Source organism: Nansenia antarctica, assembly GCF_963989245.1.
Source record: "Nansenia antarctica genome assembly, chromosome: 20".
NCBI classification, from domain to species: domain Eukaryota; kingdom Metazoa; phylum Chordata; class Actinopteri; order Argentiniformes; family Microstomatidae; genus Nansenia; species Nansenia antarctica.
The window spans coordinates 13,074,611-13,218,789 of NC_137693.1; the positions used below are offsets into that span (position 1 = coordinate 13,074,611).

General features: G+C 43.2%; 5 protein-coding genes across 6 annotated transcripts; all 5 read left to right on the forward strand.

Moving 5' to 3' along the window:
• Nucleotides 1-370: 370 nt before the first annotated feature.
• LOC308174360 (cytoskeleton-associated protein 2) lies at nt 371-2,749 on the forward strand (the record flags this gene model as incomplete). Its single annotated transcript, XM_080549438.1, has 6 exons — nt 371-406; nt 622-1,283; nt 1,385-1,712; nt 1,816-1,876; nt 2,129-2,312; nt 2,473-2,749. 6 exons carry the CDS (start codon nt 371-373, stop codon nt 2,747-2,749), a joined length of 1,548 nt encoding a protein of 515 aa, XP_080405564.1.
• A 1,605-nt stretch (nt 2,750-4,354) lies between these two features.
• Nucleotides 4,355-19,663, forward strand: LOC308175037 (52 kDa repressor of the inhibitor of the protein kinase-like). Of its 2 annotated transcripts, none has more exons than XM_080550155.1 (5): nt 4,355-4,487; nt 5,407-5,527; nt 5,651-5,758; nt 5,840-5,876; nt 17,415-19,663. In XM_080550155.1, the coding sequence occupies exons 1-5, from the start codon at nt 4,405-4,407 to the stop codon at nt 19,226-19,228; spliced, it is 2,163 nt and encodes a 720-aa protein (XP_080406281.1). In that variant the 5' UTR covers nt 4,355-4,404; the 3' UTR covers nt 19,229-19,663. The 2 variants fall into 2 exon arrangements, with proteins under 2 accessions (XP_080406281.1, XP_080406282.1); XM_080550156.1 differs by having other exon boundaries at nt 4,406-4,487; nt 5,159-5,527.
• A 1,289-nt stretch (nt 19,664-20,952) lies between these two features.
• On the forward strand, nt 20,953-38,116 carry LOC308174361 (52 kDa repressor of the inhibitor of the protein kinase-like; the record flags this gene model as incomplete). Its single annotated transcript, XM_080549439.1, has 6 exons — nt 20,953-21,229; nt 21,952-22,069; nt 22,533-22,637; nt 22,984-23,020; nt 37,735-37,960; nt 38,095-38,116. The coding sequence occupies exons 1-6, from the start codon at nt 21,096-21,098 to the stop codon at nt 38,114-38,116; spliced, it is 642 nt and encodes a 213-aa protein (XP_080405565.1). The 5' UTR covers nt 20,953-21,095.
• Nucleotides 38,117-38,138: 22 nt separating this feature from the next.
• LOC308174499 (uncharacterized protein) lies at nt 38,139-46,594 on the forward strand. The gene is made up of 7 exons (XM_080549581.1): nt 38,139-39,557; nt 39,798-39,834; nt 39,965-41,763; nt 42,194-42,242; nt 42,401-44,199; nt 44,289-44,325; nt 44,424-46,594. Exons 1-7 carry the CDS (start codon nt 38,178-38,180, stop codon nt 45,953-45,955), a joined length of 6,633 nt encoding a protein of 2,210 aa, XP_080405707.1. The 5' UTR covers nt 38,139-38,177; the 3' UTR covers nt 45,956-46,594.
• An 11,633-nt stretch (nt 46,595-58,227) lies between these two features.
• On the forward strand, nt 58,228-69,788 carry wnt11 (wingless-type MMTV integration site family, member 11; the record flags this gene model as incomplete). The annotated part of the gene is made up of 5 exons (XM_080549389.1): nt 58,228-58,310; nt 59,908-60,152; nt 61,543-61,820; nt 62,006-62,298; nt 69,614-69,788. The coding sequence occupies 5 exons, from the start codon at nt 58,228-58,230 to the stop codon at nt 69,786-69,788; spliced, it is 1,074 nt and encodes a 357-aa protein (XP_080405515.1).
• Nucleotides 69,789-144,179: the final 74,391 nt, after the last annotated feature.

Sequence of the window (144,179 nt, forward strand, 5' to 3'; positions counted from 1 at the left end):
TTTTAACAACCTGTATCACTTTAGCCGCAAAGGCACGAGATGAATGGGCGTCACCTCAAAACTCCTAACACTGGCTAAATTCAGCAAATCAGTGTAATTTTCTGTATGGCAATATGCCCCATTCACCCAAATCTGGTCCAAATTGTCCCAGTGATGTCGGAGATAAAGCGTGTGACGTACACACGAAACGACAGATTCATAGTCCCCTACCAAATGTCATCGTGGGGGACTGAATCTATCTAGTAGATATGTTTATAACATTTGCTAACTACCATCTGATCTATTAGTGTCTTGTCTCGTAGATGTTTAAGTCACTAATTACTTAAATTGGACATGTTTAGGGAGTCTGGCTTGTGGGACCCACAACACAATGGATGCAATATCAAGAACTATCAACCCCAAAAAGGTAACTTTAAGTAATTAATCTTAGTGTAATTGCTTTTTAAAATATATATACATAAAATGTGCCTACTTCATGCATGATTTCAAAATTGTCCATGTTTATTATTATTATTCTATTAGGGTAACAAAGAGAACAGTAGACCAACAAGTGGACACAGTAAATCCTCCAACACCAGAGAAGTTCCCAGAACAGTCCCTGCTCCATCTGCCCCTTTGCAGTCAAAGAGCAATGAAAAGGAGGAAAACAAGACTGAGCAGAAAGATGTGAGGGCAGCAACTGCAGGCAATTCCAAGAAACGGCAAACTCTCAGCCAGGTCTTCCTCACCAAACAGGCTGTTAAACAGACAAAGCTTGTTTCAGTGGCTCCAAAGCCGCCCGCTTCCATGCCACCTAAACCTGTCCCTGGTACCTACAAGGGCAAAGTTGTCCAGTCCAAAATAAGTTCCTTCAGGAAGCCTAGTAGCCTCGAGGAAGGGGTACAAAATAAACCAGTCACAAAGACATCAGCGCCAAAAGTTGAGAACCGTAAGCTTGGAACGGTACGGTCCAAATCCATTGCTGACTTGCCTGGTCGTGCTTCATATAAGCCACCTCAATTTCATCCTCAAAGACCCAAGTCTGTGTGTGATGGGCATCCTCCAGTCTCAAAGTGCCCTACCGCCAGCCGTCCCACAGGCTTGCGCTCTGTGGTTGCTCCTGCCAGAACTGCTCCAGGAGCCATTGCTCACACAGGTTCCAGAAAGGTTTCCAAGGGAAAAGATCAGTCACAAAGCAGCAAACCCAAGGTGCCAATTGCAACAGACAAGAAGGTCCGGAAGCCACCTACAACCAGCACCCTAAGCCAGTACAGGGTTTCCATGGAAACTGCTGAAGAGAGAAGGTTTGTGTCCCCTGACTAAACACTCAAAAGGTTTTAAATGTTTTTTTAGACACTGGTCTACTGGAATGTGTTCAACATTAATTGACATCTTTGATTCACAGAGCAAAGTTGGCTGAGTGGCTGGCATCCAAGGGAAAGACACTGAAAAGGCCTACCCTATCAGCAGTTGCACCACCAAGAGCCAAATCAGTCCCACACCCTGAAGTCCCACACCCTGAAGTCCCACACCCTGAAGTCCCACACCCTGAAGTCCCACACCCTGAAGTCCCACACCCTGATCTGAAAGGTCTTAAACCTGACCCTGCTGCTCAGCCTGAAAGTGACCAGGTACCTGAGCAAGAAGCTGTATGTCCTTCAAGTCCACTATTAGTAAACACAACACTAGACCTGCTTGACAACTCTGTTGATTCAGAGGTCAGGATGAAAGATGTAAGAGATACTTCCTTCACTTCAAATTGTTTTGATTTTTTCTGTACATTTATGGAACCACTGAAATTGCAACTAATTCACACGTTACCTATGTTTATCCTAGGTTGTGGTTAACCTTTGTGATGCTTTGGACGCAATGGAGATGCCCTCAGCATATGTAGATGGTATGTTTTTTCACTGTTTTTGCACTTGCAAAATATTTTTTATTGAAAACACAATTTTGATCCATGTAGAGTTCTCTGCATGATTCAAATGACTCAACACAACAGCGCTTGATAATTACTAAAATGAATATAAGATCAACATCAAGTTGAGTTGTGTGCTTCATCAAGTTGATGGCTACAACCAATAGAATATATTTAGCCACGTTCTCAATGCAATGATGGGTGTTTCATGCTAAATCTGTTTTTGTTTAGATTTAAATAGACCAGAGGATGTTGAGATGAAGAGTGAGGCAGGAGGGCGATCCACTGAGCAGAAAGTTAAGAGGGGCTATGTTCAAGCTGTTGATAGTGATGAGGACCTGGTGGAGACAATACCAGAGGCTGAGAGTGCCTCAGTGGTGAAATACAGTGTGAGGACAACTCCGTACCTGCAAAGGTGAAATGTGTTTTCCTAAAAAATGTGAATACCTGTTGAATTCATCAGACACTTTGCAACTTATATTATAATTCTTCAAACAATATACTCAATGTGTTGGACACTGAAAGTTTTCAACTCACCACCATGCAATGTTACTCCCCCCCCCCCCCCCCCCCAGTGTTAAGAGAACAATTGAGGCTGAGGCGAGAGCAAGCGATTCTAGACGAAAGAGCACCATCAAGGATCTGAAGTTCCTTACACCAGTGCGCCGCTCCTGCCGAATCCAACGCAAGTCATTACGCCTGCCTGGAATGTTGACAGACCACGACCCCTGTGTGTCCTCTCTGGCTGAGCTTGTGCAGCTGGACGACGATGCTAATGCCTACATTTACAGGAGGAACCCTGCCCTTCTGGAGCATCTGCCAGATCATCCCCGGGACCTTGAGAGGATCTGAGTGTTTGGATGTGGGGTGTAGGTGAGGCCTTGGAACGTTTGTAGAATTTGCATGGAACATGTTAAAAAAAAGGTTTCTGAAAAAAGAGGTTTCTGTTTTCTTCCGTTCCAAAATGTTTTATACAAATGTTGATTATATGGATGAGCAACATGGACTAATACGTGCTAACCCATGTACACTACATGCTTTAATTAGGGATGGCTGATGTTGTTTTTCTATTTTCTTTTTGCTGAGTTGCTGTCACTTCTCAAAAGGATGCAGTATCATACCATAGTCTAATCTCTAATCACTACTTTCCGTCCTTCCGGTTCATTTGTTATCCTTTTATTTATTGTCTCCTGATGTTCAACTTTTCTATCAATATATTTTGTATTTCTTTTTAATTGTTAAAAGTGGAAAATATTAATGCATCTTTCAGTTAACACTGTCTCTTTTTACACTGAAATAAAATATATTATACAGTGCCCTGTGTTAGTAATGGGAGAGAAGCATTTGTTCTTCTTTTGGCTCTATACTCTAAACCAGGGGTCCCCAAACAACAGCCCACCCCCACACTTGGACCGGCCCTTTGAACAACGTCGCCCCCACACACTCTCAACAATGCCAGAAACATATTTTGAAAATTAAACTTTAAATATATGTTTTTAATCATATCATATCTGTATTTGATATTAAAGGTTGGCTTTCAAATTAAAATTTCCCTTAGTTATAAACTATTTTCATTAATAACATTATTAGTTAGTTTCACCTGCCCACAGAAGCTGCTTGAACTAGGTTTTCACATTTATACTGATTCAGTCTTTTTCCCCTCTTTAAAAAAATAAAATAAAAAATCTATAAGGGCCTAATAGGGAATAGGACTAGTTTTGCAGTAGTTTCTGTATCATGGGGCCAACATTAATACACATTCCCAGGCATCCTCTGTCTTGCTTCCACCTATCTGGTCGTGTTTAAGATTAACTTAATTTCATTTGGGCTGTGCAGCTCACCATAACGCCTGGAATAGTGTTAAACCAAATCAATACACCTCAATTTGATATTACAAAGTGTCTCATGCAGTCAATCTCAAACAAGATTTTCAGTTCACTGCAAATTAAAAAAGGAATACATACAGTACTTGAACTGTTGAGAAGTAGACTACACTGGTCACCCATTGTGGCAGTCACTGGACATTTCTTTAATTACGATCTATGGAAACGCTTTGGGAATACATTGCCACCTTGCTTGAATGTATCTGGTGTGACATGACTACTTTACAGTAAAAGCTATGGCCTGCCTAAAAAACTGGCTTACCAGATACAGATAAATAAGACCACATTCATTTAAATCTGATACGTTTCAATAGAGGGGGGGACATGTCAGAGATGATGTATCTATATGATCAGAATATAATAATGCTTATATTTAATATTATATTATATCATAACCAACTTGCAGTTCAAATAGACGTCGAACATGCGCCCTATTGTAAGCAAGGCATTGTGGGTAAAGGTGCTGTTCCTCGCTCCTCCCCCCGTCCCGCGCGGTGACTCCTCCAGGCCGCACCCAGCAGTGTAGCACGCGGGCTAACGTTGCTTAGTCATCTGAGTTTGTTAAACTGAATCTTATTCAATGAGTTACTGTTGAAAACAGAATAGTTGACTAATTGCGCTATAATGTCGAACTTCTGCGCTGCTCCAAATTGCAACAGCAGCAGGTTGGGGTTACTTCTCTTTAGGTTTCCCAGGGATGCCACAAGGTGAGCGGCTACATTACTACATAACCCTAACCCTACATGACTACCACACTACGGAGCTGGGGGTATATGTACCTGTATCTATATATCTATATGTACCTGTATATATCTATATATGTATATGTACCTGTATATATATATATCTATATATATATATGTATATGTACCTGTATATATCTATATATATATGTATATCTATATATATATGTATATATCTATATCTATATATGTATATGTACCTGTATATATCTATCTATATATATGTATATGTACCTGTATATATCTATCTATCTATATATATATATATGTATATGTACCTGTATATCTCCATTAGCTGTGGCCAGCTGTCTGACGAGACGTCCTACTAGCCGGATAGCATCATCTCTATGTTGTGTAGTCCTATGATGCCATGGACACTCAGTCTGAGACTGGTCATGTTAGATGGAACCAAATACAAATGTGAGTGAAAAAAGAGTCTTTCATTGACTGATAGTTCGATGGGGGGGGGGGGGGGGAGCTAAAGTTAGCTCGCTAACTCCCAGAGCTCACTTCCGTAGTATACCCCTCGAGTCATTGAAAGGTGTGTTTTATTTAATTTTTGGAACGCATACGAAGGACTTTATTAGTAACTGGCATGATCATTTGTATTTCGAAAATCTCCTATCTGTCCATAGGACTGTATAGAGGAGAATAACGGAGGCTAGTCTCAGCCTGGGGATGCTGCATCCTCCTCTTCTGCCTCTGCTGCTGTTCCTGTAGCTCCATAGAGATGCGACTAAAAACACTGGCTAGCTATGAACCCATGTTTATAGGCATTATAACTGTCAAATGGATACAGTCCCAAAAAATAACAATTAGTTCATTTTCTTAATCAAGGCTGCAGTATTTTATTAAACGCAATCATATGTTCTGTCATGCACAGATGCAAGCAGTGGGTGGAAAACTGTCACCGCAAGGATATTGAAGATAAAACACCAGACCAGTTGAACAGACACTTCAGACTTTGTGCAGACCACTTTGAACCATACATGATTAATACAACTGTAAGTAATACAAATAAATCTACAGATTGCCACTCAATTGGCTTGATAATATTGCTCAGCTGGCAGTTTGAATGTTTCAGATTGGTGTCATTGAACTTGAATTATTTGCTTTCTAATTTCCAGAGTCTTACAAGGCCAGGGCTTAAGGACGATGCCATACCAACCATTTTTGATTCATCAAATGACCTCAATAATTCACAAAGTAGACAACACAAGAGAATTAAAGAATCGGTAGGTTTTTCTCTGTATGTTAATAACCAATGAAAACATACACAAACTTTACATACATTGTGCCTTTATTGTATTCTACAGACTGAAGATGATCCAAAGGAAACTAAAGAGAGAAAAGGTAAGTTTAAATGCCTAACCCTCTCTTGTTGTGCTGAGGCCATCATATGTGCTCAATCTTTCTCTCAACCTCAGGAGGATATAGGCGACTCAATATATGGTTTTAACCCCCAAAAAATTGATACAAAAGGTTTTTCAATGGATTCTGGTAGTATTGGGCGTGCTAAATAACATACTAAAAGTCGACCAAAATCGACGCCTCCGAAAGCCGTCATTTCCAAGATGGCGTCCCAGATGGCGCCGGGGCGATTAAAATGGCTATATCTCAAATTAAGAAAATGGTGCAAAGGATTTCTCAACTGATTCTGGTACCTCTGGGCATGCTCACTAACATACTAAAAATCTAGGAAAATACACCTTCCAGAAAGGCTTCATTTTCAAGATGGCGTCCAAAATTGCGGCCGGCCAAGCTTAAAATGGCTATATATATGTCAATAGAAAAATTATATAAATGATTTTGTCATTTGATTCTGGTACCCCAAGTACCCCTAGACATACTTAGGAACATACTAAAGTTTTAGGGAAATACACCTTCCGAAGAGGCTTAACTTTCAAAATGGTGTCCAAAATGACGACTGGGAGCTTAGAATGCCTGTATCTCAAATGGGAAAAAATGTCTAAAGGATTTATAAACTGATTCTGGCACCTCTATACATTAATAACGAGCAAAATATCTAGCTAAATATATCTGCTAGGAATGCATCATTTGCATCATCAAAATGGCTGCCTGTAGCTTATTTTGGCTCAAATTAAAATTGGTTATTATATTCAACCTAGAAAGCTGGCTTTGGTGTTGAACACAAAATAAATGACCCACTTATTGTGGTCTTTAGGCCTACTCAGCATCATCTTCAGGATCCTCTGGGAGAAACTTGTTATGTGGATTGTCACATTCATGAAGTTGACATGGTCCACAGACAGTAGTACAAGGTAGTCCATATTTTCTGCATGAGCAGCGAAGTGTCTTGCAAGGCAGTGGTACAGTTACAATGAATGACCTGCTAGGCCAATTTGCAAAGGGGCAAGGACAGCTCGTGGTCGGACTGCCTGTATGATTGCGTGAGCAATACTAGCAATTTTCTGCTCTGTCTCTTTACCGACAAACAAAGCTTTTAACACAATGTGGAGTGATTGTGGAATATAATCAAGGGCATTCTGTAGTTTTAGTGTCTCTGTAGTCGGGTACTCATTAACAGGTGGAACATTAGTCATTATGTCACTTTTTATGAGTTTTGCAGCTGTTTCAAGTAAGTGTCTCTTCTCAGACTCTTCATCACTGTTTTGTTTTGTGTTGTTATAGTAGGATCTGAGTATGTCTGATGTTTTCTCTCTTATTGTAACAATACAATCCAAGCCATCTCCTTCTGCAATAAATATGCTATTTGCATATCGTTGCATCAGCAATGTTTTTAGGTATTGATTACTATATGGGATGGAATCGGCCTTAGACAAATACTCTTGCATTTTACACCTAAGTGCAGAAACGGTCAGCTGTCCATCATCATTCGTTTCAAAGTAAGCACACATTTTTGAGAAGGCTTGTTCTTGGTCCTCATTCTTTGGCCTTCCAGACTTTCTCCGCTTTGGATTACAATCAGGCTGAAATTCCATGGGAACATCACGGTCACACCAGAAAAGGCAATCAGTTTGGCTATTGAATGGAGCTTCAGACTGCCTAGTACTAGTCCTTTTATTAGTGGTACTTGATTCACCGCTCTGTTTCCTCTGTAAATGTAAATCAATATCTCGGCTATGTATGTACATTTTGCGGCATTCTGAATGTACTTTCATGCCAGCAGTCACATGAACAGTGTCACCTCTTTTAACACTAGCTTTATTGATCCCATCAGCAACTTTCTGACGAATCTCAACAAAATCACTTCCATCTTCCAATTTACAAATGGGACAGATCTGGGCACTGAATTCACTCATCACTTTAGAGATCAGATAATGGTCAAAAAGAAGGATTCAACTATGCTAGCTTGAGAGCTGGAGAGTGCAAACACCTCTGGCAAAGACTAGGATGAAACTGGGACTTAAATAACACTGCCAGGCCAGACACGCCCAGGCATGCCCAAACACAGGACTAGGTCAGAAAAAATTCAAATAAACTGATTCAGAAAAAGAAGGCTTCAACGATGGTAGTTTGGGAGCTGGAGAGTGCAAACACCTCTAACTATAACAACTATAATGGTCAAAAAGAAGGCTTCAAGTATGGTAGTTTGAGAGCTGGAGAGTGCAAACACATTTTTTAGTAAGCTATTTGTATTTGTATAGTCATTTTAAGCTCCTGGGCGCCAGTTTGGACGCCATCTTGAAAATGATGCCTTTCCGGAAGGTGTATTTTCCTAGATTTTTAGTATGTTCACAAGCATGTCTAGAGGTACCAGAATCAAGTGAAAAATCATAGTTATATATTTTTTTCTATTGAGATATATAGCCATTTTAAGCTTGGTCTGCTGCCATTTTGGACGCCATCTTGAAAATTAAGCCTTTCTGGAAGGTGTATTTTCCTAGATTTTTAGTATGTTAGTGAACATGCCCAGAGGTACCAGAATCAGTTGAGAAATCCTTTGCACCATATTCTCAATTTGAGATATAGCCATTTTAATATCTCCACCGCCATCTGGGACGCCATCTTGTAAATGGCGGCTTTCGGGGGGTCGATTTTGGTCGACTTTTAGTATGTTATTTAGCACGCCCAATACTAGCGGAATCCATCGAAAAACCTTTTGTATCAATTTTTTTGGGGTGAAGTGCTTTTTTTCATAGATTGATTCACCTACTCCTCCTCTGGCAACTATAACAGCTTGCAAGAGTCTTTCAATTTTAGTTTTTTGAATTTTCCGCCATTCTTCCTGGCAGAACAAACACCTCTAGCTCAGAAATATTCTTCGGCCTTCTTGAAGGTTTTCTTTTGCATACTTCAGATGCTTAATTTTTTGTTGAGGTTGTAGGCTTCTTTCTTCTGCCATGTAGGTCTTTGTTGTCCTATGAACAAATAGACCGGTGTCTTTTTCTTTTTTTTTCAGCTCTTTTGCAGTGATGTGTGGGTTCTTCTATACAATAATATATTACAATACAATAATAGTCAAGTTACTGTTACTGTTGTTCAAAAAGACTAGTTTTCTAGTTGAGATGCATGTAATGTGCATATGATTATGTTGAACAAAATGTACCTTTGTAGCTTGTTTCACAATTTAATGATATGCTACATGTGTTAATACAGTAGCAAGCTGTGATGTGCATGGCATTAGTGGTGGGAGAATAGTCAACATACAATCAGAATACCGTATTTTCCGCACTATAAGGCGCACCGGATTATAAGGCGCACCTTCAATGAATGGCCTATTTTAGATTTTTTTTCATACACAAGGCGCACCGGATTATAAGGCGCACCGGATTATAAGGCGCATAGAATAGATACTGCAGTCAAACGTTTGACTGGGGTTGCGTTACGCCCAAGCTCCACCTACTGCGTTGCGTCACCTCTCCATCGGTGTTGTGTCAACTTCCCGTTGTCCAAGCTCCACCTGAGCGTTGTCACCATCAACGTTCTACCTGCTCCACTGTCAAAAATATATATTTTTCCACCTCAAGTATCAGCCGTTCGTCATCCATTTTTGCAACAAGCGTCAAGGACCTGCGGTGATTCACAGCTGACTCGCGTGAATAGCAATTCGCAATAGCTGCAACCACGAGATATAGAGTAGTTAGCTACAAGCATTTTCAATCTGCTATTATCTCTATTAGTGGATTAACCGCTGTGGTGATTTAACAGCTGATAAAAATACATCAAGTAGACTACAAACAGAGCAAAACAACACCAGAAAACAACCAATAGGCTATACAATTATAACCAACAACCAATATGTGACAGCTCCTGGTGAAATGTGCAACGTACTTTTTCAGTTTTTACACATGCTTAAACTACAGATTGTAAGCTTTCAAATGATGTGTCATACATTCAAATCAGAGAAAGATTGAACACGACAGGCGTATTTGAATGTTGGTTCATCTCAAACACTGAATGGGAGAAAAGTGAATCTGACCAAACCACAACAAACGCTGCTAACGGCTAACAGCTAACAAAACACATCGCTACTAAGGTCTAAACTGTATTTTAATAACATGACAACATACTGGGAGAACATCGACATGCTAAAAACACATAACTACACATAACTAGATGAACACACAGTTCTTGCTTTTGAACACGAGCTAAAACGAAAGTATGTTTACAAATCAACCCTCCCTTACCGGTAGCCTCCGGCAAACGAGAATAATGAATCCAATACACAAATGATAAGTGTTTAGTGATCGTTAAACTGTTGTTTATTATATCGAGTGGGTACTTTAAAACTTCAAGTTGAAAGCACCAAGAATCTCACTTTGTTCCCTCGGAAACTCTGTTTAGTCTTCTTTACTTGGGGTCTTGTGGTGTGGGACTGTGAGTAAGCACAACACCGGTGTTTACTGATTACCGTAATGCTGCAAGCGGTGTGAGTGTCCGAATTGAACAGTTGGGTGAGTACGGCATCCATTCAGAGCACATGATAGCATAACAATAGCATAGCATTCGCGGAGATTCCAAGATGGCGGCCGTCGTTTACTGATTACCGTAATGCTGCAAGCGGTGCGGCTTTGTAGTTTACCAGTCGTACTGAAACATTTTATTATTATTAAAAAAAAAATATTGGTCATGTAATTTTTACATTTTGATCCATATATAAGGCGCACCGGATTATAAGGCGCACTGTCGTTTTTTTTTTGTTTTTTTTGACTTTTAAGTGCGCCTTATAGTGCGGAAAATACGGTAGGTCTATTGACCAAGCATTGAATTAGGGAAATTCTGCACAACCTTAAAGCATGAATCTGACAGCAGGAAATCCCTCCAGCAAAAGGTATTTTAAACTGTTGCCTATATCCTTGTGTATATGCTGTAATTACTGTAGTAACATCATTGTATGACCATTTTATAACAAGGTAGCCTAATGGGTAAATTACTTAAATTAATTAATTTACATGGTCAAATTAGTGGTTGATGTTACTACTCAAGTGGTGGAATGCGGAACAGCCACTTTATTACTAAACAGTTAAAAAGTAATTGCCAATGTACTATAATGGCATGTTAATACAATGTTACTTGAGTAATTAGAGTTACTACACAAGTATAAGTGCCTTTCTACATGTGTGTAGTAACTGTAGAGGCAACTTAATCTCGTTGAGACCAAGCTGTCTTAAGCCTGGTACACATATAAGGATTTTCTAAATCTTAACAGATTTTTTATCTGAGAGAGACCCCACACATGAAGATAAAAAATCATGGATTGAACAGTTTTGATCGTATTGTGTGTGGTGTGCGCCGATATTCCCAATACAGCACAGCACATACATAAAGATCTGATCTACGACAGTCTAGAGCAGTGGTACTCAACCTTGTCCTAATCAGGAGCCACATTGACGGAAAAATATTTTTGCAAGAGCCACAATCCAAAAACGCTCCTTTCCGCTCCTTTCCTCCCTGAAACCATTATGCATATGGATAATAGTAATATTGTTAGGCCTGAATCAAGCGGTCAAATGTGGCAGCACCTCAGAACAGACGGACACAGAGACTAGGGTAATAACAAAGGATATTTATTAAAGGGGCAGAGAATGGTCGTAGGCGTAGGGCAAGCGGGGGTCAGGCAGGGGGAGTAGTCGGCAGGCAGGGGCTTAGGCAGGAGGAGGAGTCGTTAGGCAGGCAGGGGCTTAGGCAGGAGGAGTAGTCGTTAGGCAGGCAGGAGGGTAGGTAGGGCAGGCAGGCAGGCAGGAGGGTAGGCAGGGCAGGCAGGCTGTCCAGGGATGATGGAATGGACTGGTGGAGGAGAGAAAACAAACAACGGTAAAAATAATAAAACGACTGAGAAAATAAACAAGAATAGGTTCGGATATATAACAAATATGTTACTAAGGAATGAAAAGCATAATGTACAGTGCAATAACTGTGATTTATTATTTTCACTGCAACCACAAAACACACATTGCTGATCATCACTGCCCATAACAACAGATAACAGACCGCATGTTTACTGATAATCACAGTCAATATAAGAGCAGATTATAGACAGCAGGGGTTGTCAGAAGAGTAATGTTGTACTTACTTCACACTCAATGTGATTTCTGACACTCCTTCTGCCGCACAAGTGATTTGAAGTCGGGCTCTGCGCTGGAAACGGCGATCCGAAGGGCCTCTGTTGTGTGCTGCAGACTCAATCTGTTTCGGTTGCGACATTTTATTTTTGAGAGCGCAGAGAATGCTGCTTCACACCGGTATGTGGACGGAAACATTGAGATGATGCGTCTTGCCAGTCTGGAGATATTTGGTAGATGCCCCACCAGTTTCCAAAAGTCCACGACATCTGTAATCCGAAACTGACGCTGAAGTTCATCTGAGCTCTTTAACTCCACGAACTCCATTTGAAGCTGCACAAGTCCGAGCTGGTCGCTTATTTGCTTCATTTCATTGACCTCAATCAGGAATGGGTTTTTCACAAGTAGAAAAATATTGCTATGATCCTTGAAGTCGTGGAATCTTGATGTGTAGTTTTGCTTGAGCTCAGTTAGCACGTCACAGAATTGTGATTGACAGGACGGGAGAGCGTCTGCATGCGTCGCCATCACTTTCTGCACGGTGGGGAAGAAACGGTAATCAGAACCACGGACACTTTGTTCGAGTACATCCAGTTTGTCAGAAAATACTCTGACAGCCGTGTAGAGCTCATACACGGTCTTGTTTCTTCCCTGCATCTTGAGATTAAGTTCGTTCAAGTGCTGCGTAATGTCACACAGGAACGCAACAGACAGCCCCCACTCTTTATCATCCAAAAAGGAAAATCGGGAAGTCTCCCCTTGGCCGACAATAAAGGATTTCAGGGGTTCAAGCAGGTCCATGAAATGTGCAAGCATACGTCCTTTAGACAGCCATCTGATCTCGGTGTGTAACACCAAATCTCCATAGTGAGTGTCAAACTCCTCACACAGCAGTTTAAAATGTATGTGGTTTCTTGCACGGGCCCTGATATAATTAACCACTTCGATTACATTTGCCATCACTTCATTCAGACATTTGAACTTAGCAAACAAGGCTTGTTGATGCACAATACAATGGTATGAGAAAATACCCTCAGCAGCAACCCCGCCGTTTTTCAGCGTTTCTTTCAGCAAAGCCACGGCTCCGTTCCTCTTACCTAGCATCGCCGGTGCACCATCTGTTGTGAATGCTGCGATTTTTTCTGGTCCAATGTTAAACTTTTCTAATGTTTCCAGCACTGCGTTTTTTATTTCAATGCCCGTTGTTCCATTTTCCAGTGAAACCATGTCAAGCAGTTCTTCTGTAATGTCAAACTTACTGTTGATCGCTCGGATAAAGATGAGTAATTGTGGCGTGTCATTGATATCCAAGCTTTCGTCCATTGCAAGGCTGACAAACTCAGCGGATGACAGTTTGTCCTTAAGAGTATGTGCAATGTTCTCTGAAATGTCTGATGCCCTCCTAGCTACAGTAGAATCCGACAGTTGAATTTTTTTGGCCTCTCGTTCCAGATCTTTTTTCTCAGGATACAACGTTGAAAAAGCCAGCAGTATGCAATCCTTTCTCCGTCAGTATATGGCTTCATCTTTTTCATCAGTTCATGTGTGATTTTGTAGGATGTCTCTGTCGCTCTTTCACTCGTATTAGTGTGGAATACGTTTTTTTGAGCAGTTCGTTTCTGTTTGAGTCTCGCCAGCTTTTCCGCCCTCAGCTCTCTGCCTTTCGGAAAGTCGGTACTGAACTTCGGGTGTTTTGTGTCGTGATGGCGCTGCAAATTGGACCTTTTAAATTGTGAAATGACGTTGTCACAAAGCAGGCAGATGCATTTTCCCGAACCGGTGGAGACGAAGAAAAACTCGAGTTCCCAGTCCTCTTTAAATGTTCGATATTCCTCTTCATATTTTCGTTTCCTATATTCCTTCGCCATTGTTGCATAGTGCTGTAAGCTCTTCCCAGTGTGACGGAGCAATTATCTCGCGCACCTGCAATCAGAGCGCGAAACCTGAAATAATTTGTGATTGGTTGGGGGATGGGGGGCGCGGGGTGGGGGGCGCGGCTTAATAGACTGATGTGTGACTTGTGAGTGATAATGAAATGTTTATGAATTCTGCTGACAATGTTTTATTTTTGTATTTTGTATTTTTATTTTTTAGTGGGACTTAAAAGAGCCGCAACTCGTCTTAAAGGAGCCGCGGGTTGAGTATCGCTGGTCTAGAGTCTCGTCCCCCAAGCCAGAAATCTCGCGTGATCAGGGTAGTAGTACCCTGACTGACCTGTAGGAGGCAGCCATGTGCAACAGGGCAAATAAAGTGCAGAAGAACGAAAAGAAGAAGACGCGTCAGTCAGCTCGCTTCTTGATTGGCTACATTCCTTTCCACGTCACAATCGGACTCGCGAGCAGGGTTGCCAGATGTGGAAGGTTTTTATTTTATTTTACAAACATCATTGGCAACAGACACACAGATGGGCACCTGCCCAATAGTAATTAGCGGTTTTCTGACAATCTATGTTTTGGGCTGGTTTTTGGTGGATTTAGCATTTTTTAGACTGTGGTTAGGCTTTTTAACCCCTTTTGAAATGAGTGACGCCTTGCGACTAGGGATGTGCATAACTAAACAAAATGTTTTTACTCACATCAAAACCTGAGGAACACTGCCCGCCAGCGTTAGATCCCATTGCTATTTCACCTTTCTGCAATTTTTAATCTTAATTGCCATGTCTGCCTCCAATCTCTTCAGCTTCAACTGAAACTCTCACTCTCTTTCTCCTTCTTGCGCCAGGAGATGTAAAACACTGCCATTTTTACAAAGAGACCAACAAAACACGTGTATTCCTACCCTACGAACGTAGCCCTCACAAGGCTAGGCTAGGCTAAAAACAAGTAACAAGTTGAATGACGTGTGCAGTTGAATGACGTCAGACTCTCGTTCCACACTCAATAGTATTAATAATTACTGAACTATATTAATATTATGCTTTTGTATTGTGTATATTGTTTTTCTGTGCATGATTAATGCAAAAACAACAAGAAATAGTGCTACAGAACGGACATTAGTTCTGTCCGTTAATTTGCATTTATTTGAATGGTAAAAAAATCTTCGGGAACGATTATTCTAATAATCGATTATTCTGTCCCATCCCTACTTGCGACACCACAAACCAATCAAAATACCTTGCTTGGGCAATGCTCCAATTTCTTCAGTGTTGTAAGATAAAGTAACACACTCCTACCCGGTCGGGAAAGCATAACAACAAGCAACCATTCTATGGGCATGTGGGGGAGGGTTCTTGGAATGTAACTTCCAATGAAATAGCAAGCATATTCATTCTTCACTCCGTCCAGGTTCAATCTTCAAATCCTTCAGAATGCCAAAGGAGACACGAGAAGAACGTGATCTGTACATATGGCCACACGAGACAAAGGGCAACATAATGTAAAGTATAGTTGGCCGTTAAACGGTCCCCAAATGTACCGTGGAATTCAAAATCACATTTTAGGGCTTTGACGGACCCGAAAATGTCAAATAATGAATTTGTGACTGCGGCTGGTGGACCAAAGCCCTATCCTTTCTGCACGAACACTTTCAACGAGCAGTGCTGAAAAATTGCCTTAAAATAAATGAAAAAAACCAACGCTATAATGAGACTTGGGACAAATTCGACTATGTATGGAAAACACTCATGCAATTGCTGTGAATCGTGTATCATTCTTTACGTTGTGACATGCAATTATGATTGCTTCTAAGTAGTATTTATTTTTATTAGACAAATATTTTTTTTTACAAAAAGTTCTGTGATCACTTTCAAAACGTCTTCAACCACACTGACAGTGATGCAGGACAAATCTCTTAAAATCTCTAGAGGCGTTTATTAGGCTATTGTGTTGACTACTACGTTTGACCAGGTAGGAAACGACACACAGACTGGAGTACAGTTCAGGCCACCGGAGGTATTTAATTAGAAAAGAAGAATTAACTGTTGTAGAACCCCCCTCCGCTGGAGGCTAAAGGGTGGCCGCAGGGATCCGTCTGGAAGTGGGACGGGGTCCGGTGGGTGGCTCTGGGGTGTCAGGCAGGGAGGGGTATAGTCACTCCCCTCGATGCAGGCATTACTCTCTCTTGGTCTCTGTCGCGGCTTCTCCGCTCTGTCGGGAGAATACAACTATTACTACCAGCAGGTATTTGACTGTGTTGCCGGTCTACGGCTGTCACCCACTTGTCGTGCACTGTTAGATAGGCTGTCTCCCCTAGACTGCCATCTTCGCTCCTCCTTTTCCGTTCTTTTCCTGGCCGTCATCAGAACGAGCCTGCGTCACCCTCTGTCAGCGTGGCCGCTGTCCAGGGTCCTGAAAGGCATATTTACCCAGGGAAAGTGTTGGTCACCACACTATATATATATGCTCACATTGCGCAGCAGATTTTTTTTATGACTGTATTGGTATTGACGCCGTTGCTCTTTTCAAATACCGCGGTTTACGGTGTTACCAACCCTATGTGACAGGTTATTTGACAAATTACATTGTTCACAAAAAGTTCTGTCATCAGTTCTTTCTCACTTCCCAATAGTCAATACGGAGTGGGTATAGGTAAAAGTTGAGTGTCTTTCATTCCCTTATTTTGAGACACAATACAGCATAACATATGAGCACCCACATAGGTGTAACAGGAGTGGAATAGCTTGTCCAGTCCCGCTAACCTCTGCGTTGTGTATTAGTATGGATGACAAGAAGGTTGTGCTGTGGGTCTGTTCTTTTATTGAAAGGGTCTCATCTCCTCTCTGTTCAGAGGTTAAAACAAATAATATTGCGTTAACAGGGACTCCCAGATCTCCTCCTCTATCTCTGTTCAGCAAGTGAATCAAAAGAGCTCAAAAAGTATATCATATACAATATACATTGTAGGCTGCTATTCATAAATTCAAATAAAACAAAACACCAATTCACAGAACCCACCGTATAAAATATACCGTAATACAAATTACAACACATCCACATACCTGTTCAGAGGTTAAAACAAATAATATTGCGTCAACTGCTCCCAGATTTCCTCCTCTATCTGAACAAAACATGACGCATGACGATTACACATTGTAAATATCTGCGTGCAAAACGGGCGATACTCAGCCATTACCTTAGACTGGCTAGCAACAGGACACTTGGCTAGCTTAGACAGAATCAAAGAATATCTAACGTATTGTAAATGAAATACATGTAGCTGCCAACAGAATGACGCTTATGTACATTATGGTTTAAATTCTACATTTAGACAGCGAAACATTTCATTTCTCCCAATGTACGAATCCAATTCCCTAGAGCACGGCTCACCTCTGTTCAGCAAGTGAATCAAAAGAGAATGAGAGATGTCACTGACACTGTGTATGTTCAAAATCAGAAGTTTCTAAATAAAAGTCCATGTATCTAATATATACACTAAATCTCCCCTCTCATGCTTTATTTTCCTATAGAAAACTCAGACGACCAAACAGAGACAAACAAGGATTCCGCCCACCTTGCCACTGAGGAGAAGACGCGAAAAGAGTACCTCAAATCACTGTTTGAAGTTCTTGTTGTGTTGGGGAAACAAAGCATTCCTTTGAATGGACATACAGAGGGGCAGGAGAGCAAGTTTCTCAATCCAAGCAACTTCCAGGCATTGTTGGAATACAGAATGAATGCTGGTGACGAAGCCCTCGGGAAAAGGTTTGAGTCAACCGTTATGAATACAGCGTGCTGCTCCCCTGCCCAGCAGAGTCAGATGATGGAGGTGTGTGAGAATTGCATCCGCGAGGTGCTCTTGGTGGAAGTCAGAGAGGGTCGCTTCTTCTCATTAGTCACGGACAATTTGGTCAAGATCTCAGGAGAGTGCCATCTCCCTATGTTTTTGCGATTTGTGGACCAGGCCAACTGCCTGCGGGAAGAGTTTATTGGATTCCTTCCATTTGAGGGAGACGAGGAGACTGTGACAGAGAGGCTGCTGTCTGAGGTGACTGAGAAGTGGGGCTTGAACATGGAATACTGCAGGGGACAGGCCCACTTCAGCTCTGGCGTGCATGCCAGCAAAATAAAAGCCATTGCCAACAAGCTGACAGAGAAGTACCCGACAGCATTGCGTACCCCAGGATCCAGCCGTGCCTTGAATTTCTCATTGGCAAATGGTATGGCACTGACAGGTGTTCAGATTGTCATTGCTACTTTTAAGAAGATTGAATCATTTTTCAATGACTCCCCTTCATTGCAGTCAGAGTTGGAGCATGCCATCTCTATTTTTTACCAGGGTAAGGAAGAGAAGGCGAATGAGCTTAAAGAGGCCTGTAACACCAACTGGACAGCACGACATGACGCATTTGAGCTAGCTGTTGATGTTCTCGAAGCTCTACTGCTCTGCCTGGATAGTATTCACGACAATGAAGATCTGAGATGGAGTGACCAAGTTACACATGAAGCCCTAGAGATTTCAGCGGCACTAGCTGATTTTGAGTTTGTTATGGCTTTGGTTGTGCTGAAAAGCACCTTGTCGTTCACACGGGCTTTTGGCAAGAATTTGCAAGGGCAAACGATGGATGTTTACTTCGCTGCAAACAGTTTGTCAGCTGTGTTGCACTCGCTGAAGGAAGTCTTTGATAACATTGATGTGTACCATGAGTTCTGGTTTGAAGAGGCCATCAACCTAGCTGCTGCCTTGGAGATCCCAGTAAAGGTTCCAAGGCTGTACATGAGAAAGCATCGTGCTGAAGGAGAGATCCGGCCAGAGATTTACTTTAAAGACCATTTAACGATCCCTGTGGTGAGCCATGTCATTCAAGAATTGAAGGACCTGTTCTCTGAAAGCCACCTCAAGGCTCTGAGATGTCTGTCGCTGGTTCCTGCTGTCATGGGCCAGCTGAAATTCAACACATCTGAGGAGGAAAGTGTGGATATGTACAGGAAAGACCTTCCAAATGCAGACACTCTCCCTGCAGAGCTGCATTGCTGGAGAGTGAAGTGGAAGCACAGAGGCAAGGAGGTCAATTTACCCTCCAGTGTCCATGAAACTCTACAGCTGTCTGATGTGAAATTCTTCCCCAATGTGCTTGCCTTCTTGAGGGTGCTCAGCAATCTGCCAGTTCTGACTCAGGAAAAGAATTGTGATACTGCTCGTAAACGCTTCCAGATGTACCTCGATAACACGCCTGACAAACACAGATCCAAGAGTCTTGCATTTCTGAACATACATTACGATGCCAGACATGACCTTGACTTCATAGTTGATACTTATATTAAAATGTACCCTGACAAATAAAATCAATTTAATGACTGAAGAAGTAGGCCTAAACATTCTAGCCTCTGAATTACTTCACTTGAGAAATTGTACATACTTCTTTCTGTTTTCAAACATTTGTTACCTCTGCACTGTTATTGAATGTTTGATACATTTCGGGAACCTATGGTGAGACTAAAAGTCAACACGTTTACCATGACAAAAAAAATATTTAGGTAAAATATATAATTTGATTTCAGTTACAGTGTAGTGTGTTTTGTTCTAATCAACACAAACATGTTCATACAGTATGTTTGTGAGTGAATGTATCTGATTTAGGTATTTTGTTTAATTAAATATATGTGACTGGATGTAGATCTGTAAGATATTTCAGGTGTATTGTAAAATAACTGAATCTGTGTTTTAAACTATGCCCCCTCTGAATTGTAAAGTCAAGCAATCTGATTATTTCTGTATCTCTGTTGTAAGTGTATAAATCAAAAAAAAAAAGGAATTCGTATTTTTTTGTATATATAATGGTCCAAGCAGGAATTGAACTGACAGGTTAACATTGCTAGTGCCATGCTCTATCAGCTGAGCCACAGTGGACCACATTGAGGAGTGTGGCAATTCTCCTTCTAAATACACTAAATACACTATACACACGAACATCACAACCATATGTGCTTGTTGAACTTCTCATTCCAAAACCATGGGCATTAATATGGATAAATGGTTGGTCTCATTTCATTTCATTTTTGGCATTTAGCAGACGCTTTATTCCAAAGCGACTTCCAATTGATACATTTGACTAAGCAAGTGAATCATCAATTTCACCAGTCGTAGCAGGAAGAGTAATCTAGCTCAGGCCAGGGGCCATTGGCAGTTGTCCTGATAGAAGAAGAAAGTTTTGGGGAGGGGAGTTTGACACAGGAGAAACAGTACAAGGGGGGGGGGGTAGAAATCTTAGGAGACACACTATAGAGGAAAGCAGGTGTCTCAGGAGACACAGTGCTGAGGGGTAGTAGATGTCTCACGAGGAGCAGTTAAGGTGTAACCTGAAGAGATGGGTCTTCAGTCTCCGGTGGAAGATGGGGAGTGACTCTGCAGTTCTGACAGCCGTGGGAAGCTCATTCCACCAGCGGGGGTCCCACCTTTGCTGGTATAACAGCTTCCACTCTTCTGGGAAGACTTTATACTAGATTTTAGAATATGGTTGCCTAGCCCAGACCATGTGTCCACATACTTTTGTCCATATAGTGTACATTTTGTGGAATTGCATTTCACCCCTATGCTACTGGCATTCTTGATAACGATGCTTTCCCCTGTTGAAAACAAATATGTCTTTGATCACAACACAGTGACTTAATTGAAACCATTAAGTACAACGTTATACAAGGCTCTCATTATATAGTGGTAAAGATTTGCATTGATCTATGTATTATGCAGAGTTTTTAGATCTTGGTGCACAGTCAATTCAAATAATACACTACTTCTGGTTCAGGTGGTCTCTGAACTGTTCGTCACGTGACAAGTGGAATATTTGATGAGATGCCTCGTGGAGTGGAGTTTACGCTATAGTTGTCATAGCCCGAATTCATAGTCATTTACACATTAGAATTGTAGTGCCATAATCGACGGGGAAATTACAGCATATTATTATATCCTGGTTATGACTTCTAGTGCACACATGGTATTGAGAGCAGAGATCAATGCGCCATTCAGCGTTCTTGTTCATTTCCGCTCTGGTGTGAGTCCTTCCTGGTTAGGAGCACCGCAGAACTGCTCCACGCAACAACATCAACTTTTTGGAGTATGAAATAATGTAGCGATTCTGGTGTGAAGTTCATTTGATGAGTACTAGTATTGAGTTTAGGCTCACCCGATGGGATTGTGATTAATTAGTAGGATGCATGACTTATCTGAGCCAGAGAGTACATGCATGCAGCCCAACATGAGCGTCTGCTGCGCCGCGCCGAACTGTCATCTAGACACAGAGAAATCAGACGTGCCCTTCTTCACATTTCCGTTAGAACCGGAGCGGTAAGTGCAGTGTAATTAATTGTATATTTTAATCGTGTTTAGTCCCTATTATCTTGTTTTTGTTTGTATTGAAAAGTAGCTAGCGGTTGATAGTGTTTCAGTGAAAAAAATCTCGAGCTGGGGTGTGACTAATCCCTGGAACAAAAATGTGCCATGGAACGTCCTACGATTAAGAAAATGACCCGATGTCAATTGGGAATATGTAACTATCGTAAATTCCATAATGATTAGATGCCCCTGTATTGAAACATAATGTATGAACGCTCGTTTCCATGTGCTACACAACTTTTATTGCAATTGGAAATATTCGTTTCTATTCCCACAATTACACCGACCCCTCTAGCTTTTTCTTGCCCGTGTTAGCAACAATAGCTTTATCCGGCGATAGTGCAGCTGTGGTTATTATTACTAGTACACTCTACCCGTTTACTGAGGTGCATTATCAAGTTATTAAATCATAGTGAAATACAGTAATAGCTGGCCAACTTTGTCCTATTTTTACCCAGTCAACTTTCATGCTCGGTCTTGCTTTGCAGCTCAATGTAATGTTGGCTAGCTGTGATGTGGTAGGCTAGCCATGTAGCACACCAACGGCCATACTGGGAAAGGACATTATTAAGATGATGGCGCTAAAATGTATTAGCATTTCATGAAGTTGGGTTTTTACGCACTAAGTGGAATCTAAATAAGTTTGGACCTAATCATTCCATTTCATCTTGCAGATGTAAACAGTGGTTGGATAACTGCCGCCGGGCAGACCTGGCTGGTGAGACCCCGGAGCAGATGAACCTTCACAGACTCTGTGCGAATCACTTTGAGCCCTCCTGGATGTGTCAGCACGTAAGTATGAGTCCATCAGTGTGTTTATGACTAGCAGAGGGGCAGGGGATTGGTGAATCTGCGTAGTGTAGTGTAAAATAATTGTGGTGATGTTTGCCTACTACATGATGATGTATGCCTGTATGTTTGTGATTTTGAATTTGAATTCACATTTAACTTAACATTATGCATGCATGTCAAATAATGAATGTGAGCTATTAGCTCCACCTAGTGGATGCTCGTGTAGAGGCTCCTGAAGTGCATTTATTCAATATAATGTCCTCATTTGAAACAGTGTGAAAGGCTTTATTTTCATGGTTTCTTTTCAAAAATGGCACTTGTTCATTCTGAGAGCTATGCATTGGCGTGTTTGTATTCAGAAAAAAAGGTCTTATCAACATGCACAAAATCCTGTAGGTACTTGCACTCAGACATAAAGTGACAATAATGTTGATTTGCCCGTTTTTCTTTTTTCTTTTTTCAGAGTACCTTAAGAACAGTCCTGAAGGAGGGTGCCATTCCAACAATATTTGACTTTACAAGCCAGAACAGTCCATCCACCCGCAACAGGAAAAGAATAAGAGATCCTGTAAGTTCTTTGTAAATATGTTAATATTATTCACAAATGATTCTTAGGTGGCCCATTTTTTTTTGTCTTGAAGGATGAATTAAGGTAACACATTTCTGGCCACACGCTATTTGGATCGACCTGAACAACCACCAGCAATAAATATATGTGCTTCCTACCATAAGATGTCTATTAGTCCCTAATTACAATAATGACTGATGTTTGCTGACCTATCAATACATTTTATATTGTATAAATTTTTACATTGTTAACAGACCTACACACTGTTTGATCATATCTCATGTCGTTATGTGTAGAATTTGGTACAAGTACGTCTGACTAAGTATGCCTCTTTTCATCCATTTAGACTGAGGATGAGCTTGCTTCCTTGAAGAAAACTAAAGGTAATTAATAAGGAAGTCTTTAAGTCCTACTGAGAGAATTCTACATACTTGGTCAATAAAACATTAACATTGGAGAAAATAAATGTTCACATGCTAATACCATGTAGCAGGGGTGCAAACTTGTCACCTTTTGGGAGGGGGGGGGGGGTCTACGTCTCATCCAACTCAACTGGAAGTATGCAGGCATAACACATTTTCATGAATGTCGTGAATTTAATAATTACTTACTAATACTTAATTTTAAAAATGTGGCCACCCCTGGTTTAAATGTCTGTTACAATTAATCTCCAAGTGATTGAATTGTATTTTTTAAATGATAAGAAAGAAAAGGGGCCCTGTGCAAAATTGTGTGAACCCTTTTGGATTATTCTTTGTTACCTTTTGAGAAGATGATTACTAAGGCCCAGACCAAGGTGATTTACTCGCTAGGGCTTCAATGAGTCAGGGGACTATAATTCCAGGATTGAACTACCGTATTTTCCGCACTATAAGGCGCACTTAAAAGCCTTTAATTTTCAAAAAAAACGACAGTGCGCCTTATAACTAGCGCCTTATATATGGATCAATTGGTTAATTTGTTGATCCATACTGGTTGTACACGGCGCTCAAGGCGCTCTGTCAAAATGTTTCAGTACGACTGGTAAACTACAAAGCCGCACCGCTTGCAGCATTACGGTAATCAGTAAACACCGGTATACTGTGCTTACAGTCCCACACCACTTGTGTGTGTATAAAGACCCCCAAGTAAAGAAGACTAAACAGAGTTTCCGAGGGAACAAAGTGAGATTCTTGGTGCTTTCAACTTGAAGTTTTAAAGTACCCACTCGATATAATAAACAACAGTTTAACGATCACTAAACACTTATCATTTGTGTATTGGATTCATTATTCTCGTTTGCCGGAGGCTACCGGTAAGGGAGGGTTGACTTGTAAACATAGTTTCGTTTTAGCTCGTGTTCAAAAGCAAGAACTGTGTGTTCATCTAGTTGTGTAGTTATGTGTTTTTAGCATGTCGATGTTCTCCCAGTATGTTGTCATGTTATTAAAATACAGTTTAGACCTTCGTAGCGATGTGTTTTGTTAGCTGTTAGCCGCTAGCAGCGTTTGTTGTGGTTTGGTCAGAGTCACTTTTCTCCCATTCAATGTTTGAGGTGAACCAACATTCAAATACGCCTGTCGTGTTCAATCTTTCTCTGATTTGAATGTATGACACATCATTTGAAAGCTTACAATCTGTAGTTTAAGCATGTGTAAAAACTGAAAAAGTACGTTGTACATTTCACCAGGAGCTGTCACATATTGGTTGTTGGTTATAATTGTATAGCCTATTGGTTGTTTTCTGGTGTTGTTTTGCTCTGTTTGTAGTCTACTTGATGTATTTTTATCAGCTGTTAAATCACCACAGCGGTTAATCCACTAATAGAGATAATAGCAGATTGAAAATGCTTGTAGCTAACTACTCTATATCTCGTGGTTGCAGCTATTGCGAATTGCTGTTCACGCGAGTCAGCTGTGAATCACCGCAGGTCCTTGACGCTTGTTGCAAAAATGGATGACGAACGGCTGATACTTGAGGTGGAAAAATATATATTTTTGACAGTGGAGCAGGTAGAACGTTGACGGTGACAACGCTCAGGTGGAGCTTGGACAACGGGAAGTTGACACAACACCGATGGAGAGGTGACGCAACGCAGTAGGTGGAGCTTGGGCGTAACGCAACCCCAGTCAAACGTTTGACTGCAGTATCTATTCTATGCGCCTTATAATCCGGTGCGCCTTATAATCCGGTGCGCCCTGTATATGAAAACAGTTCTAAAATAGGCCATTCATTGAAGGTGCGCCTTATAATCCGGTGCGCCTTATAGTGCAGAAAATACGGTATATATTCTGAAGTAACTCCATGCCTTCTAAAGTATCTGACTGCGGTGGCTGTTGTGTCCGGTGTTAAAAACCATGGGTTCCAGTTGTCCAAGGATGTCAGAATCAAGATAGTTCACTTCCACCATCAAGGAGAAGGCTACAAAAAACTCTTGCAATGTTTCAAACTACCCATTTCCACTGTCAGAAACATCAGAAAATGGAAAATAAATGGAACAATTGTCATGGCAAGATCTGGAAGACCAAGATGCTCAGAAGAACCCACACATCACTGCAAAAGAGCTGGAAAAAAGAGAAAAAGACACCGGTCTATTTGTTCATAGGACAACAAAGACCTACATGGCAGAAGAAAGAAGCCTTTCCTACAACCTCAACAAAAAATTAAGCATCTGAAGTATGCAAAAGAAAACCTTCAAGAAGGCCGAAGAATATTTCTGAGCTAGAGGTGTTTGTTCTGCCAGGAAGAATGGCGGAAAATTCAAAAAACAAAAATTGAAAGACTCTTGCAAGCTGTTATAGTTGCCAGAGGAGGAGTAGGTGAATCAATCTATGAAAAAAAGCACTTCACCCCAAAAAAATTGATACAAAAGGTTTTTGATGGATTCCGATAGTATTGGGCGTGCTAAATAACATACTAAAAGTCGACCAAAATCGACCCCCCGAAAGCCGCCATTTCCAAGATGGCGTCCCAGATGGCGGTGGAGATATTAAAATGGCTATATCTCAAATTGAGAATATGGTGCAAAGGATTTCTCAACTGATTCTGGTACCTCTGGGCATGTTCACTAACATACTAAAAATCTAGGAAAATACACCTTCCAGAAAGGCTTAATTTTCAAGATGGCGTCCAAAATGGCGGCAGACCAAGCTTAAAATGGCTATATATCTCAATAGAAAAAAATATATAACTATGATTTTTCACTTGATTCTGATACCTCTAGACATGCTTGTGAACATACTAAAAATCTAGGAAAATACACCTTCCGGAAAGGCATCATTTTCAAGATGGCGTCCAAACTGGCGCCCAGGAGCTTAAAATGACTATACAAATACAAATAGCTTACTAAAAAAGGTGTTTGCACTCTCCAGCTCTCAAACTACTATACTTGAAGCCTTCTTTTTGACCATTATAGTTGTTATAGTTAGAGGTGTTTGCACTCTCCAGCTCCCAAACTACCATTGTTGAAGCCTTCTTTTTCTGAATCAGTTTATTTTAATTTATTCGTTTCTGACCAAGTCCTGTGTTTGGGCATGTCTGGGCGTGTCTGACCTGGCAGTGTTATTTAAGCCCCAGTTTCATTCTAGTCTTTGACAGAGGTGTTTGCACTCTCAGCTCTCAAGCTAGCATAGTTGAAGCCTTCTTTTTGACCATTATAGTTGTTATAGTTAGAGGTGTTTGCACTCTCCAGCTCCCAAACTACCATAGTTGAAGCCTTCTTTTTCTGAATCAGTTTCTTTCTTTCTTTTCTGACCTAGTCCTGTGTTTGGGCATGCCTGGGCATGTCTGGCCTGGCAGTGTTATTTAAGTCCCAGTTTCATCCTAGTCTTTGCCAGAGGTGTTTGCACTCTCCAGCTCTCAAGCTAGCATAGTTGAATCCTTCTTTTTGACCATTATCTGATTTCTAAAGTGATGAGTGAATTCAGTGCCCAGATCTGTCCCATTTGTAAATTAGAAGATGGAAGTGATTTTGTTGAGATTCGTCAGAAAGTTGCTGATGGGATCAATAAAGCTAGTGTTAAAAGAGGTGACACTGTTCATGTGACTGCTGGCATGAAAGTACATTCAGAATGCCGCAAAATGTACATGCATAGCCGAGATATTGATTTACATTTACAGAGGAAACAGAGCGGTGAATCAAGTACCACTAATAAAAGGACTAGTACTAGGCAGTCTGAAGCTCCATTCAATAGCCAAACTGATTGCCTTTTCTGCGGCACAAATGTTCATGAAGGACGTGCCGACTACAGTTACGTGAAAACAGACAACTTTGCAAAGTCTATATTGCAAAGCTGTGATAAACGAAATGATGAGTGGTCATTCAAAGTCAAAGGTAGAATTGAATACTATAATAGTGATTAGGGCTGGGTTCAAAAAATCGATTTCCCGATTCTGAATCGATCTTCATTAAATTAGCGATTTATCGATTCATAAATCCCGAGATCGATCTTTTTTTTTTTTCTTTTTTTTTTTGCTTGCAGCTTCAACCCGCAACGAGATCTCGTGGCCAGATCTCGCACTACAATAATTTATCATATCTCACGCAACGTGAGGTCTCAACACTAACATCTAAAAACATGGCAATGGCAGGGACACTCAAGTCACCACCAGGCTTAAAGTCAGATGTCTGGGTGCATTTTGGATTTAAAAAATGTGACGATAGAGATGAGCTGGACAAAAGCAAAGTCATATGTAAATAAAAAGTACATTCATGTAACTGCTTTGGAGTCAATTCATTGATATGTTTAACAATGCTACATGTTATAGGGTTCCTTGAACAATTTATAGCATTAGTTCGGAGAATCTCTTTCATATTCAAGCAAAAAATGTATATTGTAACTAGATCGAATCGGAATCGAATCGTGAATCGAATCGAATTGGGAGCTGTGAATCGGAATCGAATCGTTTTGGGAAATCAGTGGCGATACCCAGCCCTAATAGTGATCTACATGCTGCAGACTGTGTGTATCATAATGCTTGTAGCACACATTTCCGGTGTGACAGTGATGTTCCCATGGAATTTCAGCCTGATTGTAATCCAAAGCGGAGAAAGTCTGGAAGGCCAAAGAATGAGGACCAAGAACAAGCCTTCTCAAAAATGTGTGCTTACTTTGAAACGAATGATGATGGACAGCTGACCGTTTCTGCACTTAGGTGTAAAATGCAAGAGTATTTGTCTAAGGCCGATTCCATCCCATATAGTAATCAATACCTAAAAACATTGCTGATGCAACGATATGCAAATAGCATATTTATTGCAGAAGGAGATGGCTTGGATTGTATTGTTACAATAAGAGAGAAAACATCAGACATACTCAGATCCTACTATAACAACACAAAACAAAACAGTGATGAAGAGTCTGAGAAGAGACACTTACTTGAAACAGCTGCAAAACTCATAAGTGACATTATTACTAATGTTCCACCTGTTAATGAGTACCCGACTACAGAGACACTAAAACTACAGAATGCCCTTGACTATATTACACAATCACTCCACATTGTGTTAAAAGCTTTGTTTGTCGGTAAAGAGACAGAGCAGAAAATTGCTAGTATTGCTCACGCAATCATACAGGCAGTCCGACCACGAGCTGTCCTTGCCCCTTTGCAAATTGGCCTAGCAGGTCATTCATTGTAACTGTACCACTGCCTGCAAGACACTTCGCTGCTCATGCAGAAAATATGGACTACCTTGTACTACTGTCTGTGGACCATGTCAACTTCATGAATGTGACAATCCACATAACAAGTTTCTCCCAGAGGATCCTGAAGATGATGATGAGTAGGCCTAAAGACCACAATAAGTGGGTCATTTATTTTGTGTTCAACACCAAAGCCAGCTTTCTAGGTTGAATATAATAACCAATTTTAATTTTAGCCAAAATAAGCTACAGGCAGCCATTTTGATGATGCAAATGATGCATTCCTAGCAGATATATTTAGCTAGATATTTTGCTCGTTATTAATGTATAGAGGTGCCAGAATCAGTTTATAAATCCTTTTAGAATTTTTTTCCCATTTGAGATACAGGCATTCTAAGCTCCCAGTCGACATTTTTGGACACCATTTTGAAAGTTAAGCCTCTTCGGAAGGTGTATTTCCCTAAAACTTTAGTATGTTCCTAAGTATGTCTAGGGGTACTTGGGGTACCAGAATCAAATGACAAAATCATTTATATAATTTTTCTATTGACATATATATAGCCATTTTAAGCTTGGCCGGCCGCAATTTTGGACGCCATCTTGAAAATGAAGCCTTTCTGGAAGGTGTATTTTCCTAGATTTTTAGTATGTTAGTGAGCATGCCCAGAGGTACCAGAATCAGTTGAGAAATCCTTTGCACCATTTTCTTAATTTGAGATATAGCCATTTTAATCGCCCCGGCGCCATCTGGGACGCCATCTTGGAAATGACGGCTTTCATCTTCCTGTCTAAACTCCGCTGCTGCTGGATAGACCATCTCGTGATGCAAAGTTGAAATTAGTGATGGGCAAAGCAGTTCCTTTCAGTGAAGTCATTCATTAAAATCAGTTCACTAAAGATTTGTTCAAAAGAGTCGTTCACCGAATCGTTCAGTGCTTCTCGGAGCTCTGACTGCGTAGACCTACTCAGTGTACATGGCCGAACTATCAGTTCAGCTCGCTAACTAGTTAAGTAGTTCAGTCAGTGAACTACACTGTTTCCTCCCTCGCCAGGGAATTTTTTTATTGATCACTTATATATAACAAAGCACAATAACTGAAAAATAAATAAATAACAACAGCATTGCATTGTGTCATCAAAAAACATCTACTCAGGGTTTTTCCTGGCACAAAATGAGGTGTTATGACAGAGACAGTTTGTTAGTCCTTGTTAATGACAGTAGTACCATATCAGTCCAAAACCTATTGTTGACTGTCTGATGAATAGAACTTTTCAGCGATTGAAAACCCTGATAGACTTAAAAATTGATCATTTTGCAAATAATACATTAAAAGTAACACTGATTAACGCTATAGGCTCAACTTGTCATTCTGGATAATGGAACAGCAAGCGCTGGTTCCCTGTTTTGTCTTTACGTGCACAGCTATTTCGCTAGCAAACACGAAAGCTAAGCTTATTTGCAGTACAGCGCCACCAGGGTTCGGGTTAAATAGTGCCCCAGCCACCACGTCTGCGCAATGCCACAATTGCAGTTAGAAATAACATAAATCCACCGAGTGCAACGCTTGTAGAAAATACGACCGTCAGAGTTTTGTTGAGAGCTGGAGGCGGCAAGAAATATGACGGAGACGGCCGCCTCATAATTCTACTATTAAGCGGTAAACATTCAAGTCTGAAAAATGTCAGCAAGTGGGAAGAACCAATGTTGTTTTACTTTTATTGGCAATCGTTTTGTCTCTTGAGACTGGGTAAAGTGGTTGTGCAATGTGTGGTTATCGTGCAGTCATAGCCTCTATGCCAGGGGTGGCCAACCAGTGGCTCTTTGCCTGTCTCTGTGCGGCTCTTTAATCCATTAATTAAAAGTGTGTGGTTCGCTCTCTGTGTCTCAATAGGCGTCGTTTTGGTATGGCAATCTATGGCACTCGCCATACCTGGCTTAACATTTAAAAAAATCTAAAACACGTTTAGTCATTTTGGTGATTTTATCCACTCCACACAACGGTAACTCAAAACCTCCCGGCTCCATCTCACCCCACCAGCCAAGCGCTGTAGTGGAGCGCAGGGTTGCCAGACGGGATTGACAATTTCAAGCCCAACCAGTCTAAAAGCTGCCGAATCCACCCTTCCAAAGTGACCAAAAGTAGGCCTATCTGGCAACACTGGAGCGGGACATCGGTTCCTCAATAAACAAGCCATGAGTTCATGTTAAAACCTTGTCCACGATTCTCGTTCATTCAGGTGTGTTAAACAAACTGTATAAATGCCATTTACATACTGTTGGTTCAAATGTAACATATTAATGAACAAGTTCATGTCATGTTCTGTCAGTACAAACATGTTCTAATGTTATTTTAGTGAGTTCGCTAGTTAGCGAACATTAAAGATTACAAGAGCTAGTTTACGTACAGTACGTCAACAATGTCTCTATTCTCAATAATTTCAGTAATAATTGTACCAAATTGGGGCCAGTAACACTGACTTGTGTGTGAGTAAGTTATATGTGTGTGCAAGCATGTTTTTGATATTGTCAATCGTCTCACTTTTACTAGGTGAGCTGGTATAACAAATATGCCAGGGGAAAAAAGGAAAATGGACATAGACCTCTTTTGGTCAAAGGGCAGCAGAGACAAGTACAGGGACACAGGTGAGGTCTAAACAGGTGACAGGGACACAGGTCAGGTCTAATCTAGCGTTTTAACAGTGCAGTTTGTTTAGAGTTGAGAATAGCTAAATCTGTTATGTTTTGTTTCTAAGGAGATTGAACCAGTCTGCCTGCTAGGAAAGATGTAGGCTACTACCTGCATACTGTAGTTGTCTCCTTTATTCATTACCTTAATGTCACATAAGTAAATTGTATAGAAACAACTCACCAAAATTGACTATTGCACAACTGTTTTGAAAAAAAAATCCACGAGGGGGGGAACCCCCCTTCAACCCCCCCACTCAGACCTTGCCATACCGTGGCTTTTGCTGAAATTACACCACTGGTCTCATAGCCTATTGGTAATGTATTGCGTATGTGTGAATGAGCGCTTTTGTGAGCCCGCATGTTTGATGTGGCTCTTTCTGGTACCCCAACAATGTTTTGTGGCTCTTAGTCTCCGACTGGTTGGCCACCCCTGCTCTATGCAATCAAACAGTCCGTAATTCAATTGAATGCTTTCTCTATCAGAGAAACACATTTAAAAAATGTTTGCCCTTTATATATTGTCACCCAATAATATCAAAATTCTCATGTGCACTCCACAAATCATAGCCTTTCTGCAACCCAATGCATTTAGGATGATTAAATATTAATAATATTTGTACGGCCACTTAATGGTCCCATATTATGAAAAACTCTTACTTTTCAGTGCTTGTGCACATACATGTGGGTCTCTGATGAGCCTACTAACACATACATGTGGATCTCTGATGAGCCTACTAATACGCAAATCAATACCAGGTGTCCATAACAAAACGGCAGACGAGGTAAATGTAAGTATTTAAATAATTGTGCTATGTGTTTCTTTTGCTGTTTAGCACTATAATAGCTATGGTATTAGGCCTAGATGTAGTTTTCTAGAAAGTTACTGCCTTACTTGCTGCAGGATCCACAATAACGTTTACAGTATTAGTTAAACGATACACGTGTGAAAAATAAATGGTCACACTGCAGGAATCCCTTTGCTTGGCAATAGGGCTGGGCAAACGATCAACATTTTTTTTTCGATAATCGTAACGAATTAACGATCAATTATCGATTAATCAATAAGCTTTTTTTTCATAAAAAAAAAAACTAGGGCAGAAATAACAAGCATGTTTTCCTTGGGGAAAAAACTTTTTTTGTGTTGCTATTGCAGAATTGCACAATGCACACATTCATTCATTCACATTAACTAGACACTACAGTCAGATAACAATCCTCTTAAACAAGGCAGTGAGTAGCCTAAATTGTTTAACTTAAAAACACATTTTACATTATAAATAAAAATATAGAAAATAAGTAACTCACCATAGGAGCAGTAAAAAAAACAGTTACTCACAAATAGGAGGATGACTGAAAACGTTAGTGTCCTTAAGAGCGTCCAGCTTAACTTAAATTTAAACTCCAGCGAGAGACTGTAGGCGTTGTGCATCACACCTCCCGCGTATAAGATGAGGCATGATGGAGGGCTGAGAAGTACAAGGTAGCGAAGGAGCAGTCAGGGTCGGGTGTACGGCTTGCAGGTGGTATTTCATCGGGGTCGTCGTCGTATTATATTTATAGGTCACTGCGCAGTGTTTGCAATGAACGAGGTCGCCTTTCAGATCAAAATGCTCCCACACCAAGCTTCGTTTCGCTCGCTTCGCCATTTTCCAAGCAGTGTGTGTTCCAACAGTTTACCGCACAGCTGATTAATCAATTAAACATGCAAGGTGCCTTTCAGGAAGTAGTGGAGATCGTGCACCTATTACTGGAGGTCAGGTTACACTAACGTACGGGAACTTCCGTCATGCCGTACTGCGTTGTGAAATTCAATGCGAAGGCAAATGCAAAGTTCATTTCTCACACATAACGTGGACAAACTAATTTCCATTATTATTATAAATAAAAAAAATAAAAATAAAAAGATTATCGAGCAAAATATTTTGTGATCGACCAAGACCTTATCGATCAATTAATCGATCATCGATCATTGATGCCCACCCCTACTTGGCAACATTGTGTAACTTTGATTAGCACCCAGCAGCTAACTTGCTCCGATCAACTTCGGGTAGAAGAAATATCTGCTTCCATCACATTATTTGTGCTTTCCTGAATAACGTATTCGGAATCGGCTACATCCCTACTAAGTAGCTTAGTCACAGACACAAGCTCAGCAGTAACAATTCACAATTAAATAGCTTTTCTTGTAACTCGATAATCCATTGAAAACAATGTTCCCTGAGAAATGTAATGCTTAAGTATTACTCGCTGGCGTTCAACACGTTAAATCCATAACATGAGTCATTTATCTTGTTTATCCTTTACTATTCGTTGCATTCAAACATTGCACTCAATACATTGATTGCAAAACGTTAACCTCCAACATGCAAAACTATTTTGTTTGATCTATGTCCTCTGTTTAAATATAAATGAGCAGCAACTAATTTGCATTTAAAGCTACGGACAACAAAAACAACCTGTCGACAAAAGGACTGAAACACGGGTATAGAGGCATGCTAGAATGCTTCATCTGAGTGGTATTTTCATCAAAAAAAAACATGTTTTGGGGACCCCAGAGACCTATATTAACTTGAAGTAAATTGAAAAAGATATACTAGGGGACCTTTAAAGGGGCGATCTCTGATTGGTACATCCATTATTTTTACTTTGAAATTAATGATATACAGTGTGTACAATGTGTTATAGACTCAATTTTAAAATGATTAAATCCAAAAAAATAATGTCATCAATCCACACACAATACCTCATAATGACAAAGTGAAAACAAGTTTTTAAAATGTGTGCAAATGTATTAAAATGTAAGCAGAGAAATACCTTGTGCATAAGTATTCATACCCATTGCTATGACACTCTTAAAATGAGCTGAAAAACTAAAATGTCATCAACAAATCACTCAGTAACTTGAATTGAGTCCATCTTGATGCAAGGATAATAGTTTATGTAATTTTGGAATTAATAACTTTCTTTTTATAGGGTCTCTGATTACACACTGTGTAGATTAGGATATATATATATGGGTATGAATACTTCTGCACATGAGGTGTTTCAGTTTTAATACATTTGCATATATAGGCACTTTATAGCCACTGATTGGTGAGCCAGTGAGCTTATTTCCACCACTCCTGTTGGACTGATCTGAACTGAGTGAATGATAACAGAGGTACAGTGGGGGAAATTAGTATTTCACCCCCTGCTGATTTTGTTAGTTTATCCCTGTAGCACCCTATAATGTAATAATTTCCTGATAATGTAATAATGCCTGATAATGTAATACAATGTCCACTTAACTCCATCGAAAATGTAATAAAAAACCAATAATGTAATAATTGACCAATAATGTAATAAAATAACCTGACTGATATTGTAATAACATTTTTACTGATAATGTAATACTTTATTACATTATTGGGAATTTATTACACTTTCAGGTGGGTCATTTTCTTTTTAAACTGATAATGTAATACTATGTTCATTTTCAATCCAGAGTTCTACATTTTGGTTTTTAAGAATCTAAGACTGTTGTATACACTGGATTTGAAAATAACATGGAAATAACAGAATGACTACTGGGTTAAATGACAGACTTGCATATGTGCAGATTACTCAGGGACATGAACAAAACCTTTGGTAACTCTTCATTTGAGGAGGGTATACAGTGGGTGCGGAAAGTATTCAGACCCCTTCAGTTTTTCCACATTTTGTTGTATTATAGCCTCAATTTAAAATGAATCAAATTAAAATAATTTGCCATCAATCCACACACAATACCCCAGAATCACAACAGAAAATCAAAAAATCTACTAAATTGTACTAAACGTAATGCTTTGTAGTAAAACCAAATAAACACATTTCCAGCAACTTTCTTTGCTGTCTCACTTGAATTCATTGTTGCAAACACAATTATGGATATTAGATAGACCAATTATAGACCAATTTTGTAGAGTGACTCCGATGATGTTGTCCCATCGGCTGTGCTTTTACCCCTCCACCATTCAATTTTGTAGATTTATGTAAGTCTCCCCAGGCCTCAGGGTCACATTCCTGAGCAGTTTTGTTACTCTCCATTTTCTCAATGTTTTATGGCAACCTGATCTACACAGAGTCTCATTGACTCCTATGCAAATTAGAAAGCCTATAAAAACAAATAGTTTCATTCCAAAATTACACAAACTATTGTTCTTGCATTAAGATGGACTCAATTCAACCTATGGAGTAATTTGTTGATGACATTTTTGCATTCTAGCTCATTTTAAGAGTGTCATAGCAAAGGGTCTGAATACTTTGTACATGGGGGTTTTCTAGTATTCTGGGTTGCGTTAACCGGTAATTACCGGTCTTTGTCCGATAAAATAATTCCCTTTAAGCACAATTTGAATACAATTTGCTAAAATTAATTTGTCACATATTCTGATTCCTTCTACATTAAAAAAGACGAATATATAGGCTATATTTTTTCTTTTATTATTAATGTGTAGACTAGCCTACGCGATGAACAAACAGCGGCAGGGTTGCCAGTTGGGATTGACAATTTACAGCCTAACTAGTCCGCTAAATAACCGCTAAACCCAGTAGCCCATTCGGCGGTAACCCGCCCCATCTGGCAACCCTGTCTCATCAAAAGCTAAACTAGGCATACTTAAAATTACCAATTACATCCTCAAATCCCATTAATGCAATTGAAATAAACATCTTAGCCTACAGTCGTAATTCAAAGTAGCAAAGGTGACTAGGCCCAGTGTGGCGCGCGTGCAGCCCTGGACAGTAGCGCATGCGAATCATGAAAGCCTATATTATTATATCGTTTGCATCTAATCGTATCGGATGAGAAATAGACATTAAATGGCATATATAGGCTACACAACAGCTAATCACCGCGACAAACACCTATATTATATTTGAATATGATGACCGGAATTTCTCCCGTTTGTCCGACACATTGAAATCTTTCCGGACACTTTGACCGGCACCAATTTTTTCTAACGGAAACCCTGCTAGTATTTCAATTTTAAAAAGTTTACAAAAATTAAAAGAAAACTGATTCTGGGGTATTGTGTGTGGATTGATGGCAAATTATTTTAATTTGATTCATTTTAAATTGAGGCTATAATACAACAAAATGTGGAAAAACTGAAGGGGTCTGAATACTTTCCGCACCCACTGTATCCCCTCCTCAAATGAAGAGTTACCAAAGGTTTTGTTCATGTCCCTGAGTAATCTGCACATATGCAAGTCTGTCATTTAACCCAGTAGTCATTCTGTTATTTCAATTCCAGTGTAAATAATATTCTTAGATTCTTAAATCCAGTGTATACAACAGTCTTAGATTCTTAAAAAACTAAATGTAGAACTCTGGATTGAAAATGAACATAGTATTACATTATCAGTTTAAAAAAAAAATGACCCACCTGAAAGTGTAATAAATTCCCAATAATGTAATAAGGTATTACATTATCAGTCAAAATGTTATTACAATATCAGTCAGGTTATTTTATTACATTATTGGTAAATTATTACATTATTGGGTTTTATTACATTTTCGATGGAGTTAAGTGGACATTTTATTACATTATCAGGCGTTATTACATTATCAGGAAATTATTACATTATAGGGTGCTACAATCCCCTTATAAAGAAATGGACCGTCTATAATTTTAATGGTAGGTTCATTTTAACAGAGAGACAGCATATAATGTTATATGAATTAAAAAAAAAAAAAATCTGTTTTATTGAGTAAAATAAGTATTTCACCCCCTACCAACCAGCAAGAATTCTGGCTCCCACAGACCGGTTATGGGACCATGAGGCACACAGATTAGTCCTCTCACGTTAAAGTACTCCTAATCTCAACTACCTGTATAAAAGACACCTGTCCACAATCAATCACATTCCAATCTCTCCACCATGGGCAAGACCAAAGAGTTGTCTAAGGACATCAGGGACAAGATTGTAGACCTGCACAAGATTGGAATGGGCTATATAATATATTATATTTTATTATAATAAATATAAATTATTATTATTTATTTATATTTAAGTTTACTGCTAAGTTAGTTTAGATTTGTATATACGGCAAGACCTGGTTTACAAAACTACGTTATGATTTCATTGTAGCTCAACTAGCTTACAGCTGTGTTTTAGTGCTATTCAATGCAAGATAGGAACACTGGCTGGCGCTGATTGACTGAGGTTTTAACTAGGCAGTATTGTAAAAGGTTACGTTACTTCATCATTAGGCTTACATTTTATATGCTTTATACTGTAGATTTCGTGTCACCATGTCACTGGGAAGATGTTTAAATAGCAGCATTTTCATTGAAGCCGCAGTCTTGTGATTTTTTCCAGTGATTACTTATTTCCCAGTAATATTACTTACATGACTGCACATAGCATAATGGGGGAATTACAACTCTCACCTTTCCATAACCAAAACACCAATGACTTTTGCAAACATATAATAGGCCCTACATAGCTTAAAAACATGAACCATGTATACAGTATGTACCCCTAAATGAATGACATAACTTGGACATTACTGATGTCATAGACCAAGTGCTATTTGCATGGTCAATTCACATGGTCAATGCGTTTTCTCTTAATTTTTTGTTAGTGGCTCACTTTGATACTTTTGTATTTGTTTACACTCGTTCACCTTATTTTAAAACATTTTTAAATCCATCAAAGATTTAATCATGTTTGCATGGCATAATTATAATAATATATTGAATGTATGTGTAAATATGTTGTGTAACACATTTTGATTGCCATGACTATGTATCCTTTTGTACAGATGACGGTGCAACACATGAGGTGAATGAGGAAGTGAAAGAAGAGGCTGTAGAGAATAGTGTTTCATATGAGTTACAGCAAGAGGACCAAAAGAGCGGGAATGCCTCCAACTCCAAAGCAAAGGAAATCCTTAAAGTCCATTTCAAGGAAACTCTTGCCTTCACTGGATTCAGCATAAGGAATGATGCAAACCTCAACACAGATGAGCCAATGGGAAGTCATGGAGGGCAACAGTCTCTCAACCCTATCTGTGCTGAAAAGATTGACCAGAAGGAAATCCTCAAATTCAGTGAGGACCTCATGCGGGAGGAGATACAGAATAGTTTGAGATTGGCACGTTATTTCTCCATTCTGTTACAAGATGTGGCAAATATAGAGGGTAAAGATCAGATCCCAGTGTTCATCAGGTCTGTCACTGTTGCAGGGTTCCCTCAGAAGCATCTCATGGGTTTCCTTCCTTGTGATGTGGATGCTGAGAGTCTGTTTTACATGCTTCTCTCAGAAATACGAAATAAGTGGGGGCTGCGTATGGAGCATTGTCGCGGACTCACCTACCTGACCACAGGTAGTACATGCCAGAAAATGAAAGACCTCTCCAGCAGGATTCTGCAGGAATTTCCCCAGGTAGTTCTAGCCCCCAGCGACCCATACGCCTTTAACATGTGGCTGATCCGTTCCATGCCTATACCTTCAATCCAGAAGATTATGAACACAATCGAGGAGGTTGCTACAATGCTAAGGGGATCACCTGATCTTTGGCAAAGATTGGAAGGGAAGATCTTGTTAACATATGGCCATCTTAAAGGTGAAGTGGACAGGATCAAGGAAGCTTGCCAGAACCACTGGGAGTATGGTCTTGACGCTTTTCAGATCATGTTAGATATTCTTGAGCCATTCTTAACCTGCATCAATGAGGTGACCTCTGAGGCAGACCCAGACTCAGACACTTCTGAGCAGATAGCCAGGCTCAAGCCAGTCTTGAAGAATTTCAATTTCATCATCACCCTTGTTGTTTTGAAGAACACCCTCTGTTGTGTGAGCATACTTAACCCAAGTCTCAGGGGAGCAATCAGCATCAGCAGCACCTTACAGTACACAATCTCTAACGCCTTAAAGCTGGTCAATAAACATCTGCAGGAGATTGCAATATTTCACAGGAAATGGTTTTCTGATGCAGTTGGTCGGGCAAAGAAACTGGGGGTGGAAGTCACTCTGCCGGAGACCTCACCAGAGATGAGCGAAGTTGGCTCATCTGAAACCCCGCTGGAGGATTTTTACAGAGAGACTGTGAGTAGGCTGGTCTTGCAGTATCTTGTTCAAGAGGTGAAGAGAGTGTTCAGCACTGAGATGGTACGAATTCTTCGATGGCTCTCGTTGGTGCCATCTTACATGGCTGACCACAATTTCAGTATCCGTAGGGATAAAGTGGCGGATGCCAACTTAAACAACCTCGCAAGGCCTGACACATTTTATGATGAGCTTGGATGCTGGGAGGTCAAATGGAGACATGCGAGCAAGAAAAGGATCCTGCCGACAACTGTGTTCGCAACTTTGAAAATCCCAGATATTGAGTTTTACCCAAATGTGCAGAGCCTGCTGAGAGTTCTGGGCACCATTCCTTGTGTCAACGCAGAGGCAGACGTGTATGGGCAGTACAACATGGTACTAGAGCGATACCATTCCTACCTAAAAGCCACGCCAGAGGACCAGAGACTTTGCAACATGGCATTTGTTTTTGTCAATCAGGATGTGCACTTCAATGTTGAAGATATGGTGGAGTCCTATGTGCAAAAGCATCCCGACATATTGCAGTTGCTGCATATGGTAGGTGGATTTTAAAGTTTTATTCATTGTCCTTTCTTATTTGCATATTTCAACAAGAAATGTGTAGTGACTGTAATTACTCTACAACAACATTGCATTGCTTTTACATCATAATACATTAGTAATTGCTTTGTACATTAATTGCACGGAAAAGCAATTGAGTGGATTGTGTTAGCACACTATTGGAATAAGCAGTGTTCTACTTAATTTTGCTAATGGTTTTATTTTGGATGCCTACAGGATGATGATGCTGATGTCAAAGAAATGCGTCCCCCAGGTAAGGACATTGCTTTTCTTTCTTGTGTCATTGTGTAGCTCAAAAATATTTGACTATATAGCTATGTAGGCCTATCCAATAACTCCTCTCCTCCTATCCAATACTCATTATTGTCACTGTTTTATTTCAGTGTCAATCCCAGAGAATGATGGAAACCACGTTAAAAAGGAGAATGCTGAAGAAACACAAGAAACACAAGAAACACAAGTCATGCCTGTGGAGATGGAGACAGAAAGAGTAGGGCAACCTATGTGTGCAGAGACTGATAAAGAAGCATTAAAATCTGCTTTGCAGACTGCTGTGACATCTGCATATAACAGCCAAAGCAGGCAGACTGGAGAGGCATCTGTGGAACACGATGGCGAGGTAGAATACGTGTCAAAGTCTGAGATGAATGAAGTTCTCAAAGTATGCGAGGATGCAGTCAGAGAGGGAATTCTCTTGGAGGTGGGGAGTTCATTTTTCTCTCTGTTCATCGACCGTGTTGTTAGGTTGGGGGAGAAAGACTATCTTCCCCTTTTCCTTAGGTTTGTGGACAGTTCTGATGTCATGCGACTAGAGCTAATGGGGTTTCTTGACGTGGATCTAGAGTGTGATTCCATGTCAGAGCGCATATTGGAAATAATCACCAAAGAATGGCGTCTAGATCTGCAATACTGTAGAGGTCAAGCCTACCTAGGATCCGGTGATGTCTCCTACAAGCTAAAAGCTTTTGCCTGCAAAATCCAGGAGAAGTATCCTCTTGCAATATGCACACACAGCTCTTGCTACTCCTTCAATACTTGGTGGTCAAAATCCACCCCAGTACCCTCTGTGAAAAGAGCTCTTGACACTTTTGAGGAGGTTTTGATGTTTTTTGGTAGTATGCCTACACTTGAGAAACAACTAGACCATGTCATTGCATTTGGTCTCAGGGAAAGCTATGAGAAGGTTCAAGAGCTGCAAGGGAAGTTCTGTACCCTTTGGCAAGAAAAGCATGATTCCTATGAAGTCTTTGTTCAGATGCTAGAGCCCCTTGTTGAATGTTTGGAGAAAATCAAGAGCAACCCACAGAGGTGGAAAGCTGTCCTCTCTGAACAAGCTGGAGCACTGCTGCATCAGATAAAGGACTTTGATTTCCTTGTGCCCATGGTAGTCCTGAAGAACTCTTCCTCCTTCACCAGAGAATTGAGTGCTGGACTCCAGAAGGATCATTTCAGCGCTGCATCCCAGCTTTGCCAGATCAGTGGTATTGTGGCCACTCTGAACAGGGTAAAAACAAATATCAAGGTGTTTCACCAGAATTGGTTTGATGAAGCTTGTGCCCTGGCACAGAGTCTAGGTGTGCAGATAAAAGTGCCTGAGAATTCATCTTTGCCCAGAGATAACATGATGAAGCCTGCCGCTTATTACAAAGATGCTTTGAGTGTGCCCCTAGTCGACAACCTCATCAATGCTGTGAAGGATCATTTCTCTGATGACCACAAAGAGGCCCTAAATTTCCTCTCCTTGGTTCCATGCTCTGTGACTGTGAGTTACATGTTTGAGATACTGAGGTCAAAGGCTCCTCTCTATAGCAGTGATCTTCCTGATTCTGACAACTTCTTCACAGAGTTGTGCTGCTGGAGGGTAAAGTGGAAAACCAAAGTTGCGTCAGTGACTATCCCTGATACCATATATCAGACTCTTCGTCTGCCACTTATGCAATTCTTTGGGAACATCAATACACTGCTGAGGATCATGTCTGTGTTACCCAGCACAGTCCTGGAGGACTGTGGGGCAGTGATGCACCATAAAATGTTCCAAGAATACTTGAGGAACACCTGCCCCAAAGACCGGTCCCCATGTTTGGCCATGTTGCAAGTGGGAACCAACTTCAGCAGAGATCTGGACCGGATGGTCGCTCAGTGTTTGAAGGTCACGCCTCAGGCCTTAGAGGGTATATGCTTGGTAAGTTTCCAATATTCAATGATGTTTCAATGTATTGTTTGATATACGTCTTGTTGTGTTTCAGAGCACCCTACTATTGGGCTGCAATGATTATTCGAGTAGATAAATTGGGTTAGGGTTAGGGTAAATAAGTTGATCAGTTTTGAATTCCCATAATCAACATGCATTTTTGGCTTACCTTATCATTGAGTCATATGACTCCTAAAGTAATTTTTACAATGTGTTTTAGGATACTAATATCATGTTCCATCACCCCAAATTTTAAGAATTACTGTGAGGTAATGAGAAGAACAGACATATTGCTTTAGGCATAACGTTTCATTAATTCATGACTATAGAATATGACAGTTATTACAAGAAACAAGTCAATAGTTGCAGCCCTACTGTAAATATGTTCTTTAAGAATGTTTTTTACAAAATGTTTTCACAGGATAAAGAATCTAAAAGCATTATGAAGAACTCTGAAACCAACATGGATGGTATGTAGTAGATTTTTAAAAATTATTATTATTATTATTATTATTGTGTCCCACTAAATTATAATATATAATATATGATATAAACAGTTTTTGACACAAGTACAAGTGAAAGTAATTCCTTTCAATTGGATTGGCTAATTTCCCTTTTATATTTTCAGTTGATCATGACATAGCGGGAGCAGAAGAACTTGACACTCAGCAGTCTTGTGACAAGAAAGAGGATCAGGAAATGAAACCAGTGGATGAGAACGGGCACATTGGAGATAATCGTCAGAGTTTGGAAACAGTGTTCAGACTGGCTGCACGCCTGGGGAAAAAGAAGTGCCAGTTCTCTGAACTCTCCAAAGAGGATCAAGAACTTCTCATCCAGGATCTTGGCATGTGTCACTGGTTTGGAAGCGATGGCAAATGGACACTTATCATAGGGGAGGAGGAAATGGTAACAATTCTTATGAAATCAATCAGGGAAGAGATACGCCAAGAAATACAGGAGTCGCCATTTTTTTCTCTTATCACAGATAAACCTGTTACAATAGCTGATAAGAAGCATCTGCCAGTTTTTGTTAGGTATGTTGGTGAAAGTGCCCCAAAGGTAGAGCTCATTGGTTTTTTGCCTTTTGATGAAAGCTGCGATGTTGATGTTCAAGTGAAGAATCTTACTACGACTCTTACTGAAGACTGGGGGTTGCAGATGAGTCACTGTCGTGGACAAGCTTTCATGCGTGTGGGCTCAGGTTGTCACAGCCTCAAGAAAATGGCCCTGGATTTCCTTGAGAACTATCCTCTGTCAGTTATTACGCCCAGTGAGTCTTGTGGTCTTGCCTCTTGGCTGGCTGGAAGCATGCATTGTCTACCCGTCACAAAGATGTTGGATGTTGTTGAAGACCTTCTACTGTTCTTTGACCAGTCACCTGTCCTGGAGGGAGAGCTAGCACAAGCTGTGGATGGGCTACTGAATACGCCCAGGGAGGCTTTGGAAGAGATTCCAGAAACCTGTTGCTCCAGGTGGAAAAAGAGAGAGGACTTCTTTGATATTCTAGTGGACACATTGGAGGGAATCTTGAGTTGTTTGGATTCTGTCAGCTCCAGTGCCACTGGTAGTAGGTCATTACATGCACAGGTTCTCTCCACTGCTATGAAAGAGATGGACTTTATTGTCACACTTGTCATCCTGAAGAATGCATGTGCTCCTCTTCGAAACTGCAGCACTGTCTTCCGCTGTGGTAACCCTGCTGATATCATTGGGGAGGTGGAAAAGATCACTCAAATCGTCGAGACACTGAGCAAGATGCTGGAAAACATAAGCAACGTACACTCGCCCTGGTTTGAGGAGGCATACCAACTAGCATCCAAGCTGGCCCCTGAGCAAGTCTGTTTTCCAGAGCAAGCCAGCAGCTATGACTCTCCAGAGATGTACTACAGGGAGAACTTGAGTGTTCCTCTCTTGAGCTGTCTCATTGAAGAAATGAAGTTCAGCTTTTCTGACAGTCACTTAAAGGCTCTGAAGGTCCTGTCCCTGCTACCCACCTGCAATCCACAGCCCATCCTTTCAGAATCCACAGACAAGCTATACAGTCTCTACCAGACTGATCTTCCTGACCCTGAGACAGCAGAGCAGGAAATCAGTAACTGGGCAACAGTCTGGAAAGAGAAATATCAGGATGTTGCACCACCAGCTTCTATCTCTGAGACATTGCTGCACCCAGAATCAAAAAGCCACCCTACCGTGACAATGCTACTTAGACTGGTGGCTGTCCTACCAAGTGTGAGCATGGAATGTGACCTCATGAAGACCACTCTGAACTCCATGAGGGCTTTGCTGAAGAACACTGTCTGCAAGGGCAACAAAACTGACACTGTGATGCTTCTCATGCATCACCCAATTGTTCAAAGATTACAGGAGGTCATTGATAAGTGTATTGAAGTTGATCCACAAAGCAGCCCATGTCTTTCACAGGTAAATGAACAGCGAGAATAATTTTGATTTTACTTATGCATAGAAATGAAATCCTTATGTCTTTAACTAAACTGTGTTCTCTGATTTAGGTGAAGAAAATAGTTGAATGTCTGAAGCTGGAATGTGGTAAGTTAAAATAACATAAACTTGTGACCGGTCATGACCAATTGAGTGAAAATGTGGGAGGGGTTTATTTAACAGATATTTGTTAATTCTATGTTTAGAATTGAGAGCTGTGGATGCAAAATCTTCTGGACCTGATGAGAAAACTGAGTCATATCAAGCTGATATGGCAGGGAAACCCACTGCAGGAGAGCTGAAAGCAGATGACGATGTTGTGGGTCCAAGTCAGGCCATGTCTTTCTATGACCCACCTGTACGTGAGGAAATCCTCAAGGAACTCTGGGACTCCCAATTCTTCACAATCATAACTGAACGGGCAGTAGAGATTGAGGGAGAGCTCTACGTCCCCCTGTGTATCAGGTACTTGGACAAACAGGACACTCAGTGTGAGGAAACTGTGGCTTTTGTCCCGTTTAGCAAGGACCCTGCTTTGTTGGCAGACACCATTGAGACAGCCCTATCAGAGAAATGGGGGCTCAACATGGAATACTGTAGAGGACAGGCTTTGCTAAGTGTCAGTGAAGTGGGGTCTCAGATGAGGGATGTTGCTGCTGTGATATCACAGAAATACCCCCTGGCCATGCGGACAGTCAGCTCCTCTGTGTCTTTGAACGTGTGGCTAGCAAGGTCATCTTCTGCAGTGGAAGCAGCTGACAGTGCAGCTTCGGTAGAGAACATGTTGCAGTGGCTCACAGAGGACACACAACGACAGACCAAACTGGAAGATATGATAATTTTCATGTTCCAACATGATGAGGGGAGGGGTAATGAGCTTAGGGACAAGCTTATAAAAAACTGGGATAAGAGTCATGATATGCATGAGGTGATGGTAGAGCTCCTAGAGGCAATCATGCTGTGCTTGAATGAGCTGAAAAGTGAAGACAACAGCTCAGAGAGTGGCCAAGCATCGCTACTCTTTAATGCAGTCAGGAATTTTGAGTTCATCTTCTCAACTGTTGTGCTGAAGAATGTCTTGCGCTTGACCAAAAAGCTAAGCCAATCCCTTCAGGGCAAGCCTTTAGATGTATTACTAGCTGTGAATAGCTTGCCTGACCTCCAAACTTCCCTCAGTGAATTAAAGAGAGATCTCGACACCCATCATAAGGCGTGGTTCGAGGAGGCTGTTGCTTTAGCTTCCAAACTGCAGATTAGATTGTTGCATTCCGCACTTCTAGAACCCCTGAGTGAATTTTACAAAAAATCTGTGAGTGAGAAGGTGGTAGAGCACTCCATTGCTGAGGTCACTGAACTCTTCACAGAGCAGGTCATAAGTACTCTGATGTGTCTGGAGATTGTGCCTTATGCCATGTCAAAGTTGGAGAGGACTAGTGTAAGTGTTCATGTAATCCGCATGTACAAAGACGACTTGCCTGATATGCTCTCACTCCACACAGAGATTAAGTCTTGGAGAGAGAAGTGGTTGGATCCCATGCCTGGGTATCTCCCAGCCACTGTGCTCGATACCTTGAAGGCATCAGATATTAGGAGCTTTAGTAACATTGAAACACTCCTCAGACTCTTGGTCATCTTACCATTTTCGCGGAAGGAGAGTACCTTCAGGCAGGGAAGGAGAAGCCTACAGGGATTCATGCAGCAGGACAAAATGTCCCTATCTGAACTTCATCCGCTGTAAAGGTTGAAGGCATTCCCTCAAAGCTCATAACCATAAATCAGGTGTCCGAGAGGGTGTCATATACTGCTGACCCATTGTATCCTTGACTAAATATCAAATCTTAGGTCTCAATACTTTTAACTTACTAGAAGACATTTCCCTGTATACACAAATATTACACATTTTATTTTTTGTTTTCCTGCAAACATGTATTTTCTGTTTAAGTTGTTTGAATAATTGTACTGCCTAATGGGACCAATGTCTTGCCAAAAAAAGCAATGCTCACCTGAGGGTTACCAATGCTTGTGCCTTTATGCAAAACTAACAGTCAACCCCATGCATCATGAGAATACGGATGTCTGAAAATGACAGTCCCATCAGGCTTTTGGACTCTTTTTTTTTCATTATTTTTTTTCAACGGTATCATGAAATAATTTGAACGGAATTTAAGAATCACTTGGATCTATTCATTGTTAATTCGTAAGTTGTCATTTACTCCCTTGGCACAAATAGAAATGGTTAGGTCTAACATGTTGGTGTGTTTTATGATGATTTCTTAGGATTCCTGTCGATTTAGAGGAATTGATTTTCTGTAAACACGTCTCCAAATACTGTCTCCTTAAGAGGAAAACATATATATATTTGTCCAAAAAAAAAGAATAAAAGTTGTACAAAAAAATAAAAATAAGTCTTGACGTTTTAATTGTATCAAGTGTACCAAGGAGGTAAACTGATAGTACCAACATGGGTGGAACGTTTTTTACAATGGACACAAGAGGGCATAATAAGTCTTGAAATGTTTTTCATGGGGGACATTATTTAGCTTGCATGTTAAATGATTTGGGCTACTAGTACTAGGCCTACTAGTTTCCATTATTGACATTCACACAATTAAATCAACATATTTGTGTTGTATTGTACCGTTTGTGTTAATCCATGAAGTTAAACGTAAACTTTTGACTATTTTTTGGGGGGCGGGGCTTCAGAATTTTTTTCTTTATGTACGAAAAATGCAATGACAAATAATTTGGTCAATAGTTTGAATAGAAGCAAATGCCTACCTGCCCCAATATCCAGGTTTGGACATTTTTATAATGGTTAAGCTTTTGACTTAATACAACGCTTCCAAAGCTAAAGATAATTAGAAGCTGAATAGTCAATTGCTTGTTGATGCCAGGAATATGTTTAAATGTGCCTCGACTATTCTAGGAAAAATATTAATCAAGCACTAGTTTAGATATCAAAGTTCAGCAAACGTCTCCAATTTCTCAATTGCTTGTCATGCTGTGCCTGTGACCAGTATTTCTGACATTGTAACAGAAGCTAAATGGAGTGGCATTTGATGTTCTAATTCAAAACAGAGTAAGATTAAGATGTGTATTTCTCTATTAACATGTTTTTGTTGGATCAGAGTAGTTCACAGCCTTTTCACTAAATTGGTAAAATACAAGAACCCTCAGTTCTTCCAGACTATGCATTGCTTCCTACCCAGCATGATTCCTTTCATTTTGTTATGGTTAATGTTTAATACATTCTTCCTTGTTGATGGTTCTCAGCAAATCCTTACTCTTGTCTCTCGGCTGGGCATCCATCATTGAATATTGTTTTCAAGGGAGAGCTTCAAATCTTGAAGGAAGGTTGGTGTCGTCTGTGTGATTCTGGGCTCCTGGTCAGTTTAGGGCAATAATCTATGGTTTTTGGGGTTAGCTGTTGTGGGGATGGCAGTTCAGAAGGGTAATAAACTCTAATGAGAGCAAGATAATTAACAAGACAATGCAATAATTGCTCCCACAAATCAACCCTTTATGGTACTCAAGCACTTCATTAGATTAATAATAGGCTATATGAGTCTTTTTCTCTGACTAAGCATATTAAAATGATATAATGGAAAGTGTTTACCTAGCATTTAAGCTAATGCAAGCAAATACGGTACAAATGTAATTTCTATGCATTTTTGGGTTGGTGAAACCACTTATTTTTCATTTCCAGCACTGAGTTTATCAGGATGACAGAATGACTTGATAATTTAAATTCCTGTTCTTAGTTTTAATTAATTTGTGAAAACATGGACAGACAGATGCTCTGCAGATATGCCAAATCCTTGTCCCTCTGTCATTGTTGGGAGCACTCCAGTCATTTCTAGATTTTGAGTGAGGGATCAGATTGTGTGCCAGATTGTTTTCTTCAGTGTCTGGTACTCAACAGAAGGGGTAGCTATTGAACTGTGATTCTGTGGGCTTCCAACAAGTATTTACATTTGAGACAGCAGATTTTGGAATACTCCCCTAAACCCATAGGCATAAATGTATGTTCTTAATTGTTCCCCACAATGAATTCGGAAGGGGACTATGGTTCATTCTCTGTCTGTTCCTATGTCACCCGCTTTATATCCGAAGGCACTGGGACCATTTTGATTAAATGTTTATGAATGATGTATCTGGCCATAGACATTGTTAGGAGTTTCAAGGTGACATTGATTCATCTTGTTGATGGTGCGGCTAAAGTTATTGTTAAAAACGCCATAATAGGGTGCAAAGAACCTCAGACCGCACCTTTTGACCAATTGACTGTTTTCAAATAATATTAATTCCTTCCTTGGAAATTATTCAAATCACCACAAGCTCTAGTAACTTTTAGGCCTACCTCAAATCCGCGGACTGCCTTCAACTAAATGCAGCTGTAAGAAGCAAGACTGATAATGAATCAAATAAGCACTACACGTTCACTTTTGAGTCATACATTAGAATCACTATCACCAATTCACACAGATCGGGGAGCCAAATCATTTGTGGGGGACAACATGTTTACTGTACACATCTTTTATGATCATTTGTGTTGTGAAGAAATCCTTCGAGGACAGATTAAGAAGACAATCAAGACCAATTTATTTTATCACCACGGTTCTGTCCCTGTCAAAATTGTTTGTCTATCTGTTGATATGGAGCATCACCATCTGAAAGAATGTTGACCTCACCTATAATGTTGGCCTACTTCAAGTGGCATGTATTCTTCCTGTGGGCTGTAACTCCGGAGCCTTTCCTGACAAAGAGTTGATTGTTGGTGCTCAGCTCAGTGTGAAAGGTGCATCTCCATGTCCTCGGTCAGCTGCTGAGCAAACGGATCTGTCTCTGTTGTGCACCGCCAGACGGGCGAGCCCCTTCTCCTGTGGCCCATCCAACACGAGAACTCAGATACTGTGGCCCATCCAACACAAAAACTCAACAGCAATTAGCATTCTTAGATGGGGGAGATATTGTGTCATGTTGAATCTTTTTGTCTGATTGTTTTTGGACTCTCTAGATTCCTGCAAGGAATACCTCCTCATCTCCCAGCAAACAAGGAATTGCCATAATTGAACTTCAGGATGGGTTTCAAGGTTGTGCACTGATGTAAGACCTGTGGCACTCTGTAATCATGTCCATACATAGCTAGGATGTAACTACCCTCTGGAGGGAAAGGCAGAGGGCTTAAGTGGATTTTATTTCAAGGTTCCTTTGCAGAAAAAAAAATGGCCCCAGATAGAATTCAGAACCACCAACAAATCGACCATTTGGTTTTAGTTAGTTGACGATCAAACCCAGAAACACTATTATGCTCTCGCCATGTAAAACTAAACCTTTCTATATACAGGAATGCCATTGATACATCTGTTATTCTAATGCTGTATGTATTTACAGATATTTGAGATATTAATAACTTCTGAAATTTCCTCAACACTCTCCCCTGACGCTAGGGTATTAGTAATCTATAATTGTTTGGCTAGAACCAGTTGGCCCTGTAAAAATGTATCCCTTTGCCAGTAGAGGGCAAGTGGGATTACCTTTTGACTTGAGATGATTAAATTACTGCTTTGGTAATCCCTTTTTCTTTTGCTCCACTCTCAGAATGAAGAGCCACTCATTTATAAGAGTGCTCTGATCCCCCTCCAGTTGCTCTGATAGAGGAAGGAGTTATATGAAACAGATGTTACATACTGTACATACATTCTGTATCTGCACAACTTATCTATTGTGCTATTCAGAAGCCTGTGGTGGTCACGCTTGCCCCGGTAATTCCTTAAGTAACATCTTTCTTTGGGCCAATGTTCATGGGAGGTGTTAGCAGAGTCAAACTGAAGGAAAGCACCACGCAAGGTTCTGCTCAAGTCATCACTTCACCCAGGTGGTTTACTTCCATCCTGTCTCTTCCCTTATCACCTGCTCTCCCCTTTCCTGCTCTTTCAGCAACACCTTGTCAGACATTATAATATGGTCCCATATGATGGAGGGTCTGTATAAGCCCTCACTGCCATCAGTAATGTTAAATGAAATGTCTCTTTCTGTGTGTGGCAAAAAAACTGTTTTTTAAAGGTCAAAGTCTCATAAGGTTTTAAGAGATCAAGAATGTCATCTACAGCACTACCTTCTGTTGACAAACCATGAATCAATGAAGACTTTCATAAGTGCGTTGTTAACCCTTTATGATATTAATCTGTGTCATCTGATAACTGTAGCAAGTATAGACTTGATCCAGAGCATATTTAACATGCTAATAGGACATGATATTGACGTTTAAGAAAGATGCACTGATAAAAATGCATAATTTCTCTTTAGGAATCATTAGCCAATGCTGTTGGACTGTTGAATGAATGAATGGATAAACAGTCCAACACTGTGTAGGTGCAAGCTTGAGCACTCCTGGAAATCCACATGAAATGTTTTGAAAAGTTCCACCCATCTGTCACTTGAAAGGGGTCAGACTCCTCAAAGGACAGTTGAAGAATGGTTCTAAACAAATGGTAGACAAAAAATGTGGTCCAATCTCCTCCTGTAGATCATTGGATGGTGATGGTTGTTTCTTTGACAGTCCCTGCTGTGAGGTATACTTTTGCCTGTTTTCACAAGGATGCACCAAGCAAGATCACATTTTCACATTGGTGAGCTGTACTGAACAAATCCCCTTTGATGATGCTATTTGTCTTTGTTGATATTTGGGATTTTTTTGTGCTTTCATTGATTACGGTGTTAAAGTGACAGTTCACCCAAATTACAAAATCTGATATTTGGTTCCTTACCCTGAGAGGAGTCTATGAAAAAGGGCAATCCACATGGTGGTTCTGTTTATATATATATATCTAATAGCTATTTGTTAGCTAATTCTTTTTTTCTTTTTTACCCAAAAACCCAAGGAAGTCTAAATCAGCTTGTTTGATAGAATTTTTCATTTTTCATTTCATAGAATTTTGATGATCATCATAACATAACATCAAAACTAATTTAGGGTCCTTACTTACCTACTTTCATTGTTTTTTGGTAAAATAAAATAAAATAATAATAATTGTTGGTTAGTACCCAGATAAACAGAGCAAAAGTTTGGATTGAAGTCTGTCCTTATAGACTCCTTTCAGCTTTCAGGGTAAGTTAAATCACAACAATTTTATTTTGTAATGTGGGTGAACTATCCCCTATAATAAACTTAATAAACTATAAACTGACAACTGAGTTTTGTACTATCCTTTACTGTTGAGTGTTTGGTTGTAGGCATTTGATGAAAGAGGAAAACTAGCCATTGTTGTGGGTTTGAGTATGACATCAATTATTGTTACCATTTGTAAAATAAAAAAGCTCTTGTGCAGTACAAAATGAATGTTGATTGATCTCTATTCTGTTTTTTTATTCTTTTGATTTTTGAATAAGATCTGTTGGTCATCATAGATAACAGAGTATTATTTCTGAATGTTGCATTAATTGTAACAAGACAGGGAGAGTTATACCCCACCCATCAGTGGTTTAGGAATGCATTTTCTTTCAAACGAAGCTGTGCTTTCAGTGAGAATCTTGGAAAATTAAAGCTGAGACATATGTTTCTGACTTTTCATCGGTGAAAGAACACTTGATTCAATTGGATTGTTTGTCAGCTTTCTGATAGATCTTTCTCACAAAATATGTTTTTGTGGCCAAGCCAAGTACTGATGTTACTTATTTGATTGAAGTGACTAAACTCATATGTGCCTGTTGATGAGAGCATATTAAAGTCCTCCTTAAGTCCTCTGGCTAGTTTGTTGTGTAAGTGGTAACAATGTAGTTTCCTGTAACCTCAGCTCTCCTTCCTTCTGTGTACATGTGTTCCATCATTTGAATGCTTGCTGAATTGAAATTAAATTAAATGCAGAAAGGATTTCCATATATTAATAAAAACATAAAAAACCTGTGTGAGCCTGAACCATCGTTGAATCTTCATTGTGCAGTGCCTATAACAACAAAGAAATCAACCCCTTCCTTTGTTTTACCTTTACTTTATACTGTATGTTGAACTGGAGTAGGTTAAAGTCCCCCAGTTAGAATGAGTGAAGGAATCTGAGAGATGCTAAGGCCAGCAGAATCATGATGAAGCTTCTAAGTCTGATGTTTCGAAACACGGGAGAGGAGGGATAGAGGGATGAAAGGCAGTTCCTCACAAAGTCTTGAATAGATGCCAGTCAGTCCAGGCTTTTCATTAGGTAACGGTGACTCACGGCCTATTCAGGGCCAGATCACAGAGGTGAAAGGTGAGTGGCCTTATCTTCCCCTGGCCAGACTCTAAATATTGGTCTGATCCTCTTGAGATAGGAGAGACAATGGGCTTACATTGTGGGCTGTAACAGTCCTCCCAAACATTTAAGAACTGTATTCAACCCTCTTCAGACCCTCTGTGTGGTAGATCAAGCCATTTTGAGTTAAAGCTCTAAATACATCCATTCTGTACTGTACTTCATACAAAGTTAAAGCTCTATATACATCCATTCTGTACTGTACTTCATACAGAGTTAAAGCTCTATATACATTCATTCTGTACTGTACTTCATACAGAGTTAAAGCTCTAAATACATCCATTCTGTACTGTACTTCATACAGAGCCAAGTTCTCTCCTCTTGTGCCTCTTCACATTAAATGTGACGTTGACAGAGCAGGGAAAAAGAATATAATTATACTATAATATAAGATATGAATAAATATAATATAAGGTGACCAGACATCTTTTATTTCTTTCAATGCTTTGTCCCCAGCTAGAGCTGTCACCAGAAATGTATTTTAGGCACAACATTACTTCCCCCCCATAATTCAATTATGTCCCCAGTTTTACTCTAAATAGTCTGTTAACCTAACTGTAGCATGCAGGGGTTGTATTGTATAAGGTCAATATATAATATTATATATACATATTCCCAGTTCATATTATAATACATTATAAATATATTCATAAAAAGCATAGTTATAGCCATATATAGTATAATGATTCATATATCAATACTTCTAATGGATTATAAGTATAATTAATGACTTGTTAGGTCTTGTAATGTAATGCCTCATGCCTCATTGCTCTTTTTGTCTGTTTTTCCCCTCAATAATTATTAATTATTGTAATGCCCATTGGTGTTATACATTGCTCACATTTTGGTCAATGAGCTGCACATCATTCATATTGCATTATATTCATAGTTATGATAGTTTAATTATAAGCCACTACAAAGTCATCTGTGAAAAATTATGACATTTCTCAAGCATAGATGTGAAAAGTGACCAACAGTGAATATGTTTTACATTACTTGACCTTACAAGCCATTATGATCATACTTATAATGCATTATGATTAATGGTATATAATTATGAATCATTATATCAAACTGTGAATACTGAATTCTGAACTGTATTATAAGTCCAAGGGCCGGTTTCACAGACAAGGCTTAAGCCTAGTCCTGGACTAAATCACACTTTCAATGTAAAATCTCCATTGAAGATGTTTTTTAGTCCAGGATTAGGCTTAAGCCTTGTCTGTGAAACCGGCCCCTAATGTATTAGGGATATGGACTTCATTGTTACCAAAATAATTTTCTCTTCAAAAAGTGATTTAATTTCTACAAAGTCAAGTGGCATTCTTGTCCCTTACAGAACAGCCAAAAGGTTTCCTCTCCCCCTTGTGTTGGTTGAAAGGTGAGATGGGAGATCAAAGGCGTGTGTGTTGATCCTGGCTTAGACAGGAATGGAGAGCCTCTGTGTAAAACGGTCAGCTCTGAGACTAGGCTAGTTCTACAGTAAACTCTTCAACCCTCTCTCCCCCCACACAAGCACAACCCATGCCCATTCACAATTGACTGCTATAAAACACATTTCACCCTCTCTGGAACCAGAAACATGGCATAGTGCAGTCATACTGTAAATAGGATACATGCTTAACCCCCGAGAGTTCCTTAAACACATGTGACTGTCAAAGACCACTGGATTTGTACTGTGTTTGCCAAGTGGATTTGGCTATAGGAACCCCTTGCACTGAGGGGAAGTGGGCATGTTCTGGTTCATAAATGTGTCTACCCCACATGATCAAACCTGCTGTAAGACACCGTGACAGCTCCTAATCCCTCCTCCCCTCTGGAGAAGCCAGGGTAGTATATGCTAGCATGTAAGGTGCGGGTAACAAGGTCAGTGGTTTAAACAATGTCTGCAGGCAAGTCTGGCGCACAGCCCACTCTTGGCTGGATCCTACTAGTGGAGGTGGAGGTGGTGGTGGTGGAGGGGGGGCAGTCACTGAGAAACAATCCATTCATTTTCTTTTCCATATGCCATGATACTTAACCATAACAGGAACATATACCTTGGAGGGCTCATAGAGGAAGGAAAAGTAGCTGTGATAGTAGTGTCGTATGTGACAATTAGACTGTAAATTAAAGGGGCAATCTGGGATTTAAACAACAACAAAGCCGTCTCCCTACCACTTTGTTGGTAAACAGCTGAGAGATGGGGCTGAGAAAGGTAACAAATCTCAAACTCATAAAAGGAGCTATGGATGCAAGGACGACTATCCATGAGACCACAGTGATAGTTTGAACCATGTTTCCAGGCTACACAGTGTTTGTTTACAATAAGCCTACATTGTATACAAACAAATTGATTGAAACAATGGAGTAAAACAAGCTTTGTTTTGGGTTCTGATGGGGTAAGAAAGTTTAACTAGTTAATGAGGCATTTATAATGTATATTCTTCAATAATCAATGGATGTACTAATGCCATTGCCCCTTTAAAAACTCGCAACAAAGCATAATTCTAATTCAGATCACCAAGAACACACATTCCATTTAAAATCTCTGTTGAGTGTGTTGATAACCAGTTCACAACTGGAACCTCCGTGGTCTTATCATATTTCTAAACTGATTAACTGGAATTGACATACAGTAGCCTATGATATTATATATTATAATCCCATTTCCAAAAAGCAGCGTGTCAATGGATAGCATTTCATGTTGACATATTCTCCCATTTCAACAAACGTAACATGAACATCGATATTGCTGTCAACATGATGTCTGGCTCAGCATTGTACAATATATTATATTGTGTCTTTTTATATCACTGGATGCAGTATGTAACCTAATTGCAGGAATCTACAGTTCTATTGTTCCATACAAAGCCAGTAGCACACATGTTTGTGTTTGTTCGTTTTTGGGATAAAATATTAAATTTCAGTACAAAACCTACCGTGTATTAGGCTTGTTTGATAACAGCATTTCATATCAGCCCTTAAAGGATGATTCATGGATATTTGTTGTGCACTGCTTTCTCTCATAACGTTTTCCACAGTTAAAAAAAAAGATAAAACACTGGAAAAGTGTTAACAGAGGAAACATTCTTAATTATGTTTTTTTTATTTCAGAAACATGGGTGTGTGTGGTTGTTACTGTGGGAGGCATTAAATGCAGCCTACGGAATTCTCTACAAGAAGCGAAACAGCATGAAAATGCAGATGGGATAAGAGCGATAAAAACTAAGCGCTTGTCCTTGCTGCTGAAATTATAAAAGTGACATTTTTTTTACGGGCAAGATATTTGAGGAAAATGGTCTAGGCTACTACAATTTTTTTTTAATGATTTGTTTTATATCGGGAATAATGTTTAATTATATTCTTGATTAAATCATTGGTCATCATGGTCACATGTTTCTTAGGCATGCATTAATTAATAGATAGTGGCGGCAAGTTATCCTGATAATGGTAAGACAATATGCTTCATGATTCTTTTGATAAAAACAGACCTCATAGTAATTATAATAATTATAATTATAATAGTCTAATGATAAAAAAATAACAACAACAATAATAATGTTACATAATTATAATTATAATTATTATCATAATAATCACTTTTGTTAGACTATTATTTATATTATTCATATTATTATGCCGTTAATCTATTGATAATACATGCGTTATCATAATCATTGCTGACATTAGACTATTGTTATCTTATGGGTAATAAAGGTCAGTATGAAGATATCGTGGAAAAATAGGCTATATCAATAGGATCGCCTTTAGCACAATTGTCTGTCATGTAAAACAAGATCATACAATATTTCAAACTCTCTCCTTGAAAGTCAAAATCCAGCCGCTCTGTTATGCTAATTGTGCCTGACATCACTAGTGAGATCAAAGCGGCGCAGGAGTACTTATGAGTCCGGCTGCTTCTCTGCCAGAGTCCGACACATTCAGTCCGCTGAAGCCCTGTGAGATACATGAAGCCCTGTGTGAGAGAACCACTGTTCTGCTGGGGAGTTAAATGATGCTGCTTTCCTCTTATTTGGAGTCATATAGGCCTATATTGCGAAATTGTGGATTTACAAATATTTATGGAGCATATTGAATAACAAGGATATAAACCTGCGGAATTTATACATCGAGATAGGCTACACGAAAATCATTCGTGAGAAGGTGAGGCGCAAGTTCTTATCAAGTGAATTTCACTATTTCCAGAATTTGAAGGATTATTTGTAATGTGTACATTTGTAAATGTTTAGATTGGTTGTAACTATTTGAATCTTATCTCGTAGGCGAATTAAGTAGACATTCTACTCGTGGTTTAAATTGGGATAGATTAATTAAGCAGGTTTTCAGGAGAACGTCTCGATTGTATAACGTTTAAGGAGTTTAGTAATGGGGTTTTAAGATAAGTTGATTTTATTTACCTCGCAATATGCATCTATGGAACGTTTAACAGAATCAACAATTGAAGGGGAACGAGGTGGGACAGAGAACAGAGCACATTACAGTAGGAATGGACATTACAGTCCAGTAGGCTACATTAAGTGACTAAACATTATAATGGAAAGCAATTTCTGTGACAATAATCATCTACGCAACACAATCTCAATTCAACCCTTGCAAGCACACAACTGTGTCCAGACCGCCTAGTAGTCCATTGCACCTCAGGTAAAACAGGACCTCGGGATTACAGCAATACTTGACTATTATTTGTTGCAAATAAATAATAACGTGACTTTTTTTTCTCAACTCTAAATTAGGACTAAAAAGTGGTTGGTTGTTACATGTTATAAAGCAAGCAGTTAGTTTATATTTTCAAAGGGTCTGATGTTGCGATCTTGAAGAGCTCGTTGCGCTCCTGTTGAGACAAATGAAGGTATGACCAAACGTAGTCTACACATGGTTGGAGATGCGTATAGGAATAATTATATTACAGTAATACTGTATTAGCTGTCATATCTGCTTTTCTTCCCATCAATAATCAGCGAGGGGAGGATGTATTTGCATAGATTCAAAACTGACCTCAAATAGATTGCTTATCGTCACATAACAATCAAAATCATCTCTCTGATGTCTGATGTCCAACCGTGTCCGCTGGAGGGGAGTGTGCTGGTCTGTTGTTGTCTACTGATCATATTATCTCAAATTCCGTAGATTTTCCTTAGTGAAGCAGAGTTGACACTTCAGAATAGGCTATGTTTAGAAATTACAATTACAGGTGTGCGCATTTTAATAGCACATTGACAACTTTTCTATGAAAACAACGTTTTTTCTTCTAAATAATATATCATCTAAATGCTATAAAGTATACCTCAGCGAAGGTCACACAACTCTTGTAATGTAAAAAGAATTGTACACTCAAAAGAATGACATCTGTCAGTTAACCTATGTTTCCTACATATCGGCATTGGAACAAGAGCAAGGTTTATGTGACTTTTTCCACCTAGTGCGCCTCCTGGCAAACAGATTTTTGCGAAGCGCAGAAGTCCCATAACATGTATTTCTTGAAATACGAAAACATTTCTATTAGGGTTCCACATGTGAAAATGTGTCAAAGAGCATGCTGGCATAACATCTTTTTTATTGATGAATATCTGCTGTGCTGTGTGGATTTAATGGTACATTTTTGTATTCCTTCTAACAGGGGGATAGAAAGGAGACAATGACAGTTGACTTTTGATCGCACCTCAGAGCCAATAAGCCAACAGCCACCTGTGTTGCAGTCCTGTCCAATTGGAATAATATCATCATGAAGAGAACCTCTCACAACCTCCCACTCTGTCTGCTCACGGTTCTTCTGCTGTCTCAGATCTGTTCCGGCATCAAATGGCTGTAAGAACAAGTTACTCTCTTCTCTTTCAAAATGATTTTGCTTACTTAATTCTTCGTCAATGCGTTATAAATGTGTGGAAATGGATGTATGTACAGTAAATCCATATTTGATAGAATAGAAGCAGGACCTTTATGATAATTTTCATGTTCTTCTTCATTAGATTGAAACATTGTTATATAAGGATGAGAGTGTTATTTTAGTCCACATTCTTAAACTGAGTAAGACTCCTCCTCAATGACTGATGTTAATGACAATATTAGAAATCGATTTCTTCGATTAATGCTATATTCTATTCTATTAATTAATATTATTCTATTAATATTCTATGTATTTGCATATATATATATATATATATTTATATGTTACGGTACATGTGGGAATACGGTACATGTGGGAAAACTAGGGTTAGGGTTAGGTGCTACGTCGACTTGGTACATGCTGGCATGTCTAACCCTAACCGTAATCCTAACCCTAACCCTACACTACCCCTAACCCTAACCCTAACCTTAACCCTAGCACCGTAGCACCTAACCCTAACCCTAGTTTTCCCACATGTACCACATTCCCACATGTACCGTAACATATATATATATATATATATATATATATATATATAGAGAGAGAGAGAGAGAGAGAGAGAGAGAGAGAGAGAGAGAGAGAGAGAGAGACTTTTTTGGTATTGCATATAATAAGGACATACATGGTGGGCCTGCACATGATTTTGAAATGATATTAGTTTCTGTAGCATCTAAAACCTATAAGAGGGAGTTGTAACATTCTCTGTAACACTTCAGCAAATGTAGCTGAGAGAGATGAGATTGCATGTGCTAAGAAAGGGCTCTCCCAGGCTTGATAATGCATGGCCCACGATGTGAAACAGATGGGGCCATAAACACCTGTGAGCACTGGGTTACCACGAGCACAAGGGAGTCACAGCTTATCATTGGGCATGGATTGCTCCTAATCTGAAACAGGCCAAGATGCACGGGGAGCTGACTGGTTCTCACAAACTCTCCGAGAGCACAACCAAACATAGAAAACACAGATCACGGCTGACCAGTAATCTTCATTTAGTGTGAACCTTTTATTTTCAAATAAAGAGATGTTTCATCTCAAAGTAACAGTCACAGTGGAATTACCATTTTAACAATGAAAATGTTAAATGATGATGGATAGATGCAGTGGTTTGTCAGTCAGATCTGGGTCAGGGTGCAGGCTTCTCGCTGATGAATAAATCCCTGGGCATGTGCTGGAACCTCCACAGCATCGTGTCAAAAGAACAGTTGTATTCCAAGCTGTGGTCTGTTGTGTTTTACCTCAATTTCCATCGGTATTCTCTCTTTGGTATTTTCCGATCTTCCAAATGCAACTTAATGTCAAACAACTCATAGTCTGAGTGAGTGATTTCCTCAAAACATTTTTGTTCAAGAGAATATGTCAGGTACAATAAATCAGTATGCAGCCTAGTGACGTGATCAAGTTAGAAGTGGAAAATTACATTTTGTATAAAAGCAAGTCATATTTCATGCCATTATCATTACCTTAAGCCATTCATCATCAGCAGGATGTGTAAATATGTCTGTGTGTCTGTTACAGGGCCCTATCACACTCACCAACGTCCTTACATATCAACCAAACGCAGCACTGCAAGCTGCTCCCGGGTCTGGTGTCTTCCCAAGCCCAGCTGTGCCGGAGCAACCTGGAACTCATGCAGACCATCATTCAGGCTGCTCGTGAGGTCAAGAAGACCTGCCAGAAGACCTTCGCTGACATGCGTTGGAACTGTTCGTCTGTTGAGATCCCCAGCGATGCCACAAGGTATCGGCCGGACCTTGACAGAGGTACTAGTCAAAACACAATGATGTATAACATGGCTAAAGCTAGCAATAACCAACTCTAACCAAACCAACAGCACAGTAGGAACTATGTTTGTATCCATGGGTAGAATTTGAAGTGTTTTTTATTTATTTATTTCTTTACAAGAGATAGAGAGAGTGGAAGGGTTAGGGCCTAATAGTCACCCTAGGTGCTCTTTCTGCTCAGGACCAGACAGGCAGAATATGCCAACCAAAGGCCACCATTCTTCTTTGTGTCCCCTTCAAAGAAGAAACTTGTCCTCTATCCCTCCTAGCCACCCACCTCATAAATATCTGTTCTAAAATGTCCTTCTCTTTAAGTTTGTATTTGATGTGGTGATCTTCATAGCAGACTGTTTTCTGTTGACACAATAGACTCCATTCATGTGTTGAAAAAGCCAATGGTAGTCATTGTACAGTACATTGCAGCATCCTATCCTCCCCTGTTTTAAATCCCTTTCATGCTATAGATTACCTGCCAGCATCTGTTCTTTGTATTTCCAAAGCCAACCATCATATCGTACACCTACAGAATGAATAGAGAAACATATGATATTGCTCCTAATTAATAATGCTCCCATGCCATAGTAATATCTATGTACTACAATGTTTGATTAATTACGGTCTTATGGCTATATGCTCCCTTCTTGCGGTCATTTGACAGCATGTCTTTCTGTGTTCTGGACTTTTACTTTGATGGGTTGATTTCCATTGCCAAAAGAGCTCTACTGAGCCAGAGAGACCCAATGCCAGGGCTTTCATTGAATTTGGGTGAAGATGTAAAACTCCTCACAGCAAAAACTTGGCTCCCAATGAAACATTTAGAGAGGTAGCGTAATGCACCCCTGGAACAAGTAGAGCCCACCTGCCAAGAGTTAGAGCAGTCTCTGGAAGGCACTGGCAGCTGATGGTCTTCTCCATACAGGGATGTACAGTGTTTGATGTAACTTGGCCGGTCATGGTATACATTTATCAGTATTTGTACCCCCATCATCCAGATGTGACGTATGTAGCCTTCATCACCAATTACATCCATATGTCTATCTTTATCTCCATCTAGTTTGTAACATGTTGTCCCTGTGTGTCTCTTTGTAATGTACATGCTGTTATTGTACTACCTAGTTGCCAGGTCACCCTAGCAGAAGAGACCACAAAGGTCTTACCTAACTTACTTACTAAAGGTTAAATATATATAGATATTATCTGCACTGTATACTATCTGTACTCTTACACATGTTTAATTTAGAAGAATAGTTTATTATAATTAAAAATGAAATGAATAAAGTTTAGATGAATACATAGACAGCGGAGTGTCTATGTGACAGTGGTGCCCTCACTAACAGGGCTGTTCTGGTTCCTCTCCTATCACCACCAGGCACGAGGGAGTCAGCGTTTCTGTATGCCCTGTCTGCGGCGGCTATCAGTCACACCATCGCACGGGCGTGCACATCGGGGGACCTACGTCTATGCTCGTGCGGGCCCATTCCCGGGGAGATCCCTGAGCCAGGGTACCGCTGGGGCGGCTGTGCAGACAACCTGCACTACGGCCTGGTCATGGGCTCCAAGTTCTCAGATGCCCCCATGAAGATGAAGAAGGCAGGCTCCCATGCCAACAAGCTAATGCACCTGCACAACAGTGAAGTGGGGAGACAGGTAGGTTATACACACTCATCCTCATGCTGATTAGCCCCAGCTCTGGGTCTGTGGGTTGATACATGTTCAGGACCTATTTAGTCAATCCATCTACAGTAAATTAGACATATTTTGTGTCAAGGCTTTAGCTAATAATCATGCCTCCATGTACAGTATCTGACCTCCATGTGCACCCCATCACATAGGCCCTGAGAGACGCGCTGGTGATGAAGTGTAAGTGCCACGGTGTGTCAGGCTCCTGCTCCATACGGACCTGCTGGAGAGGCCTGCAGGACCTAAAGGACATCGCCATGGACCTGAAGACCAAATACCTGTCGGCCACCAAGGTGGTGCACCGGCCTATGGGCACGCGCAAGCAGCTGGTCCCCAAGGACATCGACATCAGGCCTGTCAGGGAGAACGAGCTGGTCTACCTGCAGAGCTCACCTGACTTCTGCACCAAGAACGACAAGCTGGGCTCCGTGGGCACTCAGGACAGGTGAGACGACGAGTCCATTTTGTTTTGTTTTTTATATCTTTAGGCCATACTGTAATTTAACTTCATTGTCAATCTCACCAAGTATATTGCCTTGAGGCAATGGAAAAACATCTTTTACTTTATTGTGTAATATCCTCAATGATATTATTCATGTAAGTTTTGCTTTTAAAATGGTCAAATAAACTTGAAAAAAAACTTTGGGGGAGAAACTCAGGGGTTGTACTGCTATCTGGGTGTGCTCTCTTTTCATAAGAAAATGTCTCATAGATGGCACAGTGTGGGACTAGCTATCCCTCTGGGATAGCATACAATTATTATTTTCACTTTTTTAAAGTTATAGTATCATGACCTTGTTGTTGCTGGTTCCCAACTGACATTGAGGAAATGACCAGTACTGTTTGTTTTCTCAACCGGGCACCTCCAGGATGTTGGTTTAGTGAACTGCTGTCCTCCCTGGTGGCACCATTTTGTTTTGAGAATGCCTGATAATTCGAGTGGTCCCCGAGATTGGCCTGTCTGTGGCCTGTCTGAGCACGTGTCACTGACATGGCCATTGGAACTGGGGCTCTTGTGCTGCTATCACACTGGCTAATGAGTAATGTGGTTATTCATAGGCATGAGTGCACTCAGCTGATATCGATTTGAGAGCATGACTCAAAGGGGAAACGGGTAATGGTCTCCAAAGATAAAAAAGACTCCACTCATTTGAAGTGTTGTATTAGGAAGTCTATGTTGCACGTTATTGGTTTGAGCACTGTGAGAATCTAGTGAGCAGTGAGGGGGTTATTTGTTTGAGGTAAGTGCCAGATATTGGGAGAGGTCTAGTCAGCCAAATCCTACAAACATGCTACAAATATGTGTTAATATCTTGACAGCCTAGTGGATTTTCAGCTTTTGCCCAAAAGTCCAGGGAGGAAGCAATTTAGTACCATAGCTGAATTTCTGCTTTTTGGTTCTGGACTGCAGAGAGCATACGCCAAATTTCCATTCAGAATATGGTGTTGGACCTTTGCAGTACTTGGAGCTGAATAAATTAGTACTATCGTATAATATCTAAATCTCATGAATGATCTTAGTGACCATGTCAGATAAAAGGTACATATCCTGTATACAGCTTCTGTGCTTTCAAGAATAACAGAATGGGGAGTGATGGGGAATGAGACTAAGAGAAAGACATGAATGAAAACAGAACATGGCTAGAGGGGTAGAAATGTACCATCTTAAAGACACTTTTTCTGACTTTACATCTATAGCTTCTTTCCCATGCCTCCGGAAGAGAAGAGTGTATTGTGTAGAATTATTATAGTGGGAATCATTTACCCCTTTACTGGGACTGGAGGCAGCCAGTCCAAATGTCAAGAATCATGTGCCTAGCACTCAGCCCTTCGCGACTTACAGTAACAGATAACCTGAAGACATGCTCCATGTCAGGTGCACTCACTGTGCAACATGCATCCTCTGTCCCAAACCTGATAAGAGCCGACCACACATCGTCTAGCATATATATTTAGTGCTTTACGCTAAGTCACAAGGCACCCCAGCCTCCTGCAATCATTGGTGGCCGTCGACGAGGGGATGTGTGATGGTGATGTGCCGCGTGTGTTTCCATGAGGGTCCCAGGGATCTATGTTTAACTGCCCCAACCCACACCTCCCTGTCACATGGCCACAGCATCCTCCTCACTCCCACAATCCACTCTGACTAGTGCACTCCGGGACAGAGCTCTGTTCGATGGTGCCCACTTCAGGATGGTGTTATCCAACTTTAACCTTGAAGTGACTTCTAATCTTACTACTCTTCGGGCATGGATAGCGTTGACCCCAATGATGATACTTAGCGTGGAGTAGCAGACATGTACTTCTCAACTTGGAAATGTTGAATGCTTTAGCTGTACAAAGCTATCCTTTATCTTTACAGTGATGTAAACCTAAACTGTACACTTTGTAGTAACCTTGTGGGTAAGAGTGTGTTCTTTCATAACAAGAATTAGAGTTAAATCTCAAAAACATCCCCAAACCACGATCTGTATCTTAAAGGAAACAAGTGTTGTGGGCTGGAGAAGGAAGGCACCATTGAAGTTGAATGATGTGTAAAAGCAACTATGTACTAGACAAACCTGTACATACTTTCATTGTAATCGAATCAAACTACGTAGTTTTGCAATAATATGCAATGAGTCGTTGTCATATATACTTTCTGGATTCCATTAGGATACCAGCAGCTTTCTGTTCACAGCTAGTAATCACTCCTAGTCCCTCCTAATCACTACTAGTAATCACTCCTAGTCCCTCCTAATCACTACTAGTAATCACTCCTAGTCCCTCCTAATCACTACTAGTCCCTCCGAATCACTACTAGTCCCTCCGAATCACTACTAGTCCCTCCTAATCACTCCTAGTAATCACTCCTAGTCCCTCCTAATCACTACTAGTAATCACTCCTAGTCCCTCCTAATCACTACTAGTCCCTCCTAATCACTCCTAGTCCCTCCGAATCACTACTAGTCCTTCCTAATCACTCCTAGTAATCACTCCTAGTCCCTCCTAATCACTCCTAGTCCCTCCTAATCACTACTAGTAATCACTCCTAGTAATCACTCCTAGTCCCTCCTAATCACTACTAGTAATCACTCCTAGTAATCACTCCTAGTAATCACTCCTAGTCCCTCCTAATCACTCCTAGTAATCACTACTAGTCCCTCCTAATCACTCCTAGTAATCACTACTAGTCCCTCCTAATCACTCCTAGTCCCTCCTAATCACTACTAGTCCCTCCTAATCACTCCTAGTCCCTCCTAATCACTCCTAGTCCCTCCGAATCACTACTAGTAATCACTCCTAGTCCCTCCTAATCACTCCTAGTCCCTCCTAATCACTCCTAGTCCCTCCTAATCACTCCTAGTCCCTCCTAATCACTCCTAGTCCCTCCTAATCACTCCTAGTAATCACTACTAGTCCCTCCTAATCACTCCTAGTCCCTCCTAATCACTCCTAGTCCCTCCTAATCACTACTAGTAATCACTCCTAGTCCCTCCTAATCACTACTAGTAATCACTCCTAGTCCCTCCTAATCACTCCTAGTCACTCCGTGGTGGAGGGCCCGTTCAGCCAGGGGAGAGCTTGGCTGGTGAAACCAAAACAACAGAAAAGAGGCCGTGTGTGAGCCTACTAATGGCACTTTTCCATTACAGGGCCAGGCCGGGCCAGCCCGGGCTGGCCTGCTTCTTTTCCGCTTTTCCATATGTCGGCCCGGGTCCCGTCAGGTCGGGTCGGGTCGCTTCTTTAGCTCCCCTTCGATACCAGGGTCTAAATCTTTAGATCCGGATCTTTTTGCCAGGCTGCGTGTGACGTGTGGCGCTGCACACCGTTGATTGGTCAATGGAAATCGTCATCCCATGTTCATAGATTTCTTCACTAACCGCCATCTTGAAATACCACATTCGCTCTTGGAAAATGTCACTACAGTTTCTGTAATAGCTTATTAATAAAGATTCGAAAAATTATGCTGACCATCGTATTATCTTAGTTTAATGTCATTTCAATGAATCATAGAACTTTTATTTACAACAGGCATAACACAAAAATCGCTATTATGCACCGTCTTTGCCCGTGAATAACACCGGCTGTGGAGGTGGTACAAACACAATACTCCTTTGCTAACTTCACCATCGGTCTACGGTAATTTTGAGCCCTTAACCACCGCGCTGACACCCCGAGAAGTTATGCTTTTAACTGTAAACTCGATGAACCGGGAGTTCACCCGCTGCTGCTCGCAGCACCGCTTGCTGCTGTTTGAAAGTTGACAGCGGGGGCAGAGAAACGTTTTAACAGGGAATTCGCTCCGCGCTGTCGACGGTGATAGGAGTGTAGGATCTACACCAGGGGTGCTCATTACGTCGATCGCGATCGACCGGTCGATCGCGAAGGTAGTGTGGGTAGATCACACGGCATTGAAAAAAAAAAAAAAAAAAAGTTACAAAAAAATAAATAAAAAAAGTTACAAAAAAAAACATTTAAATATTTTTTTTTGAAAAGTAGCCGGGGACGCCTCCTGTCTGGACCACACAGGAGAGGGCATCACTCAGCCCCGCGCCGCCTCACAACACACACACACACACACACACACACACACACACACACACACACACACAGACAAGCACACACACACACACAGACAGACACAAGCACACACACATGCACACACAGACAGACAGACAGACAGACAGACAGACACACACACACACACACAGACAGACAGACAGACAGACAGACACAGACAGACAGACAGACAGACACACACACACACACACTCCGCCGCCCGGAGACGTCGATGGCACCTGGCTTGGCACTGGCCAGTCTGGTGTAAACCACTCAGAGCTCCTGAGTTAATGTTAATGTTAATGGACTACCAGTGTGAATATTTGTTTATATAGTTTAATACATCTCTTCTTTGATTTTGAAACAGTGTAGCGTGGCCTTAATTTGTTATTATTACAGTACATTTTTGTGTTCGCAGCAATGGCAATATGTTTTATTTGGTTGGTAGATCTTGTTGAGCTGGTAATTTGAAAAGTAGCTCACAAGCCTAAAAAGTGTGAGCACCCCTGATCTACACCATTCAAATGGTTTTGGATTCCCTGTCCTCTCCCCTATCCGGACACGTTTGAATTATTATCCTAACCCACGGTAAACCGAAGTTATTAACCCGCAAAGGGCACTGTGTTTGTCCGTGAATAACACGGCACACAATGATACTACAGTTCATAAAGCACCGCATGATACTCGCGAGTTCATCTCGCTTTTCCCCCCGTTGATGTATTAAACAATCTAAGCAATCTAATCAGAGCAGTTGTTATTATGTCATATTATTGATGGATGTGCCATTTTTGATGGACAGCAGTGAGCGGATGACTGGATGTCAACTTCAACTTCAATGGAATCCCAAGCTGTGCCGTCCAGCCATTTTCGCCGTTCACTCATGAGTCAAATGCCGGTAGATTCGCGTCTTGTCGGCGTTTCCCTGGTTGCGAGATCTAAACTACTAGAACTGAAATCGGCAGGTAACAGGCACGTAACATCCATATGCTGTATATATACATACATATATTTGACTACCAGCAAAACACCGGAGCACTCTATAAACGCAGAGATTGGAGCCCCGCGTCAGTCAGCCTTTTCGTAGAAATACATCGCTTCCCAATCCCATATGCTCAACATAACAATGATGCTACAGTTCATAAAGCAGACAAGTGAAGGCAGTGGTTTTAAGGGTTCAAAAAACATGACTTTATTATGTGTAGAACAAAATCCAATAGAAATGATTCAAACATGCAGACAATCAGGCAGTAGCCGTCTCATATGCTGAACATAACAATGATGCTACAGTGAGGTAAAGTAGTAGCCATCTCCTTACGATAGCCCACATAAGTTTCTTTCTCTTTTCAGCATTCCTCTTTCGAGTATCCTTCCTTCTGTCTTCGCTCTTCTGTCTTCTCTCTTTTCTCTCCAAAAAACCATTGTTAATAATATACCACATGCCGAGGGACAGGCATAGGATAGCTGCAAGTTCCTCCATGTTGCTGTTGTTGTGGCTGTGTTGTGTCTCGTGAAAATATACGTCACCACCATGGCGCGCTGTTATGACGTGTAACTCCGCCTACTATCTCCTACTCCTCCTACTCGATCCTGGTCTCTCGTGTATAGTGGAAAAGCGCCAGTACCCAGAACTGTTCAAAAGCGGGCCGAAGCGAACTGAGCCGAGCCGTGCCAGGCCGGTCAATGGAAAAGCACCATAAGAGGCCGTGTGTGAGCCTACTAAGAGGAAATAGTTCCAGTTCTGAGCAGATGGATTATAGAGACTGTCATTGTTTTATTTTCAATAGAATGCACATTTTAAAAATCAGTTCAAGCGTAGCTTGCAAACAAACTTTGTTGGAAGTTTCTATGAGGAGATTTTGTCATGTCATTTAAACAATGCTTAGGGACATTGGAATCCTGGCGATTGAAGATGGCACTGCTAACTGTTAGCCTGTGCTGTGGTAGCAAAGTAGACAAAGGAGAACCAGAGAATCTTTCACTACTGGCCTATGAGGACAACTCAGGGTAAGATGATATTTGACCTAAACATGAAATTAGGCTGAACCACCCCTTTAATGGTTCTTGTCTGAGAGGCAGCTGTGGGAGATGCAGAGTTGACAAATGTTTCTGTCTTGTGCTTTTCATCCATTTATGGCACCATGATATAGGGCAGATTTTCCTGACAAAACTTATCTGGTCCAGAGCTTTGGTTAATTACCCCAGTCCCAAAGGCCAATGTTGTAGTGAGTCTGTCCTACTTTCCCAATGACAATCCTCCACCCGCCTTCCTCCCCCCTTCCTCCCCCTTCCTCCTCCACTACAGCAGCCATCCTCCCAGTGTGTCTCTCACCACATTTACCATTAACACCCCACCATTATTAAACAATGCAATTATGTCGAAAGGGCTAAATAGAGAGAGAGAGAGAGAGAGAGAGAGAGAGAGAGAGAGAGAGAGAGAGAGAGAGAGAGAGAGAGAGAGAGGGGGGAGGGGGAGCGGGGGGGGGGGGTTGACTCCCTTGTGTATTCACCATGATTTATGATAGGGCTATTTTCTGCTCACTTAAGATGCCCCGGGCCTCAGAAATGAAAGGGTCCCAAGCATCCGTTGGTTGCCCTAAAGGAAAATGTTGGGGTGAATGCACAAAGCTTTGGTCAAGTAGGGACCATTGTGGTTCTGCCTTGAGTTGTGCATACTGGACCACCATTGTTCATTATAGAGAGAAACTCATTTCAACTAAATTGTTGATTGGTGGTGGTGGAAACGGTTTTGGGAACCTGTGTGTTTGCCTTGAGTAAATATGGTGAGGGCCTTGCTAGCCTCCCGTTGACTTGTATTGCAACTTTATTTGTGTCACGCTTGTGGGGTGGGGAGTAGAATGAGTGTCATTTGGGTATGCAACATATTGTAGTGACCACTCGCTAGCGAGTCAGGACATTCATAATTCACGGCGTTCCAGCCATGTTTAAACACAGATGTTATGTTTGTTGGGACTACATCACCACCCATACTTCTTAGCGGGTGATGACGTGATATAAGTGGGACGAAGGAGAGTGAATGTTGTTGTTGTCAGAACGTATGCAGAGTGTGAGAATAAAGCGAATGGTTTTTTTCTACCGGCAAAACGACTATATTTGTCCTGTTATTGCCGTCACTCCCACATTGGTGACCCTGATTTTCTCTCCAACGTTTTTGGAGATTATTGAACAAAGTTCCAACCTTCTCTCTCTCTGTGTTCCAGGCAGTGCAACAAGACGTCCGTAGGCAGCGACAGCTGCGACCTGATGTGCTGTGGCCGGGGCTACAACCCCTACACAGAGAAGCTGGTGGAGCGCTGCCACTGCAAGTACCACTGGTGCTGCTACGTCACGTGTAAGAAGTGTGAGAGGATCGTGGAGAGATACGTCTGCAAATGAGTCTCCACCAGTTCCCCCCTCTTCATATACCCACCCAGCCAACATCTACTGGGGGCCACAGATAACCAAAGCACTACGTTACCAAGAAGGCTTACTTTTGTCTTAAGCTTTTGCATGTATATTTTGACAAGATATGGTTTATTTTTGTTTTCATCAATATTTTTAATTAAACTCTGACTCGCAAGCTGGACCTTTTCCATTTTACGAGCATGGACATGAGCATGGACATGAGCATGGACATGAGCATGGACATGAGCATGGCCATGGACATGGACATGGGTGGTGTGACGATGCTTATTGGGAGGACCACCTTCCTCCAGGGCTTCTCTTTCCTTTCATAAATGTGCATACACTTGCCCTTCTCGGATATCAAAAGTCTATTTTCTTATACTTTTATTAAAAGAAATGATATTGGACTCTCCTTGCTCTTGGGGGTGTATTTCCAACCTCAGTCTGATGTTGACATTCACAGCTTCGCTTCAGAACCACAGAATTGAAAAGGTTCTGAAGGATCCATGGGCTTTCTACTCAAATGGTACTCATTTTTCAACAGAGAGACCGACAGAGAGGAAAAAGGCGCTGAACTCACAAAGGGTACTTCAAGTACTTTCGGTCATGGAACTTTTTTGTAATAAGTGTTGAACTCTGGACACGTGAGCACTGGGGCTCGATTTGGGACATGGCTGCAGCTCTGTGCATCCTTAGAAAAGGACAAAGAATGCCCAGTGTTTGAAACAGTACATTATTCCTGTAATGGCTTCCATACAGGTAGTCCAAAGCCAACACTCTCAGAGCATGTAAACTGAACTCATGGGTCTCCTATAATGCCGTATTATGAACCACTTTTGTGTGGATGTACATACTGTCTTTTTGTATGCTGAATTAAAGAAAGAAATATTTATAAACTAATTAAAGAATCTTTACCAAGCTCTTTAGATGGAAATGAGATGTTTTCCTTTCCCAAGACCACACTTCAACATCATGATGAGAAATAGTTTGTGAAGAAACTTGGCAAGGAAAATGCATAACCTCACAGACTAATTGGTTCTGGAATAGACTCTATGTCTCTCCTCTAAGCATTACTGTAATTAATTATACCTCCAAGTGTTGAGAAAATAACGATTTAACACAATTGTGACACTGATATAGATGAACACACTTGTCATTTGTTGTAGTTTGTAGTGTTCAATCTGAAAGCAAATTGTGATCAGCCTTTCAATTACAAAAACCCTGGGAAAGTGTTTGTTTGGACATTCCACATCCACACAAAGGCCATTGTTAGGGCCTTTAATCACTTCTATCATGGGTTTGACACTTAAACACTCATCTGGCTGTAGAGAGATCAGATGAGATCAGAAAAGGAGAATCTAATTTATTGTAATATTAGGGTTAGATTGTTATTTAAGGAGACAGACTCGGCACTCGGTAAAGCAGAAGTATTACTCTCTGACTAACTGTGTGTTTGGTGAAGTGGTTCTCATGATTTTCAACAGACAGAAACAGCTTTGCATTGAGGTCGAAGCTAAGAATCTTGGCCAATGCTGTGGGCCTCAACACATTTAGGTTAGAACCGACACAAGCAATCCACATGTTCAGAAACACTATTGACTGAGCCCGTGGGAGCACAGACTCTGCCAAGAGAGCAACAACAGAACCACTAAAGAACTGCTAATGTATGTTTAATGGAAGGCAATCATTGTTACATTAGCTGTTGGGAGCCTTTTATGAGTTTGGTTTGTTTGCAGCATTCAATTACTCCTAACAAATTGTTTTAGAGAGGCATGTTTAAACAGATTAGCGTCTTTCTATTTTAGCGGTTTTTAATGATGGAAAATGTACTGTAGTGCAAATTCCAGATTATATATCATTACCTTGTTATCCAGTCAGTGTTAGAGATACAGTGAATAACTATGTTCATGCTGTGATACAACATCAACCAATGAAAACACAGGCAGTATAGATGCAGCACAGACTATTGGGTGAACAATGAACACTATTTACAACCTTCCAAGGATAGTGAGGATGGACGTGGGCTGTGTTTGGACGTGGGTGTGAGGGTGGACGTGGTCTGTGTTTGGACGTGGGTGTGAGGGTGGACGTGGTCTGTGTTTGGACGTGGGTGTGAGGGTGGACGTGGTCTGTGTTTGGACGTGGGTGTGAGGATGGACGTGGGCTGTGTTTGGACGTGGGTGTGAGGGTGGACGTGGTCTGTGTTTGGACGTGGGTGTGAGGGTGGACGTGGTCTGTGTTTGGACGTGGGTGTGAGGGTGGACGTGGTCTGTGTTTGGACGTGGGTGTGAGGGGAAGTAGGGATGGGGGTGGGAAGGTCTGTAATAAAGAAAAGGGACCAGCATTCTGTGCAGGCCTATGGTTAGACACCCTGTTAGACAAGCCTAGGGTTAGACCCTGTTAGACAAGCCTATGGTTAGACACCCTGTTAGACAAGCCTAGGGTTAGACCCTGTTAGACAAGCCTATGGTTAGACACCCTGTTAGACAAGCCTATGGTTAGACACCCTGTTAGACAAGCCTAGGGTTAGACCCTGTTAGACAAGCCTATGGTTAGACACCCTGTTAGACAAGCCTAGGGTTAGACCCTGTTAGACAAGCCTAGGGTTAGACCCTGTTAGACAAGCCTAGGGTTAGACCCTGTTAGACAAGCCTAGGGTTAGACCCTGTAAGACAAGCCTAGGGTTAGACCCTGTTAGACAAGCCTAGGGTTAGACCCTGTTAGACAAGCCTAGGGTTAGACACCCTGTTAGACAAGCCTAGGGTTAGACCCTGTTAGACAAGCCTAGGGTCAGACACCCTCTTTCTGACAACTGGGGCTGTCAAAGAGCTTATGAGACCACTACATCTATGCTGTCGTAGAATATGTGTGTTTGTGTGATGGTGGATGGCTGTATGGTGACACCTGACGTTGAGGACATAGCCTAGTAAATGTCACCTTTCGCAATGACTCCACTTAACCTCCTGAACATAAAGCTAGAAAGAGCTAGAATCTCTTACAGTGACATAAACATTACACTAATGTAAAAAGACAATATTATTGATTTGACTTAATCCCCCTCTAAATGCTAATAAGTACTTTTTTCAGTTTTATATGACTTGAGAGCAGATATTTTGCAGGACTCTTGCCCCGTCACATCATGATACTCGGGGCTCAGTCTGACACAAGATCTAATCTAATTACATCTGTAATATAATATTGTTGTTGACAATGTTGAATTCAGCCTCTGAATTTCCTAATATAGCATAAAATCTTTATAAAGCTAGAATGGATTCATGACATGAAATTACCTACAATTGTAAAAAAAAAAAAAAAGAACTTGCCTTGAGAATAACTTGCGTTTCTTTTCATGCTTCATTTCCACTGACCTCATTCTGACCTCTCTAAAACATCACATGGAACAATGATTGCACAACAAGTTTATTGGTTTGGAATAGCTGAAACCTTGTCAAACTCCAAATACAATAAACCTGTTTCTACCTCATGGAAACTATTTAGATAACAGTTCAGTTAAAATATAGGACCAGTAGCTAAAGGAATACAAAACAAAACTTGGTTGTGCATTCTGCCCTTTCTCTTTCGCTCCACACAAAGCCAGGGTGAAGCGGAAGAGGAGCTGTGAGCTAATGTGAGTAGAATACACCCAGGGTAATGTCACCACAGCTTTAGTAGAATACACCCAGGGTAATGTCACCACCGCTTTAGTAGAATGGTCTGCCCAGGGTAATGTCACCACCGCTTTAGTAGAATGGTCTGCCCAGGGTAATGTCACCACAGCTTTAGTAGAATGGTCTGCCCAGGGTAATGTCACCACAGCTTTAGTAGAATGGTCTGCCCAGGGTAATGTCACCACAGCTTTAGAGCACCACTTGCCCAGACGGTTAAAAAGTATTGTCCCAAAAGAAAAGTAATTGTCACTGAAGTTTATGTTCTCTTTTTTTCTCCAAAGGTATCTTTCTTTGTATGGAGGCTGTTTACAGAGAAGGGAAAAAAGCCTTTAATGGACAGCAGTAAGAATCTCAGGGGTTAATGTCAGCCCAGACCATATAATGACAATCGCCTTTGTGTGCCCTCTGGTCTAGATACTTGCTGTGAAAGAGAGAGACAAAGAATTTGACTGGAATGGTAAAGGCTTTGAGATGTACTGACCCATACTGTAAATGTGGGCCACTCCCCCACCCTCCTGCCCTTTTGTAAATACCTCCAGCAGTATGTGCTGTTAAATGCTGTTTTTGTGTGTGTGTGTGTGTGTGTGTGTGTGTGTGTGTGTGTGTGTGTGTGCGTGTGTGTGTCTGTGTGTGCGTGTATGTGTGTGTGTGTGTGTGTCTGCATGTGTGTGTGTGTGTGTGTCTGCGTGTGTGTGTGTGTGTGTGTGTCTGCGTGTGTGTGTGTGTGTGTGTGTGTGTGTGGCTGTGTGTGCGGTTGCATGTGCGGTTGCATGTGCGTGTATGCTTTTGTATGTGTGCTTTTGTGTGTGTGTGTGGGGGGGCTGTGTGTGGGGCTGTGTGTGGCTGTGTGTGTATGTGTGTGCAGTTGCGTGTGCTTATGCATGTGTGTGTGTGCATGTGTATTTGTGTGTGTCCGTGCTTTGGGGCAGTTCGGTTGTGTACTCAGGAGATAGTAGATTCAGGCTATGCAACATCCTACATAATATAGGCTGTAAGTTGGTTGTTTAGTGGAATCAGTAATCAGTAATTTGGTTGTTTAGTGGAAACAAATGCAGGTACGTTTTTCCAAAAATCTAGTTTTCCAAAGGAGCTCATCATAGACACACATATTCCTATAATACTGAGGATACAGAATCTTTACATAGACTGCAGTCATTGAGAGGAATTCAATATTCAAATACATATAAAAGCAGTTACAGAAATATGAGTGATGCAGCATGCCACATGTTGCTGATAAAAGGCCCTCATTCTTGTTAATTGATGTCTATGGATAGTCTATATTGAATTATGAACTGTAGATAGTTCTATGACTCTATATGAAACTGACAACATTTTATTTATATATATATATACCATTTACAATATTGATTTTATAAGGTTAATTATAATTAATTATTACAATAATTGATTTAACTTCAATCTAATATCTTTTTAGACAGGTGAGACTCGTAGAATGGAATCAAAAGAAAAAGAAGAGTCTCCTCTGTCTCCTCTCCTCTCTCCTCCTCCTTTTTGATTCCATTCTACGAGTCTCACCTGTCTAAAAAGATATTAGACAGAAAACAGCAGGACGCAGAGAGAGAGAGGGAGAGGAGAGGGAGAAAGAGAGAGGGAGAGGAGAGGGAGAAAGGAGTAAGGATGAAAGATGTAGAGAGCTAAGTACTCTGGGAAATGTAAATACTAAGGCTGAAATCTGGACATGGGGCCTGAAGAGAAGTCAATAAACCCAGGGGAAAATGGCAAACTAATTGGCATTAGGGAGCAGAGTTGAGGTGACACCGATTATTTAAATAGCGGCCATTAACACATTAAAACATGTCGTGTGTGCTGAGTTTCACACTCTTTCACAATCTCTTTTCGAGTTGCATTACATTGTAACAAGCTGTTCACTCATATCCACTGTATATATAATATACCAACTCATATCCACTGTATATATAATATACCAACTCATATCCACTGTATATATAATATATAATATATACTGTACAACTGTACATATATATAAATAAAATATACCAACGGCTATTTCATTCCACATGTTCCCTAGTAGTCTAGCAGCAAGTCCTCAAAAAAGGCTTTAGCTGTCAGAGGCCAAAATAAGAAGATGTCCTAGAGTAAGCCTGTGTTGATACACGTCATCTCAGCTTGCAGGCCTGGAATCTGCTCTGATGACCAGCGCTGCTTCATACTGACCACAGTGCAGTTGGAGCAGTGGGAACGCTCCCTAGTTTCAACACCATGTATGATGTTTTTATCGTGTTGATATCATAACCTAATATACAGCTGTATCTTTAATACTAAGCTGGCTCACGCCTGTGCTCATGAATCTGACACATCTCATTATTTTGTGTCATCATTGAGGTTTAACTTAACTTAACTTTTGTCTGTCCTTTTTTCAGTAATCAAACAAGCGATAAAGTCCATGAAACATAGCAAGACAGGGGTTTGACTTTCTGGGATAGCAAATTGGATAAGTTGATTACCTGCCGCTGAGGGATCCTTGTGGGATCTTGTTTCAAATACTCCACAACTAGGTTATCTTGATTGATCTAACATGACCCTAAGCAATTCTACTAGAATGAGGACAAAGGACATGGTTTGAGTGTCAACATCAAATCTACAATCTATATTCTAATGTTTAGTGTTGCAGACTAATCCAGTTGAATACAGGGCTGCCTCCCAAGAGGCCGAATGGAACCCGTATCTGTAGTGGTTCTGTGCAGTTTGCTAGCTTGGAGCTGCAGTCAATCAGTATGGAAGTCAGACTCCAACCTCAGACATCTCTGGGCTAATATCCCTGTCTCTCTCACATGGTGGAGGACAGCTTCAGGCTCTTCAGGCTAGAGATGAGATTAGGGCAACACAAACCTGGTTCACCCATGTATTCTCACAATTCACTCACAATTATGCCCCAAATCCTCTACAATCAGGTTATACTGTATGTGTCCAGTCTCTCCAGTTCCAAAATAAATGGCTGAGGTATAGAATTCAGACGTCCCCCTCCTTATTGCAACTCAAGCGGATCACCGTAAATCAATCACCACCTCCAGATCTTTCAACTTGTCCTACATTTTCAGAACATTTTGTGGAGTAAGAAAAATAGTGGATTTTAAGTGATAAGTGGGGAAATTAAAGATATATATACACACTCACACACACACACACACACACACACACACACACACACACACACACACACACATACATTTATTTAAATCTATATTCCTTTCCAATGTATGGGTAATTTTGAGTGGTAGCCAGATGGTAGTGGTAGCCCGCTTTAATTGCTTCCATATTTCTTTCATTGGATGAGGTAATGCCATCTAGTTAGCGAAGATTGAGTAGGAATGGCAGCCTGCGAAGCTATTATGTGTGGTTAGGAGTGTTTGCAGTTGTGATTTCTTGTGAATTATCTGATTGGAGACAAGCCCATTGGGAGTAGGAGATAAAAAGAGTTACATGCTAAACACACTCATCTCTCAATTCATTTGTACAGTTTGGCAACTAAACACCAAGATTAATCATGATGAACTACAGAAATATGACTGGCTAAAGTGTTTAATTTCCTGAATAAATCTTATAGTCATACATGGAAAAAAAATAAAAAATTACAAAGAATCAGTTATCTTGGGCTACATTATCCTAATTGGATAGTCAAACTGGCAGTGCTGCAGCAGTGTCCCTCTCCATCTCATGGGATTTGGAGCTCTGAATAAGGAGCTGCATGGAGGAGCGGCTCTGCTGCTGTAGTACCTGTGTGTGACTGACGGCAGGCTGATTTACTGGGTCCTATTAGAGCCCTGGAATGGACTCAACCTCCTGGCCCCAGCTGGGCTGTTAAATCTACACTCTGGCTTGGCCAAGGGGGATTGACTATCACCTCCTGGCATAGAGAACTCTGTCTGTATATGTCTCTGTCTCTGTCTCTGTCTCTGTCTCTGTCTCTGTCTCTCTCTCTCTCTCTGTCTCTGTCTCTGTCTCTCTCTCTCTCTCTCTCTCTCTGTCTCTCTCTCTCTCTCTCTCTGTCTCTCTCTCTCTCTCTCTCTCTCTCTCTCTCTCTCTCTCTCTCTCTCTCTCTCTCTCTCTCTCTCTCTCTCTCTCTCTCTCTCTCTCTCTTTACAGACTTGCTCCACGGCCTCCAGTCAAACAGCGATCCCTGACCATGCGATGCCTAACTGATGATCCCTCTACTGTGATTTGATCATGTTTATGAACAGTCTATAGTCATGTGGAGTTGTAATAACTCTAAACTGTGATGTCTTAGTTTAAAAGGCCTGCAAGTGTTGGGGAATTAAAACCCAATAAACCATGGTTTTATACTGGACGCACACCAAGCACACTCTCATTACTCTACTGCCCTCACAATGGCCCAAGATTACAATCTTGTTAGGTCCAACCAAACACTGGCTCTTTGTCTAACAGAGGCCAATTCTTTAAGCTGCCCCAACAGAGAGGCCCCACCCCCTTCTCTGAACACAGGGATGAATCGCCAATGTAACAACACGTCCAAATACAAATGAATGCCATTTGTCCTCTAGTGAAGATAGGTATGTAATGGAGAAGTAGTCATCTTTGGGGGGATAACACAGGCCTAGATGACCAATGCGGTGCTCCATCTTAATTTGCTCGTGTATGTTATTCTAGAGAGGATCTGTCTTATCCAGGCTGGGGGTCACTGTGTGGCGGGGGGTTGTGTGTGTGTGTGTGTGTGTGTGTGTGTGTGGGGGGGGGGGTTGGGGAGAAGAGGAGAGGAGAGGGGAGGGGTGGGGATGGTGCAGGGGGGCCTCGGGGGGAGATGATGAAATCAGAGGCTTCACTCTGAGCTAGGCTTTTGTATCCATCCCCAGGCCATGGTTGATGGCCCAACCACTGTACTCTGAAATCAAAACATTCAGCGCTCGTAGGGAGGCATGGAAGCCATTCTGCACCAACCACTTATTACAACTAGGAAATATAGCCCCCCCCCCTCCGCCCGACATGTCTGTCTAATTATCCTGGGGAGCAGGTCTGGAAGCTGCCCCCCGAAGACCCTGGTCATGACCCCCCACCTTGCACGATCTCTATGCCCCTCTCATGCCCCCCGCCTCGGACTGCGAGTTTCCTGCCCATTCTAAATACCACGTCCTAATATTTACTTCCCCTTTTCAAGTCCAGGCACCGAGGGAGCTGGTGCAGGCTAGTCGAGTCCAGGCACCGAGGGAGCTGGTGCAGGCTAGTCGGGGGGAGGAATTGATGCTCATTAATTCTACTGAGGGAAACAAACATTTGTCTTTTCAGGGCCTGTGAGACTTTGGCGAAAGGGAAGGGGGGGGGGGGGGGCGGGGGGGGCTGTGGAGTGACAGCGACAGCCTCATTGGCCAGGTTCTTGTTTGTATTATGAGGCACTGTGTGTGACTGAGTGCCCTCATGTCTCTGTGCTTACAAAGAGCGCCAGAGAGCTGTTCAACCAACTCTGGGAACAACCTTAAAGGGGTGCATAGAGAGTGAACTGTAGGCCTATTTATCGCATAAGTGCATGAGTGTGAGCACTAGTACTATACAGGTACAAAGTGTTTGGTACCTATGCATGTGTGTGAGTATTGTGTGTACAGGTATGTGTGTATGGCAGGCGCTTTGCTCTATTCAATTTGCTCATATCCTCAAATCAACTGTTGAACCAGTTGATGACAACTGGAGTTGTCTAAGGAAAGTAAATGAGGGAAGTTCTCTCCAAAGGGCTGGTTTTAGTTGTCTGTCATCAGCCAAGCCTCTGTGACTGTATCCAATAGCTATTAAATAAACAAACGCAATACAAAAGACATCTGCTGTGTTGAGCAGGTCTGGGTTGCCTGATCGATGATAGGATGAGAGGCTTCTCTACAAAGGAAGCTGCATGTACGTTCCTGGGCCGAGCTTGGCAGGGCGAGGGTGTGTTGTATGTATTGTGTGTTGTGTGTATTAAGACGAGGGTGTGTTGTATGTATTGTGTGTTGTGTGTATTAAGACGAGGGTGTGTTGTATGTATTGTGTGTTGTGTGTATTAAGACGAGGGTGTGTTGTGTGTATTACCACAGTGAAACACTGTTCTATCCCTCTTGATGCAGTTAAGTTAGACAAATGGGAATTTAGACACGTAACTTCAGACCAGCATGGCTTTTTCTATATCCATTTGTCATCCCTTTTCTCTTTCCTTTTCTGTGGTAGGACCAGATTGTTGTGAGCTGTTGTTTCCAACTCCAGGGAGTTTTGATCACACCGCACAGTGCATTCCGACATGAACCCTTTTCCCATCAGAATTTCCATCGATAATCATAAGTGCCATGTTCGCACAATAATTCAAGTCATACATCAAGCTGTATGGAAATCATGAGGGATGAGCAGCATTCCCAATCGTGTTCATGTGTCTTAAACAACAGCTTTACAACATGACTGAGCCAGTTGCTTGAATATTATTTTTGACATGAGTCCATTTTAATCAAATAAATACCTCAAATGTATTCAATCCAATATGGACTTTTTAAAATTCATTTGAATTTCAAGCACCTCCTACTGACTTGACTGAACTGAGATGGAATTGACCCCAACTCTGGCCCTAATAAAGGAACACCAGTGAAACACAGTTTTGACAGAGTGTGTCAGACCACTTCAGCTAGTGATGGACGGTCCCAGCACATAGGGCCTCACACTTCGCTCCAACCTTCAAACTGGGGATTATCCCTCCAGCAGTGGCTCCTGCACTCAACCTCTCACCCCCCCTGTCCCCTGCACTGACACTTCCCCCGTCCTGACCCCCCTACCCTCCAACCAAAAACCAATGCTGCCTCAGCCTCAAACATTCCACGCTGCGTCACATGCTCCCTGCCCCTCTGACAGTGCTGTTCTGGGCAGAGGGACTCGGCGCCCACTGGTGCCAACATTCTTGCCTGGCGGGCGTTTTGTTGGAGGGATTTCCTGAAGGCTTTCATGCCAGCGTGGCACTTGTGATCCACAATTACTGCTGCTCTACAGTCACTGCTCATGACAGGTGGAAGAGCCGGGGGGCATTCCAACAAGGGCCCCGTGAACAATGGCAGCTCTAACCTGGCATTAAGATACCGCTAGTCGCTCTCAACAGTCTCAGTGACGATATGACACCTGTTTCTCCATCGAGACATTTTTTTGTCACCCTTCTTGGTAAAGTGAATATGGATACATTTCTGTATCAGGGTGAGGGTGAATAGGTATACGTATTAGGTCTGCAGGATGCTTAGGATCACATCTCCCCATGGATTAACCTCTCCAGCAGTTTGAAATATCCACCATTAAACAATATTAGGGACCACTTGTAGATGTCGGTTCTGTCCTCTTTGATAGGGGCCACGCTTTGTGATTGTCTGAAGTTAAGCTGCACGTTAACCACACAAGGGACTTATTAGATGGAAATTAGATCATGCTTAGAGCAGTCTACATCAACTACTCAATGAATTGCAGCTGCATGTGGGGCTTTATCTTGGCATGGAATTAGACTGAAAGAGAGTTGATCTGAGAAGACAGGGAGACAGCGCTGAGTAATGACCCACTGCTGCTCAGGCAGGCCTAGCCCAGGAAGGACCTGGAAAAAAGGATGTTACCAGCAAAGCAAAGAAACCAGATCTCTGATATACCTTTAAAACAGTTTTGTTTGTGTTCTTGACCTGCATTTTGGTGGAGGGGGTGTAAACGCAGAATGGAATGTGCTATGCCTACTGGTGTATCCTGATGGTGCAAAGATAGACAGGGTATCTCTCTTGCTCCCTCTCTGTTCTCTCTCTCTCTTCCCTCTCTCTCTCTCTCTCTCTCTCTCTCTCTCTCTCTCTCTCTCTCTCTCACACACACACATACACACACACACACGACACACAACACACAAATCAAATGTGTTTCAAATTAACTTCATTACCAGGCCAGTTCTTGACAGAATAGCGGTGCTCTGTAGACTAGCAACCTGTGCTCATACCCTGCCAGTCTGCACAACAGTGCAACAACTTCGCGGTTGAACTTTAGTTACATTTCGGGTGTCATATGCCATGAAAGGGGGGAAATATGACAAATATTTCTAAATGAAATATGTACAAATGCACAACTATCATGCACAAATCAGCCTTAAAACATGTAACGTTAGATAGATAACGTTAGACATCGGCGCAGATCTATTCTTATGGCGTTCTGAAATCTAATGTGACAGGAACGCTGGAGACAGCCGCTGTCCACTGCATTAGTCAGCTACATGATAAAACCCATCGCTGCTATCATGCACTGAGTCTGGTATCGCTCACTGCTCACATCCAGTCTCCTGTTCACTGCTCTCCACATCCATCAATAATATGACATAATAACAACTGCTCAGATTAGATTGCGAGTTTTGGTTTATTAAGTGCCACAGCTATAGCGGCATATGCCATCAAAGGGGGAAAATGCGACATGGAAATAGGTAAAAATGCGTGACTATCATGCACAAATTAACCTAACCCCGCTGGTGGAATGAGCTTTCCACGGCTGTCAGAACTGCAGAGTCACTCCCCATCTTCCGCCAGAGACTGACCACCTGACCCATCTCTTCAGGTTACACCTTAACTGCTCCTCTTGAGACATCTACCACCCCCCTCCTGAGACACCTGCTTCCCCCTATACTGTGTCTCCTAAGAGTTCTACTTCCCTCCCTTGTACTGTTTCTCCTGTGTTAAAAAAAATCTATAAAACATTTATTATTTCTTCTTCTATCACGACGACTGCCAATGGCCCCTGGCCTGAGCTAGATTACTCTTCCTGCTACGACTGGTGAATTGATGATTCACTTGCTTAGACAAATGTATCAATTGTAAGAGTTGTCGCTTTGGAATAAGGCATCTGCTAAATGGCAAAAATGTAAATGTAAAAATGTAGATAACTTTACATTAAAAAGGTCTACCATTATCCGCTGTCAAACGCCACAGGTAAGAATGTATTTCTAAATAAACAGGATTGTTCATCTTGTTCTGGAGCGGAAATGTGAATGGCGCTCCGATGGCATGGTGTATTTCTATGGCAAGGCTGTTGTGATGGCATGGTGTATTTCTGTGGCAAGGCTGTTGCCTGGATGCTTCCATTGGACTGCCCGGGGCGGGACACCTGGGCGCTCATACAATCTCCGCGTTTGTTGCAGAGCAACAGCAGATATGAGCTCCGGTGTCTTGCTTTGGGTAGTCTAATGGAAGTGCCCAGTGTTAGAGCAAATTATCAATAATGGCAGCCTGTTTCGTTTCAAGATGTATAAGAAAATATATGTAATATTCTTCTGCAGAAGGAGAAAGTTTACAAGCACGTCAGACAAGTCTTAACAGTGAAAGTTTCTTACAAAAGTCTCGATCATTCATTTCATCTCAGTATTTATGCTCTCAGGTACCCTCAGGTAAGAGGTCCGCCCTCGGGTGAGGTCTAGACCAATCATGAACAATGGGTGTGGATCTGTACATGAGGAAGATGATGGGGATGAAGGTTAGGGGGGAATCTGACCCCCACTTTCTCCTAGAGACACAAAGGTGGAAATGGAACACAACGGCTACAACTGGTTCAGTCTGGTCCTAGAGTACTGGGTCTGGGGAACACAAAGGTCCAAAACGGCTCTAGATGGCTTAGTCCATCTAGATGCAGGTCAGAAGTGAAAGAGAGCAATCAGGTCATTGTAATCATTTAAAAGTGTCTGTTGTCTAGCCAATGTCAAGCTTCAAGTAGAGAAACTGGTTTCATTGTGTGACAACAGGAAATCAGTTTCTATAGCTTACATTTACATTTACATTTTTGGCATTTAGCAGACGCCTTATTCCAAAGCGACTTACAATCAATACATTTGAATACTAAGCATGTGAATCAGCAGTCCACTATTCGTTGCAGGAAGAGTACTCTAGCTCGGGCCCGGGGCCACTGATAGAAGGAAAAACCTTCTCCCTATTATCGCCTTCTACTAAAACGTTTTTTATTTTGTATTTTGTATTTTTTATTTATTTTTTATTTTTTTAAATTTATTACTGGAGAAACTGAGAAACAGTACAAGGGGGGCAGTAGAAGTTCTTAGGGACACAGTAAAGGGGAAAGCGGGTGTCTTTAGGAGACGTAGTGGTAAGGGTCAGAAGATGTCTCAGGAGGAGCAGTTAAGATGTAACCTGAAGAGATGGGTCTTCAGTCTACGACGGAAGATGGGTAGTGACTCTGCCGTTCTGACAGCCGTGGGGAGCTCATTCCACCAGCGGGGAGCCAGTGTTGTGAAGAGACGTGATCGGGCAGCCCGACTGCTGTGTAGAGGAGGTGGGGCCAGTCGGCCAGCCGAGGTGGAGGAACGGAGTGAGCGGGCAGGGGTTTGGGGGGTTACCATTTCCTTCAGGTAGGCAGGGGCTGTCCCTTTAGCTGCCTGGTATGCAAGCACCAGGGTCTTGAATCTGATGCGAGCTGCTATCGGGAGCCAGTGCAGGGTGCGAAGGAGAGGGGTGACATGCGAGTATTTGGGGAGGTTGAATACCAGCCGGGCAGCAGCATTCTGGATGAGCTGCAGAGGTCTAATGGCTGAAGCGGGGAGCCCAGCCAGGAGTACATTGCAGTAATCCAGGCGGGAGATGACCAGTGCCTGGGTCAAGAGTTGCGCTGCCTCTCTGGTAAGGAATGGTCGTATCCTTCTGATGTTGTAGAGGAGGAATCTGCAGGAGCGAGCCGTTGCTGCAATGTTCTCCGCACAGGATAGTCGGTTATCCAGGATCACTCCAAGGTTCTTGGCTGTCAGGGAGGGGGTTACAGTAGAGTTCTCCACTGTGATGGAGAAGTCTTGGAGAGGGCAGGCTTTCCCGGGGATGAAGAGGAGCTCGGTCTTGTTAAGATTGAGCTTGAGATGGTGGTCAGCCATCCAAGTTGAAATGTCAGCGAGACATGCTGAGATACGGGTTGCCACGTGTACATCAGACGGGGGGAAGGACAGGAAGAGTTGAGTGTCGTCTGCGTAGCTGTGGTAGGAGAGCCCATGTGAAGAGATTACCGAGCCAAGAGACTTGGTGTAGAGGGAGAAGAGTAGGGGCCCTAGGACGGAACCCTGGGGAACTCCAGTGGAGAGGGTTCGTGGAGAAGATAGCGATTCTCTCCAGGTCACCTGGTAGGAGCGGCCCGCCAGGTAGGAAGAAAACCAGGAGTGTGCGGTGCCAGAGATGCCCATGTCTGAGAGGATGGAGAGAAGGATCTGGTGATTGACTGTGTCGAAGGCAGCAGACAGGTCAAGGAGAATGAGAACAGAGGAGAGGGAGGAAGCTTGGGCAGAGTGGAGGGCTTCCGTGACAGCAAGGAGCGCAGTCTCAGTGGAATGCCCAGCCTTGAAGCCGGATTGGTGGGGGTCTAAGTGATCCATCTTCCGGAGATAGTCAGTCAGTTGTTTAGATGCCGCGCGTTCAAGGGTTTTGGAAGGGAAGGAGAGAAGGGATACCGGTCTGTAATTGTGGACAGATGATGGGTCAAGGGTAGGTTTCTTGAGGAGAGGCTTGACTCTGGCTATTTTGAAGGCCGCTGGGACAGATCCAGTGGATAGGGAGGAGTTGATTAGGGTGGTAAGGTAAGGAAGGATGTCGGCGGAAATGGATTGGAGAAGAGGGGAGGGGATGGGGTCAAGAGGGCATGTGGTTGCCCGCTTTGATGTGATAAGTGTGAGAATCTCATCGGGGGAGAGGGGGGAAAAAGATGACAATCCAGAGATCGAGTGTCGAGGGGAGAGTTTGGAAGGGGTGTTAGCATTGTTAGTGGGAACAGTGTTAGCATTGTTAGTGGGAGGAGGGAGCGGTGGGGGGAGAAAGGTGCTGCTGATGTCGTCCACCTTTTTTTCAAAGTAGGTGACAAAGTCATCGGCGGACAGGGAGGAAGGGGGGGGGGGAGGAGGTGGATTAAGGAGTGAAGAGAAAGTGGAGAACAGTTTTCTAGGATTAGAGGCAGAAGAATGCATTTTTGAATGATAGTAGGATGTTTTAGCAGCTGATGCCGAGGAGGCGTAGTTGGCAAGGAGAGAGTGATAGAGGTTAAGGTCATCAGAAAGGCCAGTTTTTCTCCATTTCCTCTCAGCTGCTCTGAGCTCTAGTCTACAAGCATGTAGCGTTTCAGAGAGCCAGGGAGCTCGAGGAGAGGATCGAGTTGGCTTCAAGGTTAGTGGACAGAGGGTGTCGAAGGATGAGGTGAGAGCGGACAGGAGGGTTGAGGATGCCGCATCAGTGGATAGAAGGGAGAAGGATTCGACAGAGGGTAGGGAGGATAGGACAGAAGAAGAGAGGGCGCTGGGGGACAGGGTACGTAGGTTACGACGAGAGGGTCTTAAGTGGTTAGAGGCTGAGAGGGAAGAGGAAGTTTTGAGGGGAAGGGAGAAGGATATAAAGTGGTGATCAGAAACTGGAAGAGGGGTAACGGTAAGGTTGGAAGTGTGGGAAGATCTGGTGAAGACGAGGTCGAGCTGATTGCCTGCCTTATGAGTCGGAGGAGAGCTTGCTGTAGATATTACATTTAAGATGATGGAGTTTGAATCTTAAATGTAGAAAAATGTCTTATTACATATAATAATTTTCTCTTACACCAGGTAATAGTTTTGCTATTATACTGTCCTCTACTGCTGAGCACCAAAACCCTCGGATCTTAAACTTCACTGAAGCGCACTTGGAACGCTGTATTTCTATGTTGGGACTTGTAAGCATAGGCACAGCACATCGGCATAATAGCGATTTCTTTCTTATGCTTGTTATAAAGAAAAGGTCTATAATACATTTAAATGACATTAAACTAAGATAATAAGATGGTTATCAATAAATCTTTATTAACAAAGAAAAAGTAATTTGTATTGTGAGTGCCTTCCACATTGCCTAGAGCGAAATCAGATTTCTGTAGATGATTCGCAAGGCATCCTGGAAGGTCTGGGGCCTCATTTATAAAAAGTAATCTTTGACTTCCACGTAAGCGAATTTTTCTAAACGGACGTAAGCATTATTTATAAAACGGGCTGAGATGGTTTAAAGTTGCGTACGTGCTTCCTTCTATAAATACCAACGCAGGTAAAATGAACGCAGGTGAATGAGGTTTGTATTAACGCCCTGTGATAGAGGCTCAATTATAGCGGCTGAATTAAGACAAGTGCTATAATATAGGGTAGGCGTTCGTCTGGAAGCGGGAGAAGGCAGAGAAGAGTGGCTTCTCGGTAAGTTGCGTTTGTAACGTTTGATCATGACAACTAACCAGGCAAATGCTTATACTCAGTAGGCTACTCAAGTTGTAAAAGCGATAGCGACGACTCTCCACGCCACTCTATCCCACCTGGAGAGGGGAAACAGCTACGCGAGACTGCTCTTCGTGGACTTCAGCTCCGCCTTCAACACCATCCTTCCAGACAGGCTAGTGACCAAACTACTAGACCTGGGTCTATCACACTCTATATGTGCGTGGATCAAGGACTTCCTGACCGACCGCCCCCAGAGGGTGCGGGTGGGCCCCCACACCTCCACAGCCCTCAGCCTCAGCACTGGGTCCCCCCAGGGCTGCGTGCTAAGCCCCATCCTCTACAACCTCTACACCCACGACTTCACCCCCGTCCACCCCAGCAACTACATCGTAAAGTTTGCAGACGACACCACCGTGGTGGGATGTATCTCGGGGGGGGACGAGGCGGCGTACAGGGATGAGGTAGAGCAACTGAGCAAGCTGTGCAAGGTTAACAACCTGCTGCTAAACAAGTCAAAGACCCAGGAATTCATCGTAGACTTCAGGAGGAAAAAGTCCGAGATCCAGCCCCTGCTCATCGACGGAGAGAGCGTGGAGAGAGTCTCAACCCTCCGATTCCTGGGACATCACATGCGGGATGACCTGGCCTGGAAGGACAACACAAAAGGCACCATCAAGAGGGCACAACAGCGGCTATACACCCTGAGATGCCTCAGGAAAGAACACAACAAGCAGGAGATACTGGTGGCCTTCTACCACAGCGCAGTGGAGAGCATCCTCACCTACGGCATCTGCAACTGGTTCCACAGCTGCACAACAGCGGAGAGAAACACGCTACAGAGAGTCGTGAGAACAGCACAGAAGATCACCGGCGCCCCCCTCCCCTCTCTGGAGGAGCTGTACAACACACGCTGTCTCAGGAGGGCCTCCAAGATCTCCAGGGACCCGACCCACCCTGGGCACGTACACTTTGTCAGGCTGCCCTCGAACAGGAGGTACAGGACCCCGGCCGCTAAGACAAACAGACTGAAGGACTGCTTCTACCACAGGGCAGTCAAGGCCCTGAACACAGAAAAGGCCTAAGTTCTGGGCCCAGGACAGTCCGGACGGATTGTATGGCAGCTAGTGCTGAGGCACAAACATGTACATTTTCAAGCCTGCAAACTGTGACACTTTAAAATAACGTGAAAAAAAAATACTTTTGTGCAATATGACAACCCTAGTTGACTATCTGTGCAGTATAGTACAGTGGATTGTGTACAAAGCCTTTATTGATGTAAACCAGCTCCTTACCTTCTTGTGATTTTATGCTTTTATGCTTTTTCTAAAAAATAAAAAAAATTCCCTTTCCTAACACCAGGGGAGCCACCCCTCCTAAATTTCCTTGTTTGGTACCTGTACTGTAGCAATGACAAATAAAGTCCATTCCATTCCATTCCAAAAGAAAATCAGGGGGGATGGTGGATTTTATCATATGAGGACAATTTTAGCATCCCCTCAGCGTCAGTGACTTCAGTGTCAGTAAAAATGTCATTGCATGTGTGCGTGCCCCCTCGCACCTTGAAATAGCAGTAATACCACGTTCATTGATAAATGACATAACGTATGGAAAGAGGGGAGGAACGTTTTAGAAGGGGGACGATTTTGACTGTTTTCATCCCGCCTCAACTCGAGTGCTGCTTATACTGTAATAATATAATGGTCTTATTCTTATCAGGTGACATTGAAAACATGATTGCGAACTCCCTTTGCGAACTCCCAGACACCGGAGAAACTCCAGTATAATTTAGTGCGTGGCCGGGCAAGGTCCGTTGTGGAAGGCACTAGGCATGAGGGATATAAAGAAAGACTGAAATATAAACATAAGTTCCCTTTAAATCTTGAATTAAACTCATTTTCTCGGCAGATAACAACATCGTTAATTTTATTACGAGCCACTTAAACTTCGCATGAATTACAGTAGGCAACGTTTTTCCAGTGCAGCTCACATGCCTGTAATAACTCCGCATAACCAGTAGGTAATGTGCGTAAGCAAATGAATACTCGACGTAGAGCTACGATCGTTTCCACGGTCAAATTGACTCACGTTGAAATTGTATAAATCACTACGTTGACGTGGTTTTCTACGTACGACACGGGTAAGATCAACATTTGATCTAAGCACGTTCTATAAATGAGGCCCCTGCATGAAAATAAAATAAACTTTTACGCACACCAACATTCGGATTCATAAAACGGTGCGCACAAAGTCTTTTGATTGATTGATTGATTGAAAACTTTATTAGAAGATTTGCAGAAGTAGGTACATGAAAGTACATATTACATACAAGGTCAACTAACAGGATAAAAACCCAAGAAAGCCACTGGCTTATTTCAATTGGGGTCCTTGATTCTCAATTCATCGTTACATGTAAGACAGACAAAAAAGCTAGTACTATCTACAAGATAATACAGACAAATAACTATTACTATCTACAAGATAAACACACATCCATCATGGGAAGAACAATACAACAAAACATAAGGTATGTACAGCGGGTAGGACAGGTGGGGACATACACCACAGGTGGGGGCGGGGGACAAAACACCAAGTATGTACAGTGGGTAGTTCGGGTCTTTTAATCTGATTTTTGATTTAGAGGGTCCAGTTACGGATTGCAGCCTCCTGTAAATGTTTTTTGAGAGTGGTTTTGAAGGTGGGCAGTGTTTTGCACTCCTTTAAGATTATAGGAAGGGCGTTCCACATTTTTACTGCATAGTTTGCAAACGAGTTTAACCCCTTGTTTGTGGTGCAACGCGGTTGAACGTGGTTCGTGGAGCTTCCTCTGGTGTTGTATGTGTGGACGTTGTTCACTTTTTGGAAGTATGTTGACAGGTACTTGGGTGTCTTTGTGGTGTAGCGTATCTTGAAGACCAGGCCCAGTGCAAGCTGCTGCACTCTGTCAACTACACGTAGCCAATCAAGGCTCAAAAAATGAGCAGCGGTTAGATGTGTCCTAGGGTTGAGACCTAGCAGAAGCCTAACCAGTTTATTTTGGGCTGTCTGGAGTCTTGTTTTATGGGCCTTTGTGGTTCTATAGTACCATGATGTTACGGCATAGTCGAAGTGACATTGAATGAGAGCTCCTGATAGGGTCCTCAGTGTGTTTTTACTGACAAGTGAGGATATCCTGTACAAGAATCTAGTTCTATGGTTAACTTTTTTGATTACTTTTGCTGCCATTTTATCTCCGGAAAGATTTGCCTCTAAGATGGAGCCCAGGTATGTAATATCCTCTTTTCTTGTGATATTAATGTTACCCACTTTTATTTTAAAATTTTCAGCCTTTCTGAGTTTAGATGGGGATCCGTATAGGATGGTTTCAGTTTTACCTAGGTGTATTGATAGTTTATTGTCAGCTAGCCAGATGCAGATTCTACTCAGTTCAGTGCTTAGCGCTTTTTCCACCTGCAATATGTCCCTGTCAGAGACCAGCAGAGCCGAGTCATCCGCGAACAGGAATAAATTGCAATCACATGCTGATGACATGTCATTCACATATATTAGGAACAGTAAAGGTCCCAAAATGCTTCCTTGTGGAACGCCGCAGGTCACTGGGAGGGGGGGGGACAGTGTTCCGTTCACACTAACCACCTGTTCCCTCCCCTCTAAGTAGGATTGCATCCAGCTCACCGATGTTCTATCGAACCCTATTGCTTTCAGTTTATCTAACAATATGTGGTTTAAAGTCCCCAACCTTTTCCCCCATTATAAATCACAATCAACTCTAAATTTTGCACACATGAACGAGTGTCTTGTCCCACCCTTTTAACGCTCATAGTTACCTTTAAATGGTTAGTGAAATGCCCCAAATTAATATTAATCTATACTGACTGCATGACGACAATAACGGCAAATCCCGGCCGAAATGTTTTTTTGCCAGTGAAATGAATATGGAACTGCACTCATATCTAAAAAAACGGCATCAGTTTAAACGTACTTAGTCCTACTGTACTTATTATTGATGAGAATACATTTCATAACAAGTATTGTAAGTATTGTTTAATATTTATAGATCCAATCAAACATGATTAAACTGTACAACATATTTGAGTGGTTGTTTTGCAAAAGCAGATCATCCTAAATCATGTTTTTATGTGTGCACTCCAGCAAACTCTTCATTAGATTAGATTAGATTCAACTTTATAGTCATTGACAGAGTACAAGCACAGAGACAACAAAACCTAGTTCGGCATCTAACCAGATGCAAATAGTGCATAGTGCATAAGACATGAATGTATGGAGAGTGCATGTAGCCTATGGTATTACAGAGAGTCTAAGTAAATAACAGTATACGTACAATGAATATGAATACAAAAAGTCAATATATGTGCATGAATGGCAATATGATATTGTAGCGAAACAGCAGGGCAAAGTAACTTGCCCCAAGCAAGTCTCATACAGGTTCGTTACACTATCCTCTCCTTTCAGGAGAGCGTGCCCTCACGCTTCACTATACCAAGTCCCTCATGTGGACACACCTCTCCAATGGCCTTCACAGTCGCCATCCCACCACTGCCACCAATGTAGCGAAACAGCAGGTGAGAATAATTCGCTCCAAGCGGGTCTTGAAACCCGATCTCCCACTTACCAACCGGCCGCACTAACCACAATGCCAAAGGAGTTAACTCCGTTGGCGAAGCTGCTAACGGGCCTCATACAGGTTCCTTACAATATGTACAGTAAAGATATATGTACAGTGTGATATGTACAGGACAAGGGCGAAGCTATGGACAGTTAACATTAACAACGATGGATATCAATGCTTCAAAACACATGCAAAACAGCAGGCTACCGCTAAAAACAACAACTTCACTACGAACATCTAACTGCATGTTTAGCACATCACAACATGCTAATAAAACATCAACAAGCTAAAAACACATAAAATAATTAGATGATCACACAGTCCTTGCTTTTGAACACGTCCTAAAACAAGTTTATTTACAAGCCATGTATCACTTATCCAGTAGCCTATAGAGACGAGACAGTGGATCCAATTCACAAATTATAAGTATTTAGTGATCCTAAAACTGTTGTTTGTTATATGGAGCGGGCACTTCAACACTTAAACTTTCGTAATATGCAAAAAAACAGAAAAAGACATTCCCCCTTTCACCAGCCAGCGTCACATATGTACAGTTAGGATATATGGTCATATATAATATGTAAGAGGTAATATTTCGATTTATTTTACAAAATGGTATCCATTTCAAAGCTTTTCTCCAGTTTCATCCTTCTGCCAGCGGAGTCTCAGTTGCTCATTTCTCCAGTTTCTGTCCTGGGTCCCAGTGTGTTTCTGTCCTGGGTCCCAGTGTGCGTGGAGGAGCGCACATTTTCACGGCAAACCGTTTTTTAAAATAAATCCCAACATTTCGCAAGCTTTATAAATGAGGCCCCTGGTTTCTATTAGGTGGGGTCAGAGTACAAATGGCAGTTAAATTACCTTAACAAAAAAGGGACAAAAAAGGGACAAAAAAGGGGGCTGGAGATGATTTGGGATCCTGTCGATAGTGAGAGAGGGAGAGAATGCCTCTATAGTGCTAGGCCAATAGTGCTGTCAAGCACCAAAGTTCAGTTGCCCGTAGAATGTTTCCTCTTCCCCTCCAGAGGAGCGCAGGGTAATATAATAGAAAAGTGGTTTCCTCAAAATGTGGTCCGTGAACTTGAACGTACTTCTGGTTGAAGCTGAAAAAAGCTGAATTGTTTCAGATTTTAAATTGAAAGTTTGAGAGGGCTGAGGTAGAAAGGCCTGAGATAGTTTGACCATGAATCTGAGCGGGGTACATGATGGTTCTCCACATGAAAGTTTCTGTTGAGCATTTCTGTTATCATCAGCTATTGGCATGCCCTTTTCATGTCTGTTCTATTGATTCTCATATTGCATATTTGGTTGTTTGCTCTCTGGATTTTATTTTGACAGACAACTGGTTTGCTCTGGGCTGTTTGGATTTCTCCCCTCTCCCCGCTTGACAGGTATAACATGTTTGAATAGAGTGTTTACATTATATAGTATGACGATACAAGGACAAATTTGGAAAATGTCAATTCTTTCTCTCTTATTGAAGTGGCACTGATCCTTCTCATAAGCAGTATCAGGTATTTCTGAAATTCCACACCAGCTACTTCATTTGTTTTGATTTCAAAGTTGGTCTAATTGTGAGGCAAATCTCTTCTGCCACAACCAATTACCTGGTTCATAATTATTTTTTTACCAAAGAGCATTGACTCGGAAAACACCTTTTTTTCCTCCTCCACACATGACGACGGGCCTCATAGCCAAAGCGCCGTACTTCCTCCACCACCAAATGCCTGAGCGATGTCTCCCAGAAGCACATGGTTACTGACCATCCATGCGCATCTGCCCCCTGCTTGCACAACACAGCCTAGAGGATACTGTCTGACACACATCAAAATCCCCAGTATGCACTTGTCTCTCTCGATACAACATGAAGGGAATAAGACTGGGCTGACCACTCAAATGGGTAATGTCAGGAAAGCAAACAGTCCATGTATTCCTTTTCTCTTCACTTTTCAAAGTTTATGCGCTCTTTCCTCCCCATATGATAGCTCTGCTGTCTCTTTCTGTCATGTGTCTTTGTGCTCCCCTCTCTATGCTCTACTGACCTTGCACTTTCCTTTTTCCCCAGTGCTGGGTTGGTATTGCAGCTGGGCTTGGTGCACTGCAACCTGCCTTTATGAAGCAAAGATCATTTCCTGTGTGCCCCTCTGCCCTTTCTCTGGCTGACACTGCCTCTAATCCCCCTGGATGCAGACTGCTGTTCACTGCAACCACAGCACCGGTTAGCCCAGCCGCCTGCCTGCCTGCCTGCCTGCCTGCCTGCCTGCCTGCCTGCCTGCCTGCCTGCCTGCCTGCCTGCCTGCCTGCCTGGCTGCCTGCTTACCTGCCTGCCTGCTAGCCTCTTTGCCTACCACCCTCTCTGTCTGGCCCTGTACAGCCTCTCTCCACCTCCACCTCCAGCTGGGAATAACCCCCCTCTAGAGGGAACTCCGGGCCCCAGGCCACACTGTGAGAGCAGGAAGTACAGTATGTACCCATAGAGGATGTTTGTTCTGACATCTGTGTTCAATGTGTGTGTGTGTGTGTGTGTGTGTGTGTGTGTGGTTGTGTGTGTGTGTGTGTGTGTGTGTGTGTGTGTGTGTGCGCGCGTGCGTCCGTGTGTGGGTGTGTGAGAGAGAGAGAGAGAGAGAGAAAGAGAGAGTGAGAGTGAGATAATGAGCGAGAGAGAGAGTGAGTGAGTGAGTGAGTGCTATTAATGAGAGAAGAGATTATTGGCACATCCCTCTGTGCTGTTTAGTCCTGGCCTCCTCTTTAGTCATGATGTCACTAAAGTTGAGCTGAAATGGTGAATTGCTCTGCTTCATTGATGTAACTGGGTGCAGCAGTCAAGGTATGCAATCTCGCAGACATACCAGAACCAACACCTTACCACTCACCTGGCTGTCCCTGTATAACACAAAGTGATCTTACAAATTCATGATCCATGTAAGGCATGTAAGGCGTGTTAACTCTACATCGGCTGCCTCCCCCCCCAGTCAGTGTGTGTTCGCCACTGCTACTCTACTTGCTGCTCTAATGCGGAGCAGAGGCAGAGCTCAGTGTAAGGCCCTATGTGGGCTAAGCTACTGTACCCTGGCCGTACCAACATCCATTGGTCAACAGTGTCAAACAGTGTCTGTACTGTCTCCACTGTAACGCACTAGTCTGGTGTCAGATGCCGGTGGCCATTGTGGGTCCTCTGGTTCGTTTACTTTGGGAACAGACTTGATCAATGCAAAGAGGATGTTGAGCCGCTCTATGCTGACAGACTGCAAGGTCAAAGAGATGTGTTTGTTTGTACTCAAAATAACAATGAATTATGAACTATCAACTTTTAGTATAAACTTTGTTGTCATTTTCTAATAGCATCCACATTAATGTACACAAAAGGATTGGACCAAGGCTTTGATACATCCTCTGCTGTAAACATTTATGTGCCAATTAAAACCATATTTCATTATGCATACAAGTTGTTTATGCTTGCTAATGTTGGAGTCCTGCACCACACCATGCGATCTGCCATGTCTGTTCATCCATCTGCAGTGACAGCTAGACTCAGAAGAGTACAAAGAAGGACCAAATATTTACACTCCTTATTGTTCCTCTTGGTGGTGGCCTCCTCTGCTCTGATTCTCAGCATGAGACCCTGGGTTCATTTGAGGAATCAGTAAAAAATGTTAGTTGGCAGTGTGCTTGAGTACTTTTCCTGTTTCTTTTATCTCCTCTCTATCATTACACCACCACTCCCAGTTTAGTGGGATTTTGGGATAAAACTTGTAGCCTATTGGTTTGATTATTCTGAGGTTCAAAATGTCTTGGTCAATACCGATGACACAGATTTAAAAGAGAAGCACAGGATGTGCTGGAATGGGCACATACAAACTCTTCTTCTCTGGCAACTGTAACAAACTTACTGCCACTTTAAGAGGTCCACTCAGAGAGGTGAACTGACACTGGTCAGTAATCACATCGCCATGACCACATCTGGGGTAGTGGTGGTCTAGTGGATAGTGAGTTGGACTTGGGATCGGAAGGTTGTGAGTTCAAATCCCGCCTGAAACCACACCACTACTAGTGTGCCCTTGGGTAAGGCACTTAGCCCTCGGTTACTCCAGGGGGAATGTCCCTGTAATTCGTAATTGTAAGTCGCTTTGGATAAAAGCGTCTGCTAAATGGCAAAATTAATTAAATTAATCTCCTCTACAGCCGTGATCTTGGAGAGGCTGCTCTGAAAGACTGTGAGCTTCAAAAACCAATATCAGGACACATACAGTAACATTATCTAAATCAGCAGTGAGAAATATTTAAGAGATATGAACGTTTAAAAAAAAAAGAAGCTTCCATTAGTTTTTCCAATTACTATCTGATATAACTTTTTATATAATTTACTTATTTTACTTACGGTATATAGCTCAACAAATATGTGACACATTCTAATGCTTTGGTCCTCATATCGGGATCCGATGTAATGATCAGACTTTTCTTTCGAAATATGTAAGTACATTTCCGCGTTGTTGAAAATCAATGACACATCGCTAGTCAACTAACACAGGTTGTTTTGTGAAACTGCTAACAATGTAAAGAAGTGTTATAGTTAACTAGGTAGCAGTGGGGATTACTCACCAACCAAATCTGCTGCATTGCAGTATTTTGGCTTGACTAGCGAGTTTGTGTTGTGATTCTCAACAGCGTTTAAACGTAGTTTCGTGTTTCAAAAGAAAAGTCAGAATGTTTTGATTGGTTGCCGATATGAGGACCAAAGCATTAGAACGTGTCACTTATGGAATAATTCAAATTTGAAGATGTATGAGGGCAATGAGGTTCATAAATGTTAAGAAAATGTATTCTGATGGAACCACGGTGCGTAAAATAAACAAGGATCTCCAGTACCTGACAATGTTTATTTGTATGTATCTGTGAACTGCACCACTGGTTTTTCCCAATAATACTCTCCGTGCTATGAGGAGCCTAATACATCTGCATGATCTCTCTAATTTTCTTCCCATCTTGTAACAATGATGGGAGAGTCCAGTGATAAAGCAGCCACAAGGGTATTAGTTTCCATTCACCCTGAGTCAGAGCAATTGATGTTGGCCTGCGATGTAGCGGTCACTTCACAACAAAGGGATTTTATTGGGGTCCCTCCCTGCAGGGATTTTCTCCTTTCATAATGGGAATGCTGACTGTGCTCTCCTCCTGGTGGGGTTACAGGGTGAGGGCTCCTCTGGTGAAAGGTATCAGGCTGTGGTGGGGTCAGCCCAGCCCAGCAGGGTGGTACAGGGGCAGTGGAGGTTGGAGTCACACCAGTACATTCATCTGTGTTGGGTTGTGTGTTGGGCTCATTTCTCCTTCCTGATCAAAGCCATGTCTGGTCCCCGGGCCTCCCGGGCCTGGCCAGGAGAGGGCCGGCAGGGTCACACTGAGATGCTCCCAAATCCCACGTGTGCCTGGGGGCGTGTCTGATCTGGGCTGGTCAGCCAATTACAACTCTGGTTGTGAGAAACAGTCTGTGTGTGAGTGTGTGTGTGTGTGTGTGTGTGTGTGTGTGTGTCTACGTGTGTGTGTGTGTGTGTGTGTGTGTGTGCATGTGCGGTTGCATGTGCGTGTGTGCTTTTGTGTGTGTGTGTGTGGGGGGGGGGGGGCTGTGTGTGTGGGGCTGTTTGTCTATGATTCACACACAGGATAACAGACAACAGACCCTTTGACATTTCAGTCATTTGTAATGACATTATTAGTTCATTATCTCATTTCAGTCCCAGGCAGGCCCAATCAACCCTGACATTCACTTTAGATGTTGACTGTTTGGAACAGCCGTGCCTTTTTTACCTACTAAAAGAGGGGTCAAATGACCCCCTCTTTACAATGCTAAGCTTCTATTTACAAACAACGACCACTAGTTGGCCGCTTGTAAATTAGCCTGCTTCCTACACAGAAAAACTGCAAAATAGCTTCATACTAGCTTATCCTGAAGTGATATTGAAAAGGTAAGGATACTGGGTGGTAGAACGCACATATCTAGGAAAAGTCATGTAAGGAGGGTCCTGAAATTTGATCGAGTGCAAAGATATAACATTTTTCTTCTTCTTCGGCGTATGGGTTGGTTGTTTCCTCTCCACTCCACCAGGCTCGGGGATGAGGGGCTACCCTTTTACCACCCCGAGACCTGGTTGAGGGGCTCACCCGTGCAATATTTCTGGACACCCCTCCAGAAGCCACGTCATCATCTCGTCATCTAATGCCGACAGACCATGCATCCCGTTGGGTGGGTGGTACACTGGGCAATCCAGGATAACATGGTCTGCGGTTTGGTCCTAAGTGTTAACTCTGATCAGAGGACAATAACATGAAGGCTGTCCTTTAGGCTCTATCCCACCAAGCATTGAAGTGATTAACACGTGGTACTGAGCCACACCAACAGGTGTTTCAACTATACCTTGACTAGACACAGCACACAAATATTCTTGAGCATTCTGCCTGCCTGTCTTTTTTTTTTTTTTTGGTTCATATTGTTTTGGTTCCTGGACAGAGCACGTGTCCAGATCTCTGCTTAAGGCCCGTTTGGATCCCCTTTCACTGGGATGATGGAGCAGGGCTCTGGTTTCTATCAGTCAATATGCATTAGTTGTCTCTCAGCAGGGATGGAGGTAGTGTGTCCATCCGTGGGGCCTGGGAGAGCTCAACAGACCTGGGTGTCTGGGGCAGCGGGGCTGGGCCTGTGGCTGGTTTCTGGGCTGACCCGATGGACAGAAGAGATCAGGGCTGGATATATTGCATGCAAGGAGCTTTACTCATGTCAACACTTTCCAGTATTTTGACTGAACAGATACTAGCAAACCTAAACATGAACAGCCAATGCAACATCCTGTCAGATCAGTTAATACACCCTGATCTGTGTTGCTTATGCTAGCTGCAGTACTGTAGGCTGGCTAAAACCCTCTCACTAGAGTAGATCTCCTGTAACTTCGCCCTGCTAGGTTTACCCTTCCCTGGGGCAGTGTTGGTCTGATTCTACTGATAGGGGAGTGAGGAGTGAGAGCCAGGATAACAGCTATGTTTTGTTCTGTTCTGTTCAGCCCAGGCTCTTTGGTCACTGGGGAAGCTGTGGTCACAATGTTCTGCTGCGCTGCCTGGGGCCTGTTGTGTTGCTAAATTGTGCAAAGACACAAGACGCTATTTCATGTCACCAAACCAAATCTATCCTCCTAATCGTATGGTAGAGATTACGGACCGTAAATCACGGCTTCAGAAGAATGTTGCTCCCTGCGACATGGCAGCAGTTATATGACATGGCATCTAGGACATGGCAGCAGTTCAGAATATTCACAAGGTTTTGAGGGGAACATTGGACCGTGACCTGGATGATATCATTTCCCTATAAAATTTGTTTGACATTTGTTTGAGAGTGTGCGATTCACAAAAAACACTTTTTTTGTAGAGAATTCGTGACTACTTGAGGAGTGACTTCTTTGAGACTATTGGTGGGTAAAAGGGGTATGTCCAGTACAGTATTCGTACATTCATCCTCTGCATGGAAATATTAATAGATATTAATAGATTAGATTCAACCTTTTTGTCATTGCACAGGGTCAGCCATAGTCAGCTCCCCAGGAGCAATTAGGAGCCTTGTTCAAGGGCACAACGGCAGTGGTAGGTAGGCACCTTAGATATCATGCCAGCAACCCTCCAGTCACCAGCTCACATGCAGCTCCCTCCTGAGGCGGTGATTGAACCAGGGACCTTCCGATTGCTAGTCAGCCTCTCTAACCGCTACTGCCGTCCCTAAAGCATGTCAGAGGTGGGATTCTAGCACACGCCTCCAGAGGAGACTGTGAATAGTACTGAATATTCAATAAACCACAAACACATAATCTCTATTACAGGCCAAACGTTTACATTTTTACATAATTGTCAGAAAGAAACAGGAATGTTAGTAAAAACACTGGTTTTCCAATCAGTCTGAAAATTTGGTGGAGCTTTTAAACATGTCTATGAAGTTTCTAGCATCTGTTTGGGGACCATGAGCAGGTGAAGTATGGTGTACAATATGGTTCTTGTCCTTATTGCTCAAATACTGTACAATACAGACATGTATGTGTGTCTGGTACCACTCAGTTTCCAAGTGAGTGTTGTGTGTTGACTTAAGGCTCTGTAAAATAATCCTGGTTTAGCTAAACACTGCTCGGACAGGACGGTGAGGATGACATTTCAAGGCTGCCATGGCAACCTCCTAATGAGTATACCATTCATCAGAAAGGTGTTGCCCTCACTTCACTCTAGGACCTGTGTCTTGAAAACCACTAATTTTGTGTGCAATAGGTTGCTCTCTCTTTCTTATAAAATGCAGTTGACTTTGTTTCGTCAGACGAGGAAGGTTCCCATCCAGGATAGTATGTTATTTCTTGAGAGGAGCTGGGCTCTGTTAAACTCTCTTGTTTGAACAGGATGCCCCATCTGTGTGTGGACATTTATGGAAGAGCTTGATGAAGACTTTCGGCCATAACAAGGTTTTGGTTTCAGGTCAGGCCCTGGACACATGCTGCAAGGAGCTGAAAGGCTCCTCGCCCTCCTCCAGAGCCAGGGATCAGGGGTCATCAACATCAATGCAGTTATGTGACCTCCCCCCTTGACCCTCGAAGCAACTCACGTCCATCCCAAAGGTCGGCCATCAGGGCCACACCCCACATTCTCCCCACATTCTCCTGCAGGGATGGACGTGAGTTGCTTCGATATCAAAGCGTACGGGTGATCGACAGGCGCTTTGATAATATCTTCACTCACGATCATCTAATCTAGTCTCGCGCCTGCGCCGTCTGTTGTTCTTCCTGCACACAGGTAAAAATATCCAGGATCTAGCAGCGTCGTCGGGCTCGCACAAACAACCCCAGCGAATGTTTTACTTGGTAAAACAGACAGACAGACAGACAGACAGACAGACAGACAGACAGTCTACCAGGAGAGACAGGCTCTGTGTTCCCGGTGTGGCTCCTTCTCTGTGGCCGTGACCCTCAGCTATCTTACTTTGAAGCCCCAGGGAATCAGCCTCCAAGTTGGATTTTATTGCAGGGAAATGGATGAGTCAGTGCCTGTCGTGGCCTGTTGTGAGCTGTGAGACAGCCATGTGTGCCTGGGCTTAATCTGGGCTCAACTACTGTGGATTACACCTCCAGCAGCCACTCCTGTTTGCTTTCCCAAACCCTGCTGCCTTCTTCCAGTTCCCCTGGTGGCAGAGGGGAGTGAGCCTCGGAGCATCTTTACAATGGTTTCTATTGAAGAGTGAGCAGAGTGGTGGGAGTGAATTCTCTGGTCACATTTAGAGCTTGTTCATAATGTTGTTTATCCATGTTTTCCACAAGAACACAATGTGAAACTGATCAACAATAGTAATTGAGCTTCACAATTGGCATGCATAAGTGAACACTGGCCAAATGAAACACTGCTTTTCATTGACCACTTTGATGAGAAACCTATTTTGAAACACATTGAAATGTTCAATCACACAGCCTGTAAAATTATACATCTGTGACTTATAGTTCTTGAGGAGCCACTTGGATTTGTCCCTCAGAATAAAAAACATGTTCATTAACGATGCTCTAAGCTTGCCAATTTCCTTTTATCCTATTTTCAGAGTAAAGCGTCTGCACAAAATATTCACTTATGTTTTTATTTTAAATGGCCACGCTGAACAATATCGCAGAAGATGTAACAGAATAATGCAACGAAATAGGCTGTGGACGCATTATGAACATGCTGCTACTCTTAGTCTGAACATGCAATGTTAGTGGTTTGTCATTACAGTCACCAACAAACAGGCATTCATTCCTCCTCTTGACCTCAAGGCCAAACCTCTTTGTTCCCACTCAACATCACCCAAATCCTCCCTCGTTATTGGCTCCTTTGGGTCCCTGTGTTACAGGATCTGTTAATAATTTACAGGATGCAAAATATAAATCACCAAAGCAAGAATGCAAAGCCATGAAACCATGGTGCTCCTTCTTTGATGGAGCAGATAGAGCATTCGGTTACATAAACATTCCTCTTTTTGAGCTTTATAAGTGTGTAAAATGTAATAAATCCATCAAAATGCATTTGATGTTGTTATACAATCACGCTATCCCACTAACAAAGGAGAAGTCTGATCGATAAAAGAGAAAAAGACAGTTCGCTCTCGATAGCCAGCCATTTCACATGAACACAATAAGGGGACGATACAGGTGTCCTTTGACTTGCCCACTGAACAAACTAGCGCACACAATGGCAAGTGGGGAGATGACCAGTTATGAATGTATAACCAATGTTTCTTTAGCCATGATATCTGGTCTGCATAAAATATCCTTCATTTTCTGGTCTCTTACACTGATGCAATGGGTCTCAGCATTCTGATTAGCTAATGGAAGATGTTATCATTCAGTCAACAGAGCAGGTTCCTCCTACATACCTACAATCTCTGTGTCAGAGACCAGCGGTGGGCTCTTAGCTAATGGCCAGAAGAGCCAGCTACTGTACTTCCTGTCTGCTACTGTACTTCCTGTCTACACAATATGTCATCCTCTCCTCAAAGCAATTTGTCAGCTTTAACAGTTAAAACACAAGACTTACAGTATATTGTACAGGGGAAAGCTTTTAAAAGCTATGTATTGTAAAAGATATTACAACCAAAACATCAGTGCAGACATAGACAACTGGAATTAAAAATATTGACAAAACAAGACATTTCTTTTTTTATTTATAATAAAACAAAATATTTGACATGTTGTGTTTCATATTTATAATGTGGTCAGACTCTTTCATCTTTGAGTATTTCCATGTGTGAAATCCATTTTTATATGATATTGCGCAACATATTTTGCAACCATGAAGACAATTTACAGCTCAAATGTAGTGTGATGACAGTTGTAGAATATGGGTATTCCTCATTGCTAATTAGCCTGCCAGCAACTAATCTGAAGGTTGCATAAGTAATGCCTGCATTGTCGCTTAAATTGTGATGAATTGTAATTTCAATTACTATGTCTATGCAAGTACATAATTTTATAACATGACACATCAAAAGTAAGTGTAAAGATTCACACATTTAAATCCCACTACTCTCCATAAGACACATGTCTAACCAACACATTGAAAAGCAGGGAGTGTGATCTAATTTGTTCCATACATTGTTACCTTGGTAGTCATTGTCCTTTTCAATGAAAACTCAGGGAAAGAGTTGCTGCTACTTGCAGTGATTGTTTCACAATTATAAGCTTGAGGGCTCAGATAAAGGTTCACACTGAACGGAGTCCAGTAAGGTGGCACACAAAGATAGCAGTGTAGCAGGGATCCCTCTGCCTCCCACCTTTATACATCACCCAGCCACACACGCTGCTGTCCCTCTGCTAATGTGAGTCAACCACACAGTCCAAATGGACCTGGGCTAAATGCTCTTTCTGTATGGCCTCTAGGTTGGGATGGGGAGGAGTAGGAGCAACAGGGGTGGTGGTGAACAAAAATAAAGCAAAGCTGTCTTCAGGTACCTCTAGCAAAAACAGCTTTTTTTCTCCATACAGGATAAATGTTTTGACTAGGCAGCCCAAAAGCTTTCTCCTCTCATGCTTTAATCACCCTTCAATAAATAGGTTTATATTTGAACGAGAAGTTGCTCTAGGCGAAACAGAAAGGATTGGGCATGTTATTTGTTTATCTGGTCACCAATGCAGAATGTGGTGGGGTGAGCCTTGTGACAGCTGAAACGGGATTGAAACGGAGGCTGATGTTTTAAAATAAACTGACCTCATATTTTACTTGAGCTGGCCAAGTGCAGGCCTAGAAATTATGGCCTGAATTGAATCAACAAATAGATATCTTGGTTTATTTGCACCTACTGTACAGTCAGTGTATGTATTCAGTTTTCAGAAGACCCCTGTATGTCCATGTGTTTATATGAGCCTGGGTAGCTCACTGTTCAAGGATTGACAATGACAACAATGATGATGATGATGATGATGGTGATGATGATGATGATGTTGTTGATGATGATGATGATGATGACAAAGTGAAGAATCTATGGAATGAATGGATAAAGATGATGAATATTCAATGGATGAAGAATCTATGGAAAATTCTGATGAGGTGTGAGGAAGATGATTTTTCAGAGGATGACTGTTTTGTCAAAGATTCCATAAAAAAAGAAAAAGAAAAACAGTCTATTAATTTATTCTCTGACCCCTGGGTGCCAGCGGGCTTTGATATCTCTCACACCTTCTCTGTTTGCATGGCTGGGAGGGAGGGAGCTAACCTGTTTGCATGGCTGGGTGGGAGGGAGCTAACCTGTTTGCATGGCTGGGTGGGAGGGAGCTAACCAAAAATGGGGCAAGGACTGAGGCACAACACTGCAGCTTGTTAGTGTTTAATTTCAGAGCAGCTTTCTCACATTTATTTTTGGATACACTGAAAATCTGAGGATTTCATTTGATCACATTAGCTCCCTCAAATGACTGTTCAAATTGCAAGAGGGAAGAAAATAAATCTACAGGACCCTTTCACAAGAGGATCCTTCATGCATGTGATGTAGCCATCAACAACGTGGTCTGATATGCTTGTTCATTTATTCACACCACTGTGCTCAGAAATACCAAATAACAGATTTCTCTTGGTCAGATCTTTAGAAACAAAATTGCATTTTTAACTGTTCTAATTACAACTGCTTGAGCAAACAAGTATCAAAATATCTTCATATTTGTCAAAATACAGTACATTCCTAAATAGAACGATTTAGCTTTATTTTTTTCACTCAGATTCAGATATAATTAAGTTAAGGGTTATTATTAAAGGTTTTCTATGGTAAAATGACATTAACATCACAACAAATATCAAAAGTCTGATGTTAACAACCAGCCCTCTTTCTTCTGTCCACAGTTTTTCTGTTTGGAGTCTGTCATCGACCTCTGTCATAGACCTCTTTTCTTCCGTGATCGTCAGATTATTTATGGCATCGCTGAACTTGTTGGGGAATTACTAAGTGCTTAATTCATCCCAGTCCAGGTGTACACAGACTTCTCTAAAGGGTTACAGATGGACAGGTTGATTCAGCCACAAAAATCCCCCTTGGTTTAAAAAAAACTCCCTCTTGATTGTATCACCCCTGGACTCCAGTTGAGGCCTTCCAATGCATACATTCAGTGTACCAGTAATCCACAACCATCCCATATGATTCTGACATATGCAACACTTGACATTGCTTCTATTCCTAACATCTAATCATTGATTAACATTCCATATGTCTGAAAGAAGGTAAGGTACTGAGGAGAAAACCAGTGGAGGGGGCATATGCGTAGGGGGAACAATAGTGGACAGACAGCGGTCCTTTCTACCCAGCTCCCCCCCAGCCCCGCCCCCCCCCCCCCCCCCACAGTCCCTCCCGTGGCTGTCTAGGGGTTCCAGGGTTTGGGTTAGAGGAAAGCCTTCTCTCTCAGTCCCTCCCGTGGCTGTCTAGGGGTTCCAGGGTTTGGGTTAGAGGAAAGCCTTCTCTCTCAGTCCCTCCCGTGGCTGTCTCGGGGTTCCAGGGTTTGGGTTAGAGGAAAGCCTTCTCTCAGTCCCTCCCGTGGCTGTCTAGGGGCTCCAGGGTTTGGGTTAGAGGAAAGCCTTCTCTCTCCCCTGGCAGCAGGTCTGGTCTATCTCAGCTCCTCCAGTAGGTCAGCACCAGACGTGCGTGTGACCCCTTCTCTTTCCTGTAGCCGGGCCTGCAAACGCCATGTCAGGTGTTAGCTGATACCTCTTTCTGCTGAAGAGGAAGAGAGAGATGTAAAAAAAGAACAATTTTAACAGTCCATATTAAAAGCAGGGATGCATTATGGTGGAAAAAGTCTGGTTCTGAGTGGGGCTAAAGGTGAACCTTTTACAGACTGCAAAAAGTGTTTCAATCTCTTCTCTCTGAAGTGTGCTCGAGTGGCTCGGGTAACGCAACCAATAACGCCACAGCTTGTATATAACTCCAGAGGAGGGTAAGACAAGGGTGGGGGGGGGGGGGGGGTAGCGAAATGGAGGTCTGGAGGAGGGGGATGTGTGTGGGGGCCCTGGTGGTCTAACATACTCTCTGTGTTGGGGTCCCTGCTCTGTACTAGGGGGGACCCAGGGGGAACATACAGCTCTCCTCACAGCCACTCCCGTCGGCCACCTGAGAGACACATCAGAGAGGCCGTTTCCTGCAGGAGAAACCAACATCTCCCTCAGGACAGACCTTTCATTTAATCTTTTCCACTGGCATGTCAGGATAGAAATGGTTCCTTCTTTGTAAGGATTCTGTGAATCAGCTTTGCACAATTATGCCATGAGTGCATTCTTGCAATGTAGTTGACTCTTGTGACCAAGATGCAATGGCTGTAAAATTGTTTCCACTTGGGTGGTTCGCTGGCGAAGGCATTTATACTTAACAGATATGATCGGTTAGCTGTTAGTGATTCTTTTTTACTGTTAATTCTCATCCTACTATGAGACTATCCTTAGCCAATTGGAGTTGAGAAAACATTGTGTTACAAAGGTTTATCTTGTGAGACTTGAAGTCATCTGTAAAGGTTTGGGGTGATGTTCCACGTAGCATCGACACCCAGTCTTCTGACAATGATGACAACATGACTGATATTTGGAATGGAATGAATGGAATGGAATGGAAGGGAATGGACTTTATTTGTCATTGCTACAGTACAGGTACCAAACAACGAAATTTAGGAGGGGTGGCTCCCCTGGTGTTAGGAAAGGGAAACATTTTTTTTTTTTTTTGGAAAAAGCACAAAATCACAAGGTAAGGTAAGGAGCTGGTTTACATAAATAAAGGCTATGTACACAATCCACTGTACTATTTATCCTAGTGAACACCAATAATTAATTTCTATAAAGTTGTTAGTCAAAGCATCAAATAAACAGATAGCAAACAACCCCCCTGGTTTCAATGACAAATGACTGCTTTATATCTGTCCCTCCTTGTCTTGCTTCAGCATAGTGGATAAGCACTGTACCAGTTGTCACTATGATAAGCTCACAGAACTGTCAAGAGTCATGCTGTTGAGCTGTAGCCTTTAATCTCCTCATGTAAACATGATCTATGTGTGTGTGTGTGTGTGTGTGGTGTGTGTGTGTGTGTGCGTGTGTGTGTGTGCGCGTGTGTGTGCGTGTGTGTGTGGTGTGTGTGTGTGTGTGTGTGTGTGTGGTGTGTGTGTGTGCGTGTGTGTGTGTGTGTGTGTGCGCGCGTGTGTGTGCGTGTGTGTGTGCGTGTGTGTGTGCGTGTGTCTGTTGTCTGTGTGTGTGTGTGTATCTATGCTGTCTGTGTGTGTGTGTGTGTGTGTGTGTGTGTGTGTGTCTGTGTCTATGCTGTCTGTGTGTGTGTGTGTGTGTGTGTGTGTATGTGCTGTCTGTGTGTGTGTGTGTGTGTGTGTGTGTGTGTGTGTGTGGGTGTGTCTGTGCTGTCTGTGTGTGTGTGTGTGTGTTTGTGTCTATGTGTCGCTGACACCGTAACTAACCTAGTAAATACCCTTTGGGCATGAAGTAGGGTTTATGAAAGGGCACACCCTGGCTCTCTGCTGTGAGTGTGTGTGTAGAGCTGCCCGACACACACACACACACACACACACACACACACACACACACACACACACACACACACACACACACACACACACACACGCCCTCAGCACATAAACCCTCCAGGTCAGAGTGGCTGCTTTATTTGTGTTTACAACAAGCGGGGGGGGGAGGTGCCGAGTGAGCAGAATGAGGGTGAGGTGCTTTGATTGAGGGGCACTGGTTATTCTGCACTCCCACAGACTGTCTACACCAACACACTCTCACACACACACACACACACACACCATCCTAAGGTATACACCCACAGCTCTGATGCAATAAAGACGCAAGCCCTTTTCCACTTGGCCCATCATACCAGGCCCGTCTCGTCTTTCCAGCAGCCCCGCGGGCTAAGCCCCTCGGCGGGGCCCGTAAAGCCGGCCTGCGCCGTGGACAGCCCCTTCTCACTGAGCGTCCCTCTCAGATCTCATTACACTGTATTACAACTAAGCCCGCCATATGTTCCCACAGTGGAAAAAGTCTACTCTGTTTTCTCCAAGGAGTGGCAGAAAAACCGTTAATTCCAACCTCACACACACACCCCACCACATACATTCATAAAAATGGTGAAAACTCCCAGGATGGTGAGATACCACCTGGATGGATAGTGGGTGGAATTCCTCTTTCTATGAGCGATGAAGTGGGCAGTGCTAGAGGGTAGGGGGGCTTCATCACTCTTCCAAGGAATAGCCACAACTCAGGGGGCCTGAGAAAACGTGGGCTCCACTCCGAGGTGAAAAGAAAAGTGGGATATTCTGAGAACAAGAATAACCTCATGGGACAAATACCTCAACATATCCGAGGAGCACTAAATCAGAACCGTCGGGGGTTCATTAATTCCTGGCTGTTTTTCTCGGGGTGTCAACACTGTTATTTTTAGAGCAAACTCAGTTAAAGTGTCTCACTCAACAGCTGTGACCCACCTGGGATCTAAGATAGAGTCAGTCGGGGGTAAATGTCTTAAACTGTCATAAGCCCGTGGTCACTTTCCTACTAGCAGAGCAGGCAATGACAGTGGGCCGGGGTGTGAACAGGAATGGGGCCACACGCCTCATATGGTGTTGGCTCATCTTGGGCCCCCTAAATGTGACCATATCCCTTGTCCATTACTCTATCTTCGCACAGACATACAGTACATACACACACATATTTGTACAGAGAAATACTGCACACGCGCACACACACACACACACACACACACACACACACACACACACACACACACACACACACACACAGGAGGAGAAGAGCAGTGTAATGATGTGCTCTACCATGTGGGAGGGCTGGGGCCTCTTGCCTCTGTTTATGTATTTATGCTACGGTACATACGTACATACAGTATTTCAGTCTGGGATCTCTAAGCCAAACATTTAATTTAGGACATGTAGGCAGGAGGCCTACGAACCATTCTGTAGGATGGGGAGGGCAAAACTATGTGTCTCAATTTTAAAAAAATAATAATAATACAAAATAATAATAATCAAAATATATATACATATATATATTTAAAAAAGGAAAACATTTGAAAAAAATAAAAAGATAAATAATAATAATAATAATGGGACTTTGTAGCTACCACCATATCGAAACCTCAGCGTGCCGTGATAACAGGGGCCAAAATGAATTCCTGTCTGGAGATACCAAAAGAGTTAACTCAGCTCCAGTGAGAAGGAGAGGGGAGAAGGAGAGGGGAGAAGGAGAGGGGAGAAGGAGAGGGGAGAAGGAGAGAGGGAGAAGGAGAGGGGAGAAGGAGAGGGGAGAAGGAGAGGGGAGAAGGAGAGGGGAGAAGGAGAAGGAGAGGGGAGAAGGAGAGAGGGAGAAGGAGAGGGGAGAAGGAGAGGGGAGAAGGAGAGGGGAGAAGGAGAGGGGAGAAGGAGAGGGGAGAAAACGATGGTTCTTTTATGGACGGAGCCGTGCACACCAAACTACAGGGCACAAAGGGAGAGCAGACTAAAGGGAGAGCAGACTAAAGGGAGAGCAGACTAAAGGGAGAGCAGACCTCTGAATGTTTTCATTTAAGGAGAGGTGATTAAATCAGCAAAGATAAACACGTCCCTTGGAGACGGGCCCTAGCAACGCAACAATGCGTCCCCGCTCAGACATAAAGAGCCATTCAGAAGCTGCCTTCCCTGCTTCCCTTCCCAGGGCTGGCCTGTCTCAGAGTCAGCAGCACAAACTAACTCCTCTCACATGGCATACCTGTCTGATACAACCAGACAGACCGGCAGGCATGCAGAGGTACTGTATGACCACTGTGACAGGTTTTTCAAAGCTGCCTCTACTCTGAGAGGTTGTTGAGTGCTGTGGTGTGATGAGACACAGTGACGTTACTGCGGCAGATGGAAAAGCGTTAAGGAGCAGCGTTCTGAGTTCTTAGCTACTTCACCTGCCCCCTAACGCGGCCCTGCTTTTATACAGCTACAGTACAATGACTTAGAACGACCAGGCACACATATATCTTAGACTCCAACACATCCTGAGGCACTTCCTGTTGAAGGATACAGAGGCGCACAGGTTTCCCACCCTGCACCTGGGTCTCTCTGCACAAGTTTTGTTAAACAGTTCGCCCCCCCCCCGCCATTTGGCACCTCCAAACTGTCATCGCCACAAGTTGACAGGGGGCTGTGTTTCCCACACGGCCCGAGGAGCCCCACCTCAGAGGACGTGTGTGTTCTCCTCTTTCATTGGGCCCTGCAGGTACTACTGTCACCTTAGCAGTGGCTTACCACACCAGGCCCACTCCAGGGCACCTCGTGGCCCGCATTGTGTCACCACCTCGCATGACGTCATTTGGACATTCATACCCACACTCTGCCCTTCAAGCGGCTGATCGCATTACCATCCTGAGACCCAAATCAGACAAAAACAATCTCCTCCTGTGTGGACTGTTGAACTTTATAGGCTCCTAGGCGGTTATTTATGCCTGTAGCTGGAGGGATATATCCCCAGTGAGCACAAGGCATTCTGAGGTTAATGGGAAATCCTCCTCATTTTGCTCATACAGGGAGATTTATTCGACTGACTTAAGTTGTAGCACATGTGTCTCACATGGACGTAACAGCAACAATATCAGATATGACTGCTGCCCCTATGCCATAGGAGCCATTTGTTAGGGAGTCACGGGAATTGGGGACCATTCAGTGATCTGCCAACCCTGTATGCACAACGTTAGAGTTCTCTTCATCTACTGTGCTTGGCCGGTACAGCATGGGACTTCTTCAAGGCACTAACATGTGTGCCACACACACACACGCACGCACACACACACACACACACGCACGCACGCACGCACGCACGCACGCACGCACGCACGCACGCACGCACGCACGCACGCACACACACACACACACACACACACACACACACACACACACACACACACACACACACACACACACACACACACACACACACACACAAACCAAGAGCCACCAATTGACCAACAACCAATTGAGCCCACAACTCAAGATAACAACAGAGTCAAATCTTAGCAACTACTAGTATTTGGACAGTGATGGTTTACTACAGTAAGTAGTCAGATCTGTAGATCTGTTGGTCCTTAGAGAGGACAACAATCAGGATGTAACAGCCTGTCAGGTCTTAAAATAGCCATTGTTCTTGTATTTTTGCCTTGCTTTCTTTTGTTCAGCCCCATATCCACTATCCACTTTGCATCTATCCTTAGCTCCATTGTCGGAGGGATTATGGTGACATGTTTTCTTCATGTTTTCAGTTACAGCACCTTATGTGTCCGTCGCCGCTAGGCAAGTTGAGGTCACACACTGTAACCATATCTACAGCCTGACGTCGGATGTGTAATTATGTGCTCATCATGTTCACATGGTTACGTGTTCTTTTACTATAGGACTAAATGCCATTATTCATTAAGTTGAAATGTAATTCACTCCAGGCATTTTGTTATTAAAAAGCTTGTGTTACATAGCTTTGCTTGTTGTGTTTTTTAAAAATATATCTTTGAAAGATAGGTCTCTACAAAACAAATGGGTTCAAACTGCAAGAGACCGCCTGGTGAGATAAATGTTGAATGATGAAAGTGTTGATAGTTGCTCTAATGAGAAACGGCTTGATCCACCAGGAAACTCCCGTGTCACTGATAGGAGGATAAAGAGGTAGACATTATATGTCAGATGGATAAGACAGATGTGACATGGGGTTGTTGTGGCTAAAGTGCAACAGCTAAATAATCAGCGTATTTGAAGTCAATCTCAACAGAGTCATGTGCGTCTTCGTGCTAATCAGGTTAGGTTCAGACCTGGTAGGAACACAACTGAAACAGCTCTAATGTTTCCCATGAGGAAGGGGGACCGATTTCAATAGCACACATATGCCTCCAATCAAAAGAGGAGGAATGAGGGGTCAAGGTTGAAGGAGACCAACAAAACATCTGAGGATGGAGATATAAATCTGGCAACGGCAATATTTGTCAGATAAGGATTATGAGGTCTTTCTAAGAAAGGATTTGAAGGCGTCTCTCCACTGACAGTTACAGTGCCCCCTTGGGCTTTCAGGTCTGGTACCCCACCCCACCACCACCCCACCCCACGCCACCGCCCTCACCCTCACCACCACCTCCCTACCCTCCTCGCCCCACCACCATTCCAATTAGAGTCCATCCATCCCACCAACACAACAAATAACTGATATCTGATAGAAGCCTCACAGTGAAACATGGGATGCTTCAGTAGGTCTCATCCTGCCACCGCCACCGCTGCAAAAGGGAATGGAATCCAGTTTGATGTGTGACTAACGTGATGCTTTCTGATTATGACAAATGATTATGGCAGAGAGTTTGTGTGAATGTTAAATGAGGACACATAATCAAATAACACAGATTTGACTAGAAACTAGTACATTTGCTGTCAATGTTAAATCAGAATAACATATGTGTAACATAAGTATATGTAACATATGTTACATATATGTAACATAAGTACATATACATATCTATTATACCTCAAAGCCATCTGACATTCTAATGAGATAACACCAAGGTTTTATTGGAGAGACTGTTATATATGGTCCTGTCAAGAGTCAAGACCATGTCCTGTCTAGTGAATTCATGCTACTGCCATCAGGACGGCGCTATCAGGCGCCCCCCAGAAGGACAAACCGCTACGCCAAATCTTTTATTCCTTCAGCTATTCGGCTGCTAAATGAGTAGACCCAGCAGGGAAAGAGGGGGTCCTGCCATCTCCTATGCACTTTATGCACTTTTTTTTGCATCCTTGAATCTGTTCTTAAACTTGAATAGTAAACGTATGCACTTTTGATGTATTTATTGAACTGTTCTTAAACTTGAACTGTCAGACTTGCACTTGTGAACCATGGACTGGGTGCTGAGCTCCAGTGGTGAATGTTTTTGTTGTGTGATGGTTCATTATTTGTGGCCATGAACTGTGGAAACTGAATTGCCCTTTGGGGATAAATAAAGTATTCTGTATCTCTATCTGTATCTGTATCTGTATATAAATAGAAGCTAGATCTTGGCAGGACACAGACTGCATCATCTCCCATGCAATCATCATCTCCCATGCAATGCAGAAACACCCCAACAGCACATCCTACAAGACCAACATTCATAGAGAAACAGGCAGAATTTACGACCAGTACGTGACCTACTGCTAGAAAGGCTCAGTGTCACTTTTAATTGATTCATTTCAGACCTCCCAAAGTTCCCACTCACTATCTCTCTCTCTCTCTCTCTCTCTCTCTCTCTCTCTCTCTCTCTCTCTCTCTCTCTCTCTCTCTCTCTCTCTCTCTCTCTCTCTCTCATAAGTCAGTCAGTCCATGTACCATTTAGAGATAAGGTCCCAGTGGGAGAAGATGAACAAGATTAAGGAGGCTTTATGCTTCATGTTTGTCACACAAAACTACTGGGAAAGTTAATGACCGCCTCTTCCGAAATCCACTGTCACAAAGCCCTCGCAAAAGCAGGGTGTGTGGTTGAATAACTTGGATATGACCAAATAACTGTTAGACAGGCTATTATACAAAAGAAGGAAATACTTTCTTTCCTCCAACTATCAGGATTTGACTAATGTCTAATATGACTGTTGTTTTAGAGGGAGGATAACTGGTCTCTGAGCACTTAAACAGAATGGGATCACTCCTCCCTCTCCTATTTAGCCTGATTGTAATTTTCACTTCATTAATATCACACACTGAAAATCCATTCTCAGACATGCTTTGGATGGTCAGAAGATTCTAAGGCAAAGGTCGAGGGAACATTTGATTGGATACATCAATCACCATCAGGAGCCTGTACACAGAGTCCATACTTGAAACATAGCCAATGAAACGGAGCGCACCCCTGGTACGATTTAGAGGATGTTTATCCCACTTATCATGGAATGAGGCACTCCTGAGATGGTATAATAAAGTATATTAAAGGGATGGTTCAGCCTTTTTTCATGTTTATCATCTTACCCTGAGCTGTCCTCATAGGCCAGTAATGAAGGCTACTCCTGTTCTCCATTCTTTACGTTGCTACCGTACCACAGGCTAACAGTTAGCAGTTCCTTCTCCAATAGACAGAATTTCAACTAAAGTAGCATTCTTTAAATGACATGCTATAATCTCGTCAGAGAAACTATTGAGTTTAGAAAGCTAATTACTAAATCGAATTACTAAATAATATGCAATGATCTGTTGTCACATATGTGACAGGGTTTCATTAAAAGGTCCGCATCTCGGCAATTGTGAAAGCTCGCAATCGAGTCTTGTTGTGAAAAAAATTGTTTTCCGTTTTTTGGCATAGGATGAAAATTGAAGCGATGAAGAACCCACTCGATATCATAACCAACAGTTTTATATTCACTAAATACCTACATTTAGTTAGCAAAGTCGGGTGGGGGGTATTAGTGTGGCAGTGTGTGTAGCCACGCCCACCCCAGCTGTATGTAAGTAGCCATCTGCGTGTGGATCTGTTTACAAGTTTACAAGATGGATGCTGAAGCTAATGCTATCAACATAATTTCAAAAGCAGGCAGAAATCGACAGTGGGCAATTAATGAACTCCTTCATATTGGACTATACATAACGAACTCCGAACGGGAACTCCGAACTCCGAATCTGACGAAGAAGCCAACGGAATGTCAGACATTGATCTCCATATCAGTTCACTATTCTTGGGACAGTCGTCTGCAGACAGACCTTCTGCTGTGTTCTTGGGTAAGTTTTAGTGAGTTACATGTGTTGTTTACTAGGATTTTGTGTTGTTTAGTTAGGATAGCCAAACAGTTATTTGTTGTTTTGTGAGTAAGGTAGATAGCGCCGTTGTTAGGATCAGTTATTAAACCACTGAAACTGCTTACCACAATTATGCCACCCCTCTACAAAACTAATGGTGGGAGGAAGAAATACATTGTCAAAGATAAAACATAATGAATAAATACATTTGTTGCAGACCTACTAAACATGCAACATACTGTACAGTATGTTTCATGCACCATTTTAGTGTGTGTGTGTGTGTGTGTGTGTGTGTGTGTGTGTGTGTGTGTGTGTGTGTGTGTGTGTGTGTACCAGCTAGCCAAACAAGTGTTAGCTTTGTTAGAGATATAATAGATTATAGAAAAAGTAAATGCTTTTGTAATGAAAGGTAATGTTGTGTGGAATCACAAATAATGATTAATTCATTGATATGTAGATTGGCTGTAGAATAAAACTGTGAATTGAAATGATTTCACTAGCCTACTTCTGTAATATAGTACACTGAGAGTCTATGGAAAACCTACACTAGAGAAGTGTCCACACCTCACCTGAAATTTGTGTTACAGAATGAGGAGGTGAGAGGTTCTGAGAGATGACACCTTGATGAGAGTCACCAGCACTTCAGGTATTTGTCATTGTCATTGTATAAGCAATTCTATTTTATGAAGATAGTAGTAGGCTATTTTGTAAAAGTGGTGTTGGTAACAGTGGGCAATCATTTTAAATGTACTGTTTTCTTTTTTTATTACAGCTTTGATGCCCAGATGGGATGGGAAGGAACTACACCGAAGTCCCACTAGATGCTTTATGGACTATAATCTTCTTCTTTGGCGTATGGGTAGTTGTTTTCCTCTCCACTCCACCAGGCTCGGGGCCGAGGGGCTACCCTTTTACCACCCCGAGACCTGGTTGAGGGGCTCACCCGGGCTATATTTCTGGACACCCCTCCAGAAGCCACGTCATCGTCTCGTCATCTAATACCGACAGACCATGCATCCCGTTGGGTGGGTGGTACACCGGGCAATCCAGGATAACATGGTCTGCGGTTTGGTCCTCTGCGCCACACTCGCACGACGCATTTGGGGCCAAGCCTCATCTGTGCATTGATGAGCGGAAACGCCCGACGCCGGTCCGGAGACGATTGAGCCTCACCCAGGATAGCCTTGGCAAGTCCATCCCGAGGGGCTCAGGGCCGGCGACTGGGATGTGGTCGCGGAGTTTGGAGGTGTTAGCCTCCCACTCCGCGCGCCACATATAATCCGCCCATCCTGCCGCACTGATGTTAAGATCTCTGCATTGCTGCCTGAGATCCTGTGCGGCAGGCACAAATGGGTGTCTCGACTTGAGACGCCGGGAGGGCTCCACTATTATAGTGAGCCTATCATGGAGCAGATGGTTATTAAGCTCCACGGCCCGGCAGGCGAGACGTGCTGTGGCTCCCATGCGGCGGAGGCCTGTAGGCTGGATGCCTGCTAGGATGGGAAGGTTGTCCACGGGGGTAGGACGCAGGCATCCTGTCACAATGCGCAAGGCTTCGTTTATAGGCGAGTCGATGAGGCGGGTGTGGGCACTGCGACACCATACTGGGGCTCAGTATTCACTAGTTGAATAAACGAGGGCTAGGGCTGCCGTGCGCAAGGTCCTTGCGCCGGTGCCCCAGCCCGAGCCAACCAGTCGCCTCATCAACGCCACGCGAGCTGTTAACTTCTTGCGCAGTGACTCGAGGTGTCGGCGAAACATGAGCGTCCTGTCCAATGTCACGCCGAGATTGATTGGCTCAGCGGAACATGGCAGGGGAGTTCCATCTAGGTGTACTCTAAGCTCACGTTTAGCCTCCCTGTTGTTAAGGTGGAAGGCAGCCGACACCGTCTTTGCCTCGCTAAGCTTCAATCTCAATTTCCAATTTCCAGCAGAGTACACCACTGCGAGGTCGTCTGCGTAGGCGTACTTCCGCGAGAGTGCGTTGGGCAGGTCATAGGTGTAGATATTATAGAGGAGGGGGGCCAGGACCGATCCCTGAGGGACGCCGTTCTTAAGGCGTCGAAGCCTGCTTAGCTGTCCGCAACCGGTGGTGAGGGTAAAGCTGCGGTTACGGATGAGCTCCATGACCATTCTGACCATGTGCCTGTCCGGCAGCAGGCGGAGCAGCTTGCAGGAGAGGCCGCGATGCCATACGGTATCGTAGGCAGCCGGCAGGTCTATAAAGACGGCCCGGCCTTCTTTTTTGCCGAAAAGCAATCCTCGATGTCTTGAGTCACTCTGCGGCATGTTGGTGAAAGCGGCAATGGACTATAATGATAAATGCATACACACAGACACAACATTAACATTTTTCACCATTCTATTATTGTATTGCTCAATTGTATCTTGCCTAATTTTTACCATTGCCATGAATTTTACTCTCTTGTACTTGTAATGGGACGTAATAAAAATTTGGCACACATGGCAATAAAAAATAATGAATCTTGCATTATTATTATTATTATTATTATTATTTAGCTATTTAAACGTGTCAACCCTGCAATTTTGTTTCCTGAGGGTTAGCTGACAACCCCACTGACAGATGACAGGTAGGTAACGACAGGTAGTGTAATGGGGGAGTGGTTGTCTTGAGGGTGTGGTTGTCTTGAGGGAGTGATTAGGGTGGAGTTAACCAGCTATTGTTCCCACCCATTACCTCTGTGAAGGTAATGGGTGCCCCTATGGGGGCTCTGCTCCACTCATTTTGTTGAGTGTTTGTAGCTTGTAATAATAATAATAATAATAATACATTTATTTTTTAGCGGATGTTTATTTTTTAAGCGCCTTTCAAGGCACTCAAGGTCGCCGTACAACAAATTTAGAAAACAGTTACAAGATTCAAATACAGAGAAATATACAGAATATACATAGCTAGCAGCAGAGCAACACGGGAACAGTAAGTCAACGGGCATACGCCTGCGTAAACAAGTGAGTTTTGAGGTGAGTTTTGAATGTGGAGATTGAATCAATGTTCCTGATGTCGGGGGGGAGGGAGTTCCAGAGGCGAGGGGCGGAGCAGCTGAAGGCTCTAAACCCCATGGTGGACAGACGGGCTGGCTGGACGGTCAGGTTGATGGAGGAGGCAGACCTGAGGAACCGGGTGGGAATGTTGATGTGGAGGAGGTCGGACAGGTATGGAGGGGCAAGGTTATGGATGGCCTTGAATGTATGGAGGAGGATTTTGTAGTCGATGTGGTGTTTGATGGGGAGCCAGTGGAGTTGGTGTAGAATGGGGGTGATGTGACTGATGACAGGGGTTCTGGTGATTATACGGGCAGCAGCGTTCTGGACCAGTTGGATCTTGTGGAGCAGTTTGTGGGGGAGACCAAAGAGAAGGGAGTTACAATAATCTAGGCGGGAAGTGACGAGGGAGTGGACCAGGATTGCGGCGCTAATGTAGCTAGCTACATAAGATATGATATGAGAGACACTTCTGAACATAAGAGATGGGTATATTACTCACGATAGACCAGATTTTTCCACTGGGAACCCCAGTTTGCACAGGTCACCGACGATGAAGTGTTGGCTCCCCCACCAAAGTTAAAGAGATGCCGGCGGAAAGGTTGTCGCGGCTGGCGGGCCGGCCTGCTGATCAGAGCTAGGCGGCAAGAAGGTAAAACTCCACTTCCTAGTATCCTGCTAGCCGATGTACAATCCTTGGATAACAAGACAGATGATCTGAGGGCGAGGATTTCCTTCCAGAGGGAAACAAGGGACTGCCATATCATCTGCCTTATGGAGACATGGCTTAGCGAGACCACACTGGACCACACCGTATCTCCCGCGGGTTTCTCTGTACACCGCACGGATAGAACAATGGAACTTTCGAGGAAAGCAAAGGTTGAGGGGGATGTTTCATGACTAACAATTTCTGGTGCAAACCAGGTAATGTACATGCTCTCAAATCCTTCTGAATACCTGGCAATACTATGTCGCATGGGTTGGCTACCGAGAGAGTTTACATCGGTAGTGTGTATCGCTGTTTACATCCCACCCAAGGCCGACACGCACATCGTGCTCAACTGTTTGGAACTATTAGTAACAGATAACAGTCACCCTGAGGCTGGTCTAATAGTGCTAGGTGACTTGGTGTCGTTGAAGACAGTTATACCCTAATTCTCCCAGCATATCAATGTAAACACATGTAAAAGGGAGGGAAATGCATCGACCACTGTTACACGCAGTGTAAATCCCTCCTCCATCACTCCATACTAATGAACTGTAGTGCATAGCCCCTCCTCAATGTCCTGTCGAGCTAGCCTGACAGACCACCTGTCCTCTCTTGACTCTGCGTAATGCAACGAGAGTGGCTGAGCCTACGTTCAGGAGTGAGATACTCCATCTGTGTCGTGGGAGGGGTAATTCTGACAGGCAGAGAGCCGACCACACTCTGATAAGCTGGGCCAGCCTCCGCTCTGGTAGTCGATATGGAGCAATTTCTCTTTCTATTGAAAGAGTAAATTGGGGATCTGGGTCCCCTTTTTACATCTTTATGAGGGACAACAGGGAAAAAAGAGAATGGGGGCGGGGTCGTTTCAGGGTTGTTTCGGACCCCGGCATCAGTCATGCCCTCTTCTTCATCTTTCCTCCACAGAGTGGTCTCTCTCCCACGGGGGTCCACACTGGACCCTCTCTTCGGGCGCTGGAGTCTGAGGAGGCCGAGCAGGGGGCTGTGCTGTCGGCACAACTGCCTGTCAATGAGCTCATGGCCGTAGCACTGTCATGGTCCCCTGTGATGGAGCAGCAGGTCGCTGGAGGGGAAGGTGCTTCGCCAGCTGCTTCCTTGTCTCCTCCAGGCCAGCTAGTCACTCTGTCACCGTATCGAGGGCGGGGCCGAACAAACCATTCCCCGACACCGGTGCATTTAAGAGAGCCATCCTGTCAGCCCCAGCCGTGGTTGTCAGCGGCAACTATAAGTGGCGCTGTTAGATCACGGCGTTCGCCATGGATCTGACGCCACAAAAATGCCACGCCCGGAGTGAGACGCAGGGTGGCTGCACACATCTTGGCTAGCAGGGCTGCCTCTGCCCCTGATAAACTGTCCGGTCTATCAGTGGTGATTTTTGCCATTGCCGCATTTAACATGGCGATATTATTGGCAGGCGGTTGCCGTCTGCACTCTCAGCATGTAGCTCTTGTCCACCAGCCTGGAGGAGACGCGGTCACGCTGATTGGACAAAAGCGCCTTCCTGGAGGTGGCCCAGGCACTAGCCCCAGGCATGAAGTACGCCGCCAGGGCTGGCTTTAGGGGCAGGGAGGCGTTCTGTAGGGCATCCGTCAGCCCCTCCACGCCTTCTCAGGAGCTCTGCATGCGACCCCGACTCCGACAGTTCACCCCTGTGGGATGAGAGTGAAGTCAGGGTCGGCGGGGCAAGCGCGCCCATCCCCATAGGAGGAGGAGTCCTGTGTCCTGGTCGGAAGGGTCCTCCGTTAAACTGTTTGAGTCAGACAGCGTCATGGAGACCATATCCTCCAGGGGAACACTCTCCCTGAAGCTGCCTTGGTGTGTTCAGTGCCGAGGCAGACGAAGCACAAGTCGTGCTCGTCGGTCACCGCGTCCATGGAAAGACATGCGCAGTGAGCCCTGAAAATGGCTTTTGGAGGTGCACTAGAGTCTAGCGCTAGAGTCATAGAAGGGAAGGTCTGGCAGGTTCTCCAGCATCTTCGCTTTCTTCCTTTGTAGTTTCTCCAGTCTTCAGAAAATCAACCTGTGCTGAAATGTTTGGGAGGACGAGTGATGGATGTCACGTCAATATATAGCACCCATAAGGGGTGGGGACATTTTTACATTTCAGTCATTGGCTACCTACGTAGCGGGGTAAACCAATAGGTCCCCTATGGGGTGGAGCTCTACGAATAGAGCTGTTTGTTGATGCTGAAAACTCGGCCACAGCGAATCACGAAGCTACAGTACCTGGCTGTGAGTTTACAAAGAGGAAAATTATTCAGAGCAAATTGATTTGGGGAATTTGGAAAATATAGTATGCACATAAATTAATACTTTCAAGCATAACTTGCTACTAAACTTTGTTGACATTTCTCTGGAGAGTTTATGGCATGACAATGCTAATTTAGAATCAGAAATTGGTATCCTGTCTTTTGGAGACGGAGCTAACTGTTAGCCTGTGCTGCGGCAGCAAAGTAGGGAACAGAGAACAAGAGAAGCTTTGAATACTGACCTACAGTAAAGGTATGTATGAGGACATGTCAGGGTAAGATGGTAATTCACCTAAACATGAAAAGAGGCTGAGCCATGCCTTTAAGTACAGTAATGTCTGGCTATGTCTCGCAAGCCCTTTCAATTTAAACTGTGTTCCGTATTGACGGGGATTCTGGAAGACTGGAAACACATGCAGTCAGCGCAGGAGCTGCTGAGCAGATGGATGATCTTAACATGGGCCAAGCCTGGGCCATCAGAGGCCTTGCTTTCATCGCTTTCCTACCTGTCTGGCTTATCTTTAACCTAGTGGAGGACATGATGGAGGGCTGGGGGATGTGGAAGGGAGCCCTGGCGGGGCCAGAGGCTGCATAGTATCTCTGAAAGAGAAGAGCTGTCACAGCTGTAAAAGTCAAAGCGTTTTACAGACCTCATCTGAGATCATCTGTAAAACTTTGATCGAGGCCACTCTGTGCGAGACCACCGACATAGTCGATATTTTCCCACTAGCACTCTAAATATGTATAATGTGAATGTGCTGTAATATGAATAGAATACAGTTCGATCCAGAAATATACAGTGACACAATTTCCATAATTTTGTCATTTCTGTACGCCACCACAATGGATTTGAAATGAAACAATCAAGATGCAATTGAAGTGCAGACTTTCAGATGTAATTTAAGGGGTTGAAAAAAAAAAAAAAGCTCATTTAATACTTTGTTGAGAATCCTTTGTCGGCAATGACTGCCTGCAGTCTGGAACCCATGGACATCACCAAATGCTGGGTTTCCTCCTTTGCGATGCTTTGCCAGGCCTTTACTGCAGCTGCCTTCAGTTGTTGTTTCTTTGTGGATCTTTATGCCTTTAGTTTTGTCTTCAGCAAGTGAAATGCATGATTGGTTGAGATTAAGTGATTGATTCGGCCATTGCAGAATATTCCACTTCTTTGCCTTAAAAACCTCCTGGGTTGCTTTCGCAGTATGTTTGGGTCATTGTCCATCTGTAATATGAGGCGCCGTCCCTAAACACTTAAGAATTAATCTGGCTTCTTCTGTCTTCTGTCACATCATCAATAAGCACTAGTGACCCTGTGCCATTGGAAGCCATGCATGCTCATGCCATCACACTGCCTCCACTGTGTTTTACAGATGATGTGGTGTGCTTTGGATCATGAGTCATTCCAAGCCTTCTCCATACTTTTTTCTTCCCATCATTCTGGTACAGGTTGATCTTAGTTTCATCTGTCCAAAGAATGCTGTTCCAGAACTGGGCTGGCTTTTTTAGATGTTTTTTGGCAAAGTCTAATCTGGCCTTTCTATTCTTGAGGTTTATGAATGGTTTGTGACTGAAACTGTCAGCAACAGCTTCCAAATGCAAATGGCACACTTGGAATCAACTCAGACATTTTACCTGAGTCTGCACTTTAAGCCCATATTCATTATATAACTCTAACTTGAATATGTTTGGTAAACAGCTAAAATAACACAACTTCTGTCAAATATACTGTAGAAACCTTGAATGTCGAGACATATACTGTATCTCTGAAACCACTATTGCAATGTCTAAAATGTCTGTCTAAAAATATCTCAATATCCACACCAAATTGAGCAAGTGCAGCCGTATGTGTTATTTCCTATGATCACATTTGTTTGATATAACAGGGAACGTCTCAAAGCAAAAAGGATCAAAAGTAATGTTGTGTGATTAGAACCCAATGTTTAGCCTGGGTTCTATGACAGAGATCCCAGTGAGGAGCACAATCGTTCAGTGGGTAGGGGCAAGGCTGGGCACAGGGGCTAGGTCTGATATATTCCAGGGATGGAGTCCTCTGTGCTGTAACTTAGTACCTGTGAAACCATAGTACCTGTGTGGCTTCTTCATTCCCAGAAAACATGTCCCTTTCAGCAGGGCTTTGCAGTATGACAACCAAGCTAATCCCAGTACTGGTATTGACGACTAGGACTGAGGCTGAAGCAGGGGCATGTGAGCACTGAGCTCCACTCTCCCCAGATGAGCACTGTAAATGAAGAAGGCATTCTCAGACCTTGTGCTAAGTACCTGGTGAAATACAAACACTGCGTGAGTGTCATCCAGCTCCCATCGTTAATGCCCAGGAGCGCCAACAACAACTCCCACCATGTTCCTGTTTTGGAGGCGCTGGTCATTATCAGTTTCCTTTGTTAGTCAACAAAAGGCCTATTTGATTATCTGCTCTATAAGGACAGAATCTTGTTGTCAAAAAAAATATGACTAAAGTGTGAGAAAATTGCTCTGTCCGCGATGGAGAGCATACATTCATCCTGTTAGAAGGTATGATGGTATGATAAGAGCCTGACCAGGTAAAACTCAGAACCCTAGCTACAGTAAGATGCTATCCATTCCTATTTAGCTGCTAAAACATCAGACAACATCAGACAACATCAGACAACAAAATGTACCTTACTGTGAAATAGTCAGTCAAAACCTTCCCAAGACATACTATAGGACTAAGCACCCGAGCCAACACCAAAAGAGAAAGCAAAATGTTTCCAGAGGTTTGTGCTTACAAACCTACATTCCATATTGGTATATCAAAGCCAGCTGTGGGGATTTCATATGGATCAAAGTAACACTATCAGACTTTATCAAAAGTCTGACTATCCCAAAAAATAGTAATAGTAATAGTAATTCTTCAGATAATCTACAATGACATAGTATGATATGCCACTCTTCACATTACAGCAGCCTTTCATACTGTGTCAGATTTCAGTGTACAACCGGTGATATCAGTTAGTTAATGGCGTAATAATGCTATTAGGATGAATATCCATTTCAAAGGCTTCTAATGGACCACTGGTGTGACAGCAGAATGGAATGTTCTAGGTCTTGCTGACTACCTTGAGATACCATTCAGATACCACTTTGAGATTACCACTACCACTGCCACTACCAATAGATGTATCAGATGATTTTTTTTTAATGAAACAGACGTCAAGTTGTTGCTCAACTCGGGTATACTCGCCTCTCTAAACTCTGAGACCACAGCAAGCCCGGCCGTTGAGCAGAGCCTAACTGCATGTCCGGGTCACGGCACCAATGAAAGAGAGTTTTTGCAAACAGTAGCCTGCAATTCGAGTTGTGATCATCTCCTCAAATACCTCAAATAATCACTGACCATACAGTTACAGTTGTGTTCTGTGTAGATCATGCTGTACATAGCCCATCCCTGTGTATCATAGCTGTATTTTTGTATACTTCACTATATACGACATATTTATCATATTAATTAATTTTAATTAATTTTGCCATTTAGCAGACGCTTTTAATCCAAAGCGATTTACAATTACGAATTACAGGGACATTCCCCCTGGAGTAACTGAGGGCTAAGTGCCTTACTCAAGGGCACACTAGTAGTGGTGTGGTTTCAGGCGGGATTTGAACTCACAACCTTCCGATCACAAGTCCAACTCACTATCCACTAGACCACCACTACCCACTCATATATGTATCATATGTATCATAGCCTGTACAATTGCACATTGTATATAATCTCAATTTATATATACAATGCACATACACATCCAGTCACCATTGTATTACATGATATGATGTTGCACATCACGCTACCATTTGCACTTTACTGTATAGATTACTGTAAATACTGCTGTAAATACTGCTACTTATCACTGCAATATAATTGCTATTTGTTGCACTTCTGGTTAGACGCACAATCATTTCGTTGCATTGTCTTGTACTATGTAATGACAATAAAGTGAATCTAATCTAATCTAATTTACCCAAAGTAAACCAGCTATGCTATTGAAAATCTAGCACTTGTGGGGGTAGCTGAAGTTGAGGAGGGAGTTCACCATCTCAACTCGGTTACATTTATGGTTCTTACAAATGAAAACATTACAATCGGAGAGGGGGTATATATTTCCAGTCATACAGCAGGTGCAGGTCAGAATCATGCCCAGGAATTACAAGCGAGGAAGCTAAGAGATGTGAAAATCCACTTATTTTCTCAGTGAATGGCTGTGGCCCATCTCTCACCAGTGAGAGACATAGCTCTAGTGGGGCTCTGAGGTCTATCCTTTAAGGAGCTATAGTGACAGACAGGAGCAAGTATTTCCCATTACTCATTACTCAAAAGAGCCCAAACTCCTTTCTTCCCTTACTATATTTCAGCCCATCTGGAGCACCTCCCCAGCTCTCCCTGTCTCCTTCTCTCCCTCTCCCTCTCCCCATCTCCTTCTCTCCCTCTCCCTCTCCCTGTCTCCTTCTCTCCCTCTCCCTCTCCCACCTTCCCTCCCTCCCTCCCTCTCTCTCTCTCCCTCTCTCTCCCTCTCTCTCCCCCTCTCTCTCTCTCTCTCTACACCTCTCTCTCTCTCCCTCTCTCTCCCCCTCTCTCTCTCCCTCTCTCTCCCCCTCTCTCTCTCTCTCTCTCTCTACACAGCCTGAAACAGCGACAGACCAAAAGCTTGTTGGTTCAGGGGCAGACATATTCACATTCAGGGACAGATTCTGTCATGCCATGCACTTCTTGGATCAACCCCCTTATGCGATGCTGAATTTCTACTTCTTGAATAACAACAATTTGTCTGGGCCCCTCTCTCTGAGTAATGTTGGTAAAAGAAGAGAGGGTGAACATAACGTGTGGAATGAGCAGTGTCTGCCAGCCACAGAGCTCGAGCCAACACGTGGATCGCTTCTAAGGGTCCAAAACTTCAGAGCCATGGCATGTTCTTCCCCGATCCAATAACTAGACCATGTGACCCGCTAGATTGACATGAAATGCCTGACCACAGATTACTCTCAATGTATGTAGTGTGTGTGTGTGTGTGTGTGTGTGTGTGTGTGTGTGTCATCCAAAGATCATCCAAATGTATATACTGTAAACCAGTGAAAACAGCCCCTCCACACTGTACTTTCCTACAACCTACCACAAGCCTAATATCTGATTCAAGATTCAATACAAAGTAAATTGTACGGGAAGCTAAGTGAGCTATGCACTAGTTATGCACTGTTACTCAAAGGTGGGTCATTCAAATGTTACCCACAAACATTATAGTATGTGTGAGCTGTGATGGTTATGGTTGGAGTTGGTGACTTGAATCTGGCAAAGTTTGGCTGTTAAAAACGTATGTTTCCCTCTATCATAAACCACAATCCTAATCTGATCCACACTGAGAATGTTGATGAAGCATTAGCACTGTTGACAATATCTCCTCAGTTATAAGTGTTATTAACCGCCTGGTTACAAACATGTCTAAGTTCTGGGCCCTGGACAGTCTGGACGGATTGATGGCAGCTGCTGGAGTGAAAAAATCTGCTGGACTGAAAAAATCAGGTGTAGTGCTGAGGCACAAACATGTACATTTCAAGCCTGCAAACTGTGACACTTTAAATAAATGTGAAATAATACTATTGTGCAATATGACAACCCTAGTCGTCTATCTGTACAGTATAGTACAGTGGATAGTGTACATAGCCTTTATTTATGTAAACCAGCTCCTTCCCTTCTTGTGATTCTTTTATAAAAGTTTTTTTCTTTTTCTTTTTCCCTTTCCTAACACCAGGGGAGCCACCGCTCCTTAATTTCGTTGTTTGGTACCTGTACTGTAGCAATGACAATAAAGTCCATTCATTCATGTCTAGTAATAAAGTAGGCTCTCAGACTATGAGGGAGAAAAACAGAAGGCTGACCGGAGAAGACTTACCCCTCTGAATTGTGTTTTTTCATAAAGACATTTGAGAAGTCTGAGATGTTTTGTAAAATAAAATGATACGTTGACTAATGGTTTGCTGACATAATAATCATAATAATCATAATAATAACCAGATACATATCTAAAAACTACTTTTGGGTTTGGCCATTTATCAACTGAGGGGAAAAAAGCCAGACCGATTCATAGGCATACAGTATATTTCAGAGGGCCCTGATTGATTCAGTCAGTGTTTCCACTGCGTTGCTGTTTCCCAGATATCAAAGCATTTGTGAAGCCTGGAAGACTTCTCATCACAGGGGAAACCTTTCATACCTTGACACAGTCGACAGGACTTCTCCTAGCGGCGGTGTGGTACCTGCTGAGAGGATTTATATAAAGGAGTGCCAGGGCAGAACCCCTCCACAACCCTTCACTATTTAGCCCTCAGCAGTTCTCCTTCACTCCCTCCCCCTCTCTCTCTCTCTCTCTCTCTCTCTCATTCCCTCCTCTCCTCACAGCTGTGATCAGTCTCACAGATCAGCATCAGATGTGTGTGAGCAAGGCCTCCGGTCAGGAGGGGTCTCTGATCTAAAGGCTTCACTACACCTGGGCAACATGACAAGAATATTAGCCGTTAGACATTCCGCTCAAGTTATGATTATGCAGGACTCTGAGTGAGTCTCTGCTCTCTCTCTGTATCTTTATTCAGAGCTGGGCAGGCCTAATCCTCTCAGTCAGATCTGCTGGCTGCCATTGTTAAGAGTACTGATGGTTACCCATCCTATCAGTCACAAGATCCACACCATCTACTGATGCACGGCTGGCCCTCAAAGGGACAAGGAGAGGTAATGAGTAACAGGAAAATAGAGAGGAAAAAATATGTATATTGTCCATGAGAGAACATCTACAGAAACACATGTATAATGGTTGAGCGAGTGATCATCCTGTAAAAATCTAATCTTTCCTCTGGTGTTGTGAGAGGGATTTCTGTGGTATTGTTACCTATTGTTAGCCATAGGAGACTGTTGTTAAAACTCATTGTGTGCTTGGGGAGTATTCCACTCTCCCTCCATATGTCGGTGTCGATTACGTCATTCATAGCTTGTAAAGGTAATTATAGAAAGCCACAAAGTGTTCAAGCACTAATTTAACACAAAGTGTTCATATGAGCTTGTTAGCTAGCAGTGGTGCTGACGTCAGTTTTAAGCGATTGCGTCCTGAGGTTTGAATTTCAGGAGGGCCCAAAAAGGAACCGTCATGGTCATTGCGATGTTATTCTTTGCCCAGTATATTCCACTGACATCCATCCAATCCCAATATTGATATCGCTCCAATGAAATCAGTTCCACACAAATGCGTTTCATGAGCCTCAACATGTGGCTGTGGAGAGAGCAAGTCAGCCCCATAAAAGTCAGGTTTGTGGAGAGAAAGATATGGACTTTTTTTTAAAAGGAAAACACTGGAGAGGCGATTCTTTGGAATGAGGCGTTACTGCACAAGAGATTGGGACACCAATGAGATTCCAGGCAGATGGGGCGTCTGAAATGGCTGAAACAGCTAAGTGGGCTGCAACGCAGCGTAGCCTGGACAAGCTCAGACAGCCACAGTCAGAGGTCCACAGCCGTAGAGAGATGCAGGCTGGGATACACTGTGGCCGGACCCCTCTCTGACAGGGGACCAGAGCTGTGTGATTTCCCTCCACACTCGTAACATATTCCCCCAATCCTTGTGTTATGACTATAATCCTGCTATAAAGAATTATGGTCACAGTATGAGGTCTCAGCTCACTAAAGAATTAAAAGTCCCTACACACTCTGTTGACTTTAACCCAAGTATTGAACCATTGCCAGGTCTGATTTCTGACTCTCTCTGTCTCTGATGAGCGTTAAATTGACTTTTGATGGTCCGAGGCTAATGGCATTACTCATTCAATCACTATACACAATCATATACTGGACTCAGCCTACTCCTGAACTATCATCCTTCACTGCATTAAACTGCAACTGCAATGGAACCTTTGTTTTCCTGTACCCATGGCCTCACAATGGTTGCCAGTTTTAATAAAGAAAATAGCTATGCGTTGGTATCGTAAGTGTCAGAAATCACCCTGGGGGTAGAGGGGAATCCTATATGAATCCATATATAGAAAACATGTTATAATGTCGGGGGCTGGGGCTCGAGTGGTGCACTGATTTGGCCGATGTGTATTTTGCGAGGTGCTGGTGATGATGAACAGTGCAGCAGACCTGACACCATGGCCATTATGAATTCTCAAGTTGTGCTGCAAAGATGAGCTTAGACATGGAGGATACTGTAGAGAACAAGGCCAGCTCACTCTCAAAAGGTTTGCCCGCATAACATTCCATTGCTGTGTTGGGCTATGGCATCATCTATGTACAGTACACCCACCTCAATTAAGCACATAGTGGTCTATTCTGATTTCCATGTACTCTGTGCCATTTACGCACTTCTGCCTCGGCACTTTCCAATATTTGGTATTCACATTTTGAAAAGGTCCGCGCGTACTTTAAGCACTTGGAAAACAAAAATCACATCTGCTGCCTCAAAATCAGGAGAAATAATAATAATAATAATAATAACTTTTATTTATCTTTTTGATTTATATAGCGCCTTTCATAAAACCCAAGGAAGCTTTACAGGAAATGGTCAGACAGAGAAAACAGAAAACAACAAAACAAAAACAGAAACAGTGACTAGGGGCCAAAGGCCTTGGTGAACAGATGGGTTTTGAGGGCTGATTTGAAGGAGTCCAGGGTAGGGGCGTTGCGGATCACTATGGGGAGAGAGTTCCAGAGGGTAGGTGCAGCCACGCTGAAGGCTCTGTCCCCAAAGGTCCGTAGGTTGGTGCTGGGGGTGGACAGCAGGCCCATGTCTGAGGACCGCAGGTTCCGGGAAGGGGTATGTTGGGAGAGGAGGTCAGTTAGGTACTGAGCAGAAGGATTTTGCATGTGATGCGGAACTTGACCGGAAGCCACTGGAGGTGAATGAAGGTGGGGTGATGTGCTGCCAGGGCTTGGTGTGTGTGAGAACCCTCATCAATGATAAATTCAATGTTACGGCCTGAATCAAGCGGTCAAATGTGGCAGTACCCCAGGGGCCTCATTCATAAAGAAGTACTTGAACGTCATCTTTGACTTTCACGTAAGCACAGTTTTCTAAACGGACGTAAGCATTATTTATAAAACGGGCTGAGATGGTTTAAAGTTGCGTACGTGCTTCCTTCTATAAATACCAACGCAGGTAAAAATGAACGCAGGTGAATGAGGTTTGTATTAACGCCCTGTGATAGAGGCTGAATTATAGCGGCTGAATTAAGACAAGTGCTATAATATAGGGTAGGCGTTCGTCTGGAAGTGGGAGAGGGCAGAGAAGGGTGGCTTCTCGGTAAGTTGCATTTGTAACGTTTGATCATGACAACTAACCAGGCACACAGGCACATGCTTATACTCTACTCAAGTTGTAAAAGAAAATCAGGGGAGGTGGTGGATTTGGACAATTTTAGCATCCCCTCGCCAGTGACTTCAGTGTCAGTAACTGTCATTGCATGTGTGCGTGCCCCCTCGCACCTTGAAATAGCAGTAATACCACGTTCAATGATAAAATGACATTAAGTATGGAAAGACGGGGGCGATTTTGACTGTTTTTATTTCAGGGGGGATGAGTGCTGCTTATACTGTAATAATATAATGGTCTTATTCTTATCAGGTGGTCTTATTCTTATATGGCTGCTCACTCCTTGACACCGGAGAAAATCCAGTATAATTTAGAGCTTGGCCGGCAAGGTCCGTTGTGGAACGCACTAGGCATGTTGAAGGGGAGAGACAGCTACGGAGGGATATAAAGGAAGACTGAAATGCAATCAGAAACATCAGTTCCTTTTAAATCTTGAATTAAACTCATTTTCTCGGCTGATAACATCGTTAATTTTATTACGAGCCACTTGCATGAATTACAGTAGGCAACGTTTTTCCAGTGCAGCTCACATGCCTGTAATAACTCTGCATAACCAGTAGGTAATGTACGTAAGCAAGTTGAATACTCGACGTCGAGCTACGATCGTTTCCACGATCAAATTGACTCACGTTGAAATTGTATAAATCACTACGTTGACGTGGTTTTCTACGTACGACACGGGTAAGATCAACATTTGATCTAAGCACCCGTTATGAATGAGGCCCCAGAACAGACAGACACAGAGACTTGGGTAATAATAATAATATTTATTAAAAGGGACAGCAAAAGAATGGTCGTAGGGCAAGCGGGGGTCAGGCAGGGGGGAGTAGTCGGCAGGTAGGCAGGGGTACTTAGGCAGGAGGGGATAGTCGGCAGGCAGGCAGGGGCTTTAGGCAGGAGGGGGTAGTCGGCAGGCAGGCAGGGGCTTAGGCAGGAGGAGTAGTCGTTAGGCAGGCAGGGGCTTAGGCAGGAGGAGTAGTCGATAGGCAGGAGGGTAGGCAGGGCAGGCAGGCAGGAGTGGACTGGTGGAGGAGAGAAAACAAACAAAATAAATAAAACGACTGGGAAAAGTACACAAGTAAATTCGGATCTAGAACAACACTGGAGACAAACGAGGGAGCGAGACGACTAACCACTGGGGATCAGATTGATCAAGCATCAGACGGCAGGTTGTGGGGCCTTTTATGCAGGTCTCTCCTCCTAAGATTGTAAACACCTGCTGGAGCCGGCGCAGCTGTCTCAGATTGGACCTGATTGGTCTCAACGAGCGGTGCCGAGGTGGAAACGAGTGGAGCCGAAGCGGGATCCACAACAGTAACCCCTCCCTGACGGAAGGCACCGGACGACCGCCCTGGAGCTTCCGGGTGGGCCCGGTAGAACTCGTCCAGCAGAGCAGGATCAGCGAGATAGGACGGGGGCACCCAACTCTGGTCTTCGGGGCCATAGCCCACCCAGTCCACCAGATACTGGAACCCCCGTCCCCTACGGCGGACGGCAAGTAGACGGTCCACCGACCACACAGGGTCGCCATCCTCCAGGACCTGGGGGGGCGGGGGAGCTGGAGCAGGGGGTGACAGGGGGCTGGTTGAGAAGGGTTTGAGGAGGGACACGTGGAACACAGGGTGGACCTTGAGAGCGGCCGGGAGGTTCAAACGCACCGCAGAATCATTAATGACGCGGTCGACGGTATAGGGACCGACGTAGCGTGGGTTAAGCTTACGTGAGGAGGTCTGGGAGGTCTGGAGGGGCAGGTCCCGGGCCAATAGCCAGACCTTCTGGCCAGGTCGATAGGCCGGGGCCGGCACCCTCCGCCGGTTGGCGCATCGACGGGACCGCTCAGTGGCTCGCAGCAGAGCGGCCCGGGCTGTTCACCCTGGTGGATGGGACCGCCACCTCCAGCTCCTGTTGGGGAAATAGAGGCGGTTGATAACCGAAGGAACACTCAAACGGGGACATACCTGTGGCGGAACTCTCCATGGTGTTCAGGGAATACTCCACCCAAGGCAGGTACTTGGCCCAGGAGGCGGGGTTGCTAGTGGTGATGCACCGCAGAGCCGTCTCCATGGCCTGGTTGGCTCGCTCAGCCTGCCCGTTGGATTGGGGGTGGTACCCGGAGGTGAGGCTAACCGTGGCCCCAATCCCCTTGCAGAAGGCCTGCCACACCTTGGATATTAATTGGGGCCCCCGGTCGGACACAATGTTGTGGGGGATCCCATGGAGCCGAACCACATGGAGCGTGAGGAGCTCGGCCGTTTCGGCCTTGGAGGGGAGCTTGGGGAGAGCAACGAAATGGACCGCCTTGGAGAAACGGTCGACAATGGTCAGGATGGTGTCCTTACCCCTGGACATGGGGAGGCCCGTAAGAAAGTCCAGGGCTATGTGAGACCACGGCCGACCGGGGATGGGAAGGGGGCACAGGAGCCCTGCAGGCGGGCGATGGGAGGCCTTGCTCCGGGAGCAGACGGTGCAAGCACCCACGAACTCCCTGACGTCCCCCAGGAGAGTGGGCCACCAGAACCGCCGGCTGATGAACGCCACCGTCCGGTGGACGTCGGGGTGACAGGCGAAATGGCTAGAGTGACCCCACTCTAGCACTTGTGACCGGACAGCGGGGGGCACGAACAGCCGGTGCCGAGGTCCATTGCCAGGGTCGGGTTGGGCACACTGGGCCTGCCTTACCACCGATTCGATGGCCCAGGTGACGACACCCACCACCCAGGCTGGGGGAAGGATGGTGTCCAGGGTCCCCGGAACCTCAGGGGGCTCCCCCCGGGAACAGCCGGGAGAGGGCGTCAGCCCTGACGTTCTTGGACCCCGGGCGGTAGGTGAGGGTGTAGTCGAACCGGCTGAAGAAGAGGGCCCAGCGTGCCTGTCTGGAGTTCAGCCTCTTCGCCGTCTTCATGTAGGTCAGGTTTTTATGGTCAGACCACACGAGGAACGGCAGCTTCGCTCCTTCCAGCCAGTGTCTCCACTCTCCGTGGGCGGCGTGGATCCTGAAGCTCCTTATTTCCCACAGAAGCTCCTTATTTCCCACGTCGTAATTCTTCTCGGCTGGGTCGTAACGCCGGGAGAAGTAGGCGCAGGGGTGGATCTTCTGGTCCTCCTCCGACCGCTGGGAGAGGACGGCCCGACCCCCGTGTCGGACGCATCCACCTCCACAATGAATTGTCTAGCTGGATCGGGGTGAGCCAACACAGGCGCAGTGGTGAAGAGGCCCTTTAGGGCAGAGAAGGCAGCCTCTGCCTCCGGGCCCCAGGAGAACGGGTGAGCAGTGGAGGTGAGTGCGGTGAGGGGGGCCGCCACCTGGCTAAACCCCTTGATGAACCGCCGGGTAAACCCGGCGAACCTGAGGAAGCGTCGGAGTTGGGTTCGGTCGGTGGGCCGCGGCCACTCTACCACTGCCTTGATCTTGGCCGGGTCCGCACGCATCCGCCCCTCTTCCACGACGAACCCCAGGTAGGTAACGGAGGTGGAGTGGAAGGCGCACTTCTCTGCCTTGACGTAGAGGCGGTTCTCAAGGAGGCGCTGCAGGACAAGCCGAACATGCTGGTGGTGTTCCTCCATGGTCCGTGAAAAGACCAGGATGTCGTCCAGGTATACCACAACGAAGATGTTGATCATATCCCTCAGCACATCGTTAACCAACTCCTGGAAAACCCCGGGTGCGTTGGATAGGCCGAAGGGCATCACGAGGTATTCAAAGTGACCCAGGTGGGTGTTGAAACCGGTCTTCCACTCGTCCCCCTTCTTGACCCTAACTAAGTGATAGGCGTTCCGAAGGTCAAGCTTGGTGAACACCCGGGCGTGAGTGAGTGGCTCGAAAGTGGAACTCATAAGGGGGAGTGGGTACTTATTTTTAATGGTGATATCATTCAATTTACGAAAATCAATACAGGGCCTCAGGTTACCATCCTTCTTCACCACAAAGAAGCCCGCCGCTAGGGGGGAAGACGATGGTCTAATTACACCTGAGGCTAGGGACTCGGCAATATAATTACGCATCACCTCCTTCTCCGGGACCGAGAGGTTGTAGAGACGACCCGTGGGAAGGGCTGGCCCGGGAAGGAGGTCGGAGGGACAATCATATGGCCGGTGAGGGGGAAGTGAAAGGGCTCGGTCCTTACTAAACACCAGGGCAACGTCGTGAGAAACGGAGGGGACACCGGTGAGATCCGGGGGAGAGACTACGGGCCTGGGACCGCTGGACGGAGAATGGGCGGAGCGCAGACAGTTGGCATGACAAGCAATGCTCCAACCCAAAATCCGCCCAGTGGTCCAGGAGATGTGAGGATCGTGTCTCTCCAACCACGGCCTACCTAACACTAGGGGTGCAGTGGGTGCGTGCAAAACAAGGAAGCGTGCTGTCTCCACGTGATTACCAGACAGAGTGAGGGTGAGGGATTCAGTGCTGTGAGTAATTTGACCAAGGGAACGCCCGTCAATAACCTGGGGAGAAAAGGCTCTGTCAAGGGGAACGAGTGAACATGTCACAGGTGATCCCGCATCCTCTGCTCTCTCTCCTCCTGAGACAGACGAGACCGGCCGATCTGCATAGGCTCCTCCCCCGACCCGGAGGAGAAAGGAGCCGGGGGCAGCATGGGGACACGAGGGGGCAGTGCAGAGCGGGTTACCGCAGAGCTGGGGATAGTGGGCGTACGGCTGGAACCAGGATGAAGGGGAACCATGGAGCGTGGGTTGCGCTCCCGGTGGCGCTCCCGCAGTCGCTCATCCATGAGCAGGGCCAGGGTGACTAGATCGTGGAGCGAGTGCGGACGGTCCCGGACAATAAGGTCCTTAATCGCCTCGCTCAGCCCACGCCGGTAGGCGCAACGGAGCGCCACGTCTCCCCATCCGCTGTTCGCGGCGAGGACCCGGAACTCGAGGGTGTACTCGGCAACGGACCTGGGACCCTGCAGGAGCCCTAGCAGACTACTGGCTGCGTCCTCGCCGTCCGTGGGGTGGTCAAACACAAAAAAGAATTCCTGACGGAAAGCCTCATAGTCCAGAGCTAGTTGGGGTTCTCGGCCAACGACTGCTATGGCCCAACTGAGTGCCTTGTCTAGCAGGAGGGACATAATAAAGGCAACCTTGGCCTCCCCCGAACCATATCTGGAGGGTTGGAATCTAAAAAGGAGCTCGCACTGGGCAAGGAACCCCCTACTTAGGTTAAAATCCCCTCCAAATGCCCTAGGGGTAACGAGGTTGGGCTCGGGTCGGGAGGGAGCTAGTTCAGGGGGAGCTGGAACTTCGGGTTGAGCACCAGGGGGAACGGAAGCCGCAGCCCCACCGGGGAGCGCGTCCAGCCTCAGTTGGATAGAGGTCACTGCTGCCACCAGGGTGTTCATCTGGGCGGCGAGGGACGTGAGAACAGCGGAGGTGGCGGTGGATGAGCCCTGGAGCTCGGCGATGTTTCCTTGGACCGAGGGGAAGGCTTTGGCTAACTCGCCCTGAAGGGAGGCGAGCTGGGATGAGTGGTCCAAAACTAATTTAACTAAGGGGAGGGGAATAGGCTTGGGCTCTAAAGCGGGGGTATGGCCGTCCGCCTGCCCTGGGGTACCGCCTTGACTCATTATGGCTTGATCAATCTGTTACGGCCTGAATCAAGCGGTCAAATGTGGCAGTACCCCAGAACAGACAGACACAGAGACTTGGGTAATAATAATAATATTTATTAAAAGGGGCTAGGCAGAGAATGGTCGTAGGGCAAGCGGGGGTCAGGCAGGGGGGAGTAGTCGGCAGGTAGGCAGGGGTACTTAGGCAGGAGGGGATAGTCGGCAGGCAGGCAGGGGCTTTAGGCAGGAGGGGGTAGTCGGCAGGCAGGCAGGGGCTTAGGCAGGAGGAGTAGTCGTTAGGCAGGCAGGGGCTTCGGCAGGAGGAGTAGTCGTTAGGCAGGCAGGGGCTTAGGCAGGAGGAGTAGTCGATAGGCAGGAAGGAGGGTAGGCAGGGCAGGCAGGCAGGAGTGGACTGGTGGAGGAGAGAAAACAAACAAACAAAATAAATAAAACGACTGGGAAAAGTAAACAAGTAAATTCGGATCTAGAACAACACTGGAGACAAACGAGGGAGCGAGACGACTAACCACTGAGGATCAGATTGATCAAGCATCAGACGGCAGGTTGTGGGGCCTTTTATGCAGGTCTCTCCTCCTAAGATTGTAAACACCTGCTGGAGCCGGCGCAGCTGTCTCAGATTGGGCCTGATTGGTCTCAACGAGCGGTGCCGAGGTGGAAACGAGTGGAGCCGAAGCGGGATCCACAACATTCAAGATAGGTTTGTTGGAGGAATTCCTATGTCCGATGGCTATAAAACCTTTATTTTGAACACCGTTTTTCTGGATAGTAAAATATAAAAACTGGAATTTCATAATTATCATTGGGCTTTAAAAAACAACTAAATATCCCGATCTTTGCCATAGCCCACATGCTTTGGAGAGGAATTGTGTAGAATAATGGCCAAATTTGCCATGTGGGGATTAATTGTGCTAGTGTGGGATCTTCAAAGCAGTGCAACATCTGTTTTGTCCATAGTGCTATCAATCAATAATTCATGGCCGCTGTCCGTGTCGCTTATGTTGCGTTGCGAAATCAGTGGTGGACACATTGCCACGGTAAGTCATTTCAGTTATAGTTAGTAGATAGTTATTGCTAAGAAGAGGGCTTGTGATTAAGAATTTAATTGTATTGTCATAAACGCTGTATCCAACAATAGGCCTACAACTTTTAACGGTAGGCTATGTATTCTGCTATTCTTGGACTGGATTCCTTCCAACAGTTGGGCCAGTATACAGTATTTCTAATTAGTAATGAAATTGTATACAGTTGATTTAATAGCAACTGACCCTGTCAAGGTAGGCTAATGACTGAGACTACTAATGTACAGGATTATACTCAAATCTGTTTTCGTCAATTATATTTGGCTTTCAGAGAGACTTTCAGCTATATTTAAAATATATATATTATATTTTATACATACAAAATATATCTAATATATCTATATCTACCGTATATCTCTCTCTATATATATATAATATAATATATGTGCAAAGAATTGTTGAGACTGTGCATATTTAGTGCAGATGAGGCTTTAATAATAGTGTATACTTATATATCTATATATATTACAAGGCAAATACTTAATAGAGAGATGTTACATTCTACTAGAGAGAGAGAGAGAGAGAGAGAGAGAGAGAGAGAGAGAGAGAGAGAGAGAGAGAGAGAGAGAGAGAGAGAGAGAGAGAGAGAGAGAGAGAGAGAGAGAGAGAGAGAGAGAGAGAGAGAGAAACACATACTCATGACATGATGTGAACCTCACTACAGGACCCAGGAACAAGAGACCCTGAACTAGTCCCTGACCTCTGCCTTTATTATCGTAAAAACCACACAGTATTGAAATGAGGAGCTGTTGAGAACAACAATCTTATTGAATCTGAACTGGTGACATCACAGTTTTGACAATGGAAACTTCAACTTCACTAACAAGTGAAAAACATTTACCACAGCCAAGGATTGCAGTGCAATTTGCTGCTACATATACTTATGTTTGCCCTTCGATTGCCATGTTGCGCCTTTTTTCACATGTCTATGGCATTCCCGGGTTTGCACGAGCTACTTGAATCACGTGTTCAACTGGATGCAGAACTGGAGGTGTGAGACTGCCATATGGCATATCTGCCATATATCATACCTCCGTTTTAAATGTATTTATTATTTATTTTTTCACATTAATTTAACAGTGAGTCAACTCGTATTATGCTTACCATCACTAAGTGATCAATGAGCTGAGGATGAATTCGATGATGGACATGTAGAATCACTTTCTGTGGCATATTGAATTTCTTCATCCTCTGCTGGTCCTTCTTGATGGTGGAGGTGATGTTCTCTGCCCATCTGAGGTCCTGTGAAATTATTGTCCCCAGGAATCTGAATGACTCCACACTGCTGACTGGGGAGTCACACGTCATAAGTGGGGCGGTTGGGGCTGGGCTCCTCCTGAAGTCCACTACCATCTCTACAGTTTTTAGAGCGTTGAGCTCCAGGTTGTTCTGGCTGCACCAGGAAGCCAGGCTGTAGACTTCCTTTCTGTAGGCGGATTCATCCCTGTTGGAGATGAGGGTTGTGTCATCCACGAACTTCAGGAGTTTGACAGAAGGGTGGCTAGAGGTGCAACTGTTAGTGTAAGAGGGAGAAGAGTAGAGGAGAGAGCACACAGCCTTGTGGGGCTCCAGTGCTGATGGTCTGGGGCCCCGAGACAAGCTTGCCCAGCCGCATGTGCTGCTTCCTGTCTGTAGCTTCCTACAGGTGGGCTCAGGCATGCTCAGCTGGGACAACTTGTCCTGGAGAAAAGCTGGGATGATGGTATTGAATGCGGAGCTGAAGTCCACAAACAGGATCCTGGCATAGGTGCCGGGGGAGTAGGCGCTGGAGGATGAAGTGGAGTCCCATATTGACTGTGTCGTCGACAGACCGGTTGGCTCTGTATGCGAACTGCCGTGGGTCGAGGAAGGGGTTGATAATAATAACTTTATTTGTATAGCGCTTTTCCTGCAAACGTTGCAGCTCAAAGTGCTTTAATCATTATATAATCTTAATTTAATTATTTTGTAACTTAAATGTAATATTAAAAGGATGGGTTTTTATAATCTTAATTTAAGTATTTAGTCATTTAAAGGCAATATTAAAAAGATGGGTTTTTAGTCTTGACTTGAACATATTTGCTAATGTAAACTGGCAGTGCATTCCACAATTTGGGTGCATAAAATTAGAATGCAGCCTCACCAAATCTCTTCTTTTGTGGTACACAGAGAAAACCAGCGTCAGAAGACCTGAGAGCTCTATTGGGCTGATATGCTAGCAAAAGGTCTTTCAAATATTCTGTATTCATATATCTATGCCAGAGAGAGCTTTATAAACAAGCAGAAGAATCTTGAAATCTATTCTGAACTTAACAGGAAGCCAGTGTAGAGTTTCTAAAATAGGAGTTATATGAGCTCGTCTGCTTGTTTTGGTTAAAACTCTCGCTGCTGCATTTTGGACTAATTGCAGCTGGCCAATAGCTTTCTTCGGAAGACCAGAAAGGAGACTGTTACAATAGTCCAAACGTGTAATAACAAAACCATGCATTAACACTTCTGCATCAGCTTGCCGGAGAAAATGTCTAACTTTTGCAATATTCCGTAGATGATAAAAAGCATTTCTAGTGATAGATTTGATGTGAGGCTCAAAGCTTAAGTCAGAATCTATAATCACACCTAGATTCTTAGCTTCATGTTTGCAGTTTGAAAGCAAGGTTCCCATCGTATTCGACAATTTGTCTTTTTGTGGTTTTGGTCCAATGACAAGAATCTCCGTTTTGTCCTGATTTAGTTGTAGAAAATGTTTGGACATCCAAAGATTTATATCTCGGAGACAATTCTCCAGCGAGCTGAGTGCATGTGAATTATCAGGCAATACTGATATGTACAGCTGAGTATCATCAGCATAACTATGAAAATTTACACCATGTTTTCTGATGATTCCACCTAATGGGATCATGTACAGGGAGAAGAGCAAGGGACCAAGAATAGACCCCTGAGGGACCCCACATGTGATGTTAACATTATCAGAAACAGAGTCTCCCAGGACAACAGAGAAATGCCTACCAACTAGATACGATTTAAACCACTCTAATACAAGTCCTGAGAGGCCGACACAGTTTTCTAAACGATGTATTAGAATAGTGTGATCTACTGTACAAAAGCAGCACTCAAATCTAACAAGACAAGAACTGATACACCACCAGCATCTATGATAAGTCTGAGATCGTTTACAACCTTTACTAATGCAGTCTCAGTACTGTGGTTAGAACGAAAACCTGATTGAAACTTCTCAAATAAAATGTTTTTGCTAAGAAAATCAGTAAGTTCTCTGAAAATCACTTTCTCAAGGATTTTACTTAGAAATGAAGGGTTAGATATTGGTCAGAAATTTCAGAGAACAGAATTATCTTGCTTTCCTTTCTTAAGTAGTGGTTTTATAATGGCACATTTTAGGGGAGTGGGAAAGATGCCAGTTGATAGAGAGCAGTTCACAATTTCTAATACTTTGTCAGTTAAACAGTCAGAAACACTTTTGAAGAACCATGTTGGGATTGGATCAAGTGAGCATGTTGAGGATTTCATTTGTGAAACAACTGTTTTTAAAGTATGGGGGTTGACAAGCTCAAATGAATCCATGACAGCAATAGGCATACTTAATTCATCTGGGAGTACCAAATTCGATTTTGAATTCTCTAATGATATTTCTGATCTTATAATGGAAATCTTTTCTTGAAAGAATGTAGCAAATTCATTACATCTAAGTGTTGAAAGTGACTTATTTTCAACAGGCGCAACTACTGAAGGGTTAATCAGACAATCAATGGTTGAAAATAGCACTTTGGGGTTACCTTTGTTTTCAGAAATGATATCAGAGAAATAGGTTTGTCTAGCCAACTTCATTGCCCTATTATATGTAAAGATCTGGTTTTTAAAAATGTCAAGGTGTTATGTAGTTTAGACTTTCTCCATTTGCGCTGCTTTACGGCAGTTTCTTTTCAATTGGCTCTTCATTTTTCCATGGTGCTTTGCGTTTTGATGACACTTTTTAGATTTTTTCTGGAGCTATAAGGGTAGTTCAAGGGTAGTTCTCAATTTGTTGTTGAAGCTCTCTACTAAGTTATCTATGGAGAGTATTTCGCAAGGTGAAGAGAGTGAATTCATAAGGCACATTAACTTTTCATTTGCCGATGAATTTAAACATCGCTTTTTGACAATGCGGTCCACATTCTTCTGTTTCATACTTAGCGTTACCTTAAAGTAATGATCTGATACAGCAATGTCTAGAACAGAGGACACAGAAATATTCAATCCTTTTGAAATAACTAGATCTAGTGTGTGGCCTTTGTTATGAGTAGGCTCTGTAATATGCTGAGTAAAATCTAGGGAAGATAATAGATTAATAAAATCTCTAGATTTGGATTCATTATCTATATGAAAATTAACCAATAGAGACCTATCATAGTCAGTTGATATGATAGACAAAAGATCAGAACATTCTTGTAGAAATACTGGGGATGGTTTTGGTGGGCGATATATCACTACAATGAGAATAGGAGCATCATTTTTAAGTAATACAGCTAGATGTTCAAAAGTGGAGAAATCTCCAAGAGTAATTTGTTTGCAATTAAAACTGTCACTATATACGCTTGCTAATCCACCTCCTTTCTTGTTTTTTCTAGTAACTTGGGAAAATAAATATTTTGGGGGAGAAGCTTCTATAAGAGAGACAACTCCATCAGAACCAAGCCATGTTTCTGTTAGACACATAACATCAAGCATATTATCAACAATCAGATCATTAATTATAAATGTTTTTGATGATAGTGATCTGATATTACAAAGTGCCAAGTTGAGTTGTCCAGAGTCACATGTTGGTTCTGAGGGAGACAGGCCTAGTCATTGAGCCATACCATTGTCTGTTTCCTGATAATAATCTAACACCTTTGTAATTGGGATGTAAGCCATCACGCTTGAAAAATCCCGGTCTCTCCCAGAATAAATCTAAATTATTAATGAAGAGGATCCCTTTTGATATACATAGCTCTCTCAGCCATTTGTTGAGAGAGCAAAGACGACATAACATGGAAGAGGGCCGGATATGACAATGTTCTTCTGAGTCGCCTGGAGGTTCTTTAAGAGAATGTTATAATGTTTTTTCAGGACTTCAGACTGTTGCAGTGAGGTGTCATTTGTGCCAACATGTGTGATGATGGTACTCACGTTCGAAGAGTTTGACAGTACTTATGGCAGTTTCATGTCAATATCTAAGACACAGGCTCCGGGGAAACAGTGCACTGCAGTGTGTCCGAGTGAGGGGTGGGAGAATGATAAATCTCTCACTATAGAATCCCCAATCACTATAGTGGTGGTGGTTGTGTCTGGAGATGGGGCAGGGGAGGAGCAGGACAGTGGATGTGGTCCTTGAGATGATGAGGGACTTAGGGCTGTGAAGCTGTTGGAAAGGCTGAGCTCTGGTGGTGAGGTGGGTGGTAGGTGGTCGCGTTTTCCTGCCCGTCTGCCACTGACCTGCTTCCACTGTGTCACAGGCACAGATGCTGGCTTTGGACAGGAAGCCTCATGGGTACCAGTCAGATGCTGCTTCACTTGGGATGGTTGGGTGAACTTACCTGGGGAGACTGTGTGATGTGTCATGTGTGATGATGTGTTGTGTTTAGGAGAGTTGTGTTTGTGTGTGAAGGCAGTGTGTTTGGTGTGAGAGTCTGTGCTGGGGTTTCTGAGGAGCAGGCTTGACCTCATCTCCTCCAGCTGCCTCTCCAGGATGGTGCTGTGCTCCTCTCTCCTGAACCGCTCCTCTCTCTGTCTCTTCAGTTCTGTGCGCAGGGCTAGGTTGGACTCTTCAACCTCTCTCATGGCCAAGCACATAGAACGGTTTGTTTCCTCAACCTGTCTCACAGCAAGACAGAGTTCTTTTAGTTGGGCTGTGATCAGGCTGCTGGGCTGGCTGAGACTGGCTCTTGTTTCTGACTGGCTCTTGTAAAAGACAGAAAGTTCCTCTCTAGCTGAGTGAGGTTGTCTCTCAGGGCATCAACCTCCAGAGTGTTGAAGTCAGGGGAGAGACATTCAGGAGACAGGGTGGAGGGAGGTTTAGGCTCATGGTGGGTCTCTATCTCTGGTTCTGACTTGAAGCTCTCAGCTTGTTGTTTAAACGTTGGAAAACTGGAGTGGAACTCTGTCAGGCAGCTCTCTGGGCCTTGTATCAACACAGTGCCACTATGGTCATTATGACATCATAATCATACATTATGGTAGATGTTGATGGAGAATTTCCTCTCATCATGCAAGTCAATGATGATTTGTCTTCCACGGCTGACACCCCTCAAGGCCAATGCACACGGCGTGCGATTTTTGTCGCCGGACAAAATTCGATTTTTAAGTTTGAATTGAAGTCTATGAGAAAATCTCATCCCAAAGCACACAGCCCCGATTTTAATCGCACCGCGAAAATTCGATTCCATTCGTTTTGAATGGGACAAAGCACACGGCGGCCGATTTTTCTCGCACTGTCAAATTCGGTAAAAGTTTGTGGTGTGACGGATTATTGCATCACAATGGGACAATTGGGAAAACTTCAACTGGTCTATCTAAATTAATTGATTCACTCATAACGGGGAGAGAGACTGGAGCATACATTTTACACGCGTCTTTTGGTCATAGACAGCTAGCTTGCTGAGCATCAACTAATTTTCCATAACGTAAAAAGGAGGCGGTTGGTTGTGGGTCTACGAGATGCTGCAGTCTCACAATGAAAGGAGAGTTCAACTTGGTCAACAGTCTCACAATGAAAGGAGAGTTCAACTTGGTCAACAGTCTCACAATGAAAGGAGAGTTCAACTTGGTCAACAGTCTCACAATGAAAGGAGAGTTCAACTTGGTCAACAGTCTCACAATGAAAGGAGAGTTCAACTTGGTCAACAGTCTCACAATGAAAGGAGAGTTCAACTTGGTCAACAGTCTCACAATGAAAGGAGAGTTCAACTTGGTCAACAGTCTCACAATGAAAGGAGAGTTCAACTTGGTCAACAGTCTCACAATGAAAGGAGAGTTCAACTTGGTCAACAGTCTCACAATGAAAGGAGAGTTCAACTTGGTCAACAGTTGAGGCTGTAGCGTACAGGAGGACCAGACAACTGGTTGAACAGACAGGAGTTTGACGTGGATCTGGGAGAGATTGGAGCCGTTGTCTCCAAGATGCCAACTACATTGCGAGAGTATAAAATATGTGCTTTAAGGAGGGTATTGTAGTGCCAAAAAACGAGAGTCGTGGCGGAGCGGAGACATTTCGGAGCTAGTGTAACGGAGTAGAAAGTTCAAAGTTCAATTATAGCTAAAATAGAGCTAAACTGCGCCCTCTAGGGGTTTAATGACGTGGTGTATCCGTAGGGGTATATCCGGGGTGTATCCGTGACCCGGATGCCGTGTAAATACAGCTGGACAGTGCAATAGCACGGGATGTAACGTGATCTCCCTCAGTTCATCTTTAACCACTGATGCGAATTTAGCTCGATGACCCTGCAAGTCCCGTGTCCAGAATTTGATGCACTGTTTTCTACAGAATAAATGAACGTGAGCCATCCAGCTGAGAGTGATTCATGCAAAGATACATCCCGTCACATTGGTGCCGTGACCTATGGACCTGAAGTCAACTCTTCACCTTGACCCGGGACCACTCTGCTGGACCACTCTGCTGGACCACTCTGCTGGACCGCTCCTGCGTGCTGTCTGGTGGGCGGCGTATGGTTTCACTCAGTTCATTCAGTGATGTTATGCACAAGTGATTTGTTGAATTAATGAATGTGATCACACATGTGATCTGTGATTTATTTTAGTTTTATTGCTGTTTTGGTGACATTTTTCTTTACTGGTCTTTTATCTGATTAGTCTGAATAGTACTGTTTTATTGAATTGTAATTCAACATGAGCTACAGACCAGGATGTTTCAGTACGCCACTAAGCAGTAGCATTGGGAGGGGTAGAGCGATGCTCCTCAGTGGAGGTAGAGGGATTCCAGTGTTGAGTTTTGATAGTCCTGTTCAGGGGGGTGATGTTCATGTTGTGGGTAGTCAGGATGCTGCTGGGGCCCTTTCAGTTAGTGGGGACACAGTTCCTTCTCAGAGCCACGACATTGATCATGCACCGAGCACACAGGTCAGTGATAC

Coding starts and splice junctions, on each gene's coding strand:
- LOC308175037 (XM_080550155.1), top strand. CDS start 4,405: ATGTCGAACTTCTGCGCTGCTCCAAATTGCAACAGCAGCAGGTTGGGG. Junction 4,488..5,406: donor TTTCCCAGGGATGCCACAAG/GTGAGCGGCTAC, acceptor TGTCATGCACAG/ATGCAAGCAGTGGGTGGAAA. Junction 5,528..5,650: donor CATACATGATTAATACAACT/GTAAGTAATACA, acceptor TCTAATTTCCAG/AGTCTTACAAGGCCAGGGCT.
- LOC308174499 (XM_080549581.1), top strand. CDS start 38,178: ATGGGTTTCCTTCCTTGTGATGTGGATGCTGAGAGTCTGTTTTACATG. Junction 42,243..42,400: donor CTCTGAAACCAACATGGATG/GTATGTAGTAGA, acceptor TTATATTTTCAG/TTGATCATGACATAGCGGGA. Junction 44,326..44,423: donor ATGTCTGAAGCTGGAATGTG/GTAAGTTAAAAT, acceptor TTCTATGTTTAG/AATTGAGAGCTGTGGATGCA.